This window comes from Notolepis coatsorum (assembly GCF_963971535.1).
Source record: "Notolepis coatsorum genome assembly, chromosome: 1".
Lineage (NCBI taxonomy): Eukaryota > Metazoa > Chordata > Actinopteri > Aulopiformes > Paralepididae > Notolepis > Notolepis coatsorum.
In genome coordinates this window covers 125,351,225-125,493,738 of record NC_140165.1, presented here as the reverse complement: position 1 = coordinate 125,493,738, position 142,514 = coordinate 125,351,225, and the positions used below count along the sequence as shown (strand labels likewise).

Below are 142,514 nucleotides of genomic sequence, written 5' to 3'. Positions count from 1 at the left end.
ACATACACATTGTAACTGCAGCTATGGTTAACAGTTGGTTAATATAGTTATTTATGTTTACAATTTATATGCTTATTTTGTATAATAGTAATAATACACTCAATTGCTTTTTAATGTATTTCTTATTTGTTTTATATAAGATATATATTAGTGGCGCGCTGTTTCCTATTTTATTTGTGCAATTACCACATCTCACGAGAGTTGACACCCCTGGTATCCGGTGACATGTTTCCGCCTTCTCTCTCTTGCGTTGGACCATGAACTTGAATGGTAATGGAATTACCTGGGGTTCTAATAAGTAAAGAACAATCCATCACGCCAACGAAACAAGACAATCTTCCAAGAAACTGACAGAAGACATACTACAGTAACGCATCGATGTTCTCATGTACTGGCACGCAGCCAATAAGGTATTGATTGATGGAGATAATAATTGTGGTATATGTTTAGTGACGTTCCGACCATTGGTAATGGACTTGTGATAGTAATAGTATCTTTTGTATGCATTTGTATCTCATACAGATTTTACAGTTTGGATGATTGATTGATTGAAAAGTTTATTGACAGATTGCAGAATGGGTACAGTACAGTACAGCTCAATACATACAATTGTTAAGGGGATGCAGACCAGAGAAAGACTTTCGTCTTGTTTACATCAGGGTCCCCCATTTTCAATTCATCATAACATATGTGGACATACAGATAGACAGTACTGCTACATCTATACATTTATGACATATCAGATTTGCAAATACAGTACTGTTTGTGATACAAAAAGTGTCCAGAAAAAGAGTGTATATACATTTGACGTAGAAACTGTACATTGGGAGAGGTTGGGTGGGTGGGGTGGGGTTGGGTGGGTGGGTGGGGGCTGTACATTGGAGGTGGGGGGGGGGGGGGGGGGGGGGTTGGGTAGGGGGGGGGGGACACTGTACATTGAAATACTGACAAAGCCATACTTGGTCATTTACTGTACAACTGGGTTAGGACCAGTGGTGCGTTATTGAAATCATCTGGGGTGACACGCACCACGTGCACGCGCGCTCCCGGCGCGTGCGCGCGCTCCCGCGAATGCGCATTTAATGTCCCCTCGCTTGGGCACAGACTAAAGACAGTGCCTAATTGCCTCTACGAATGGAATGTAACACGTCTTCACAACAAGGTTAGGTGTGAATGTGTCTGAGAACGTATTTAACACACCTGACGACCGGAGCAATTGATATGCAAATAGCGAGTGAGGTTACACACCGTGCTACCCCGTCCCATGAACAACGCATGCCTGGTTAGGACATTTGTAGGGGCCAGTTTCTAATTGCAGTCTCCCGTAGGTGTTCTTTGAGAGTGCTTTTGAAAGTGGGTAGTGATTCACATTCCTTTACAGCTTTGGGTAGGGCGTTCCACATTGATGTGGCATAATTGTCAGTCCAAGAAATCAACTTGTGTTTTGCGTCGTGCCGAGGATGTCACAGTAAAATCTTAACTGTCTACGCTAAGTCAAGTTGGAAGCAAGATGGCGCCGCCGGTGTTCGTCTCATCGCTCGTCAAGTAGCAGCGCGTGGGATGGACCACGGTGTAAACCACAAGATGGCACCGGTGTTCAAGACAACGTTTATCAACAACAGCATCTGGAAGAGGGCATCAGCGTAACGTTCTAAGCTCACTTTCATCACCACTAAAAAGGCAAAGTTGCATCAAGAGATATATTTGCAAGAAAAGCCATAAGGTTGGTGTAATATTCATGCTTTGAATATATCTTTACTATATTATTCATGCTGTGAATATATCATTTACGACAGGCGCGCCAGGCGCACCGTGCTTATGTATACCTGACCAGGGGTCCTCACAGGCAGTTGGCTGCCAGCCGTGAATGGAGTTACACTCATGCGGAACTATGCTTACCTTTGAATAAACATATACATGCTATCTCCTCGTCCTGAAGATTATTCTATTTAATCAAATACGACATGGTGTCAGAAGCAGGATGAACATGGATATCAACGGAGTCCCGTCGCCACGGATGAATTGGGATTCTCTGGACTTACCGGGAGAATGGAAGAAGTTCAGGCAGCATGCGGAGTTGATGTTTTCGGGCCCACTCAAGAAGAAAGGAGAGGACGAGAAATGTAGCTACCTGCTATTGTGGAGCGGAGAAAGAGGGAGAGACATTCACAACACATGGACTCTCAGTGCAGATGAAGCAAAGGTATTGAAGAGCTACTATGACAATTTCGAAGCATACGTACTTCCAAGGAGGAACACAATCTTCGCCAGGTACAAATTCCATGAGAAAACCCAGCAACCGAGCGAGTCATTTGAACAATTTGTCACTGCATTGAAACTACTGGTGAAAGACTGTGCATATGTGAACAATGATGAGATGGTTAGAGACCGCATAGTGTTTGGCATACACTCAGCAAAAGTAAGAGAGAAACTATTAAACGTAGGATCAGACTTGTCGTTAGACAACGCGATAGATATAGCTAGAGCCCACGAGCTAGCACAATCACAGATAAAGAGCTTTACTGGCGCCACGTGCAGCGCGCAGGAGCAGCTCGTGCACGAGGTGCACAGACATGAACAGAAGCATAGCGCTCAGAGATATCGCCCCAGAGCAGAGTGGACAGAGAGAGCGAACAGAGCGAGCGACACAGACACACGTAAGAACTGTGGATACTGTGGGGGTAGAGCTCACAAGGAAGGGGATAACTGTGTAGCTAGGGGAAAACAGTGCACGAAGTGTGGAAAATGGAACCACTTTGCCAAAGTCTGCAGGGCCGGTAGCTTCCAGAAAAAGTCAGTACACGAGATTAGCATGCGCTCTGAGTCAGGAGAAGAGTCAGACGAACTGTATGTAGACACCGTGACAGACAGACGGTTTGATGCAACAGAACAAGCGTTTGCAGACATACAAGTAGGAAAACAGGGCACAGAGCTTAAATTTAAGTTAGACACAGGTGCACAAGTAAATGTAATTCCTTTGAGAGAGTATCACAGTTTACAAGATAAACGCAAAATACAGCCTACCTCACGCAGACTGACAGGATATGGTGGAGAGAAGCTAGTGGTAAAGGGCACATGCACGTTAAAGTGTAAATACAAAGAGCATGGCATGTTGTTAGACTTTTACATAGTAGACACTCAGGCACCCCCAGTTCTAGGTTTACAGGCATGCCTGAATATGGACCTCATTAAACTAGTATTGTCAGTGAATGCACACACAGATAAACAGTCCATCATGGAAGAATACCACGACGTGTTTAAAGGGATAGGACTATTCCCAGGAGAGTGTCACATCCATATAGACCCAGACGCCAAGCCAGTAGTCTGCCCACTGAGAAGGACACCGATCGCCCTGCGTGGCCGACTAAAGAAGGAGCTACAGAGTATGGAAGACACACAGATCATCGCTAGAATCATCGAACCAACGGAGTGGGTCAGTGCACTGGTCATTGTTGAGAAACCACGCACAGGCAAGCTCAGACTATGTTTGGATCCTAAGGAGCTAAACAAGGCTATCAAGCGCCCGCACTACCCTCTGCCGACACTAGAGGACATCACACCCAGACTAACAGGCGCACGCTATTTCAGCGTACTGGATGCAAGGTCGGGATACTGGTCCATCAAGCTCTCCACAGAATCATCGAAGCTGACGACGTTCAACACACCGTTTGGACGGTACAGATTCCTACGATTACCATTTGGGCTCGCTTCTGCCCAAGACGAGTTCCAACGAAAAATCGACGAGACATACGAGGGACTGAACGGAGTAGCAGCTATAGTAGACGACATCCTTGTATATGGCGCGACCAGAGAGGAACACGATAGGAACCTACATGCAATGATGGTGAGATCACGGGAGAGAGGCGTTCGGCTCAACGCAGACAAGTGCACCATCGGAGCCACCGAAGTGAGCTACTTCGGGCACATCCTTTCAGCTGACGGCATGAAGCCTGACCCAGGCAAGATAGCTGCCATCAAGGAGATGGAGGCGCCAAAGAGCCGTGCAGAACTGGAAACCGTGCTAGGTATGGTCAACTATCTGGCGAAATTCGCCCCGAGCCTCTCCGAGATCAACGCACCCATGAGACAGCTGCTTAAACAATCGAATGAATTCCTGTGGGACGCGCAGCACGACGCTGCATTCCAAAAGATGAAAGACATACTTACCAGTGAACCTGGGCCAGTCCTCATCTACTTTGACCCAGATAAGGAGCTCAGCTTACAAGTGGACGCATCAAAGTATGGTCTGGGTGCTGTGCTGATGCAGGAAGGAAGGCCCATTAGCTACGCATCCAGATCACTCACGGACAGCGAGGTCAACTACGCACAAATCGAAAAGGAGATGTACGCAGTCCTTTATGGATTCAAACGTTTCCACCAATATGCCTACGGTCGCCATGTTATGGTGCAATCTGACCACAAGCCCCTGGAGTCGATCATGAAGAAGCCGATCACCGCAGCCCCACCGCGGTTACAGAGGATGATACTGCAACTACACAAGTACAACTTCACGATCGTGCACCGCCCTGGGAAAGACATCCCAGTAGCCGACACGCTGTCCAGGAAATCACTCACCTCTCACAACGACGGTCTCAGTGAAGGGATGGACCTTCAGGTACACATGGTGTACAACAGCTTACCTGTACACGACGACAGGCTACAGGAGATCAGAGAAACGACAGACAATGACACACAGCTAAAGCTGCTCAGCCAGGCTATCCTGGAGGGATGGCCTGAGGAAAGAAAACAATGCCCCCAGAACATTACCGAATACTGGAATCACAGAGATGAACTATCCAAGACGAATGGAATAATTTTCAAGGGGGAGAAAATAGTCATCCCTACCAGCCTCAGAGGAGATATGCTGATCAAGATCCATGCAGGCCACATGGGAATGGAAAAATGCAAACTGAGAGCACGAGACATCATGTTCTGGCCTGGAATGGGTAGACATATAGAGCAAGTCGTGGAGAAGTGCTCAATATGCCAAGAGCGCCGCCCATCAAACACCAAGGAGCCCATGATGCCTCATCGTATCCCAGACCGCCCCTGGCAGGTTGTAGGGACAGATCTCTTTAACTGGAACAACCAGGACTATGTTGTGACCGTCGACTACTACAGCAGATTCTTCGAACTAGACAGACTTCACAGCACCACATCGGCAGCTGTTATCCACAAGCTAAAGGCAGCCTGTGCCAGGCATGGCGTCCCAGAGACCATAGTCTCGGACAACGGACCACAATACAAGTCTAAAGAGTTCGAGGCATTCGCCAAGTCGTGGGAGTTCACACACGTCACGTCAAGCCCACACTATCCGCAAAGCAACGGACTAGCGGAGAGAACCGTGAAGACGGCAAAATCACTCATGGACAAGGCTAAGGCAGACGGAAGAGACCCGTACCTAAGCCTCCTGGAGTATCGTAATACCCCAGTCGACAACTTCAAATCGCCGGCACAACTGTTGATGAGCCGCAGGCTACGCTCAACCCTCCCGAGCACCAACCAACAGCTGCGGCCAGGGGTAGTAAGCCAAAAAGATGGACATAACAAGCGAGTGCAAAGACAACAGCACCAGAAGAAATACTATGACAGGTCAGCTAGACCGCTGCCCCCACTACATTGTGGTGAATCTGTCAGGCTACAAGAACTTGGACGCTGGAGGCCAGCAGTAGTCATACAACCAGCTGACACTGCGCGGTCATACCACGTTCGCACCCAAGATGGACGCGAATACCGCCGCAACCGCAGGCACCTGAGGGACACGAAAGAGGAACACTTCCAGGACAGCGACGGTATGCCAAGTCCAGAGAACGTCGATCAACCGCCGGAGACCAACGACCCTGAACTGCCAGAGGACTCAGAAGAGAACTCAGCTTCATACTACACCAGATCCGGCCGAGCAGTGAAGCCTCGGGACATTTTAGACCTATAAATGTACAGGGTGCAGGCGGATCGCTGCCCTATTATAACACCATTTGCCCCATTGAAAAAAAAAAAAAAAAAAAAAAAGTGGTGAAATGTAACAAATATTAATGTATGCTGAAATGATGACTTACTATATGTGTTGAATCTATGACCTACTTACCTTGCTTAATTGTCGATATATTCCCATTTTGTTAGCAAGCTACTTCTACAAATAAGAACTGCATATGGTAAGAGTGTTGAGACACGACCAAATAAGCCATGAATACATACCTTATTCACAGCTGAAGTATTCAAATATTAAAGCAGACTATCCAGAATAAGAGGGCACACAATACGAACTGTAATACCTTGATACATGAATCTTTATGTTTAACATATTAATCCTACCTGTTTACATTGCCTGGTCCTGACACAGGTAACGCACTTGTTATTGTTTACAAAGAAACTCTTACAAGGCGGTTAGGTGGCCGAGCGGAGATTGCGTTCGTCACCAGCCCCGGAGCTGAGCTGGATTTGCCTGTTCGAATCCAGCTCACAGCTCCGGGGTTGTCACCAGCTTGGCTGGCCGTCTGCACTGATACAATTGGCTGTATCAGAGGGTGGGAGAAGCTGGCGGGGTGGGTCCGGGTCGTTGTAAACAGCGACTCCTACAGTTCAGTCGGGGCGCCTGCTAAGCGCAGATTGGACGTGAGGGGGATAGTGTGGTCCTCCCACACGCTACGCCCTCTCAGTGAGAATCCGCGCTGCCAGGTGAAAAGAAGCGGTGATTGGCTGGACGTGTGTCGGAGGAAGCACGTGGTAGCCTCCACTCTCCCAGATGATCTGACTGTAGGGGGTAAGTGCGCAGCGACCAGGAAGGGACTGGGAATTGGCATACGACTAACATTGGGATGGGAGAAAAATCGGAGGAAAATGGAGGGGGAAAAAGACAAAAAAAAAAAAAAACTCTTACAGAGTATTGCACAACCATTCCTAATTTCAATTTTGTTCATAGCTTATTAAGCTTTCTCTAAAAGAAGGAGGATGTAATATTCATGCTTTGAATATATCTTTACTATATTATTCATGCTGTGAATATATCATTTACGACAGGCGCGCCAGGCGCACCGTGCTTATGTATACCTGACCAGGGGTCCTCACAGGCAGTTGGCTGCCAGCCGTGAATGGAGTTACACTCATGCGGAACTATGCTTACCTTTGAATAAACATATACATGCTATCTCCTCGTCCTGAAGATTATTCTATTTAATCGAATACGACAGTTGGACACTTAAGAAGAAGTAGTGATCTAACAAAGGGTAATATTGTAGATGTACTAACAAGGCAAACAGTTGCACAGAGTTATATTAGCAAAAGCCATATGGTTGGACACTTGTAAGAATTAGTGTTCTAACAATATTTTGTAAACGTATTAGAAGGGTGATAGGAGTGAGTCGCAACTAGAAGGTGACGCCTTTTTCCATGTGTTAATTTGTAACGTTTTGAAACACCGTATTCTTCTGTAGTTTAGATCCCCATTAATGCATGTATTGAAATAAGAGCTTTGAGGTTAAAAGTGCAATTTCATTGTTCAACCTTATTTGATACATATAGAGTAAAGGGGAATTCAGCCTACATTAGTAAAGTCAACTAGCCTGGTATAAAATAAGTCAACCAGCCTAGTTAGTAAAGTCAACTAGCCTGGTATAAAATAAGTCAACCAGCCTAGTTAGTAAAGTCAACTAGCCTGGTATAAAATAAGTCAACCAGCCTAGTTAAATAAGTCAACTAGCCTGGTATAATATAAGTCAACCAGCCTAGTTAGTAAAGTCAACTAGCCTGGTATAAAATAAGTCAACCAGCCTAGTTAGTAAAGTCAACTAGCCTGGTATAAAATAAGTCAACCAGCCTAGTTAAATAAGTCAACTAGCCTGGTATAAAATAAGTCAACCAGCCTAGTTAAATAAGTCAACTAGCCTGGTATAAAATAAGTCAACCAGCCTAGTTAAATAAGTCAACTAGCCTGGTATAAAATAAGTCAACCAGCCTAGTTAAATAAGTAAACTAGCCTGGTATAAAATAAGTCAACCAGCCTAGTTAAATAAGTAAACTAGCTTGGTTAATTAAGTCTACATTTATAATGTCGTGAATTTATCTAAATGAAACATAGAAAAACTGAACAAAATACTTAGTGATTAAAACAAGGTTAAAGATTACTTTCCCAGACTGCATCCAAATCAAAATCTACAGCCAACTCCAGGACAGATCTGCCGTCAGGGCTAAGCACAGATGGTGGTTCGCTGATAAGGCAAAGGACTGTTTATGACTTTAGGGTACATTCTACCAACGGTTCAGAATAGCACCTTATCAGATGAGGTTAGCAGCTGTGTTTAGAAATGGCCATCTCAAACAGACGGAGGAAGGAGATAATTATCTTTGAAGAACAGGAACTTAAAATACAGTTGAGGTCAAAAGGTCTTATTGACACTAGCTAAGCAATTTCAGGTTACGACACGGCAACTGGTCAGGAAACAGAGTAAACGGACTGTAAACAGAGCCCTCCAGCCTGAAGATAGATGACTCAGTTTGCACCCAAGTGGGACCAGGTGTTCAGTGCATCAAGATTTAGAAATTAAGCCCTGCCTAGCAGGGGCAGAGAAGGAATTAAATTAAGTGAAACAACAAGCTGAGATTAGCACCAAACTAACTCAGAACTGTGAAAGCTGTGTTCTGTTAATAATTTGAGTAACTGGATATTAAAAACTGGTTCAAAACGACCAAGGATAACAGTAAAACAATAAGAATGCATTTAATTAGTAAATATCAGAGGTTAAGGGTTAGACCATTTGCAAAATGTGGTGTTTCATGGAGACTAGAAAATTGTCCTACACTGTGAAAATCAAATTACATGTGGTGAAATGACTAAAACTGTTTTCAGCCAAGACTACCATTAGCATTGTCAAGAAAAGTGTCCATGTGTTTGGGTTCAAATATTATGATTTGATTTGCTAATTCTAAATGTAAAATAATGAATCCAATAGGCTAAATTGTATAAACTTAGTTCTCTTAAAGAAATACAAAGGGGGCAAGCCTTTCTTGACCTCAGAAAAGACCAGCTGGTTTCAAATTGATTTGATAGGCTGACGCCTCCTAGGGCAGCGTCATCCGACGATGCGCTGGGAGGTGTGGTTTAGAAGTTAAAGGAACAGCACCGAGACACAGACGAGAAGCGACACACACACCGGCTGACAGGAGAGACCTGGAGCGAGACAGACCTGGACAGGAGGGGAGCGCTGGAGACTCACCAACCGGAGCTCGAGAGCCGAGCCAGAAACTCAGAGCCACTGACACCAGATGACAGAGGAGAGGCTCGTAGCAGAGATCCGCCGAGACGAAATCAAGCGCTCCCTGCTTGAGCGCTGAGACTCACGGAGACCCAAGGTTGCCCTGGCGACCACCAACCACTAAGAGAAGCCGCGTGTTGCCATGGACAACCCGAGAGACAACAACACCACCACCGGAGAAACGGCTCTGATCGGCCCCAGCTGATCAGATCATGGACAAAACTGCCACATCAAAGAGACGATTAGATGAAATGAAGATCCTGTACTTGTTTGACGCATAGCTGTGTTTTATTAACAATGGAAATAAACACCCCATTTGTTTGATTTCAGACCACCTCGTCTGCGTTTTCCTTAATAGAACCGAACACCTGAAATACAAAACAATGCAGGGAGAAGAGAAGACTATACGATCATAGAACTTAGATATAAATGAAGTGAAGGATACTTCAATAACTAAGCAACTAATTAAGTAATCACACTTCAAGTAATAATAACAAGGCTTATACATGTATTACTCTTGCATATTAACTTGACATTTACACATAGTCTTCAACATGTCACGTAAAGGAGAGATTACTGAGCTAGAACAAGAAGATGACACAATAGCTCCAAAGGAACAGATCATCGAACAGGTTGAAGAGGAACGTAGAAACACAGAAGATTCCCAAGAGCAGCCCGAAAGGTGTAAAGACGGCGACACTGCTGAAAGGAATACAAGAAAAAGTGGAAGAATCATAACTCTGACAGAGAATGGCAGAGAGATGCAAGAGGAGAAAATTGTAGGACTCCAGCGAAGGTTCCAAGCAGTATACAAGAGATGGAAAAATAATGTGAGAGACGCCAAGGAGATACTATCACTAACTAAGACAGCGACTGGGGAACTCGAAACAGTCATTACTGATATCCATGGTTTCTCCGCTGACGTCCACCGCGCATATGAAGAATTACGACAAATTAACACGCCAGATCAGGAAATCCGTAGGAGAGTCGATCTGTGCTCACAAACATCCCAGATCATCTTCAAAGGAGCCTCAAGCCGACTGTATGGAACACCTGAAGATGAAGATGACTATCCTGAAGACAGTACTCTATTCACAGGAAGCAACAACTCTTACTTCTCTAACTCAAAGAAGACCTCAGTACGTTCAAAAGGGTCCACAGCAAGACGCCAAGATGCTGCTGCTGACGTCGCTGCAGGCCAAGCTGTTCTCAAGCTAACAAAAGAGCAACACCAAGAACATCGAGAAATACAGCGGCTGCAAGACGAAGCTAAAGTACAGATAGCTGAACAAGAAGCAGCAGCTGTCCAGCGTCGCTTGGAGAGAGAGAAAGATGAGTTGAAAAGAAGAAGGCAGCAAGAGGAAGATGAGTTAAAAAGAAGAATGCAGCTGGAGGAAGAGGAAGCTACAATCAAAGCTCAATTGGTATCGCAGCATACAGCCCTCCAAAGAACCCTGGATGAAAGGAAAAGAAGAGTACAGCAACTGGAGGAAATGAAAAGTCTAGATGCAGCCCAAGCGAGAAACCAAGTGTACAACCAAGTAGCGACTACAGAAGAAGAAGAGAAGCTAAGCATCGAAGTGGATAGCGAGAGGAGAACAATCAACCAAATACCTGCTCCTACAACTCCTCCTTCCCCGTATGTGCTCTCTGCACCAAGAACGGTAGCCCCCACTCTGGGTGAAAGTACTTCAGAGCTCGTCAGGATCCTAGCTGACGCAGTGAGTTCAAACAGAATCCCCATTCCTGAACCTGTAGTATTCAAAGGGGATCCATTATTATACAGCGACCATACCATTATCTACTATCTCCGCAAGTATGTAGATGGAGATGCAAGAAAAGCGATCAATGGCTATTTCCTACTCGACACAGAGAACACTTACGTTGCAGCGTGGAAGCTTTTGAACGAGAGATATGGAAACCCATTCACTATCGCACAGTCCTATAGAGAGAATCTCAATGAGTGGCCCAAGATCGGACACAAAGACAGCCTCGAGCTCAGAAGTTTAGTTGATTTTCTCCGCAGTTGTGAGGCGGCTATGATTCACATAAAAGCCCTGGAAATCCTGAACAACTGCAATGAGAATAGGAAGATTATCTCCAAGCTTCCAGACTGGTTGATGGCCAGGTGGAGTAGAAAGTCTGTTGAAATGGAAGATCGGAATGGCCATTTCCCAACTTTCAGCCAGTTCATCGCGTTCCTGAATTACGAAGTAAGGATCGCCTGTCACCCAATTACCTCCATGCATTCAATCAAACAAGGCGAAGCAGAGCACCCAAAGGACAGAAGAAATAGGACCGTCGGAGCAAAGGTACTGGCTACAAGCTCCAACGAGAAGACGGTCATGACATGTGTCTTCTGCAAGAGGGATGGACACACCTTGCTCAAATGCAGAAGGTTCATGAAAGAAGAAGAACAAGAAAAAACATCCTTCGTTAAAGAGAACAGGCTGTGTTTCGGTTGCCTTAAGCCTGGCCATCTATCGGCGGCTAGGTGGTGTAGTGGACAAGGCACTCGCTACCAGTGTGGAGACGCTAGGATTCGCGTGTTCGAATCCAGCTCTCCACATTGTTTTTCAGTTTGGCTGGTCGTCCGCAGTAATACACATTGGCCGTATTACGGGGAGGGAAAACTGAAGGGTGGGGATCGAACGTTGTGAACAAGCGACTCCTACAAGTCGGTTGGTGCGCCTGCGCAGTAGAATCAGGAAGTGTCTGGGGCAGCGTGAGCCTCCCACGCGTTACTCCTCGACACTGAGAGATCGAGCTGCGCAGGTGAAAAGATGCGACTGCTGTTACCTCAAGTACCGGAGGGGACTTGTGCTATGTATGACTTAGTCCACATTGCAGCCGGCTTGTGGGAGGCAAGAAACAGCGTTCGTGACAGGGGAGGGTTGAATTGGATGATACGAAATTGGGATGGGAGAAAATATGGAAAAATGGGAGAAAAAGTGGATCAAAAAAAGCCTGGCCATCTATCAAAAAATTGTAGCAAAAAGAGTGAATGCGACGTGTGCCACAAGTGACACCCTACATCACTGCACTCGGATAGAACCAAGGAAGACAGGAAACCTACACATGTCAGAAAAAGGGAGTACCAAGATAAAGAGGAAACTAAATTGACGCCTCCTGAAATACCCATTACAGCGGCTACGACTCACAGAGCTATCGTTGGTAATGTTGGCGCGATCACCTCTGCAATCATCCCAGTCTGGCTCTCCTCAACAACCTGCCCAGCAGAAGAAGTCCTTGTGTACACGCTGCTGGACTCCCAGAGCGACTCGACCTTCATTCTAAGGGAAGTCGCAGACACGTTGAAAGCCAACAAAGACCAGATCACGCTACGACTCACCACGATGACTGCAACCTCTACAGTAAACTCTCTAAAAGTGAGTAATCTACAAGTCCATGGCTACAATACAGGCAAGACGATATCCCTGCCACCAGCCTATACAAGAGAGTTCATCCCAGTCAACAGAGCTCACATTCCAACGAGAGAAAAAGCAAAGTCCTGGTCCCACCTGGAGCACCTTCAGAAAGACAAGTCCCTGTGTTGATTTCGGAGATGCCATCGGAACGAGTCATCATATAGAAGTAAAACAAGTGACACCGGATGTTGAGTCTTTAATCAACCTTCGAACAGAAGTACACTATGTAAATCGGCTCAAAGTAAAAGAAGTGACCCCTACAGAAATACTAAAGGCCCTAGAGTCCGACTTCTCAGAAAGGTTCAAAGAAGATAATCCCATCTCACAAGATGACCTGAAGTTCTTATCAAAGCTGAAAGAAAACATCACACAGAAGGAAAACGGTCACTTTGAGATGCCCTTGCCGTTCAAAAAAGAACAACCAGAGTTACCTAACAACAAGATCAGCGCGATTCACCGCCTGAAAGGTCTCGAAAGAAGACTGAACAAAGATGGAAATTATTACAAAGACTACTGCACCTTTATGGAGAATATCATCTCCCGTGGTGATGCAGAAAGAGTCCCTGAGGAAGAGATAGACAACAGCCCGGCCTGGTACATACCTCATCACGGGGTGTATCATCCGCAGAAACCAGGAAAAATACGCGTCGTATTTGACTGTTCTGCCCGCTTCCGAGAGACTTCCCTCAACGACCATCTGCTCACTGGTTCTGACCTAACAAATGCACTGGTTGGTGTCCTGTGCCGCTTCCGAAAGGGCTCTGTCGCAGTCATGTGCGACATCGAGAAAATGTTCCACCAGTTTCAAGTAAGAAAAGAGGATCAAGATTATCTACGCTTCTTATGGTGGGAGAATGGCAAAATGGATACAGCACCATCAGTCTACAGAATGAAGGTCCACCTGTTTGGGGCAGCCTCGTCCCCAGGCTGTGCCAACTTCGGCCTAAAACATCTGGCAGCGCATGGAAAAAGCCAGTTCAACAAGGAAACCAGACGCTTCATCCAAAGGGATTTCTACGTGGACGATGGTCTGGCAAGTGTGGAACGTGAAGACAAGGCTATAAGACTTGTCCAAGAGTCAAGAGAACTCTGCAGCACTGGGAGGTTGAGACTGCACAAGTTTGTCTCTAACAACAAAAACGTCATGGCAAGCATCCCAGAAGAAGAATGTGCTGTAGTTAAGGAACAAGACATGGACTTAGGAGAACTACATGTGGAAAGAGCTCTTGGAGTAGAGTGGTGTGTTACATCCGACACCTTCCAGTTCAGAGTCCAAGTAAAGCCCCATCCACTGACAAGACGAGGCGTGCTCTCTACCGTAGTTCTCCAGCAGATGTGCAGAGACAAAGTTGACTGGGACGATGAACTACCAGAAGCCCTAAGACCTCAGTGGGAGTCATGGCTCAGAGACCTCCCCAACTTGTCCGAGACACACGTACAAAGATGCTACGTAACGTACCTCCAGATTTCGGCGATGTCAAAGGCTACAAACTTCACCACTTTGCAGATGCAAGCGTCACAGGATACGGCGGATGTTCCTACCTTCGAACAATCAACGAGTCTGATGAAGTCCATTGCTGTCTAGTAATGGGAAAGGCAAGAGTTACTCCAACAAAAGTTACAACAATACCAAGAATCGAACTTGCTGCAGCAGTTGTTGCCGTTCGAACCAGCGACATGCTCCGGAATGAGCTCGAAATCCAAGATCTACAAGAGTCCTTCTGGACGGATTCCCAAGTTGTTCTTGGCTACATAAACAACGATGCTGGAAGATTTCAAACCTTCGTAGCCAACCGCATCGAAATAATTAAGTCAAGTACAAAACCTGAACAGTGGTTCTATGTCGCTTCTCGAGGTTTGACTGCAGATCAACTTAAGTCCTCAAACTGGTTCACCGGACCAAAGTTTCTTTGGCAAAAGGGTCCACTCCTCAGAGAATGCAAGAAGGGAGAGGTCAACGAAGATGACCCAGAACTTCGCAAGGCTCTCGTGTGTAACACTGAGACAAAAGAAGAGAGATCTTTATTAGACAACCTGAAGAAGTTCTCTGACTGACAAGAGCTATAAAGGCAGTGGCAAGGTTAAAACGAATGGCCAAAGAACATAATGGTCTGAAAGAACGCACCAACGAAAAGTATCAAAGAAAGAAAAGAAGCTGAGCTTGCTATCATTAAGCTTGCTCAAGAAGAGATCTTCCTGGCTGAGATAAAAGAACTCAAGCAAAAGCAGGAACTTGTCAAGACAAAAGGAAGTAAGCTACAAAGGCTAAGCCCCTTCCTGGACGAAAACGGGATCCTCAGGGTGGGAGGGCGTTTAGGCCAAGCGGAGCTACACCCACACATAAAACATCCAGCGATACTTCCACAGAAAAGCCACATCTCATCCCTAATCATCAAACACTACCACGAAAAGATCCAACACCAAGGGCGTGGAATGACCACAAACGCACTCAGAGCTAATGGATGGTGGATTATGGGATGCAGCAGCGCTGTCTCGTCGCACCTCTACAGATGTGTCAAGTGCCGAATGTATAGACGACCCCACGAAGAACAGAGAATGGGCCACCTACCTCAAGATCGGATGGAAGCAACTCCACCTTTCACCTACACCGGGATAGATTGCTTCGGCCCAATCTGCGTAAAAGAAGGAAGAAAATATCTAAAAAGATATGGACTTATACTCACCTGTCTATGCTCAAGATCCGTTCACATACAGTAGAAGTGATTGACGATATGACTACAGATTCATTCATCAATGCACTCAGATCATTCATTGCGATCAGAGGAAACGTTCGCCAACTCAGATGCGATCAAGGAACCAATTTTGTTGGCGCAAGAAGAGAATTTACAGAACTCATGAAGGGAATGAGTGAAGAAAGACTGAAGGCTCTGGGATGTGAGTTTCTCATGAATCCTCCAGCGGCAAGCCACATGGGCGGTGTATGGGAGAGGCAAATAAGAACGATAAGAAGCATATTGGCTACCATACTGGACCAGTCCTCACAAAGGCTTGACATATCTGAGGCACACACACACTCATATACACATATCTGAGACACAAACATATCTGAGGCACACACACACTCATATACACATATCTGAGACACAAACATATCTGAGGCACACACACACTCATATACACATATCTGAGGCACACACACACTCATATACACACTCATATACACATATCTGAGACACATTTGCATATCTGAGACATACACATACACACTCACATACACATATCTGAGACATACACATATCTGAGACACACATACACATATCTGAGACACACATACACATATCTGAGACATACACATATCTGAGACACACATACACATATCTGAGACACACACACACACACACACACACACACACACACACACACACACACTCACATACACATCCGAGACACACACTCCTCACACACACTCATATGTCTCTGAGACACACTCTCTCACATGCACCTTGGAGAATGATAGCATCATTAGAAGTACACAGCATGGGCGGCTGGGTGGCGCAGCGGGCAAGGCGCTCGTCACCAACGCAAGAGACACTGGTATTGAATCCAGCTGTCAACGTTGCTCCCGGCTTGGCCGGCCGTCATACTAACACAATTGGCAGTGTTAGAGGGTGGGAAACCGGTGGGTGGGTCTGGGTCGTTGTGGACAGCGACTCCTACAGGTCGGTGGGGCGCCTGCACAGCGAGGGAAGGATCTAGGAGAGGTAGTGTGACCTTCCACACGTTACACACCGGGTGAAAAGAAGCGGTGGGCTGGCTACACATGTGTCGGAGGAAGCATGTGATAGTCTCCGCCCTCCCAGACCGACGGTAGGGGGTAGAGTGCGCAACGACCAGGAAGGGGATTGGGAATTGGCATAACGACTAACATTGGGAGGGGAGAAAAACGGAAAAAAAGGGGGGGGGGGGGAGATAATAATAATAAAAAAAAAGTACACAGCATATGTTTACAGTACAGATGGAGGTGGACATCATATAAGCAAGAGGTGAATTATTTATTATTATGCCATGTATACATGTGTATGTGTGTATATATTATTATTTTTGTAATTATAAAAAGAAAATCGTTAAATTGTTTGATGGTATGCCATAAAAGGAATGAAATTAATGTAAGATTTGTGTAAAGACATCAATAAAATGAATTTTTTTTAAAACTGACCCCGGTAAATGTCCAAACCCCCAGCCACCCACCAACCCAACCCCCTCTAATGTACAGTTTCTTCCCCTTCGAATGTATATATATATATATTTTTTTTATGATCTCTTCCCCTTAAACAGTACTGTATATTTGCATGTATTGCATGCCATAAATGTATAGATGTAGCAGTACTGTATATCTGTATGTCATGTATGTCACTATGAATTGAAAATGGGGGACCCTGATGTAAACAAGACGAAAGTCTTTCTCTGCTCTTAACAATTGTGTGTATTGAGCCGTACTGTATTGTACCCATTCTGCAATCTGTTAATAAAGTTTTCAATCAATCAATCAATCAGTGTTGCATTTATTTATTTTACATTTTATTTTGGATTTCATGGTGTTTTTTGTTTTGTTCTTGATTTATTGTGATGTTTCTTCTTGTTTAAAGAAGACGTGTCCGGCCCATGGCGGACATTAACCCTTTCACTGCCACACGACAGAAGGTTAACCCTTTACTATCACACAACCGACGGCGATGCTCCATCATTAGCATCATTAGCTCCGCGGATGCTAATGATGGAGCATCGCCGTCGGTTGTGTGATAGTAAAGGGCTAACCTTCTGTATTGTCACAGTGACAGTGAAAGGGTTAACCGACTGTTGTGTGGCAGTGAAAGGGTTAACGTGTGTTGTCGGGCCTAGTCACTGATCTCCAGGTGAATTGAACACTAGAGTCAGTGATCTGATCTCCAGGTGAATTGAACACTAGATGTATTGATCTGATCTCCAGGTGAATTGAACACTAGAGTTATTGATCTCCAGGTGAATTGAACACTAGAGTCAGTGATCTGATCTCCAGGTGAATTGAACACTAGAGTTATTGATCTCCAGGTGAATTGAACACTAGAGTTATTAATCTCCAGGTGAATTGAACACTAGAGTCAGTGATCTGATCTCCAGGTGAATTGAACACTAGATGTATTGATCTGATCTCCAGGTGAATTGAACACTAGAGTTATTGATCTCCAGGTGAATTGAACACTAGAGTCAGTGAACTCCAGGTGAATTGAACACTAGAGTCAGTGATCTCCAGGTGAATTGAACACTAGATGTATTGATCTCCAGGTGAATTGAACACTAGAGTTATTGATCTCCAGGTGAATTGAACACTAGAGTCAGTGAACTCCAGGTGAATTGAACACTAGAGTCATGATCTGATCTCCAGGTGAATTGAACACTAGATGTATTGATCTCCAGGTGAATTGAACACTAGAGTCAGTGATCTCCGGGTGAATTGAACACTAGAGTCAGCAGGGGTGTAAAGTACTTGAGTAATTGTACTTCGTTACAATACTTAAGTACTGTTTTGGGGGATTTGTACTTTACTCAAGTATTATTAGGTTTGTATACTTTGTACTTTTACTCCATTACATTTCAGAGAAGAAAAACATACTTTTTACTCCTTACATTTAAAATGCAGACCTACAAAGTACAAATCCCACAGGTCCAACCATTTTAATTAGTATATTTTAATTGTTTATCTGGCCGAACTAACATTAACGTTATTAATCCTGCGACCGCAGGTAAACAGCCAATCAAATCCCCATCAATGGAAAATTAACCCGCCCATACCCATGCTGATTGGTCCTTGTGCAACACTAGAAAGCGGGGATCTTTGATTAAACACCTGCTATCAGAAGAATAGACAGTCAGATCTGCATTATGCTGTGGTTAATATTGTGATATTATTCAGGGTACTCCCGTATTCTGTCTTTAATATTGTCATATTATTCAGGGTCCTCCAGTATTCTGCCTTTAATATTGTGATATTATTCAGGATAATCCAGTATGCTGTGATTAATATTGTGATATTATTCAGGATACACCATTCTGTTTTTAATATTGTGATATTATTCATGCTGTGGTGTGAATGCCGTCCATGTTAGTTTACCTTCAATGGAGAAGTGCATTAAATAATTTGTGTCCTCTGTTCTTTGATTTCAACATGGTCTATCGCAGAACACATTCCATTGTGGGCAGAGTGTATGCTTGGTTGCATTCCAGCCTTGCCTAAACACCAGCTGATGATTTCACTAATTGGCTCTTCAACTAACTCACCTGGTGCAATGTATAGTTCAAATGAAAACTTGGCCCACGATGGAATGAGTTTGAGACCCCTGGTCTATCCCTTTAAAAAAAAACTTTTACTTTTTAGTACTTAACACTTTGGTTGCCTAAGGTTAAATTAATGATATACCATAGATTGCCAGCGCTATTTGTCTATGGAGAAAGTCCCCTTTGCAGGGCTATAACTTTTTAAATTCTATTGCTACATTGCCATTATTAGGGCCCATTCAAAGTCCTATATGTATTGTTCATTGTGTAGCAACGTTAAACTTTTTCATTCACATATTCATAGTAAAGTATGGTCTAATGTATAAGTATGTTTTCATCTCTTTCTGCAGCTTTCTCCAGAACGTGATATATAGCCCCAAATGCATTATATTGATGATGAAATACAGTTTGATGGCAATCAGCGCGATATAAAAAATTCCAACTAGACGTACTTCTAGAAGTTACTACACGTCATCTGATGTTGACCGGATGGGCGAGGGGGCGTTTATAATTCCGTGGGCAGCGTTATACCAATCATCTAATGTGGGTCAAATGTTGATAATATCAGTTATTATCGAAGACGGTAACGTTACACGCTGAAACTCACCCCAGTCTCCGCGCGCCGTTGGGCGATCATCGTCGAGTAGAAATTTTATCATTATGGGATATATTATTACCCGGTCCATCTCCAGCTTGTATAATGGTATATACGTCCAAATCATGTTGTTTATCGAGTTATTGGCAATCGATCGCTATGTAGAGTGACGAGCTAGAGTCACGGGACATGTACCGAGTGGCCGGAAGCAATACGGACGTCTAGCAAAACCTCTAGTGCGCTTCCTGTTAAGCGCTTGCGCCGATCGGCCACCAGATGGCGCTCCTGAACCGCCAGAGAGCTCAGTGGGTCCTGCTGGTGGATCTCAGGCCAGCGGAGGGACATTATGAATCCGATCGCAGATTTTTGAAATATTGATATAAAGCGACGTACAGCGTCCCCCGGCAACTTTAGCATGGCCAGCAAAGACGTCTAAAGACGGCTCCCGGCACCCAAAGTGTTAAGTACATTTAAAAGTAGGACTTTTTTACTTTTACTCAAGTGTGTTTTTAGCCAGATACTTTGACTTTTACTTGAGTCAGATTTTGAGACGGTACCCATACTTTCACTTAAGGGGAGACACTGCAGGTGAATAGGCAAATATACTTTTTTTGTTGATTTTGAGATTTTGTTATATTTTGCTTCCTAAACATGTCTTCTATGAAACTAGTGACAATAAAACGTCAATAACACACATTTAGTTGTTTATTTTACTTCATTTTCCCTTATTGCATCCATAAATGTGCACATATTTAATGTGGATGTGCCTCATTTGCATATATAAACATAACATTCTGAAAACTTGCAATATATTTTTTCTTAGTTTATATGTACATAACAAACTGGGAAAGTTTCATAGTGATATCTATTCAAATATTTTTTGCCTATTAGGGGGTACTACACTGTACTACACTGTTTGTAGCCTGTGTGTAGTTCTGTTCAGTTCAATAACATCATTATTATTATTATTATTATTATTATTATTATTATTCAGTTATCAGGCATGTGTTTAGGTTGTCTATTACTAATGGTTTGATTAGGTGTTGTGTTTGTAAATATCTGTTTCAAAAAAAAAAGTATGGCATTTTACAATACAGAACTTTGAAGGCGTTTTCCCAAAAATGAGTTTTAAGAGTTTTTCCTCATACTCTGAGCCAGAAATCTCCACTTCAGTAACACTCACATACACCAAACCTTCCAGTTCTATTCATATCTATGTTCTGAAGGTATTTACAGAAGGGTTTATATCACATTCTATTCCTAAAAACATGGCGAAATATGGAATTTTACCATAAAAATGGACTGAATGGAGTATTTTCTGATTTATGGAGTGATAAAAAGAGATATCCAAAATCCCCTCTGTAATAACCTTTGGCTCTAATATGTCAACAAAATTAAACTATAATTTTGAAAATGGCTTTATCCAATGTTCAGATTTCTGTCCTGGAATTATATGCAAATTATTGCATATTTAAGTAGATCATGCCTCATTTGCATATTTAAACATACAATTTCAGAAAACTTGTAATACAAAAAAGTCTTGTCTTAATATAAGTAATCAACTGGGGAAGTTTCATTGTGATATCTATTAGTTAAATGTTTTACCCTATTCACCTGTAGTGTCTCGCCTTAAGTATACTTTCTGGGTGCTTTTTACACCCCTGAGCGTCAGTGAACTCCAGGTGAATTGAACACTAGAGTCAGTGAACTCCAGGTGAATTGAACACTAGAGTCAGTGAACTTCAGGTGAATTGAACACTAGAGTCAGTGAACTCCAGGTGAATTGAACACTAGAGTCAGTGAACACCAGGTGAATTGAACACTATAGTTATTTATCTCCAGGTGGATTGAGAATCTTTGCTGCTCTGACAGCTGCCAGAGGACCCCTGTGCCGCGCATGCGCACACGACTCACACGGACAGTGAGTGAGTTAACAGTTAAAACGGATTTACTGGCGAAACGCTGTTTTGAATAAAGTAATGACTTTAGATAGTTAACAAACACAACAACTGCTATTTACCTTACCTTGATCTAGAACGGTTGAACATGGAGCAGGAGTTTGAAGACATGGATTCAGAAGGTGGCCGGTGGCAAAATCTATACATAGTAAGTATGTTAGCTTAGCATTTTAGCCAACAATGATGTTATTAACCAACCAGTTCGTTATTATTGTCCATTATAATAATATAATTATAATAACAAGGTCAGTACAAACCTAACGTTACACTGTCTTTCTAACGATCCATGTGTTTAGTCTCTAGTTGGTTTCTGGTCTTGACAGTTAACCCTTTCACTGTGACAATACAGAAGGTTAACCCTTTCACTGTGACAATACAGAAGGTTAACCCTTTCACTGTGACAATACAGAAGGTTAGCCCTTTCACTGTGGCAATACAGAAGGTTAGCCCTTTCACTGTGACAATACAGAAGGTTAGCCCTTTCACTGTGACAATACAGAAGGTTAGCCCTTTCACTGTGACAATACAGAAGGTTAGCCCTTTCACTGTGGCAATACAGAGGTTAACCTTTTCACTGTGTCAATACAGAAGGTTAACCCTTTCACTGTGATAATACAGAAGGTTAGCCCTTTCACTGTGGCAATACAGAGGTTAACCTTTTCACTGTGACAATACAGAAGGTTAGCCCTTTCACTGTGACAATACAGAAGGTTAACCCTGTCACTGTGACAATACAGAAGGTTAGCCCTGTCACTGTGACAATACAGAAGGTTAACCCTTTCACTGTGACAATACAGAAGGTTAGCCCTTTCACTGACGATACAGAAGGTAGCCCTTTCACTGTGACAATACAGAAGGTTAGCCCTTTCACTGTGACAATACAGAAGGTTAACCCTTTCACTGTGGCAATACAGAAGGTTAGCCCTTTCACTGTGTCAATACAGAAGGTTAACCCTTTAACTGTGACAATACAGAAGGTTAGCCCTTTCACTGACGATACAGAAGGTTAGCCCTTTCACTGTGACAATACAGAAGGTTAACCCTTTCACCGACAATACAGAAGGTTAACCCTTTCACTGTGACAATATAGAAGGTTAACCCTTTCACTGTGACAATACAGAAGGTTAGCCCTTTCACTGTGACAATACAGAAGGTTAACCCTTTCACTGTGACAATACAGAAGGTTAACCCTTTCACTGTGACAATACAGAAGCTTAGCCCTTTACTATCACACAACCGATGGCGATGCTCCATCAATAGCATCATTAGCTAACCTTCTGGATGCTAACCTTCTGTCGTGTGGCAATGAAAGGGTTAACTAGATGTGGGTCAGACGGTAACTCATCTGCATGTGGCTGAAACACAATGTTTATCACAAACTGTTAATGTCTTTTACTGTAATGTCCACATCTGTCTCCACGTTGCAGCTGGTGGGGCTGTTTGCTATTAGTTATTACTAGACATAATAGGATAAATAAACCATAACCTATTAGCATTGACTGATCTAGCTGTATACTGTATTATGTAAACTGGTCAGACTACTACTTGACCTTACCCCTAGAACCCACCTCACCCCTGCCCACTTTGACAACCTAGGATGGCTTAGAGTAGACGACAGAGTACAGCAACTTGCAATGGGCCTGGTCTACAAGATACACTACACCACTAAGGTACCCATGTACATGTCAAAATACTTCCCAAAGGTCAGTGAATACCACGACCACAACACCAGAGGGAGCGCCACAAATCATAAACCCAGATTCGGCTCAAACAAGGGACAAAACACGTTTAGCAATTATGCCACATCAATGTGGAATGCCCTACCCAAAGCTGTAAAGGAATGTGAATCACTACCCCCTTTCAAAACCACTCTCAAAGAGCACCTACGGGAGGCTGCAATTCGAAACTGGCCCCTGTAAATGTCCAAACCCAACCCCCTCCAATGTACAGTAAATGTCCTATTTAACCCAATAATACACAAGACCCTCTTCTTGGGACCAAGTTAGGTTTAGTCGATAATCCAATGTACAATGTTATGATGAATTGAAAATGGGGGACCCTAATGTAGGGCTGGGCGATATGGCCTAAAAATAAAATCCCTGATTATAATTTTTTTAAATCCGATTTACTATTTTAATCGATTTTTCCTCTTAAACTAGAAACGCCAAGGAAATCATTCAAATAACCTTTGTTTTAATTTGACAAAAAAAATATTATCAAACCAAGATGAATGTCCCTATTGGGATTTAAGTGCAAACCTAACTTTCTTCAATCTTCACTTAAAAAAAAAAAAAAAAAAAAAAAATATATATATATATATATATATATATATATATATATATATATATATATATATATATATATATATATATATATATATATAATATAAAAGGTTACTCTTGATCAAACAAAGATGAATGTCCCTATTGCGATTAATAGTGCAATAACTTGCTTTTCCACCAAACTTCACTTAAAACAAATAAAAGGTGCCTCTTGATCATCAAACAAGAATGAATTTCCCTATTGGGATTAATAAAGTGCAAATCTAACTTTCACCAAACATCACTTTTTGTAAAAATACATATTTTTTTCTTTTTTTTGAAAATCGATTTTAATTTTTCAAAATCGTCCTAAATCATTCATTCGAATTAATCGATAATATCGATTAATCGCCCAGCCCTACCCTGATGTAAACAAGACAAAAGTCTTTCTCTGGTCTGCATCCCCTTAACAATTGTGTGTATTGAGCTGTACTGTATTGTACCCATTCTGCAATCTGTTAATAAAGTTTTCAATCAATCACTCACTGTACCGCTTCACACTCGGATAGGTTTCTAATGAACAAACACTCAACCCGAGGTTTTTTTAAATGGTCCAACCTCTCAACATGTCAACATGTTTACATGATGAATCCAGTGTGACTTGGAATGAAAGTAACGCATTTTACGTTTTAATCAAGATGTCAGCCCTAAGAGAACAGAGATTCAACATTGACATTTTGAGAAGTTTGACCATTGCAACAACTTGTTATTGTTTAACAAATAAGTGGCCCTAATTGTATGTTTAGGTAATATATCAAAGCAGGGTAGCCGGACCAGCACTCACAGGTTCAATGTTTTTTATTGGCAGCCTGAGTCAAAAGCAGACATGTTTCGGACAAGTTTGTCCGAAACATGTCTGCTTTTGACTCAGGCTGCCAATAAAAAACATTGAACCTGTGAGTGCTGGTCCGGCTACCCTGCTTTGATATACTGAACTTTACGGGATTACAGCACCCAGTGTGAGAACTTGTGAGCGCGGTCTAACTTGACTATAATGTTTAGGTAATATAAAATGCTTCTGAGTAAGTAAAATAAAAGTACATCACATACCATCTCTCAGGAGATCAAAGGTTTATTTCAGTCTATGTTCATTTGTCTGGCTGTTATATGAAGTGAGCAAAGCGTAGCGCTATAGCTGGGAACCAGCAAGTGCTGATTTATGAATGCAGGAACATTAAACCTGTCTGTCTGTAAACCTTCATTTGAACTGTCTTCAGGAAATCAGGAACCAGTCCCATGAATACCCCTACAAAGTTGCAAAGTATCCAGAGAATCGCAATCGCAACAGATACAGGGATGTCAGCCCATGTAAGTGACACAAAGTCCATGAGTTTACTCTGTCACCCTCTAGTGTCTAGCCCATAGCTCTATCTAGAGATATTCTTCTAGCCTCTACTGTGGCTGGAGATATTCTTCTAGCCTCTACTGTGGCACCTTTTAAAACTAAACACATAAAACCCCTCCCCACACCCTGGCTACATGAATCCATGCGTGCCCTTAGATGTGCATGTAGACGTGCCGAGAGGAAGTGGAGGAAGGACAGGTTGCATGTCTCCCTCCAAATCCTACACAGCGCTCTGTCCATCTACCAAACGGCTGTCAAAATTGCAAAAACAACTTACATTTCCAACCTAGTCACAAAAAATTCCAATAAACCCCAAGCCTTCAAAGTCCTAAACTCCCTCATCAACCCCTGTGCCACTCCCTCTGTCGTACCTTCATTAGCTCTATGTGAAGGCTTCCAACACTTCTTCATCAGCAAAATCTCTGCCCTCAGATCTCTCTCCCCCTTGCCCCCCTTGCCCCCCCCCACCCCCTCTTCTCCCCCCCCCCCCACCCACTGCCTGCTGTTTTTGACCAGTTTGCCCCGGTCTCCCTCTCCTCCCTTTCTGATGCCATTAAACACCTGCGACCAACAAATTGCCCCTCAGATGCACTCCCCTCGCGCATCCTAAAGGAAGTACCTGACCCTGTCCTCCTCACATTATTACCTCTACTAAACGCCTGCCTCAGCACTGGATGTGTCCCGGCTGCCTTCAAGCATGCTGTGGTCCAGCCCCGGATAAAGGAGCCCAACCTCGATCCCTCTGTCTTTGCAAATTTTAGACCCATCTCACAATTACCATTTTTATCAAAAATCCTGGAGCGCATAGTCTACATTAGGGCTGACCCCTATTAATCGATTAGTCGACTAATCGGTCGAAAGGGGCCGTAGTCGACTGGCCAACCTCTTAGTCGAATATAATAATTTTATTTTTTTTTTTTTTTTTTTAAATCATTCTTTCCAAAAGAAAATAGGCCTAGAAGCGTGGCTAACGCTAATGGCACGCATACCAGAGGCTAACTGCCTATGAAAACAGGCACAGAGGCACTGAAAGAGGATTTCACCCATCTAATGAACACACTAGACTAGACAAATATCAAGATGTATCCATCAGTGGACCAATTGCATGCTTTTGCAGAGGACAAGAAGCCTTCAGTCGACTCCTTCAGACATTAAGCACCCCCCACAACCCAAAAAAAAAAAAAAAAACTTTAAAGATTTTATACTTTTTTTTTTTTTTTTTTTTAAGTCGACCAATAGTCGACTAACAGCAAATTTTGGCCAATCCTAGTCGACCATCCAAATCCTTAGTCGGGGACAGCCCTAGTCTACATACAGCTACAATCATTCCTTGAACACAACAACATCCATGATAAATTCCAATATGGCTTTAAACCACGACACAGCACTGAAACGGCCCTCCTCCGTGTCTTAAATGACCTGATTTCAGCTGCTGATGCAGGCAACCCATCCCTACTACTACTCCTTGACCTCACAGCCGCCTTTGATACAGTAGATCACCACATCCTCTTAGCTCGCCTCGAGCATCACGTAGGCCTTAGGGGCCCCGTCTTAGACTGGTTCCGGTCGTACCTAAGTAATAGGACCTTCTCTGTCCAACTTGGTGACTTCACTTCCTCTGTGGCCCCCTTCACCTGCGGGGTGCCCCAAGGCTCTATATTGGGTCCCACCCTCTTCCTCCTATATATACTCCCCCTAGGCCAGATCTTGGCAAAACATAATATATCATTCCATTGCTTCGCCGATGACGTGCAGGTCTACCTCCCCCTAAAACCCACCCAAGGGAAAACATCAATACAACCACTACTTGACTGCCTGGCAGAGATCAAGTGCTGGATGTCTGAAAACTCCCTGACACTAAATGAAGGGAAAACCGAGGTCATTGTTTTTAATAGTGCCCCCCCTGGCCCCCCTCATCGACGCACTTGGTCCCCTGGGTCCAAACCTCTCCACCTCTGTCAGGAACCTCGGGGTCATCTTCGACAGCAATTTTAAATTCGATAAACAGGTCAGCGCCGTAGTCAAAAACAGTTTTTACCACCTCAGACTCCTGGCGAAGACAAAGGCATACCTCTCACAAAGTAACCTAGAGACGGTGATACATGCCTTTGTCACTAGGGGTGCACCGATGTATCGGTCGGGTATCGGTATCGGCCGATAAGTGCCTTGTTGACTGCAATCGGCCTATCGGCCGATAAGCTCAAATGTGCCGATGGCAGTAGCCGATAAATATCCATCAATTTGTGTAGCGTCAAGACAAAAAAAAGTTCACTCACGAACTGCACAACGCCACTACTTATGATTAACAAGGCATTCGTTTTGTGGCATTAATGTTATATAGTTAGTGTTACACGTTCAATAACATCAGCATATTATTTACCCGAACGTAGCAAGCGTTCATACTAGCTCAGTTCCTTCCGTTGCTCACAGAGCCCTGAGTTTTACCCATTCTGCAATCTGTTAATAACGTTTTCAATCAGACACATGTATAGAAAGGCTTTGTTTTATTATAACATTAGTTGCAGTAAAATCATTATGCCTCATTTAAGTCATCCTGCGGAGCTAAAAGCTAAACGTCAGCCGCACCGATTGGTGGCTAAACGTCAGTAAAAAATCGGCTTGCCGTAATTGGCAGAATCGACTGTCAATCAAAATTTCATTGGTTGAGACAATAGTATCTAGCTGCAGCCCAGCAGGTAGACCATGCTGGGAGAACTAGTATCTAGCTGCAGCCCTGCAGAACATACTGGGAGAGAGATTTGCTATTTCTTGATGTTTCCTTTTTTTAAGTAAGTAAAGAGGCCTATGTTCATATCGGTGAGCACAATTTGTAACACAAATATACAGTAGTTTCATAAAAAAAAATAAAAAAAAATACAAAAAAAAAATTACAAAAAAAGAAAATATTTAAAAAATATTTTAAAAAAATGTGTTGCCACAAATATCGGAATCGGTATCGGCCGATTGTGTTAGTTGAACAATCGGTATCGGTATCGGTGTCAAATTTTCATATCGGTGCATCCCTATTTGTCACCACTCGTCTCGACTCTACACAGGCATCGACAAATTCCTGCTTCGCCGCCTACAGTTGGTGCAGAACGCAGCCGCACGCCTCCTCACCAAAACAAGAAAACATGAGCACATCAGCCCAGTTCTGGCCTCGCTCCAATGGCTACCTGTTAGCTTTAGAATAGATTTTAAATTAGCCCTAAATGTTTTTAAATCACTAAATGGCACGGCTCCTCCCTATCTGTCTGAGCTCCTGCACCGCCACCCCCCCCCACGATCCCTCAGATCAGCTGACCAGCTGCTACTGGTGGTGCCTAGAACTAGGCTCAAGACTAGGGGAGACAGAGCCTTCTCCACCGCAGCGCCTAGATTGTGGAACAGCCTCCCCCTCAGCGTACGGACCGCCCAGACCGTGCAGGCTTTTAAATCACTTTTAAAAACCTACCTGTTCTCCCTGGCCTTCCCCCCCACTTAATCAGCACTAGACCCCTGGCCCTTCTATCCTCTTTGTTTTACTGTGTCCTACCTGTTTTTATTACATTCATTGTTTTACTGTGTTTTAAATTTTATATCTTGCATCGTATTATTTGTTTTTTTTATCAACCTGCCTGTGGCAGGGCTGTACGTTAACTTTTTTTGTACATAGCACTGGTGCTACAGAGGTTGATCGTTTTGTAGCACAGGCCAAAATCTTGTAGCACAAGTATAAAATGTGTTATATTTGTAACAGTCACAAATGTGCCTATTGTATTTGTGTTATTTAGTTGCAGTGCCATGTTTGGCTGTCATTTTATGCTGACAAGTTGACGTCACACAGCCAGACACGTTACGTGTAAGGAATTATGGGATTTGGTGTTGGGTGTATGGACTCTACTAGGGGTGGGAATCACCAGTTTCATCACGATACGATACGATATAGATTCTTTGGACAACAATACGATATTTGCTGATATATGCCACGATATGATACGATGCAGGTGCCTGCAATCGATATGAGACGATATCATAACATAAGCCCATTTAACACAATCAGTAACATTTAGATCAACTCAAAAAAGGCAACGGAAATATCATTTGACATTTTTATTTTTGACCTCTTCCAGACTTTTAAAGGAAAAACAATCTATTGTTTTTAATACACATAGACCTCCTGTTCACTGTAAAGTGCCACGTTTTGATATATTGAGCTTTAAACTTTAAGTTAAATGTTTTGGAACTCACAACACGCAACCGTTTTATGTTGCATGATCATGAATACATTTATTTTGTATTGTATTTTTTATGTTTAAATATCAACATTATCTGTCCACCCTCAGTACATTTACTATCAATATAATATACTCGTCTGACTTCATGTGATCTTTCCAAACGCACACACACACACACACACACACAGAGAAGGGAGAATGTCTGCCCCCTCCTCCTCACTCTGCCCGTCTGCTGTTCTCTCTATATGGCTATGAACAGCTTGTTGTTAGCTCATGCTAACGTAACGTTCATTTCGGACTTTATGACGCGAGGATTGCAAAGCATGTTATATGCATTTGACCCGTTGCCGAATAAAACAGCAGGGATTTGTTTTGGGTCGCGACAACACTATCCACTAGCTCTTACTTGTGCACTGAATAAAAACTCTCAATGTACCTTTACATACCAACATCTGTCTGGCCACACCCCCATCTGCTACGTACATAAGCAGGGGTGTGGCCATGCACTCACCTCCTTCTCAATCTTTCACCACAAGGCAAGATCAAGGGCCGCAGTGGAGTCCTGACGCTGAGCGTCACTACACTCATATAACTATGGTTATATACATAACCGTACGTTATATTACGCGTAGCTCTGCTCAGCGTCATATGCACCACAGGAGCAGAGCTGAGCTCGACAAATGTACCCCACTGAGGCCCCCCACAACCATCAGAACCGGGGAGGACCCGAGCCCCCCCGACCCTCCCTATTGGAGGACGGGAGGGAGACGGATCCGACTGCGCGAAGAGGAACTCAAGCAACTTAACGCACAGGGTGAGCAGACAACCCGCATGCCACCAGGGAAGGAACGGAAGGAACAAACCCTCGTTACCACCCCTAAAACACGGGGTCAAGAGCAAAGCCCGACCCCGTGGCAAAGCCGTAGCAGCGGAGCGCGAAGGAGGACCCAGACCCAGAAGGGACAGGACCCCCCCGGAAAAAGGGGGCATGGAGAGGCCAATGACGCCACAGCATCGATACGTCACCAGGCGGTCACTAGTGACACCTCCCCCCACATCGCCAGCGTATTCGGACAGGGCCCATCCAAGAGCAGGCCCTTCCCCCCAATAGCACGCCGCCTGGCTCACTGCCCCTGGCATACTCAGGCAGTCACCCATCCAAGTACAGCCGAGCGTACCACGGGTATTGCACTACCCCCCCTGCAGGTTCTATACAACAAGAGGTGCAAATCCAGAGCCTGTAGGATAATGAAAGACCCTCACCACCCCAATAACAGCCTGTTTCAGCTGCTGAGGTCAGGCAGACCCGGGAGTTGACTCTGCTCCAACACACCAGGGAACCAACCACCCTCTTGGTTAAACATGAGGTGGTTGTTCCTATAACCCCTCAGGAAAAAACTCCAAAACACACCTGCGGGTACACTGGCTATACCGCAGTACAAGTGTTTTAGTTTTCAAAAAGGGGTTATCCCAGGCCTACGGGTCGACGAAAAAACTTCGGACCGGGCACGGCGGACCGGGACGTACACAGGGATGCCAGAGGAGTTCCATAAGAACCACCTCAACAGCCCCCTCTCAGGCATGCGTAAGCGGAAAAGAATGGAGAAGGACCAGGCCCCCTTAGCGCAGCGCAAGGTACAACACAACATGGACCAAGCAACAGTGAGGGGTAATGCGTAGTAACCACGAACATCTCCATAACGTCAAAACCCTGTGACACCCGGGCCAGAACAGCAGATCTGCGTCCCCGGCGGACAACGGGTTAACTGATCTGGACCGGCGTGACCAGAACCAGTCCCGTGCCCTAATCACGCCGACATCCCCAACACTAGGAGGGGGGTAGGTACGCGTGTCGATCTAAAACAACATAGAGGGCGCCACCCAGACGGCCCCTTATGTACCGCGCTTAGTGGCCCACCCCAAGGGCGTGAGACCCCTCTACCTATGTTTTGATCTATTCCGTTAACATCCCCCAGATATGAACGAGAATTCATCGAGACAACACTGGCACTCGGAAGAGACAGACTCCATCCCAGTTGCCCCATTAAAAACGCCGTTTTAATGATGAGCAACCAGGGCGCGCAGGCCCATGCGTGATTCACACAAGAAGCACCCAGGGCTAGCACTATGTACACGTCGAGACCCAAACACATCAATGGATGGTCAACAAGACACCAGACATTGTTCCTCCAAGCCGCCTGGGAAAAGAAGACTGACATGGATCCCATGTGCCGTGGCTGAGGGATTTTTCTTTTATTAAATTATTTCTAATACCCCGTCAACCTCTCCACAAGGAGGGGACGGGAACCCCCAGAGAGACTTCCCACGTGAGCCACAACTTGAAAAGTCAATGTAACATTGAGCCATGTGACCAAAAGGCTCAAGTTACACATATATCAAGCGTAGCAGAACACCAAGTTCCTACGCTCCGCCACGACAACTTGACAATAACAGAGAACCACACATGGGGCCTGTAAAGAACTCACGGAAGTCAACGTCCAATAGAAACGTGCCCAGTGACGTATTCTATGACGGGGGAATCCCATGACTCAACTGCCCGTGATAGGTGCGGAGTCAGGGAATTCCTTCCCCCCCCCCCTGTGCCGTACTGACCAATCAGCGCGGCAGAACCGAATGAAAAGAGGGTCAAACCCCCCCCCCCCCCCCCCCCCCGACCAATGAGAAGAGGGAATGAGGGGTTTATCCGGTTACCCCCTCGCGAACCCAACCCTCGAATACGACAATAACAAACAGCCAGATGATACCTTTAGTAGCCAGCATGCTAACGAACAGCGTATATCCAAAGGATAAGCTACCCAACGCACGCTAGCCATAGACGACAACGTCTGTGAACAGGGTTTATAACAAGGCCAAGGTTTATATGTGAACACGACACCCGTGTTTTATAATAATAATAATAATTAATTTAATTTATATAGCGCTTCTCAATAACCCGAAGTCGCTGACAATAGTCGGGAGCAAAGTAAAAACAAAGAAACAAAAGCAAAGAAACAAACAACAAAGAAACAAAAACAAAAGGAACATGATACCATGGGGGGAACAGGGAAGACCGCATGATAGCACAAAAGAACACAGTAAAATTGATAGAGAGAGAGAGCGGTCTAAAAGACCGTGGCACAATTACACACACGAGCGCTTCCGCAGGCCAACACAACAGTGTTGTGGCTCAATATCACTGTTTTAAGCAACAGAACACACAACTAACCTCTACCTTTATAGGAAGAACATAAGTCTTCAGACCGAGGAAGAAAAAACCCTTTCGACCGAGTGTTAGCCACAGGCCTTGCTAAGCACTCATGCATATATGTAGTGACCAACCAAAGACTACGGTTGCTTTCACATATAGTTTTGGTGGACTTGGTGTGGTTCTGGTGGTGAAGTTGCAACATTGTTGCATTCTTCATTTGGTTCGCCTGCGTTCACATAGCAATTTGTCAAGCGCACCGAACTTTCTGAACAATGTCATGCGGTCGAAAAGGGCGCTCGTCTATTGGACACAATGGAGAGTGGAAATCCCTCCCTGCGTGATAGTAGCAGAGACGTGGCATTGATCCATCGTTCGATTATAATTCCCATTACCGCCATCCTCTCGCTAAACAACTTGTACACCTCGTTGTTTTTGTGAGTGCCCACATTCCCCACAAGCAGCTGTTTTATTTGGTCTTCTGCCCCCCGAGTCTGTCCACGATAAATGTTTACACAGTGTGCTTGTTTTGCAGTGAATGCCGCGCCGCGGTAATATTAATTAACAGCTGTGTTTTTTTTCTTCCTTCTACCCCAAGATGCACAGTAGATAGATAGATAGATAGATAGATGCAGTGTGCTTGTTTTGCAGTGAATGCCGCGCCGCGGTAATATTAATAATAATAACAGCTGTGTTTTTTTTCTTCCTTCTACCCCAAGATTAGGGCTGGGCGATATGACGATATTATATAAATATCGGGTACAGTTCATTAACGATACACTTTTTAAACGTATCGTGGATATCGTGATGTTTTGCCCTCGCGTTAGAGTCCGCCGCGGCTGAGATGAGACTTACAAGCGCAGTGCTAAATGCTTTCCTCTCCCTCTCGCCTCTCCCTCTTGCAGAAAGAAAAAGTCAGTCACACACACACTTGCCCAAATTACGTCATCTACACGCACATACACGCACGCAAGCGCACACACCTAGCCAGAGACAGAGAGGCGGTGGCTCGGTGCTAGGGATGCCCCCTGAAACCCAGGAGTAAACTCCGACGTTAACGGTACTGCTATCGGTAAATTAGTCTATGAGCGGATTAGCTACGGAGCTAACAGAGTGTACCATCCATCTGCGACGCAACAGTGGCAGCAACAGTGGACACGGAGTAATGTTAACGTTATGTCGAGTTCATACTACACTACACGTATGAACTCGACATAACGTTAACGTTACTCCGTTTCCATGAAGTGTTTAATTAGCAGCAATCTGTTGTTGAAAATGTAACATTAACCGGAAAACCGGAAATGGAATGCGAGGACAGGAAGCCGTCATGAAGTCGGCTTCTGGCCCTTGTAGTCATATATATTGTAGTCTTTTAGTCTTATTAACTAAAAGATTTTAACAAAATAAAAAGCAGCAGCACTATTGGATAACTGAGTCATGTTTGCTATGTATTTCTTTCTTTAGGGGAGTAGGACATTTGTTTCACAGTTTTAGCATGATGTTTTATAGATGGCTAGGTTAAACACAGGTTTTAGTTTTTTAAGAGGGGGGGTTTGATTTGATTGAAGTTTATTTCAAGTATGCAACACAACAAACAAACATCAAGTACAGATATAGCCTTAAGCCGTTCAAATAATAAATGTATACATACATGTAAATAAATAAATAGTTATAATATGTAATCTAATCATCTAAATCTAATCTAATATATAATATAAAAAAACGAAAGGCTAAAATGCTAAATATATAATCTAAGAATCCAATAATCTAAATCTAATATATAATATAAAAAGTCTTGTCTTTAATGTTCGCTTGCAAACTCAAATACTGTCTTGGTAAGCCTCATAATGAATTGTTTGGGGAAAAAAGGAAAAACATCGTGATGTGCATCGTGTATCGCCGAAAGGTCAGAAAATATCGTGATATCATATTTAGGCCATATCGCCCAGCCCTACCCAAGATGCACAGTAGATAGATAGATAGATAGATGCAGTGTGCTTGTTTTGCAGTGAATGCCGCACCGCGGTAATAATATACCCAAGATGGTTTATCAGGTGACTTCCTACGTTTGGTCCGATGAAGCGAACCGAGACCTACGTTTTCAGGCGGACCAGAGTTCGCGTGTTTGGTCCGCGGACCGAGTTTGACGCGCATTCACACAAACCCGAAAAACCGGACTATCGAATTATGGTCCGATAGTCCGGACCAAACAGCCCCTGTGTGAAAGCGACCTAAAAGTCTAGCTCTCCTATCAACCCACACTAAGCGAAGGTCTACACCTTGTATCCCCATCATATGTAGTGAATAAACACACAGTTTGTAACAAAATACAGTCCCTCCTAGGAGGGACTTTTTATTTGTATAGCAACACAGATGGGCCGGGGAAGGGAACAGGGGTAACGGGAAGGGAAAAAGTCACTTTATCAGCGGCGCCTGCCATGGGCCGCTCGTGGCTTGCCACCCCGGGGAGCTATAGCCCCGGAGGGACGGTAAAGGAGTGGCTGGTCTCGACAATCCCTACCGTCACCTCTGAGCGTGGATGGGCCGGCTGCGGTGGTCAAGGCGCCCTCTCTCCTCCTGGCCCTCTTCGCCGAAGGGCCAGCAGCGGCGGTGGTAGCGGCAGCGGCATCAGTCGCGGGTCCCCGACGACGAGCCTTCCGTCTGGCTCCACCGGCGACATCGGGCGGGGGGAAATGGGGTTGGAGCACTGATCGCTCCTCATGCATCTCCCTGCAGGTTGCAGTCATGAGCTGCAACGCCGACCCGAAGAGCCCAGCATCGGAGAGGGGTGCCGTAAGCAGAGGAAGTCTCTTCCTGTCTGGCACTCTCGCCTGCTCCAGCCAAAGATGGCGCTGGGTTAGAGTGGCCAGGGTGCGTATCTTCCCGGCGGCTATGGCCTGCAGCTGGATCAGATGCAGGATGGCTCTGGCCGCCTGGGCGTGCTGATTCTGTTGTTCTTCAGTCAGCATCGTACCGCCCATCATCATCCCGGACATAAACCTCGCTAGCTGTGCGATGTTGGATGTAGCAGCTAGGGATTGAGTACCGGCGATGAACGACTGGTCACTCCAGTTGGCCAACCGCCTCGCCGATTTCCCGTGGGGAACCGGCTTCCGCAACGGCTCCCACACCACCTCAGGGCAAAGAAGAGACGCCATTGGTCTAGCAAGCCGAGGCACCCCTTCCTTCATACCCTCGACCAGACCCACCACCCTCGTGACTTGCACGTAGGCGGGGGTGAGACCAGTGATGTGGGAGACCACCTGTCCCTGACGAACGTAGGCCTCCATTGAGGGGAAAAATGGGCAGACAATGCCCGTCTCCCTCACAGGACGACGTTGCCATAAATTACCTATTAAATCATCAGGGACAGGAGCAGGCAGTGGCTGCGGCACGGCGTTTGCGGCTGTCGCCATGAGCTCCGGGAACAAGGCACGTAGTTCCCCATGCGTACCTCTCTCCACTGAGCCCGCGTCCCTCACACACGAGAGGCTACTGCCCATTGCAGAGCCACCATCCGATGTGGCTGATAGCAGGGCACCTCGTCGCTGAGTCGGAGGTTCTAACCCAACACCAGAATACGAGGGACCCCAAGGAGACATCATCCCCTGCCACATCCTGAAAGGGAGAGTGACGTGTCTCCACCGGAGCGTCGAACAGGAGTGCATCTGCCTCCACCATGTAATCCTTCGTTTCCATCGGCCACGGGGAAACAGACGCACCCTCATCCGGCTCCAGTAGCTCCCCGAAACCAGGCTGTTCGCCACTACAAGCTACCATCCTACGACGGGAGCGAGCAGAAGCGAAAAGCTTGCGTCTCAAATCCTCCGCCACAAGAGGCGCCGGCTGCCCAACGGCAGACGGCCCCCCGGCGGCGGAGGAACCAGAGCAGAAACCAGGCCATCTCACAGGAGATGCCGCTGGTGCACCAGCTCCTTGGAGAGGCAAGCTACCCACCGGACGCCGACTGGGCGCGAGTGACGTCCACGACAGCGGCGTCAAACCCGCCCCAAGACGCACGACGGAGGAGGCAACGGAGAACCGCTGGTGAAGGGCGACGTTGCTAGCGCGACCCCCCGAGGTAAACATTATAGCTTAGTTCTTTTCTTTTGAAATTATGAGAGAAAGAAAAGAACAAGGAATAATGTAAACGCTTTCTCAACTTTCTTCAGCTTAACGACCTACTTAAAGTGATTGGTATACAAGGCACTTCCTTGAGGTGAAAGTGAAGAAGGAGGTGAGTGCATGGCCACACCCCTGCTTATGTAGGTAGCGGATGGGGGTGTGGCCAGACAGATGTTGGTATGTAAAGGTACATTGAGAGTTTTTATTCAGTGCACAAGTACTGAAGTGAAGTATGTGCATATGACGCTGAGCAGAGCTACACGTAATACCAATGCCACTGAGTGAGGACTTGGTTTTTTTTTCTCGTTGTGACATAGATTTATTTGTGTGGTTCTTAGCACTGAATTTTGAGGAAAAGTTGCATCAAAATAACTTTTGTTTCGTAGTGGCGTTTCAAATTGTCGTTGTCGGAACACAGTGTGAGAAGAGCATTTATGCAGGTGAACACCAGGAAGGCTGCTGGCCCAGATGGCATAACAGGACGCATACTCAAGTCCTGTGCCAACCAGCTGGCCCCAGTGTTCACCGCCATATTTAATCAATCCCTGGCGGAGTCAGTGGTCCCTGCCTGCTTCAAGATGTCTACCATCATCCCTGTACCGAAGAAACCCTCCCCAACATGTCCAAATGACTACAGACCGGTGGCACTCACCTCTGTGGTCATGAAATGTTTCGAGAGGCTGGTCAAGGACCACATTTGTGCCTCCCTCCCCAGTGATATGGACCCTATGCAATTTGCATACAGGACAAACAGGTCCACCGACGACGCGGTCTCCCAGGTACTGCACAGCACCCTCTCGCACCTTGACCGTCAGAAGGGGGGCTATGTGAGACTGTTGTTCATTGACTACAGCTCAGCGTTCAACACCATAGTCCCCACCAGACTGGTGGACAAGCTGATCGAGCTAGGGCTGAGCTCCGCCCTGAGCGCCTGGGTACTGGACTTTCTGAGCGAAAGACCCCAGGCGGTCAGGGTGGGGGGTCAGACCTCCAACACCATCACCCTGAGCATCGGGTCCCCCCAGGGCTGTGTTCTGAGCCCCCTGCTGTACTCACTCTACACACACGATTGTGTGGCCAAGTTCAGCTCCAACTCCATAGTGAAGTTCGCAGACGACACGGTGGTGGTGGGGCTGATCTCGGACAACGACGAGAAGGCCTACCGGGAGGAGGTTGAGGTACTGGAACGCTGGTGCCAGGACAACAGCCTGCTCCTGAACATTGGTAAAACCAAGGAGCTGATCGTGAATTATAGGAGAGGACAGCAGGAGACGCACTCACCACTGATGATTAACGGGGCTACCGTGGACAGGGTGAGCAGCTTTAAGTACCTGGGGGTCCACATCTCAGAGGACCTGACATGGTCAACACACATAGACACATTAGTAAAGAAGGCGAAACAGCGCCTCTACCACCTGAGACAGTTAAGGAAGTTCAGAGTATCGGGGAAGATACTCCAGTCCTTCTACTCAGGAGCTGTAGAGAGCATCCTGACCGGAAACATCACTGCCTGGTATGGAAACAGCACGGCACAGGACAAGAAGGCCCTACAGAGAGTGGTGCGCTCAGCCGAGCGTACCACGGGTATTGCACTACCCCCCCTGCAGGTTCTATACAACAAGAGGTGCAAATCCAGAGTCTGCAGGATAATGAAAGACCCTCACCACCCCAATAACAGCCTGTTCCAGCTGCTGAGGTCAGGCAGACGCCTGCGAACCCCAGCTACTAGGACAGAGCGGCTTAGGCTCAGCTTCTTCCCCCAGGCCATCAGAGCCCTGAACAATGAACATTGAGTGCTCAGAACATTGAACTATCCACACACAAGCACACATGAACACACACACGACACGCACGCTGTGCACGCCCACACACGAGCAGCCACTTAACACTTTAACATGAGCGGGCACACACTCATGTCGCACACACGCACACTTATGGCCAAAAGGAAAGGACACTTTAAATTAGAATAACAGGAACAGTGTATTGCACTACCAAAGCTAACTAGCATGTCCCATATGCTCTGTAAATAACTATGTACAGATACCGAGATGTCACTCCCAGCGTTTCCGTTAGAACATATTCGTGCCGGTCTGGGTGTCCTGCAAGATTTCTATCACCGGACATATTCGAGATATTCCGGTCAGAGTTTTAAACAGCAGTCTATTATAATCACATTTTTATGAGCTAACGAATTCCGTTATAATTGGACATGTGTATTAATTACATCAAGCGAAGAATGAGAAATTGATTTGCAGAATCAAATTACTATCTCTCGCCTCTCAAGTTAGTGCGATACGCTACCAGCATCAAGCTCCCGCCCCGCAGGCTTGCGCTGCAGCAGCTCTGTCACACGCACCCCCAAATGAATCTCGAGTAGACATCGCTTCACCTCGTTGTATCAGACACGTCACACATATCATAATGTTCAACTTCACACACAGCAAACTGTAGTTGATCATCACATTGCCTCGTTTGCTAGCTCGTCGCCACATGCAGAGAGGACGAGCCACATGCGTGTAACGCATTTGTTAATTTCATTATAGGTTAGCCTACATTTAGTTATAATCAATAATATGCATTACTATGTGACACGGCAGTCAACCAACAGTTGCATATGATTAAAAATGTCAACACTCACTCACCCCCCGTCTCTCGTTGTGCCTATCCGTTTTGTACCTGCGACGGCTGCGAGAACAGCGACTTTAGTTGCTGGTTCGACTTTAATAGATCCCCATTGGAACAGGCGAGGCTCGCAATGGTAGCAGCAGACTGGGGATGCTCTTTGTGGTTCAATCAATAAATTAATAGTAAAAGTACGCTCGACATTTTTTTTTCTTTTCCGCGGGAGCCACCACGGCATCAGCGTCAGCGGTCTCTGTGACTTCAAGTTCAGAAGACTCATCTTCGTTGTCATTATTAGACCTGCTTGTGCTTGGTTTCATGAAATATTTACTAAGCTTAGCTTGTTTCGCCATCTCTCTCTCTTCCTCGTATACCTGTTTGTCGTTATGGTGGCCAGAGCGTGCAGGCTCAAAAAAAAAGAAAAATAAGTTTCACATCCTATCAGAGTGAAGCAACAATTAAACTGAAAATGGAATTATTGTTTCGTTCATCGCATAGGCTATTTAATTTTAGCCGATTTTAATACAATTCAAATAATAAAATTGTGCTTAGAGGAATTATTTTCACCGGACATTAAGACCGGAGAGATTTAAATATTCAGACTTCAACATATTTTGCCGGTCAAATACCGGTAATTACCGGCTAACGGAAACGCTGGTCACTCCATGTTACCTGTTACCTGGTTACTGCACAATGTTGTTTTTTCATTTTTTGATTCTATTATATGTTGTACCACTGTATTGCACATCGTTGCGGGCAAGACCACCCGCATTTCATTGTATACCTGTATGCCGTGACAATTAAAACTCTTGACTTGACTTGACTTGACTTGAATTGCCACGCTTCACAAGAGCTACCGTTTCTTGGCATATTAGGCACATTGGTTTGGTGCTGGGAGGATGCACGCATATTTCAGTCCATTCACCTTTGAATTGCAGCGATTTTCACTGTCGACTTTTCTTTTACTGGCCATCTTTGAACATGCCACTTTTTTCTACTACAGTAGCTGCCTGCTGGCGAAACTAGGCTACTAGCTACATTTATCTCACGGGGATAAAACTGGGAACGAGGTTACTAGCTACAGTACCTGCAGATTAGACTACCTGTAGATGCGCTGTCAACTCTCGCTCTGACTCTAACCGTTGAAAGAGACGACACGCATTCCGTGAAGACCCGCCCTACTCTGCCTCTGATTCGCAGACTGTGGGTGAGGGGGAAAAACGCTGACGGGACGCTGAATGTGATTGGACCAGAGTAGACAGACACAGACAGTGGAGCAGACTGCTTACAGAGGAGATGGCGGAGAATTTTGAGGATGCCTGCCATACGCACTGGGTGACAGGATATATTTTCCTTCCACTTTACTTGGTATTATTCCGGAATCATGTTTCAACCAAGTCACTAACGTAACGTTGCTGTCATGAGCCTGCGCTATGGTAGCCTACAAGTGATCAAATAAATAAAACTTCCAACTCTCGCAACGACGCGGCAAAAAGTTGGGCGCGGGCCGCACTAACACTAAACTTTGATGTTGGGCCGCAAAATATCATCCAGCGGGCCGCAATTGGCCCGCGGGCCGTGAGTTTGAGACCCCTGCTTAGAGCAGGGGTTCTCAAACTTTTTCATACCACAACCCCATTTTATTTAGGATATTTTTTGGGGACCCCACACTTAATGTATCGCGTAATTTCAAATGTGGAATTAAGGAATATCACAATAAAAGCACACGTTGTTGAACTTGATCATGCATATTTATTAGAAAATTGTATTAAAGCACTATGTTATCAATACACATTTTATAAAACGAGAAATAATTAGCCAAAATATGTTGCCAGAACATGATTTATTTTTTTATATATAATTTTCTTTTACTTGCCAATGTGTGACCAATTTGGGTCGCAACCCGTAGTTTGAGAACCACTGCTCTAGAGACACCACTACACAGAACCACTGCTCTAGAGACAACACTACACAGAACCACAGCTCTAGAGACAACACTACACAGAACCACTGCTCTAGAGACAACACTACACAGAACCACTGCTCTAGAGACAACACTACACAGAACCACTGCTCTAGAGACAACACTACACAGAACCACTGCTCTAGAGACACCACTACACAGAACCACTGCTCTAGAGACAACACTACACAGGACCACTGCTCTAGAGACACCACTACACAGAACCACTGCTCTAGAGACAACACTACACAGAACCACTGCTCTAGAGACAACACTACACAGAACCACAGCTCTAGAGACAACACTACACAGAACCACTGCTCTAGAGACAACACTACACAGAACCACTGCTCTAGAGACAACACTACACAGAACCACAGCTCTAGAGACAACACTACACAGAACCACTGCTCTAGAGACAACACTACACAGAACCACTGCTCTAGAGACAACACTACACAGAACCACTGCTCTAGAGACAACACTACACAGAACCACTGCTCTAGAGACACCACTACACAGAACTACTGCTCTAGAGACAACACTACACTGCTCTAGAGACAACACTACACAGAACCACTGCTCTAGAGACAACACTACACAGAACCACTGCTCTAGAGACAACACTACACAGAACCACTGCTCTAGAGACACCACTACACAGAACCACTGCTCTAGAGACAACACTACACAGAACCACTGCTCTAGAGACAACACTACACAGAACCACTGCTCTAGAGACACCACTACACAGAACCACTGCTCTAGAGACAACACTACACAGAACCACTGCTCTAGAGACAACACTACACAGAACCACTGCTCTAGAGACAACACTACACAGAACCACTGCTCTAGAGACACCACTACACAGAACCACTGCTCTAGAGACAACACTACACAGAACCACAGCTCTAGAGACTACACTACACAGAACCACTGCTCTAGAGACACCACTACACAGAACCACTGCTCTAGAGACACCACTACACAGAACCACTGCTCTAGAGACAACACTACACAGAACCACTGCTCTAGAGACAACACTACCCAGAACCACTGCTCTAGAGACACCACTACACAGAACCACTGCTCTAGAGACACCACTACACAGAACCACTGCTCTAGAGACAACACTACACAGAACCACTGCTCTAGAGACAACACTACACAGAACCACTGCTCTAGAGACAACACTACACAGAACCACTGCTCTAGAGACACCACTACACAGAACCACTGCTCTAGAGACAACACTACACAGAACCACTGCTCTAGAGACAACACTACACAGAACCACTGCTCTAGAGACAACACTACACAGAACCACTGCTCTAGAGACACCACTACACAGAACCACTGCTCTAGAGACACCACTACACAGAACCACTGCTCTAGAGACAACACTACACAGAACCACTGCTCTAGAGACAACACTACACAGAACCACTGCTCTAGAGACACCACTACACAGAACCACTGCTCTAGAGACACCACTACACAGAACCACTGCTCTAGAGACAACACTACACAGAACCACTGCTCTAGAGACAACACTACACAGAACCACTGCTCTAGAGACAACACTACACAGAACCACTGCTCTAGAGACAACACTACACAGAACCACTGCTCTAGAGACAACACTACACAGAACCACTGCTCTAGAGACAACACTACACAGAACCACAGCTCTAGAGACAACACTACACAGAACCACTGCTCTAGAGACACCACTACACAGAACCACTGCTCTAGAGACAACACTACACAGAACCACTGCTCTAGAGACAACACTACACAGAACCACTGCTCTAGAGACACCACTACACAGAACCACTGCTCTAGAGACAACACTACACAGAATCACTGCTCTAGAGACAACACTACACAGAACCACTGCTCTAGAGACAACACTACACAGAACCACTGCTCTAGAGACAACACTACACAGAACCACTGCTCTCGAGACACCACTACACAGAACCACTGCTCTAGAGACACCACTACACAGAACCACTGCTCTAGAGACAACACTAAACAGAACCACTGCTCTAGAGACAACACTACACAGAACCACTGCTCTAGAGACAACACTACACAGAACCACTGCTCTAGAGACAACACTACACAGCCAGGGCTGTACACTGCGATGAGATGATCGCAAATTGCCCCTTAATTTGGCCGTTGCGAGTGAAATATTATATCTGGTAGCAACGTTGCGAGTAGTGATTTCAACCCTTCATTCGCATTTCACTCCTAAATTAATCCATACAAATTGGATAAAAAAATTGTAAAACATTAGCCTACAACCAAGGCTGTACAGTGCGACACGTCGTGGTGCTATGAAAGAATCTGTCGGCAATGAATGAACTTACTGCGATAGCCTGAGTGAAAAAAAGATTTGCGTGGAGTGAATCTGGGTCACGCTATATACTTGGTACTTGTAGTCTATCGTGCGATTAAAGACCATGTCCCTGTCTGCGTAGAGTCTATACATCCAACACCAAATCCCATAATTCCTAGCGAAACGAAACTGAATGTGGCCGCTTCCTTTCAATAATAATATGGCTCTTGCTCTGCAAGAACAACGGAGTGGATAATGGATATCAGACAGTCCATCTTATGACAACCACGTCCGATGTGGAGAGATGATAAGATGATGATGATTGACGTGATGATGTGATGATTGATTGACGGGGACACGGACACTTCTAACGTCCAGGTTCAGCCATGCATTACGCGAGTACCCCACTATTAGGACGTGAAATACTGTCTACTTAAATTGACACCGGGGATCAATAAAGTATCAACTATCTATCTATCTAATAATGAGACAATATGCAAATAAGATAATACTAATAATTGTCGGTTCCCCGTATATGAAATGAAAGTGGCTTGCAACTTTACTGCTGGTAAAATCACTGTTTATTTCTCGTTTTGCATAGTATTACATTCCACTTCTATAAACAATCAAAGTCCTACCGTAAGAGCCTCATACGGGTCAATTAAACCTTTTTATTAGTCTTTCCTTCGAGCTAAGTTGGACTGAACATTTCACTGTCAAAAGCGCAAATGTAAATAAGGTTGCGTTGCAACACTGTTTTCAAAATAAAGGTCACATATACAAATACCTCTCAATTCTTATAAAAAAAAGTCCCGGATATACATAAACATTAATTGGCATAGATCTCTATAAACGGCCCAACACATTGATCACTTTAGGCACACCCTGAATTTGAAACCAGTAACATCACAAATATGAAGCAGGTAATTACCCATACAAATAATAAACCTTTCATGGGGTTATTTACAATAATAATAATTCATTTTATTTATAAAGCACTTTTCATTGTGAAACAAATGTATGCAGAGTTTCTTGTCCTCCTGATTAATGCAATGGTGTGTGTGTTGTGGTGATCTCATTCAAGGAGCACTACAAGCGCGCGCACACACACACACAGTTTGTTGTTTTTGTTCTATTAGTGATTTACATACTTTCTCAGTTGGTTCATTATAAAAGATACAAACCTGAAAACAAACGCACTTAAATGTTAAATAAAAGGACCACAGTAATGAGGCAGGAGGAACATATTTTTTTGCACTATAATGGTAAAATGTGCTCCTAAAAAATATTCTGTGCCCCTAAATTTCTCATTTAGGGGCAAGTGTGCCCCTAGTGAAAAAGCTTAGCGTACAGCCCTGGTAAGCTCCATGTACTTTATATACAGGTATATACAGTGAATTTGGAAGCAGACACTATTTCCAAAGCCGTGGTAAAGGCTGACCTCTAGTCACCTCTCAGGCACTGTTTGTTGTTGACACCCACTGTTTGTGTCTCCTCCTCCTCCTCTTCTCCTCCTGCTCCTGCTCCTCCTCTCTTCCTCCTCCTCCTCTCCTCCTCCTGCTCCTGCTCCTCCTCTCTTCCTCCTCCTCCTCCTGCTCCTCCTCTCTTCCTCCTCCTGCTCCTCCTCTCCTCCTGCTCCTCCTTCTGCTCCTGCTCCTCCTCTTCCTCCTCTTCCTATTCCTCCTGCTCCTCCTCTTCCTCCTCTTCCTCCTCCTCCTCTCCTCTTCTTCCTGCTCCTCCTCTTCCTCCTCCTGTTCCTCCTCTCCTCCTCCTCTTCCTCCTGCTCCTCCTCTTCCTCTTCTTCTTCCTCCTCTTCTTCTTCCTCCTGCTCCTCCTCTTCTTCTTCCTCCTCTTCCCCTTCCTCCTCCTCCTCCCTCTCCTCCTCCTGCTCCTGCTCCTCCTCTCTTCCTCCTCCTCCTCCTGCTCCTCCTCTCTTCCTCCTCCTGCTCCTCCTCTCCTCCTGCTCCTCCTTCTGCTCCTGCTCCTCCTCTTTCTCCTCTTCCTCCTCCTCCTCTACTCCTCTTCTTCCTCTTCTTCCTGCTCCTCCTCTTCCTCCTCCTGTTCCTCCTCTCCTCCTCCTCTTCCTCCTCTTCCTCCTGCTCCTCCTCTTCCTCTTCTTCTTCCTCCTCTTCTTCTTCCTCCTGCTCCTCCTCTTCTTCTTCCTCCTCTTCCCCTTCCTCCTCCTCCTTCCTCTTCTTCCTCCCCCTCCTGCTCCTCCTCCTCCCTCTCCTCCTCCTGCTCCTCCTCTTCCTCCTCCTCCTCCTCGTCCTCCTCCTGCTCCTCCTCCTCTTCTTCCTTCTCCTTCTCCTCTTCCTCCGCCTCCCTCTCTTCCTCTTCTTCCTCCCTCTCCTCCTCCTGCTCCTCCTCCTCTTCCTCTTCTTCCTCCTCCTCTTCGTCCTCCTCCTCCTTCTCCTCTTCCTCTGCCTCCCTCTCTTCCTCTTCTTCCTCCCTCTCTTCCTCTCCTCCTCCTCCTCTTCCTCTTCCTCTTCCTCTTCTTCTTCTTCTTCCTCCTCCTCCTCCTCCTCCTCCTCCTCCTCCTCACACAGTCGATCACAGCAGGGTGAAGCTGGAGAGCACTGACAACGACTACATCAACGCCAGTCTAGTCCTGATGGATGAAGCCCAGAGGAGCTACATCCTGACTCAGGCAAGTCCAGGCGAGCTTAGTGCAGCCAGGCGAGCTTAGTGCAGCCTTTTAGAGTCCCAGGCGAGCTTAGTGCAGCCTTTTAGAGTCCCAGGCAAGCTTAGTGCAGCCTTTTAGTCCCAGGCGAGCTTAGTGCAGCCTTTTAGAGTCCCAGGCGAGCTTAGTGCAGCCTTTTAGTCCCAGGCGAGCTTAGTGCAGCCTTTTAGAGTCCCAGGCGAGCTTAGTGCAGCCTTTTAGTCCCAGGCGAGCTTAGTGCAGCCTTTTAGTCCCAGGCGAGCTTAGTGCAGCCTTTTAGTCCCAGGCGAGCTTAGTGCAGCCTTTTAGAGTCCCAGGCGAGCTTAGTGCAGCCTTTTAGTCCCAGGCGAGCTTAGTGCAGCCTTTTAGAGTCCCAGGCGAGCTTAGTGCAGCGTTTTAGTCCCAGGCGAGCTTAGTGCAGCCTTTTAGAGTCCCAGGCGAGCTTAGTGCAGCCTTTTAGTCCCAGGCGAGCTTAGTGCAGCCTTTTAGAGTCCCAGGCGAGCTTAGTGCAGCGTTTTAGAGTCCCAGGCGAGCTTAGTGCAGCCTTTTCTCTTCTTTGGTTAAAGGGAGAGTCCCGGGCGAGCTTAGTGCAGCCTTTTCTCTTCTTTGGTTAAAGGGAGAGTCCCGGGCGAGCTTAGTGCAGCCTTTTCTCTTCTTTGGTTAAAGGGAGAGTCCCGGGCGAGCTTAGTGCAGCCTTTTCTCTTCTTTGGTTAAAGGGAGAGTCCCAGGCGAGCTTAGTGCAGCCTTTTCTCTTCTTTGGTTAAAGGGAGAGTCCCAGGCGAGCTTAGTGCAGCCTTTTCTCTTCTTTGGTTAAAGGGAGAGTCCCAGGCGAGCTTAGTGCAGCCTTTTCTCTTCTTTGGTTAAAGGGAGAGTCCCAGGCGAGCTTAGTGCAGCCTTTTCTCTTCTTTGGTTAAAGGGAGAGTCCCAGGCGAGCTTAGTGCAGCCTTTTCTCTTCTTTGGTTAAAGGGAGAGTCCCAGGCGAGCTTAGTGCAGCCTTTTCTCTTCTTTGGTTAAAGTGTATATTTTCAGCACTACGTTTGTTTAGCAATGATTTTAAGTGTTATTAGTGAAATAAATCTCTGTGCATTGCATCGGAAATTGGAGGATTTAGACGCAAGGACAGGAAGCCGTCATTAAATCGTTGTAGTCCTAAGAAAGAGGAGACTCATAAAACTATTACTACTAAATTTCATAAAACTACACTACCCAGCTAACACCAGCTGCCGACAATTGAAGTCCAACCATTTTTCTCTTCCAAATATTGACGTGATTTTCGGGTTTATATCTCACGGGTCGAACAAACCTGAACGTTATTGCCATAAAATACTACATATTTATGTATGCCTGATATTCTATATTTTATATCCATATTTCTAATTGCATGTGGCCGGATGGCAAAATTCTGTGCTACAAAAAAACCTGTAAATCATCTGCTCTTTGTTCATTTGCTTAGATATTTAATACACTTGTTCTCAAGAAATTCAGTGGCATTTCTTCACGTCTGGTCAATGTTAGCATGGTCTTATTCACCGTCAAAGATGGAAAATAAATTAAAAATAATAATAATAATTTATATTCTCCTTTTGGTTCATTACAATTTACTCAAGCATAGTAACAGACACAATATTTCTGACACTGGGAATACATCATAGAAGTGGAGCAATCTTCCATTTACTTGGGTATCTATTTTTAGGCAAATTTTTTAGGCCAATTTTCTGTGCGTGTGTGTGACATCATCATCTACAGGGGCCCCTCAGAAATACTTGTGGCCACTTCTGGCTGATGATCTGGGAACAGAAGACCAAGGCTGTCATCATGCTCAACAGAGTCATGGAGAAAGGCTCGGTGAGGCACGCACACGCACACACACACACACACACACACAAACTACCTACAGTAACTGCAACAGCAGCCATTTTGCTCACACAGCTGTGCTACCAAATAATGTCTAATATTCTCACTTTCTGATGCTCAATTTCCCTCACTTTGGGTTTGAACTCACCACATAGAAATGATGGTGACGAATAGGGTGTAAAGTTTCATCACCATACAATATTATATTCATTCTTAGGTCAACAATATGATTTGCTGATATCAAAAGTCAGACGCAATACTATTTCAATTCGATTAAATTCAGGGGCCTGCGATTTATACGAGATGATAACCAACCAACCAAACCAGCATCAGAATGTATCAGTTAATTTACTGTAGACTGAAACATGTTCTTCAACATATATTATGCACCTTTGTGTATACTGTTTATATTTAGATATAAATGTAGATTACCTATATTTATTGTAACATATTGTGACTGATTATACAGGCATGCAGACTCACATTCACTCACATTTGCTTGGAACGTGGTCACGTCAGCTGAGCAGAGACTCTTCCTGGACCGTGGCTGAAAGCAGCAAACTCTTGGAACATTTGGTCCAGCTTTACAAAAAAGATGGAATACAGCAAAACGCAATATTTTTGGTGTTTTTATTTTTAGTATTTTGTGCAAGCAAGGAAGCACCTCCAATATGGCAAAGCATTTGCTTCCACCCTCCGTCCACCGTTTTCAACATGTTGCCGTTTCCTGTGGAACGTTGCACTCAAGTTATAATATCTTCTTCCTGTGCTGCACTAACCAGCACTAACCAGCACTAACCAACCAGCACTAACCAACCAGCACTAACCAACACTAACCAGCACTAACCAACCAGCACTAACCAACCAGCACTAACCAGCACTAACCAACCAGCACTAACCAACCAGCACTAACCAGCACTAACCAACACTAACCAGCACTAACCAACCAGCACTAACCAACCAGCACTAACCAGCACTAACCAACCAGCACTAACCAGCACTAACCAGCACTAACCAACCAGCACTAACCAACACTAACCAGCACTAACCAGCACTAACCAACACTAACCAGCACTAACTAACCAGCACTAACCAACACTAACCAGCACTAACCAACCAGCACTAACCAACACTAACCAGCACTAACCAACCAGCACTAACCAGCACTAACCAACCAGCACTAACCAGCACTAACCAGCACTAACCAACCAGCACTAACCAGCACTAACTAACCAGCACTAACTAACCAGCACTAACCAGCACTAACCAACACTAACCAACCAGCACTAACCAGCACTAACTAACGAGCACTAACCAGCACTAACTAACCAGCACTAACCAACCAGCACTAACTAACCAGCACTAACCAGCACTAACCAGCACTAACTAACCAGCACTAACCAACCAGCACTAACCAGCACTAACTAACCAGCACTAACCAACCAGCACTAACCAACACTAACCAACCAGCACTAACCAGCACTAACCAACCAGCACTAACCAGCACTAACCAACCAGCACTAACCAACACTAACCAGCACTAACCAACCAGCACTAACCAGCACTAACCAGCACTAACCAACACCAACCAGCACTAACCAGCACTAACCAACACTAACCAGCACTAACCAGCACTAACCAACCAGCACTAACCAGCACTAACCAACCAGCACTAACCAACACTAACCAGCACTAACCAACCAGCACTAACCAGCACTAACCAGCACTAACCAACACTAACCAGCACTAACCAGCACTAACCAACCAGCACTAACCAACCAGCACTAACCAGCACTAACCAACCAGCACTAACCAGCACTAACTAACCAGCACTAACCAGCACTAACTAACCAGCACTAACCAGCACTAACTAACCAGCACTAACCAGCACTAATCAGCACTAACCAACCAGCACTAACCAACCAGCACTAACCAGCACTAACCAACCAGCACTAACCAGCACTAACCAGCACTAACTAACACTAACCAACCAGCACTAACCAGCACTAACTAACCAGCACTAACCAGCACTAACCAACACTAACTAACCAGCACTAACCAACCAGCACTAACCAACCAACACTAACCAGCACTAACCAACCAGCACTAACCAGCACTAACCAGCACTAACAAACACTAACCAACCAGCACTAACCAACCAGCACTAACCAGCACTAACCAACCAGCACTAACCAGCACTAACCAACCAGCACTAACCAGCACTAACCAGCACTAACCAACCAGCACTAACCAGCACTAACCAACACTAGGGATGTCCCGATCACGTTTTTTTGCTCCCGATCCGATCCCGATCATGTGATTTTGAGTATCTACCGATACCGATCTTTTCCGATCCGATCAAAGAAAAATACAATTTTTTTATTTTTTTTTACTTTTTTTTTTTATTCAACAAACATGACCATGTTCACGTCTTAAACTCATACTGAGGCCTTAGTTTTGGTTTTAAATTGCATATCATCATTCATTTATTTATTGTCACACAGAGAAGAAGAATTTTGCCAAAACAAACCAATAGTATCCAGCTGCAGAACGGCAGACCAGCCACACTCAGACCCAAACGCATTTCCTTTGATTTAATTATACATCAAATGATTTATGTCAAGGATTGCAATGCCTCGCTTGAATGAAGTTAACTTTTCACCTGGATAACGTCAACATTCAGGGTGAATGTAATGTGAGAAATTGGGATTTAAAAATTTAAAATTAAAAAATGTATTTGGGTCTGAGAGTGTGGCTGGTCAGCCGTTCTGCAGCTGGATACTATTGGTTTGTTTTGGCAAAATTCTTCTGCTCTGTGTGACAATAAATAAATGAATGATGATATGCAATTTAAAACCAAAACTAAGGCCTCAGTATGAGTTTAAGACGTGAACATGGTCATGTTTGTTGAATAAAAAAAAAAAGCAAAACCAATTTATTTATTTTTTTGATCCCAACCTTCGGAAAATCACGTGATCGGCCCCGATCACGTGATCGGATCGGGACATCCCTAACCAACACTAACCAGCACTAACCAACCAGCACTAACTAACCAGCACTAACCAGCACTAACCAACCAGCACTAACCAGCACACTAACCAGCACTAACCAACCAGCACTAACCAGCACTAACCAGCACTAACTAACACTAACCAACCAGCACTAACCAGCACTAACTAACCAGCACTAACCAGCACTAACCAACACTAACTAACCAGCACTAACCAACCAGCACTAACCAACCAACACTAACCAGCACTAACCAACCAGCACTAACCAGCACTAACCAGCACTAACAAACACTAACCAACCAGCACTAACCAACCAGCACTAACCAGCACTAACCAACCAGCACTAACCAGCACTAACCAACCAGCACTAACCAGCACTAACCAGCACTAACCAACCAGCACTAACCAGCACTAACCAACACTAGGGATGTCCCGATCACGTTTTTTTGCTCCCGATCCGATCCCGATCATGTGATTTTGAGTATCTACCGATACCGATCTTTTCCGATCCGATCAAAGAAAAATACAATTTTTTTATTTTTTTTTACTTTTTTTTTTTATTCAACAAACATGACCATGTTCACGTCTTAAACTCATACTGAGGCCTTAGTTTTGGTTTTAAATTGCATATCATCATTCATTTATTTATTGTCACACAGAGAAGAAGAATTTTGCCAAAACAAACCAATAGTATCCAGCTGCAGAACGGCAGACCAGCCACACTCAGACCCAAACGCATTTCCTTTGATTTAATTATACATCAAATGATTTATGTCAAGGATTGCAATGCCTCGCTTGAATGAAGTTAACTTTTCACCTGGATAACGTCAACATTCAGGGTGAATGTAATGTGAGAAATTGGGATTTAAAAATTTAAAATTAAAAAATTTATTTGGGTCTGAGAGTGTGGCTGGTCAGCCGTTCTGCAGCTGGATACTATTGGTTTGTTTTGGCAAAATTCTTCTGCTCTGTGTGACAATAAATAAATGAATGATGATATGCAATTTAAAACCAAAACTAAGGCCTCAGTATGAGTTTAAGACGTGAACATGGTCATGTTTGTTGAATAAAAAAAAAAAGCAAAACCAATTTATTTATTTTTTTGATCCCAACCTTCGGAAAATCACGTGATCGGCCCCGATCACGTGATCGGATCGGGACATCCCTAACCAACACTAACCAGCACTAACCAACCAGCACTAACTAACCAGCACTAACCAGCACTAACCAACCAGCACTAACCAGCACTAACCAGCACTAACCAACCAGCACTAACCAGCACTAACCAGCACTAACCAACACTAACCAGCACTAACCAACACTAACCAACCAGCACTAACCAGCACTAACCAACACTAACCAGCACTAACCAACACTAACCAGCACTAACCAACACTAACCAGCACTAACCAACACTAACTAACCAGCACTAACTAACCAGCACTAACCAACACTAACCAGCACTAACCAACACTAACTAACCAGCACTAACCAACCAGCACTAACCAGCACTAACTAACCAGCACTAACCAGCACTAGCCAACACTAACCAGCACTAACTAACCAGCACTAACTAACCAGCACTAACCAACCAGCACTAACCAGCACTAGCCAGCACTAACTAACCAGCACCAACCAGCACCAACCAGCACTAACCAGCACTAACCAGCACTACCAACCAGCACTAACCAACCAGCACTAACCAGCACTAACTAACACTAACCAGCACTAACCAACCAGCACTAACCAGCACTAACCAGCACTAACCAGCACTAACTAACCAGCACTAACCAACCAGCACTAACCAACACTAACCAACCAGCACTAACCAACCAGCACTAACCAGCACTAACCAACCAACACTAACCAGCACTAACCAGCACTAACTAACCAGCACTAACCAACCAGCACTAACCAGCACTAACCAACCAGCACTAACCAACCAGCACTAACCAGCACTAACCAACCAGCACTAACCAGCACTAACCAACCAGCACTAACCAGCACTAACCAACCAGCACTAACCAGCACTAACCAGCACTAACCAGCACTAACTAACCAGCACTAACTAACCAGCACTAACCAGCACTAACCAACCAGCACTAACCAACACTAACCAACCAGCACTAACCAGCACTAACCAACCAGCACTAACCAGCACTAACCAGCACTAACCAACCAGCACTAACCAACCAGCACTAACCAGCACTAACTAACCAGCACTAACTAACCAGCACTAACCAACCAGCACTAACCAGCACTAACTAACCAGCACTACCAACCAGCACTAACCAGCACTAACCAGTGTGGATAGAGGTCTGAGACACTCGAGTGTAACACTATGCTGACATTCGTCTTTTATATTAGAGGTATGTATGTATAAATACATGTAATGAAACACATACATACATACATACATACATACATACATACATACATACATACATACATACATACATACATGGTAGCAATAGTATTATTGCTCAAGCACTAAAGTACATTACAAAAAAGAAAGAGCTAAGAACAAAAAAAAAAGCATAGGAATACGAGCGCTGGTGTGAAAATAAGATGTAGGCAAAACAACAACTCAAAGTCTCAGTCATATTCCCCAGGGAGCAGGAGATCAACCTCTTAACGTGCAACAGCCCTCATACGGGCCGTCATGCCCGTGCGCGGGATGCACTTTGCTCTCGTCTGTCATCTCTGGGCTACATTTTTCACAGATCATCGATCGCCACCACACTCAACCAATTGCGTGCTTCGGTTCTCGAGTTACAAGACGATATATCCGGCGAGCATCATTTGACCGGCGAGCGACAAATGACCACCTCCGGTTTAAAACGGTCCTGAACTGACCAATCAACGCTGATGGCGGAAATTATTGATCACCATTGTAGCCAACGAGCGTCCGTTCCGAAAGAGACCGCAGCCGAGTGGAACCCGCGGGACACTCAGGGAAGATGGTGAAAGTTGAAGAAGAAGACCGTTGTTGTGACTGAAGCGTCAAGTTGACGGCCATCTTGGATAATCACGTACTTTACCAAAACCTCAAGCACACATTCTTTTATGGATTTTTATAAAATTTGGACCTGTACTACATAAGACTTCAGGCTATGGAACCGTGGTGTTTTCCAGCCACTACCTCTCAGCTGGAACCCAAAAACAGGAATATGGCGAAAAGTCAACAAAAAAGTAAGGAGAAAATATTTTATTTCGGTGTGTTCAAACCTGTTTCTCTAATACATTGGCACTCAAAGTGATTCTTCTTTTTTGTTTAAAAATTTCAGAATGTTACCTTTCAAAAGAGACCAAGCTCATGCATGTGCTATAAGTATAAAGCTAAGCTTTGCAAAAAAAAGTATGCAAATGGCTTTTGTTTTCTGCAAAATGGGGGATGCTTAACCTCTTAAGCCTGAGCGGTCCGGTACCGGACCGACAATGACATCACACCATAAATCCATCTCTACAGAATGTATGAATTAATGTCGCGTTTTTTTTTAAGCCAAGAGTAAAGACCATAACCCTGTCAAAACAGCAGTCAAAGTGTATATTTTCAGCACTACGTTTGTTTACCAATGGTTTTAAGTGCTATTAGTGAAATATTAGTTATAGAAATCTATTCGGGGAAAAGTAAGTATTGACGCAAGGAAATGACGCCGCCATTTTATTTGTAGTCCTATAAGAAGAGGAGACGCAGGACTTTATTTGTAGTCCTATGAGAAGAGGAGACGCAGGACTTTATTTGTAGTCTTATGAGAAGAGGAGACGCAGGACTTTGGATGGGCTTTCGAATAATAATAAAAAAGGAGACTCCCTCGCTCACGCCAGCCCCTGACAATCATCTGACTAATGATTGACTCCTTATTTTTCGGGATCATATCCCACAAACCTGAACGTTATTGCCATAAAACAAAACAGTTAGTTTCTCTACCTTTCTGTGAACGTCTAGCAAAATATATATATATATTTCATTCACAGTTTTTGCTGCACGCCTGGTGATACTAAATCCAGATTGAACTTGCCATTGGAAAGGGGAGATTTGGCCCGATCCATAAATGGGCAACTTGGCCATAATAAGGTCATTTATTTATAAGGTCATTTATAGGCCTGATATTCTATAATCAGATTTCAAATGGCATGTGTCCGGATGGCAGAATTCAGTACTGTCTCTACAAAATCTCCCGTTTAATCATCTTCCCTTTATTCATTTGCTTAGATTTTTTGTACACGTGATCTCAAGAAGGTGCTGAATGAGCTCCGTGGCATGGTGTTATTCATCGTCAAATATGGAAAAAAAGAGAACATTTATATTCATCACAATTTACTCAAGCATAGTAACCGACACAATATGTCTGACACTGGGAATACATCATAGATGTCCCTAGATACCAAGAACATGCAAATGGACCTTTACTTGGGTATGTACTTTTAGGCGAAATCTCTGAAAAGATCTCTCTCTCTCTCTTATTGTAAAATAACTATAAAACCATATCTACTGCTCCCAAGGTTAACCGGCGTTCCATTTGCAGGCCGACCTTGAGAGTTCTGATTGATACCATACTGTTGTATTGATACCTGTGGAATACAAACACCACAATACTTCATATAGAATACCTCCCCCCTTGGCCCTACCCCTCCATTTTGCATGTGGCCTTGTTGTGTAGGATGTCCTGATTATGTTGTGGATCAAGGGGTAGTGGCCATGTAGCCCTCCAAACGGAGTGTTTTCAGATACTGGCTCCAAATGGAGGGTAGAAGGGAGAGAGTAAAGTCTCACACCGTACCGGTGGTGTTTCGTAACGCACAGGGAGATATTGAGGAAAAACTTCAAATTGTGTGGTTTTTTTCTCTCCAGACACACAGCACTCCAAATATTTCATTTCCACTGCACTACACTGTAAATGAAGTATTATGTACAATATATACATAGGCATATCATTATTATATGTTGAACTACACTGTAGGTTCCGTTTATAGAAAAACAAATAAACGGATACGTACTCTACAGAAATATATAAGTCCTACAATATTTGACTACTGATGACATAACTTGGGGTGTCCCATTTCCTAGGTAAAGATTTCAACTCCTACCCCTTGTAGCTTTGTTTTGAAGGGCCACTACCCAGTCGAGGGCCCCCCAAAACCAGGGGTGGGGGCCGAGGGAAGGAACATTTGGTATTACGGTTTCGATAACATTTCTATTGATTGTGCAAACCTAATATATTTGTATCCATATCTGATTCCTTTTATGTTACTACATTGTCTCACTCTCTCCCTCCCTCTCCCTCCCTCCCCCCTCCCTCTCCCTCTCCTCTCCCCCCTCCATCCTTCTCCCTCTCCCCCCTCCCTCTCCCTCCCTCCCTCCCCCCCCTCTCCCTCTCCCCCTCCCTCCCTCTCCCTCTCCCCCCTCCCTCCCTCCCTCCCTCCCTCCCTCCCTCCCTCCCTCCCTCCCTCCCTCCCTCCCTCCCTCCCTCCCTCCCTCCCTCCCTCTCCCTCTCTCTCCCCCCCTCCCTCTCCCCCCTCCCTCCCTCTCCCCCCCTCCCTCTCCCTCTCTCCCTCTCCCCCCTCCCTCTCCCTCCCTCCCTCTCCCTCCCTCCCTCTCCCCCCCTCCCTCTCCCCCTCTCCCTCCCTCTCCCTCCCTCCCCTCCCTCTCCCTCCCTCCCTCCCTCTCCCCCCCTCCCTCCCTCACCCTCCCTCCCTCCCTCTCGCTGACAGGAGAAGTGTGCGCAGTATTGGCCCACGGCTGAGGAGCGGGAGACGGCCTTCAGAGATACATGTTTCCTGGTCACACTGCTGTCTGAAGATGTCAAGTCCTACTACACCACCAGGGTGCTGGGGCTGCAGAACGCCAACGTGAGGTCCCCCTGCATCTTAACCCTTTCACTGCCACAACACAGAAGGTTAATCTGTAGTGTGATAGTAAAGGGTTAACCTTCTGTAGTGTGGTAGTGAAAGGTTAACCGTCTGTAGTGTGATAGTAAAGGGTTAACCTTATGTACTGTAGGGTGGTAGTGAAAGGGTTAACCTTCTGTATGGTGGTAGTGAAAGGGTTAATCTTCTGTAGGGTGGTAGTGAAAAGGTTAACGGTCTGTAGTGTGATAGTAAAGGGTTAACCTTCTGTAGTGTGATAGTAAAGGGTTAACCTGTAGTGGTAGTGAAAGGTTAACCTTCTGCAGTGTGATAGTAAAGGGTTAACCTTCTGTAGTGTGGTAGTGAAAGATTAACCGTCTGTAGTGTGGTAGTGAAAGGTTAACCTTCTGTAGTGTGGTAGTGAAAGGTTAACCTTCTGTAGTGTGGTAGTGAAAGAGTTAACCTTCTGTAGTGTGGTAGTGAAAGGTTAACCTTCTGTAGTGTGGTAGTGAAAGGTTAACATTCTGTAGTGTGGTAGTGAAAGGTTAACCTTCTGTAGTGTGGTAGTGAAAGGTTAACCTTCTGTAGTGTGGTAGTGAAAGGTTAACGTACGGAAAGGTTAACGTTTATGTATATAACCATAGTTATATGAGTATAGTGACGCTCAGCGTCATGGTGCAAATACTCCACCTCAGTACTTGCGCACTGAATAAAAACTCACCTTTACATACCAACATCTGTCTGACCACACCCCCATCCGCTACCTACATAAGCAGGGGTGTGGCCATGCCCTCATCTCCTTCCCAATCTTTCACCACAAGGCAAGATCAAGGGGCCGCAGTGGAGTCCTGACGCTGAGCGTCACTACACTCATATAACTATGGTTATATACATAACCGTACGTTATATTACGTGTAGTGACGCTCAGCGTCATGGTGCAACACAGGAGCTGAGCAGAGCTGAGCTTGACAAATGTACCCCACTGAGGCCCCCCACAACCATCAGAACCGGGGAGGACCCGAGCCCCCCCGACCCTCCCTATTGGAGGACGGGAGGGAGACGGATCTGACTGCGCGAAGAGGAGCTTGAGCAACTCAACGCACAGGGTGAGCAGACCGTGGGGCGTACCCACGACTACACAAATGCACAACCCGCATGCCACTAGGGAACGAACGGAAAAGGAACAAACCCTCGTTACTAGGGATGTCCCGATCACGTTTTTTTGCTCCAGATCCGATCCCGATCATGTGATTTTGAGTATCTACCGATACCGATCTTTCCCGATCCGATCAAAATTTTTTTAATTGTTTTCCTTTTTTTTTTTTTTTTTTTTTCAACAAACATGACCATGTTCACGTCTTAAACTCATACTGAGGCCTTAGTTTTGGTTTTAAATTGCATATCATCATTAATTTATTTATTGTCACATAGAGCAGAAGAATTTTGCCAAAACAAACCAATAGTATCCAGCTGCAGAACGGCAGACCAGCCACACTCTCAGACCCAAACGCATTTCCTTTGATTTAATTATACATCAAATGATTTATGTCAAGGATTGCAATGCCTCGCTTGAATGAAGTTAACTTTTCACCTGGATAACGTCAACATTCAGGGTGAATGTAATGTGAGAAATTGGGATAAAAAAATAATATATATTTTTTTAATTTGGGTCTGAGAGTTTGGTTCGTCTGCCGTTCTGCAGCTGGATACTATTGGTTTGTTTTGGCTAAATTCTTCTGCTCTGTGTGACAATAAATAAATTATGATGATATGCAATTTAAAACCAAAACTAAGGCCTCCGTATGAGTTTAAGACGTGAACATGGTCATGTTCGTTTAAAAAAATAAATAAAAAAAAATGGCAAAAAAAAAAAAAAAAAATCCGATCCCGATCTTCGGAAAACCACGTGATCGGATCGGGACATCCCTACCCGTTACCACCCCTAAAATCACGGGGTCAAAAACAAAGCCCAACCCCATGGCAAGGCCGTAGCAGCGGAGCGCGAAGGAGGACCCAGACCCAGAAGGGACAGGACCCCCCCGGAAAAAGGGGGCCTGGAGAGGCCAATGACGCCACAGCATCGAGACCTCACCAGGCGGTCACTAGTGACACCGCCCCCCACATCGCCAGCGTATTCGGACAGGGCCCATCCAAGAGCAGGCCCTTCTCCCCAATAGCACGCCGCCTGGCTCACTGACCCTGGTATACTCGGGCAGTCACTCATCCAAGCACAACCCAGGCCTGAACCTATACCGCCTCCGAAATCGAATGAGATCGGGCGTGTTCAGGGTGGTATGGCTGTAACTCGAAGCACTCAAGAGGCTACACCTACAGCGGGAGCAGGCAGCGCACCGGGGAGACGACCTCCCTTTCCTAGAAGAGGTCGATCCCTCAATCCAGGCAGCAGGCACTTGACCTGAGCCTGGAGCACTGCGGACTAGACAGGCGCCAAAGGGGTCAGCTGAAACAGCACCCCGGCGGAAGGGGCGTATGATGGCATTGTTGTGCACCATGTCACAGCCTCCACAAAAAAACCTGACTCTCTAGAGGGGTCGAGGCAGAGAAGGCTGACACGATTGGCAGACGTCATGAAACGTGCGGGGGCACACTCAAGCGGTTAACCCGGGAGTTGACGCCGCTCCAACACACCAGGGAACCAACCACCCCCTTGGTTCAAACATGAGGTGGTTGTTCCTATAACCCCTCAAGAAAAAACACCAAATCACAACTGCGGGTATACACTGGCTATACCGCAGTACAAGTGTTTCAGTTTTCAAACAAGGGTTATCCCAGGCCTACGGGTCGACGAAACAACTTCGGACCGGGCCCGGCGGACCGGGACGTACACAGGGATGCCAGAGGAGTTTCATAAGAATCACCTCAACAGCCCCCTCTCAGCCATGCGTAAGCAGGAGAAGAGAGGGGCGAAAAGAATGGAGAAGGACCAGGCCCCCTTAGCGCAGCTCAAGGTACAACACAACATGGACCAAGCAACAGTGAGGGGTAATACGTAGTAACACAACCACCAACATCTCCATAACGTCAAACCCTGTGACACCCGGGCCGACCCAGCATTTTCCCCCCCGAAAAAAGCACAAGTCCCTCAGGGTACCAGAACAGCAGATCTGCGTCCCCGGCGGACAACGGGTTAACTGACCTGGACCGGCGTGACCAGAACCAGTCCCGTGCCCTAATCACGCCGACATCCCCAACACTAGGAGGGGGGTAGGTACGCGTGTCGATCCAAAACATTATAGAGGGCGCCACCCAGACGGTCCCGTTCGTACCGCACTCTGTGGCCCACCCCAAGGGCGTGAGACCCCTCTACCTATGCTTTGATCTATTCCGTTAACATCCCCCAGATATGAACGAGAATTCGTCGAGACAAACCTAGTAAACTGGCGCTCGGAAGAGACAAACTCCATCCCAGTTGCCCCATAAAAACGCTGTTTTAAGGACTCAAGCCTCATGCGTGATTCCTATCAGAAGCACCCAGGGCCAGCACTATGTACACGTCGAGACCCAAAACGCATCAATGGATAGTCTAACAAGACACCAGATACCGTTCCTCCAAGCCGCCTGGGAGAAGAAGCCGCTTTTTTAATTTTAAATTTTCTACAGAAAAAAGAAAAAATAATACGGACATGGGTCCCATGCGACGCGGCTGAGGGAAAACACCACCCCGTCAACCATACTTCATAAGAGGAGACGGGGAGCGACGTACCCCTATGACGGGGGAAACCCATGACTCAACAGACCTTTAAGGCGAGGAGTCAGGGAAACCCTAAACAATACCCCGTCCACCTACTCCAAAAAGGAGAGGACGGGGAACCCCCAGAGAGACTTCCCACGTGAGCAATAGATTGAAAAGACATATTGCAACATTGAGCTATGTAACAATTGGATTAGGACTCTCCGAGGAGGAGGCTCTGAAACTCTTGAGGAGGCTCCCTCACTGAGAGGGAGACTCTAACTCACCGAGGAGGCTCTGAACTCCCCGAGGAGAAGACTCTGAAACACCCTGAGGAGGAGGCTCTGACCCAATACACACACTACCAGTAGGGAGCCGAGCAGAAGAACAAACGTCTCTACTGCGTTGCATCACCCACCAAGCTCAATACACATACAACAGAGCAGAACTTTTTTTTAAGTTCTACTCACCTTGACAATCTGAGGAGGAGGCTCTGAAACTCTGAGGAGGCTCCCTCACTGGGAGGGAGGGTCTGAACTCACAGGAGGCTCTGAAACTCCCTGAGGAGGAGGCTCTGAACTCCCTGAGGAGGAGGCTCTGAAACTCCCTGTAACAGAGGTCCATAACATGGAGCCTGAATAACCCACGGAAGTCTTACCAATGGAAACGCGCCCAGTGACATACTCTATTTCCGTGGTCCACCGCCCAATATGGCGTGGGACCAGGAAACTCCCCCCCCCCCCCCCCCCCCCCATACCCTGTAACGTGCTGATCCAGCAACGTGACAGGAACCCCGAAGGACAGGGGGTTTTAACCCCTGACCAATCAGAAAAAGGGGAGGAAGGTTTACCAGTTCACCCCTTTATGACCCCTCACCCCTGATACGATGTAATGACAAAGTAGAGCCATGACACCAGTCATAGCATGTTACATGAAGCGTTTAACAGCTTCACATAGACTCATGTGCGAAACCTGCCATCTGATTTTTACAAAGAAAAACACAGACCGAGAGAGGGCCCCTTTAAGAGCCCCGGTACCAGACTTACACATGTGCTTCTGTAGGCCAACACCTAACCCAGTTGTAGATCTTAACGACACACACAACCCTTCATCACAACAAAAAAGGCAAAAGTACACTCTCACTACCGTAAGAGGAACGCCGTTTTTCATAACGATAGAAGACACAAGTCCTCGATTACATATGGCCACAGGCCTTGCTAAGTCCACATGATGGTGACCAAAACAATCTTTTCCCTAGGAAAAAATCGTTTTCTCAAGCAGGAGCACAACCCCAGCAGAAGCTGAGGGATTACACCGTATCCCCACAAACATAGTGACACAATATATTGTAAACAAAACATGTTTGAGAGGAGGGGGGAAAGCCTCAGGGAAACCGGGGGGAAATCACCCCTCCCCACCTTACCCTTGATACGACCAGGTTGAACAGGTACTGCCCTGTTAATATGTGAACATGCTACCTGTTTATTGTCATCACAGGCTGAGAGAAGGACTCACTTCTCGATCACATGTCACTAAGCATAGCTTTGCAGGGTAAATAACCCAACTAGTTGTGAGCTCAACCACGTTACTAACGTTACATGAACACACAAGTTCTCATCACAACCAACCAGTTCATTTTACTCACGTAAAAAACAACGCAGATTTTCTAGGTAGACAGAACCTATACCAGCGACAAGACAATTCACACACAACACATGTCGTATCCCCAATGTAGTGCAGCAACATACGTTTTGGAAAACATCGTTATTACAAAACATTTAGAAGGGAAGGAAGGAAGAGGCATTAAGCGTCCAGAAGGACTCTTACCCACACCACGAGCGCAGGCTGAAAGGACTGCAACCACTGGTCTCTCCATGTTGACGAAAGTCCTCGCTGGCGGGGCAACACGGTGTAGGGCCGACTAACATCCTCTGTCAAAGATGACGTCGTAGTCAGTGTTATGGCCTGTTCTCCTCACGGCTAATGTTCAACGGTGTAGCATAAGCTAACAGCCAACTCAGGCCGGCTGGTAGCAACAAGCTAACGCTCCTGGCCTAGTGAACACAACGAGCTAGCGCCGCAGCTAACAGCTAACTGGCTAACAGTTAGCTCACCCAGCTAGTACGCAAGCTAAGCAGCTACCACCGAAACTGCACACAAGAACACAATAAGCCAACACCTCAGACAGCCGCCGTCTGACTCACCTCCTCATCCTAGGAGAGAAGAGAAAAAAGAAATCAACACAGTTTCCAAAACGATGCAGATATACAGCGGTGTCGGCACAAATCCTTTATAGGCTGCAGCCGACTTGAGCGTGGTGTTTCCGATAAAGAAGCACCAAACACACTTTTCCTTGTGAGGGTTATTTTCAATTTGAAAGATGGGGCCTTCACATGACAGAGAAGAATCCGCTCATCCAAAAGATCCCGGGTTTTAACCATAGACCTAGATAGATAGATAGATAGATTGACTATCGTGGGCTTCAAACCAGGACCCTCCCTCTGCCGTCTAAAAAGCAGAAAAAAGGATACTAGTCTGGGGCCGGCCTTCGTAAATTGTGCAGCTAACCCCCCATAGCAACACAACTGGCACTTGCATAGCAAAAAACATCACTCACCCAGAGGCAGCCAGCTTCTCACAACAGCCGACACCTACTGCACAGTCCAGCTGCAGACCCGCAGGTAATACCTGTCCAGCTGCAGCTTGGAGGACTGCAGGTGGGGATTAGACCAGCGACGCGAGCCCCTAATACGAAAAAGCCGGTGGAGGTCAGAATGATCATCATCTTCCAGACACCCCAATGACGAAGACATTATCGCTGTATTTTCTCGAAAATAGTGAGAGAGAAAACAAAGATATAATGTCAACGTATCTCCTTGCTCTTATGTTCTCCTTTCTTCAGTCTAACAACCTAGCTCAAGTGTTTGGTATACAGGCACTTTCTTGTGGTGAAAGTGAAGAAGGAGATGAGGGCATGGCCACACCCCTGCTTATGTAGGTAGCGGATGGGGGTGTGGTCAGACAGATGTTGGTATGTAAAGGTACATTGTGAGTTTTTATTCAGTGCGCAAGTACTGAGGTGAAGTATTTGCACCATGACGCTGAGCAGAGCTATACGATAATATAACCTTCTGTAGTGGTAGTGAAAGGTTAACCTTCTGTAGTGTGGTAGTGAAAGGTTAACCTTCTGTAGTGTGGCAGTGAAAGGTTAACCTGTAGTGTGGTAATGAAAGGGTTAACCTTCTGTAGTGTGGTAGTGAAAGGGTTAACCGTTGCTGTTGTGCTGTGCCACACAGTCATGTGTGTACAGCGAGTAAGGAGGGGGCTCGGAACACAGCCCTGTGGGGTACCTGTGTTGAAAGTTTTTTTTTCAAATTATATTTTCGTTACCTTTTTTTAGTTGATCTAAATGTTACTGATTGTGTTAAATGGGCTTATGATATCATCTCATATCGATTGCAGGCACCTGCATCGTATCGTATCCTGGCAGATATCAGCAAATATCGTATCGTTGTCCAAAGAATCGATATCGTATCGTATCGTGATGAAACTGGTGATTCCCACCCCTAGTAGAGTCCATACACCCAACACCAAATCCCATAATTCCTTACACGTAACGTGTCTGGCTGTGTGACGTCAACTTGTCAGCATGAAAATTACAGCCAAACATGGCACTGCAACTAAATAACACAAATACAATAGGCACATTTGTGACTGTTACAAATATAACACGTTTTAATTAATGCTGTCAATCGATTAAAATATTTAACTCGATTAATCGCATGATTGTCCATAGTTAACTCGCGATTAATCGCAAATTAATAGCATATTTTTTTTCTACCTTAAACGGATCTTTTTCAAGTTCCAAGTTTTAATACTCTTATCAACATGCGAGTCAACAAATGCTTGCTTTATGCAGCCATTTAACACAAAAGGATGATGTATTGCAAATTTGCATCAAATTCAAAACAGTGATGCACAAAATAACTTAAAAGGAAATAATAATTTAAAACAATGAATAAAGTGTGCATGAAATAATAGGGGAAAGAAAACGTTAGGAACTTGTTACTAGGGCTGACCTAAAAAAATTCAAAATAAAAAAATGTATTTTCTTTTATTATTATAATATTTAAAAAAAAAATTGGGGGACTTGTACAGCACTTTGTTCAACTTTGTCAGTGCTGTAAAGTTTAAACCGTTTTAAATCTTAGACAAACTAAACACTTTGCTTCCATGAAATATTGTAAGCCGTCATTTGAGGCTTTATAAAAGCAGCACAATGAACACAAATCTGTCAGTGCCGAGTCCGACCTCATCTTAAATAACAAACAGCATTGCTTGTTGTAATTAACAAAGAGAGGCAGAGTTGATTTTGCGCACACACACAAAAAAAATCATCTTTTTTTTCTTTTTTTTACATAGTCGAATTTTATTTTCATATTCGAAGCCCATGCCCATCGAACGAAGCTTCGAAGTATTTAAGACAGCCCTACTTGTTACATTCACCCACACAAGGGCTGAGTAATCACACACCCCCTCTCTCTCTCTCTCTCACACACACACTCTCCCAGCTCTCTTTCTCTCTTGCCCCTTCCTCATCTCTCTCACCCCCCCCTCTCTCTATATCTCACACACACGCACGCACGCACGCACGCACACACACACACACACACACACACACACACACACACACACACACACACACACACACACACACACACACACACACACACACACACACACACTTCAGAAACAAACATAGTATCAATGAGAGCATCAATAATACACCTGAGTGATGTCTAGTAAAAAAAGAAAGTAAAATTTGTCTTTTTTCTTAAAAGTTAATCGTGAGTTAAAAAAAATTGTGGTGTTAATAGAATCGGGCGATAACGCGTTAATACTGCGTTAACTTTGACAGCCTTAGTTTTAATATACTTGTGCTACAAGATTTTGGCCTGTGCTACAAAACGATCAACCTCTGTAGCACCAGTGCTATGTGCAAAAAAAGTTAACGTACAGCCCTGGTAAAGGGTTAACCTTCTGTTGTGTGGCAGTGAAAGGGTTAACCGGCTGTCGTGTGGCAGTGAAAGGGTTAACCCTCTGTGACATGTCGCAGTAAAAGGGTTAACCGTTTTGGTAGTGCGGCAGTGAAAGGGTTACCCGGAAGTCTTCACATCACTGTTTAACAATGTTTTTAAAATGACTTTGAAATCTTAGTAGCTTGAACCCAGCTTAGGTACTGTACGTATATATTATTTTCTTCTTAAGAAATGTTCCTGTGAGATGGACTATAAATAAAACATTGTTTGTCCAAAACCCACAGGACATGTTTCATAACACTGCTGAACCATGTGCCATGTGTGTGAACTTATTTTACCACTTGCAGCTATATTATATATATATATATATGTGTATATATATATATATATATATATATATATATATATATATATATATATATATATATATATATATAAATAAATCAAATAAAAATACATCCTAACTTGATGCATGTTTTGTTTCTTCTCTTCCAGACGGGTGAAAAGAGAGAGATATACCACTTCCATTACACCACCTGGCCCGACTTCGGTGTCCCTGACTCCCCCGCCTCCTTCCTGAACTTCCTGTTCAAGGTGCGGGCGTCGGGCTCGCTGGGGGCGGACCACGGGCCGGCAGTGGTGCACTGCAGCGCTGGGATTGGCCGCTCGGGAACCTTCTCACTGGTGGACACTTGTCTGGTCCTGGTAAGCCCCGCCCCCTCACACAGGTTCTAAGGTCACATTTCCAATTTGAGTCCATTTCTTCAGCAAGCACTCAGTCACATAGATGTAGGGAAACCATCTTGGCTTCTATTAGCCAGAAAAGGGATTGTTGGTGTTGCTTCATTCAAACATATGACATATCGTTCAATACTTATTTCCCCCCATTGTATACCGTCTTGTTGCACGCTCCTGGTCACCTGACGCAGCGCGCGCACACACACAAACACACGCATGTAGACTGTAGTAAACTGGCATGAGAAATGTAGGGAATTGGTAAGCGGTGGTAAGCTTGACTCTGTGGCGGCCTTAACACTTTGACTGCCGGGAGCCGTCTTTAGACGTCTTTGCTGGCCATGCTAAAGTTGCCGGGGGACGCTGTACGTCGTCTTTATATCAATATTTCAAAAATCTGCGATCGGATTCATAATGTCCCTCCGCTGGCCTGAGATCCACCAGCAGGACCCACTGAGCTCTCTGGCGGTTCAGGAGCGCCATCTGGTGGCCGATCGGCGCAAGCGCTTAACAGGAAGCGCATTAGAGGTTTTGCTAGACGTCCGTATTGCTTCCGGCCACTCGGTACATGTCCCGTGACTCTAGCTCGTCACTCTACATAGCGATCGATTGCCAATAACTCGATAAACAACATGATTTGGACGTATATACCATTATACAAGCTGGAGATGGACCGGGTAATAATATATCCCATAATGATAAAATTTCTACTCGACGATGATCGCCCAACGGCGCGCGGAGACTGGGGTGAGTTTCAGCGTGTAACGTTACCGTCTTCGATAATAACTGATATTATCAACATTTGACCCACATTAGATGATTGGTATAACGCTGCCCACGGAATTATAAACGCCCCCTCGCCCATCCGGTCAACATCAGATGACGTGTAGTAACTTCTAGAAGTACGTCTAGTTGGAATTTTTTATATCGCGCTGATTGCCATCAAACTGTATTTCATCATCAATATAATGCATTTGGGGCTATATATCACGTTCTGGAGAAAGCTGCAGAAAGAGATGAAAACATACTTATACATTAGACCATACTTTACTATGAATATGTGAATGAAAAAGTTTAACGTTGCTACACAATGAACAATACATATAGGACTTTGAATGGGCCCTAATAATGGCAATGTAGCAATAGAATTTAAAAAGTTATAGCCCTGCAAAGAAGGGGACTTTCTCCATAGACAAATAGCGCTGGCAATCTATGGTATATCATTAATTTAACCTTAGGCAACCAAAGTGTTAAGATGTCATGTTAAGATAGATGTGTACTATATGTACTCTACGTACTATTATAGGGCAGCGCATACAGTATCTACTATCTCCTAATGAAACAAGTCATTAGAATAAGTGGAGTGGATTTGAGCCACAGCTCCACTGTTCACATGACCAGGCCCCCACTCCGGCCCCCACAGCTACACTGTTCACATGACCAGGCCCCCACTCCGGCCCCCACAGCTCCACTGTTCACATGACCAGGCCCCCACTCCGGCCCCCACAGCTCCACTGTTCACATGACCAGGCCCCCACTCCGGCCCCCACAGCTCCACTGTTCACATGACCAGGCCCCCACTCCGGCCCCCACAGCTCCACTGTTCACATGACCAGGCCCCCACTCCGGCCCCCCACAGCTCCACTGTTCACATGACCAGGCCCCCACTCCGGCCCCCACAGCTCCACTGTTCACATGACCAGGCCCCCACTCCGGCCCCCACAGCTCCACTGTTCACATGACCAGGCCCCCACTCCGGCCCCCCACAGCTCCACTGTTCACATGACCAGGCCCCCACTCCAGCTCTCCTCAACACTCAACCTCAACAACACATCTCATTACATTAATGACATTATTCTGGACCATACATTTGACTTCATGTGCCTTGTTGAGACATGCAGATACCAAATGAGTTCTTAACCAGGGACGCACCGATCCGACTTTTTCAGTCCCGATACCGATACCTGGTTTTGTGTATCAGCCAATACCGATCCGATACCCATTGTCCAAATCTCCCCCCCCCCCCCCCCCCCCCCCAAAAAGTAAAAAGAAAATTTGTTTTATCCACGTTTTTTTTTTTTTTTTTATTAAAATATATTTAGTTTTTAAGAATTGTAAAGGATGGCAGCTGGGTGGCGCAGCGGACATTGCGCTTGTCACCAACGCAAGAGACACCGGGTTCGACTCCGGCTGTCGGTGTTGCCTCCGGCTTGGGCCGGCCGTCATACTGACTCAATTGGCAGAGTCAGCGGGTGGAAGTCGATGGGTGGTAATCTGGACGTTGTGGACGGCGACTCCTACAGGTCGGTTGGGGGACGCCTGCACAGCAGAGACAGGAAATGGCGAGGGTAGTGTGAGCCTCCCACACGTTACACCTCGCCAATGAGAGTCCACGCTGGCAGGTGAAAAGATGAGACAGGCTGCCTCCTCGTGTACCGGGACACGTGATGCAAGGCTTCTATCCTCCCTACGACCGGCCAGTGGGGGGCATATGCGAGCAACGTTCAAGACAGGGGAGGGAGAATTGGCACAGTGGAATTGGGATGGGAAAAAAATAGAAAAAGAGGAGAAAAAGTGGATAAAACTAATTTTGTAAAGGATCACAAGTGTGTTTTTGATTTGTTGTAAACAAAGACAGAAAATAAACTTCATTCATTCAATTAATAAACGGTATGCCTCACTGTCACTGTGTGGAAGAGACTGGGATCATTCTTTTGTGCAAGAGACAACATCAGGCTTGACTTAAAACATTACTTTCCTAACTTAGTGAAACTAAATGTAACAAATTAACACATAGATATAAAATGTACTGAATGGTTATTTCTTATTTTATTTATTATATTTTATTTTATTTTTTAAGTCGTTTTTATTTTTTATTTTTACCGATACCCGATCCAGCTATTTTACTGATATCGGCGGCCGATACCAATATCGGATCGGTGCATCCCTATTCTTACACACACATACCTACAACAACCCCGTGTTGGAAGGCGGGGTGGTGGTCTTGCTGTTCTCCATCGTACCTGTTTCAAGGTTAAGGCTGTCCCCCTCCCTCCTGCTACATCATCTGAGTGCCTTGCCTTCAAACTGCTCGGCCCCCAGCCTGTGCTTGTCATCCTGATTTACCGCCCCCCCCCCCCCTCCCCCGTGTTTATTTCAGAACTATCTGACCTACTCACCTCCGTCAGCTCTGTCCTCTCATGGTAGACATCATTAACTCATCCCTGTCCACTGGCTCCGTCCCTGCTGACTTGAAGGTGGCAGCAGTCACCCCAATTCTCAAAAAACCCGGTCTGGACCCCGATAACCTCAACAACTTCCGCCCCATTTCCAACCCCCCCTTCCTCAGCAAGGTCCTCGAGCGCGCAGTAGCCGCCCAGCTACAGAGTCACATGGCCCACCATGACCTGTTTGAACCACTCCAGTCTGGGTTCAGGGCTAAACACAGCACCGAGACCGCCCTGATCAAGGTAACTAATGACCTCCTCATGGCTGCTGCTGCTGGCTACATCAACATCCTCATCCTGGACCTCTCAGCTGCCTTCGACACCATCTCACACTCAATCCTCCTAGACCGCCTGGAAAGTGTCCTTGGCATCACTGGTACCCCCTTGTCCTGGTTCACATCCTACCTGACCAACAGGTGGCAGTATGTTTCCCTCGGGGGGTCCAGGTCAGCTCCGGCACCTGTTAAACAGGGTGTTCCCCAGGGTTCGGTGTTAGGTCCGCTCCTTTTTATGGTCTACCTCCTCCCACTTGGTGATATCATAAGGAAACATGGCCTCTACTTCCACTCGTACGCAGACGACACGCAGCTTTACCTCCACACCAAACCCTCGGCTCCCCTTCCTCCCCCCTCCCTCACTGCCTGCCTCCAGGACATAAAAACATGGATGACCACCAACTTCCTCAAACTCAACAGCAAGAAGACCGAATTAATAGTTGTAGCCTCGCCAGCCCTCCTCCAAAAGATCGACCACCTAGTTCTCTCCGTGGATGGCTACTCCATCTGCCCCTCCACGGAGGTAAGGAACCTGGGCGTAATACTGGTCTCAACCCTCTCATTTCACCCTCACGTCAAGTCTGTCACCTCAGAACCATCTCCCGCCTCCGCCCCTCACTCTCCGACACCTCAGCGGAAACACTCATTCACGCCTTCATCACTTCATGCCTCGACTACTGTAACGGAATCCTTCTTGGTGCTTCCAAGAAGGTTCTGGATGACTCTTTTCTTTGTTTGTTTTTGTTTTCTGTTTTTGTTAACGGTCTTGTTACCACTTCATCCAATTGGACAGCACCTTGCTTTTTTTTTTATCTTATTTGTTTTTCCCTGTTGTTACTACAGTGTTTCCCACAGGATTTTCAGAGACTGTGGTGGGTGAACCTCCCACCCTCTAGGGGGGTCCGGGGGCATGCCCCCCCCGAAATGTATTTTTTTGTACATTTTAAAGTTAAATGCATCAATCTGGTGCACTTTGAGAGCAAAATAAAGAGGCTAGATCTATGATGAACTTTGTGCTCAAAACACAAAATCGACTAGACTAGTGCTTCCCAATCCTCTCCTCGAAGCACCCCAGCCGTTCAATGTTGTTAAATTCCACCACCAGCACACCTGATTCAACTTAACTAGCCCTCTATTAGTTGAATCAGGTGTGCTGGTGGTGGAATTTAACAAATACATGGAACGGCTGGGGTGTCTCGAGGAGAGGTTTGGGAACCACTGGACTAGAGCGGACATTTGAGCCATCAAAGAAATGAAGCAAAAGTGTTTTGAACAGGTTTATTTTTTAGAAAATAAAAAAAATATAGTGGATTACTATTACGACTACTACCACTGCCAATACTACTGATACATCCCTATTGGCAAACTTTATATTTAAAAGAAATAGTTAAAAAAAATATATATTATTACATTTTATTTTTTGGTTCATTATACAACTGGCGGGACTAATTAGCATGCCGCCACAGTCTAGGTAATTAATGGGAAACCCTGTACTATACACATATATTCATCATTCTTTTATATAGCTTCTCTCTCCTTGTACAGTGTCCTTGAGTCTGAGAAAGGCGCTTCTCTCTTCAAATCCAATTTATTATTATTATTCCACTATAGATATATCCACACGATTAGCTTTCGTTCTTATTTATTTATCCACTGTAATTTGCAGTGTTGGTGTAGTGTTTTTATTTATTTTCTGACATCACGATGCCTCTTAACACTTTGAGTGCCACGGACGCTTTATGTCGTTAGTTCATGCCGACTGTTGAATGCCAGCAACGCTATATAGCGTTTGTTTGTATAATTTTTATTTGAATTCATATTTCATCAATCGAGCCTCACGCTAGTGCAGCAACCTCTCTCTGAGCTCCATTGGGAAAATACCGCCCCCTATCGTCTCTCCCTGTGTAACTGCACCCCATTGGATTAGACTGGTGGGGGGGGGGGGTCCAGTTTCCTCATTTTACTTATCCGGCAAGCCATCTGAAGGATCCAAGTGATTGCTGAGCCGGAAAACACCGTGGAATACATATTTACAGTACCCAGCGCTGAATCAATAAACGCAATCGATATTTGGAATGGCGATCAGGAATTGGAATAATCTTTTTGGAGAACATCTCATCTGAGGTAAGGAATCTATTTTACCAGTCTTGGGATAATCGGATCTGTTTTCACAGAGATATCAGCGTTCGCCCTGTGTGTGTGTGTGTGTGTGTGTGCGCGCTGATCAGGAAATGAGAGAATAGACTTTTCAGCTCGCTTCTCTAGCGTGCATAAGTACACATATACTATCGATAATCTAGCGTTTATTTGAAAACGATTCATAAATAGGCCGAAAAATGACAGTTTTTGTGTATTCCAGTAAATGTCATTTATCACTGAATCTTTATATTTTCCTGAAACTTTCAAGAAAACAAGTGCTTTTCAAAATGCTATAAAACGGAAATGAACCGATTAAAAAAAACTATCCGTCTCGACAATGTTGACTGCAAACAAGTCATTGATAAGTGACGGGCAGATTAGACACATCATTTAAGACATAGATTATGCGTTCACAACGCTATCATTGAAGTGGGTGCTGGCATTCAACCATGTTTTACCATGTTAACCAGTGGCACTGATAGTGTTAAGGCATGACTGTAAATCTAAAACCGAATTTTTTTATCATACAAATATTGTCATATTTGTTATTATGATTATTTATTATTTAAGGATGTCTGTATAGTTGACATGAACGCAATCACCATGATTCCTCCCAAATAAAGCCCTTAAGAACACGGCGCTCTTCAGCGCTCCTAAATCCTGCTCTTAGTTAAGACCGAATCCAGGAGAAGGGACCCAAAATCGTCCCGAAAATGTCTTAAGAGGAGCTAGGACTAAATGTTGTCTAATCTTTTGTCTTAAGTTCGTTGGTGAATGAGACCCCATGTCTTTTTATGAAGCATAAAGTCCCCTTATTGGTTGTGATGCTGTTGCTCTGTGCAGATGGACAAAAGGAAAGAGCCGTGGTCAGTGGACATCAAAGGCGTCCTGCTGGACATGAGGAGGTACCGCATGGGTCTGATCCAGACCCCAGACCAGCTGCGCTTCTCCTACAGGGCCGTGCTGGAGGGGGCCAAGTGCATCATGGGAGACTTGTCTGTACAGGTACCTGCAGCTGTGGAATTCTCTCCACATGTTGAAGAAAATAAGTTGTTGTGCAGTTTGCAGTATTATGGTCTGGCTACATTGATCTGTTGTCTGTCTAAGTCTGTTTTTAACCACTTAACGTTCCGACGGGCAGGCCGTCGCACATCGCAACACATTTTACAGCCTTCTGTCGGCGTCACGCTGTGTTATTGTCCCTCAACCAACACATTTTTTTTTTATCTACTTTTTCTCCCCCTTTTTTTATTTTTCTCCCATCCCAATCTCGTATTATCCAATTCTGCCCTCCCCTGTCTCGAACGTTGTTAGACCATGCCTCCCACTGGTCGGCTGCAATGTGGACGAAGCCTTGCATCACGTGTCCCCTCCGCGTCTGTCGAATCTTTTCACCTGCACAGCGCGATCTCTCAGTGGCGAGGAGTAGCGCGTGGGAGGCTCACGCTGCCCCCGATACTTCCTGATTCTGCTGTACAGGCGCACCAACCGACCTGTAGGAGTCGCCGTCCACAACGTCCGATCCCCACCCACCGGCTTTCCCACCCTCTAACACTGCCAATTGTATTAGTATGACAACCGGCCAAGAGCTGGGCTCGAACCCAGCATCTCCTGCGTTAGTGGCGAGTGCCTTGCCCACTGCGCCACTTAGCCGCCCCCCAACCAACACATTTGAAAGCTAATATGGCCGCCGTTTGATTGACACACCGCTTCACCTATTACGTGCTTCCAATCTCGGGTTATAAGACCAAACAGCCAACGAGCGTCCGTTTAGAAAAAGTTACCACCTCCGGTTTCGCCTCTCAATGACCGGACAAATCACCACTGACGCTGAAAATGATTGACAGTTTGTGTAGCCAATAAAGTTCTGAAGAGAATGACATCTTACTTGAGTTGGTTTTCTGAGACCGAGAAGTGGTAAAATCGGTAAAGCGCACCGTATGCAACAGAATGAACGTGTGCCTCCCTCTAAACTGTTGTTGTGTGAGGAGTGGGTGAAAGGGGGGGGGGGGGATGTGACAAGAGATTAGTGGGGGAGGGGTGTTTGCTAAATAATTCAGACGGGGAAAAAAAGTGTACGGAAGATAACGTAATGGAAGATTGCTCCACTTCTACAAGGTCCATTTGTTGAACATTTGCATGTTCTTGGTATCTAGGGACATCTATGGATCTCAGGGAATGTATTCCCAGTGTCAGAAATATTGTGTCTGTTACTATGCTTGAGTAAATTGTAATGAACCAAAGTAGAATATAAATTATTATTACATTTATTTCCATCTTTGACGGTGAATAACACCATGGTAACAATGACCAAAAGTGAGAAGGTGCCACTGAGCTCGTTCAGCACCTTCTTGAGATCAAGTGTACTAAGTAAAAATCTAAGCAAATGAATAAAGGGCAGATGATTTACAGGGTTTTTTGTAGATACAGATTTTATTTCAGTGTTCAAACTAGGGGTGCACCGATATATCGGTCGGGTATCGGTATCGGCCGATAAGTGCCTTGTTGACTGCCATCGGCCTATCGGCCGATAAGGTCAAATGTGCCGATGGCAGTAGCCGATAAATATCCATCAATTTGTGTCGCGTCAATCTGGTCCACACGTTCAAACTTTGAAAAAGGTTTCAGTCAAGCGACCTGCACAACACCGCCCCCACACACACACGCTACTGCATCAAAGTTACTACTCATGATTAACAAAGGCATTCGTTTTGTGGCATTAACGTTATATAGTTACACGTTCAATAACGTCAGCATATTTACGACCATAGCAAGGCAAGCATTACTCAATTCATATCTCAGTTCCTTCCTTTGCTCAGAGCGTGCTGAGTTGTGCCCATTCTGCGGTCTGTTAATAAAGTTTTCAATCAGACAAGTGTATAGAACGAAGGGCTTTTATTATAACATTCGTTGCAGTAAAATCATTATGCCTCGTTTAGTACTCCTGTGGAGCGCTGGTAGTCTACTTGTGGCCGGCGGGGAGCCAACGTTATTAGCTTTGTTGTTGATCTCGTGAAAATCAATGGAGGACATCCAGGAAGTAAAAAACGAATATGCGCTTGCCGATTGGTGGTAACAGCAGAGGCGGGTGCAAGCGGTGTGACGTAATTGGCAGAATCGACTGTCAATCAAAATTGTTCTGTTGCATTGCTTTGGTTGAGAGCTCTGGTTGAGACAATAGTATCCAGCTGCAGCCCGGCAGACCATACTGGGAGAGAGATAGTGCTACATGGCATGGTGGAATTAATACCATAAACATATTTCTTGATGTTTCCTTTTTTTAAGTAAGTAAAGAGGCCTATGTTCATATCGGTGAGCACAATTTGTAACACAAAAAGAGACGTGTAGCCTATTTATTTAATATTTTATTTATTCATTTTATTATTATTTTATTTGTTGCCATGGCTAAAATAATAGTCAAGCATAGGGCTAAAACATTTTCATAAACAATAATATAATCTTTTGTTATTTGGTTATAATAAGGGCTTTTCTATGCATTTGTCTGATTGATTGATTGAAAGCTTTATTGACAGATTGCAGAATGGGTACAATACAGTACAGCTCAATACAACAACAGTGCTAAGACTGGAGGATGAAGACCAGAAAAAGACTTTCGGCTTTTTTTACATAAGGGTCCTCCATTTTCAATTCATCAAAACATTTAGAGACATACATACATACAGTAGTTTCATAAAAAAAAATTTAAAAAATCTGTGGCAAATTTTCACATCGGTGCATCCCTAGTTCAAACCTCTAACTACATGACAATAGTGTTTCCTTTCAAAAGAAGTCAGACTTGTGTATCTGCTACAAATGGTTCCAGAATAGTGTCCAATTTACTTCGACAGGTGTTTTATGCTAGATTTGCAGGACTGTTAACCCCTTAACAGGCGGGCACATTTTGCTTGCATACCCAAAGTAATTTGCGATTTATTATACTTTATACTTATAGCACATGCATGAGTCTGGTCTCTTTTGAAAGGTAACATCCTGCGGTTTCTTACACAATAAAGAGAAATCACTTTGAGTGCTAATGAAATAGCCAAAACGGCCGTCTACTCCCATTCATTCAGAGGCTCATCAAAACAATGGACGTCTTCTTGTGTCACCTTCCCCCACTCTCAGCGCTTGTCTGGGGTCGCTTTCGGAGCACACGCTCCTGGGCTACAACGGTGGTCAATCATTTTCTCCATCAGCGGTGACCGGTCAGTTCAGGACCCGCCAAACCGGACGTGGTCACTCGTCCGAACAGCTGGTCAAATTCAACTTTCCAACAATGTATTGAATGATCGGGAGAATCGCAGCCGGCAGACGAGCGCAAAGTGCTGTGAAGTGTGCCGAATACAGGCCGCCGGACGTTAAAACAGGTTAAGAGGTTAATAATCTTTCAATGACGAATATCCGTTTCTTGGACAAGGCTGATGATGAGTCTGTCTCCACTAGATTTCTATTCACTTTGACGGACGGAAAGGTTGCTAACCAATCTGTTAGCAAAGTTGTTGTTTCAATTACATTAGGTCCTAATTCAAAAGACAAACCAATGGACAGTATTAGACTAAAATGTCTAAGCAGCACCCCCTCACCTGCCAGACCTGGGTCAAACAGTCCTGTCTAAGCAGCACCCCATCACCTGCCAGACCTGGGTCAACCAGTCCTGTCTAAGCAGCACCCCATCACCTGCCAGACCTGGGTCAAACAGTCCTGTCTAAGCAGCACCCCATCACCTGCCAGACCTGGGTCAAACAGTCCTGTCTAAGCAGCACCCCATCACCTGCCAGACCTGGGTCAAACAGTCCTGTCTAAGCAGCACCCCATCACCTGCCAGACCTGGGTCAAACAGTCCTGTCTAAGCAGACCTGGGTCAAACAGTCCTGTCTAAGCAGACCTGGGTCAAACAGTCCTGTCTAAGCAGACCTGGGTCAAACAGTCCTGTCTAAGCAGCACCCCATCACCTGCCAGACCTGGGTCAAACAGTCCTGTCTAGTGTTAGTACCACACAGGTGGGTGTAAACTCTTCAGGACCAGTGTTGTACTTTTACCGGTAACAAGTAGCTTAACACCTCAATTTCAGCAATAATATTACAGTTACCCCATCACAAAACAACTCGTTACTCCATTACTTTGATTTTGAGACCAAAGTTGACAAGAACTTGATTGATTGATTTGTAATCAAAACTGTGTTCAAAGCTTAGCTCTGCATTGTAGGAAAATCCAACAAATTACTGCTCCCAGAGAGTAATACGTAAAATGTGTAATATTGAAATGAGGAATACATAACTTTTTTTTTGTAATGAGCCCAACACTATTCAGGACATGTCAGACGGTGCCCGTTAACGTGTAAGCAGAACATTGACCTGACCTGGTCGGTGAATCAGCTGCTTTCTTAGAGATAATGAACTGGTGCTAAGCTACTTTTGTTGAAAGGTTATCATACAGAAATCCATCACATGGACCCTACAAACAATGTGGCACCACGAATCACAATCAGAGTTATCTTTTGTCATGATATACAATTTGTGGTGTGATGACGTCACGTGACTGAGAGGAATGGCGTGTTGAGTGCTCTACACAGCTCTGTCCTTAAAATATAGTATTTTGCTTCTAAATGATCATCTATTTAAACTGAAGAACTGGATTATTTTGTTCAAACATAGTTGCCTGTCTGCGTGTCTATTTCTGGCTCTTGCCGAGAAACCCGAACCCAGACAAAGAAAGGTGAACGGCGTGCAGCAATCAAACAAATCATGTCAAGCGAGGACACACCTGCCTGGGCGCAGCTACTCCTAACGGAGGTGAGCGACTTTAAATTATCGGTTGAAAGAAGACTGGATGAACTTGGCAATTCAATGAAAGACCTAAAAAAAGAGACACAGGCTATTCTGAACAGAGTCTCTAATGCAGAAAAAAGAATCTGAGATCTAGAAGACCAGTGTTCGGCCAATAGTAAAACCCTGCAAGTCCAAGCCAAAGAGCTGAACACGCTACAAACAAAGTTTAGTAACTTGGAAGCACAAAATCTGAGAAATAATCTGATCTTTGTTGTCCTGGCAGAAGGACTGGAGACAGGCAACCCAGACAAGATGATGGGCGACATATTAAAATATATTCTGGATGGTAAAGAAGACGAGCCAACACCAGACATTGAAAGGCAGCACCGCAGCCCACGTCCCCGCCCGGCTCCAGGTGATCCACCGCGGCCGTATCTGGTGCTGCTGCACACGGAGATGGAGCGACAGACAGAGGATCCTCCAGGCCGTGGAGGAGAAAAGGCAACTATCCTGGCAAGGACAACCACTGAGAGTCTTCCAGGATCTACCAACGGAGATTAAAAGAAAGCGCGCAGAATATGATGACATCAGAGGGAAACTCCGCAGAGAAACGTCCCTGCGCTGTGGAATACTTTACCCAGCGAGGCTCATCATCACCATTGATGAGGTGAAATATATATTACACAATGAACAAGTGAAAAATGAACTAATCACACTCGCTCCCTCATAAACATAACGCTGGTGCCCGCAATTGCGTATTTTTAAATCGCGCAAGTTGATTGAACTTTGAGAACGGAGCTGTGTAGGATGCAGCACGGCCGCGCCTGCTCTGCTCGCGGACAAGGGATGGACATTAAGTCTATCTCTGTTTTGTTTACTGTTTTTCCTTTGCCTAATGGCTTATTTTATGTATGTGTATGTCTTGTACTTTTTATGTCTTTGTCTATCCATACATGTTGTTGCTGAGTTACAAGGAGGAAGCTGTAAAGTTGCTTGATAAAAATAATGGGACCTAATAATGTAAATTTGATTAGCTGGAATGTGAAAGGTATTTCAAACTAAACGAAAAGATATAAAATTATTACATATTTGAAATCCCTATCATGTGATTTGGCAATGCTCCAGGAGACCCATCTAAATGAAATAGAATCAGTTAAATTGAAACAAAGATGGGCAGGTCAAGTGTTCTCTGCACCAGGCAGTGGAGCCTCCAGAGGGGGAAGCATCCTCATTTCAAAGAAAATATCATTTAAACTTTCAAAACAAATAGTTGATAAAGATGGTAGATATATAATTTTGTCAGGCATTTTACAAAATAAAAAATGTACTTTAGTAAATGTATATGCCCTTAACACTTTGATAGCCACTCACGGCTAATCTCGTGTTTACGATAGTTACGTTGAAAGCCACTCACGAGATTTCTCTGAATTATTATTATTTTTTTTTTAGCGATCTGAAATCATATTGCGTCACGCGAGCCTACCCTAGCCTACCCAAGGGCCGCCGGCGATCAGATGTGAAAAAAGCGCCCCCTATCGTCTCCCAGATGGTAAATCACCCTTTTGGAATAGACTCAATGAAAATGGATGGGGGAAAAAAATATTCCAGTCCACATTTCACTTCTCACCCATGCAGCCGGAGTACCAGAGTTCATTCAGGGGGCTCTGAGCCCCGCGGATCATGAGTTCTACTGTATACACGTTAGATCTATACACTTATCGATTTTTTTCGAATGGTGATCAGGAATTGGAATATACCAGTTGGATACCATCTGATGTCCGGTAAGGAATCTATGTTATCAGTGTTAGGATAATCAGACTCGTTTTGATGAAGATATAAGCTTTTTTGTGATATGTGCTCCAGCGGTTTCACTGTAAAATCGACGAGGAAATGAAAGCAGCTATTATCAGCGCGCGCCTCGAACGTGCGTGCGTGCACGTATACTATTGATCATCTAGCGTTTATTTGAAAACTATTCATAAATAGGCCGACAAATATCAACGTTCTGGAATATTCCAGTAAAAGGCGATTATCACAGAATGGGCTGTTTTTCACCTCAAAACGGGTGCTTTTCAAAATGCTCTCAAACGGAAATGAAGCGATAAAAAACCAATCTGCCTTGACAACACTGACTGGAAAATGATTCTTTGATAAGCGACGGGCAGATTAGACACATAGCCATAATTTAAAACATAGATTAGGCGATATTAACGTTAACATTGGCGCCGATGGTGGCATTCAAGCACTAAGTTGTGCGCCCCCTGGTGGCACTGAAAGTGTTAATATGGGACGGAATACTTTTTGAATCTGGTGCTGGCAGAATTAGCAGATTATCCCATTCTGATGGGTGGGGACCTAAATTTGGTTAGCAATGCCTCGATTGATAGGTCTGGGCGCCCCCTCCCACTAAAGAAATGCAAAACTCACTTGCATTAACCGATATTTGGCGTGTTGTCAACCCTGACACACGTGAATATACTTTTTACTCCCACGCTCATAATTCATATTCCAGGATTGACTATTTTCTCTTCTCACAATCCTTGGTGGGTAATGTAATTGTTTGCAAAATTCATAACATACTTTTATCAGACCATGCGCCCCTGTCAGTCCTTTTGACTCCTGCTGTAATTAACAATAACACCAAACAATGGAGATTTAATAACTCCTTATTGAAAGATCAAGTTTTTGTGTCTATGATTGAGGAGAAAACACAGGAGTACATTAGTATTAATCTTACATCAGTCCAGTCAGTGCAGACTGTATGGGAGGCTTATAAGGCTTATAAGGCAACCTGTAGGGGCTGGATTATAAGATACTCAACAGCTAAGAAAAATGAAAAAATGGCAAAATGGTCTGATTACTGAACTTAAGTCCTTGGAATCTAGTCATATGTTGGACCCTGACAATTTAGAACTGAAAAACGCAGTGTTGGTTATAAAAACATAATTACAAGCAATTCTACATGAGGAAAATGTATTTGCCCTCTTTCAGTTGCATCGAAAAAATTCATAATCTGGTGATAAGGCTGGTAAAATGCTTGCTCTGACTGAAGCGGCAAGAAAATCGTCAATCAATCTCTACCATATGATGAAGATGGCTCTTTGATCTGTGATCAACTTCAAATCAATCAAGCATTCACTAAATTTTATAGCACACTGTATAAATCAGAATGTTGTACGAGTGAAGAGGAAATGGAAAACATTTTCAGAGATATAAATCTCCCAACCCAAAATGAAATTAAATCGGCTATCAAATCCCTCTCAACCGGTAAAACGCCGGGTGATGATGGCTATACAAGTGAATTTCTTAAGTGTTTCCATCCAAGTCACTCTTACACCACTTCTAATATTGCTATTTAATGATATAGTGGCCAATCAATCCATGTCGCTAACCATGCGGCAAGCTACTATTTCATTGATTCCAAAACCTGGCAAGGATCACTCAGACCTTTGAGTATTTTAAATAATGATTATAAGTTGTTTGCGAAGGTCCTTGCAGGGCGATTGGAAAACGTTATAGCCTCATTGATTCATATTGATCAGGCTGGCTTTGTACAGGGTCGCCTAGCTTCAAATAACATGAGGAGGCTAATGCATGTTATGTCAAGGGCGGGGGCCTCCCAGCATCCAGCGATGGCAATATCGCTGGATGCTGAGAAAGCCTTTGATCGAGTGGAGTGGAAATATCTGTTTTATGTACTTCCTAAATACGGATTTGGACCGGTTCTCATGAACTGGATGAAGGCACTTTACCATGAACCGGTTACGTCAGTCAGAACAAATGGTATAAGGTCTAATCCATTCCATCTCTATCGATCTACCCGCCAAGGATGTCCGGTTTCACCGCACATTTTTATTCTTTCCCTCGAACCACTTTAATTAATTTCTTTAATGACCACCCAGCCAGGCTGGTGGAATTTGGTTTCAGTGCATAGCATAGCAACTTGCCTGTGTATACGTGCTCATAAGGAAATCAGTGGTATTCATATTGGTAGTTGTGAGTATAAGGCCAGCCTGTTTGCTGATGACATATTATTAACACTAACAAATCCTAGCCATTCCATCTCTCAAGTGCTAAAGCTTATAGATACATTTGGTAAATGTTCGGGCTATGAAGTGAATTATAGTAAAAGTGAAGCTATTCCACTTAACAACCTAACTTTTCAATCACATCTGGGTTCTGCTCCTTTCAATTGGAAGCCAAAAGGAATTAAATACCTGGGAATTAAAATCCGATCTCCCATTGAAAAAATGGTTGAGGTAAATACATCGGACCTTTTAAAGAATATAAAGGAGGACATCAAAAGATGGACAGTCTTGCCTTTATCCCTATGGGGCAGATCTGATATTATAAAAATGAATTTGTTACCAAGGCTAGCTTTTTTGATGTCCTCTATACCGTTAAAGTTCCCTCCTAGTTGGTTCAAAGAAATAAACAAATTATTTTCTGGCTTCCTATGGAACAACAGAAAACCTAGAATCAGCCATAAAAAAACTTATAAAACCAAGAAGTAGTGGAGGAATAGGACTACCAGATATCCACCAGTATTACATGGCATATAACTCAAGATACCCCTTGCAGTGGGCTTACAATAGTGTGAGACAGATTGGCAGCTGGGAATGGCTTGAAGAACAAATGATAGAAGAACATAACAAAGATCTATCTAAATGTAAATGTAAAATCTATCTCTTTCAATGTTGTGGTATAACCCAAAAATCACTCCCAGACTGGACAATCCGCTTTTAGAATTTGAAATAGTGAAAATCTTACATAAACGCCTGACCTTTAGTGGATATTCCTTACGATCATGTCCATTATGGAAAAACCCTTTGCTCTCTGCAGGAGGTAAAATCCTTAAAAATAATGTATGGCAACAACATAATATAACACAGGTGGGCCAAGTGATCGAAAGGGGAAATATGATACCTTTTAATGAACTTAAAACACAGTTTGGGCTGAAAGACACAGAATTTGTATCTTATTTACAAATACAATCAGTTATTAAATCATTGTTGTCTAAAGGCATAGTTATAGGAACAAACAGAGTCTTGGAAGAGACATTAAGGGGAATTACAGGCAGGAAAGGCATTGTTTCTGCAATGTATAAACTATCATGTTCAACCACCCCTGATACCAATACCCAAACTAAAGTCCAGTGGGAGCGAGACATGGGTATACCCATATCTGAAACACAATGGGAAGCAGCACTTAGGAATAGTACTAAAATATCAAAATGTGTTAGATATAAAATTATACAATTAAAGATACTACACAGGGTAACACCCTGTACACTGAATAAAATGAATCACACCCTACCCAAATTGTGCTGGCATGGGTGTGGAGTAGAGGGTACGCTCATGCACTTGCTGTGGCACTGCCCGCTTGTTAGGACATTTTGGTTGGACATCGCTGAGGACCCGTCAGTTACTCTCCAAATTGACATTAATCCTTGCCCTATAACGTGTATATTGGGTGTAAAAATTGGACACTGCTCAAGCAAAGATTGTAAATAATATTGTAGCACTGGCTTTTCTAGCATGCAAACGGATTATTTTAATGAACTGGAAAGAACGCAAACCGAACTGCTTCAGTTTGGAGAACTGGCGCAAGGACTTCATGGACTTGATATCAATGGAACCGGCTGCTCTGTCTCTTCAAGAGAGTGATCGGCCCGATGGCCTTCAAGGTCCCCTGAACTTTATTAGATCACTATCTGGAATATGTTTGTGTACTGAACCTTTGTAACACTCTGCAACCCCCTTCACCCCCTTGTTGTTATTATTATTATTATTATTATTATTATTATTATTATTATTATTATTATTATTATTATTATTATTATTATTATTATTATTATTATTATTATTATTATTATTATTATTATTATTATTATTATTATTTTTGTCTTCGTTTGTCTTGTCATGTATGTATTGTCTTGCTTGTGAAAAATAAAAAACTTTAAATATGAAAAAAATTATATACAATTTGTTGTCTGAATGAATGATTACAACAAATACTCAGAAAGTCCCTCTAAATGTGTGATATATATATATATATATATTCAACTAGGGCTGGGTGGATATGGATGAAATATATAATATATATATATATAGATTTTTCACCCATATCACAAGTCCTATTTGAACCAAGTCACCTTCCTGTAGACGCAGTGGAGGGAGTTGTCCAGGGAGGACCAGGAGCCCGTCACGGACTCTCCGCCCCCGGCCCAGGCCACGCCCCCGGCCCAGGCCACGCCCCCGGCCCAGGCCACGCCCCCGGCCCAGGCCACACCCCCGGCCAGGCAGCCCTCAGACAGGTACAACGGCAGCCAGCGAGCAGCAGCGCCCCCACAGGCAGAGGAAGGAGAGGTCGACAGGCAGGATGTGAAAACGGCAACACAGTCTCCCTGCAGAGAGCCGGAGCTGGACTGCAGCTCAGCACAGTCAGTACCTTTGTTACGCTCCCTAACCCTAACCCTACACTCTGTTTGTTACGCTCCCTAACCCTCACCCTACACTCTGTTTGTTACGCTCCCTAACCCTCACCCTAACACTGTTTGTTACGCTCCCTAACCCTCACCCTACACTCTGTTTGTTACGCTCCCTAACCCTCACCCTACACTCTGTTTGTTACGCTCCCTAACCCTCACCCTAACACTGTTTGTTACGCTCCCTAACCCTCACCCTCACCCTACACTCTGTTTGTTACGCTCCCTAACCCTCACCCTACACTCTGTTTTTTTACGCTCCCTAACCCTCACCCTACACTCTGTTTGTTACGCTCCCTAACCCTCACCCTAACACTGTTTGTTACGCTCCCTAACCCTAACACTCTGTTTGTTACGCTCCCTAACCCTCACCCTAACACTGTTTGTTACGCTCCCTAACCCTACACTCTGTTTGTTACGCTCCCTAACCCTCACCCTACACTCTGTTTGTTACGCTCCCTAACCCTAACACTCTGTTTGTTACGCTCCCTAACCCTCACCCTAACACTGTTTGTTACGCTCCCTAACCCTAACCCAGTCCACTCTGTTTGTTACGCTCCCTAACCCACTACACTCTGTTTGTTACGCTCCCTAACCCTAACCCTACACTTGTTACGCTCCCTAACCCTAAGGTCGCTTTCACATATAGTTTTGGTGGACTCGGTGCGGTTCTGGGGGTGAAGTTGCAACATTGTTGCATTCTTCATTTGGTTCGCCTGCGTTCACATAGAAATCTGTGAGGCGGACCCGAACCTTCTGAACAATGTCACGCGGTCGAAAAGGGCGCTTGTCTATTGGACAGTGGAAATGTGTGTGTGGCTGCGAGCCTGTGTGTACGCGCGCGTGTGTGTGTCTGTGTGTGGACTGTCTGCGAGCCCTCCACACGCGAGTTTTGACATGGCATTGATCCATTGTTCTATTGAAGCACATTACCACCATCCTCTCGCTAAACAACTTGTAGACCACAGTGTTTTTATGAGTGCCCACAAGTAGCTGTTTTATTAATAATATAATAAGCCGCGTTTTTTCTTCCTTCTTCCCAAGATGCACAGATAGATAGATAGATAGATAGATAGATAGATAGATAGATAGATAGATAGATAGATAGATAGATAGATAGATAGATGCAGTGTGCTTGTTTTGCAGTGAATGAATGCTGCGAGCAGTGGTAAGGTAATAATAGTATTGACGTGGCATTGATCCATTGATCCAATGTTGTGCGCCTCGGTAATAATAATAAGCCGCGTTTTTTCTTCCTTCTTCCCAAGATGCAGAGTTAGATAGATAGATAGATAGATAGATAGAGAGATAGATGCAGTGTGCTTGTTTTGCAGTGAGTGCTGCGAGCAGTGGTAATAATAATCACTTCCTATATTTGGTTCGCGTTTGGTTCGATGAAGCCGAACCGAGACCGACGTTTTCAGGCGGACCAGAGTTCGCCTGTTTGGTCCGCGAACCGAGTTCGACACGCATTCACACAAACCCGAAAAACCGGACTATCGAATTCTGGTCCGAAAGTCCGGACCAAACAGCCCCTGTGTGAAAGCGACCTAACCCTAACACTCTGTTACGCTCCCTAACCCAGTACACCCTGTTTGTTACGCTCCCTAACCCTAACACAGTACACTCTGTTTGTTACGCTCCCTCACCCTACACTCTGTTTGTTACGCTCCCTAACCCTACACTCTGTTTGTTACGCTCCCTAACCCTAACCCAGTACACTCTGTTTGTTACGCTCCCTAACCCTAACCTTGTCCTTGATTTCCTATCCTTTCGCGGACCGAATGTCCCCACATTGAAATTAAAACATTTAATATCTATTCAATTGTTATTTATTTCTTTAAGCAGATCTATTCAATTACCATTGAACTAGTTTTATTAACTCTAATATACTTGAATTGTGCAGCGTCTGTAGTGTTCTGGTTCTAACAGCGTCTGTAGTGTGATAGTAAAGGTTCTGGTTCTAACAGCGTCTGTAGTGTGATAGTAAAGGTTCTGGTTCTAACAGCGTCTGTAGTGTGATAGTAAAGGTTCTGGTTCTAACAGCGTCTGTAGTGTGATAGTAAAGGTTCTGGTTCTAACAGCGTCTGTAGTGTGATAGTAAAGGTTCTGGTTCTAACAGCGTCTGTAGTGTGATAGTAAAGGTTCTGTTTCTAACAGCGTCTGTAGTGTGATAGTAAAGGTTCTGTTTCTAACAGCGTCTGTAGTGTGATAGTAAAGGTTCTGGTTCTAACAGCGTCTGTAGTGTGATAGTAAAGGTTCTGGTTCTAACAGCGTCTGTAGTGTGATAGTAAAGGTTCTGTTTCTAACAGCGTCTGTAGTGTGATAGTAAAGGTTCTGTTTCTAACAGCGTCTGTAGTGTGATAGTAAAGGTTCTGGTTCTAACAGCGTCTGTAGTGTGATAGTAAAGGTTCTGGTTCTAACAGCGTCTGTAGTGTGATAGTAAAGGTTCTGGTTCTAACAGCGTCTGTAGTGTGATAGTAAAGGGTTCTGGTTCTAACAGCGTCTGTAGTGTGATAGTAAAGGTTCTGGTTCTAACAGCGTCTGTAGTGTGATAGTAAAGAGTTCTGGTTCTAACAGCGTCTGTAGTGTGATAGTAAAGGTTCTGGTTCTAACAGCGTCTGTAGTGTGATAGTAAAGGTTCTGGTTCTAACAGCGTCTGTAGTGTGATAGTAAAGGTTGTGGTTCTAACAGCGTCTGTAGTGTGATAGTAAAGGTTCTGGTTCTAACAGGGTCTGTAGTGTGATAGTAAAGGTTCTGGTTCTAACAGCGTCTGTAGTGTGATAGTAAAGGTTCTGTTTCTAACAGCGTCTGTAGTGTGATAGTAAAGGTTCTGGTTCTAACAGCGTCTGTAGTGTGATAGTAAAGGTTCTGGTTCTAACAGCGTCTGTAGTGTGATAGTAAAGGTTCTGTTTCTAACAGCGTCTGTAGTGTGATAGTAAAGGTTCTGGTTCTAACAGCGTCTGTAGTGTGATAGTAAAGGTTCTGGTTCTAACTGCGTCTGTAGTGTGATAGTAAAGGTTCTGTTTCTAACAGCGTCTGTAGTGTGATAGTAAAGGTTCTGGTTCTAACAGCGTCTGTAGTGTGATAGTAAAGGTTCTGTTTCTAACAGCGTCTGTAGTGTGATAGTAAAGGTTCTGGTTCTAACAGCGTCTGTAGTGTGATAGTAAAGGTTCTGGTTCTAACAGCGTCTGTAGTGTGATAGTAAAGGTTCTGGTTCTAACAGCGTCTGTAGTGTGATAGTAAAGGTTCTGGTTCTAACAGCGTCTGTAGTGTGATAGTAAAGGTTCTGTTTCTAACAGCATCTGTAGTGTGATAGTAAAGGGTTCTGGTTCTAACAGCGTCTGTAGTGTGATAGTAAAGGTTCTGGTTCTAACAGCGTCTGTAGTGTGATAGTAAAGGTTCTGGTTCTAACAGCGTCTGTAGTGTGATAGTAAAGGGTTCTGGTTCTAACAGCGTCTGTAGTGTGATAGTAAAGGTTCTGGTTCTAACAGCGTCTGTAGTGTGATAGTAAAGGTTGTGGTTCTAACCGCGTCTGTAGTGTGATAGTAAAGGTTCTGGTTCTAACAGCATCTGTAGTGTGATAGTAAAGGGTTGTGGTTCTAACAGCGTCTGTAGTGTGATAGTAAAGGTTCTGGTTCTAACAGTGTCTGTAGTGTGATAGTAAAGGTTCTGGTTCTAACAGTGTCTGTAGTGTGATAGTAAATGTTCTGGTTCTAACGGCATCTGTAGTGTGATAGTAAAGGTTCTGTTTCTAACGGTGTCTGTAGTGTGATAGTAAAGGTTCTGGTTCTAACAGCGTCTGTAGTGTGATAGTAAAGGTTCTGGTTCTAACTGCGTCTGTAGTGTGATAGTAAAGGTTCTGGTTCTAACAGCGTCTGTAGTGTGATAGTAAAGGTTCTGGTTCTAACTGCGTCTGTAGTGTGATAGTAAAGGTTCTGGTTCTAACAGCGTCTGTAGTGTGATAGTAAAGGTTCTGGTTCTAACTGCGTCTGTAGTGTGATAGTAAAGGTTCTGGTTCTAACAGCGTCTGTAGTGTGATAGTAAAGGTTCTGGTTCTAACAGCGTCTGTAGTGTGATATTAAAGGTTCTGGTTCTAACAGCGTCTGTAGTGTGATAGTAAAGGTTCTGTTTCTAACAGTGTCTGTAGTGTGATAGTAAAGGTTCTGTTTCTAACCGCGTCTGTAGTGTGATAGTAAAGGTTCTGGTTCTAACAGCGTCTGTAGTGTGATAGTAAAGGTTCTGGTTCTAACAGTGTCTGTAGTGTGATAGTAAAGGGTTCTAGTTCTAACAGCGTCTGTAGTGTGATAGTAAAGGTTCTGGTTCTAACAGCGTCTGTAGTGTGATAGTAAAGGTTCTGGTTCTAACAGCGTCTGTAGTGTGATAGTAAAGGTTCTGGTTCTAACAGCGTCTGTAGTGTGATAGTAAAGGTTCTGGTTCTAACAGCGTCTGTAGTGTGATAGTAAAGGTTCTGGTTCTAACAGCGTCTGTAGTGTGATAGTAAAGGTTCTGGTTCTGTTTCCAACAGCAAGAGACGCAGAGAAGACAAGCGGTCCAACGCCACCAAGACGCCCCAGCAAGGCAAACCCAGGAGGAACGACACAGAGAAGAAGAGGAAAAGGTGAATATCTCACCATACTGTACACCACATGCTTTAACCTCTTAACCCTTTCACTGCCACACGACAGAAGGTTAACCCTTTACTATCACACAACCGACGGCTGTTGTGTAATAGTAAAGGGTTAACCGTCTGTGAATTGTCGCAGTGAAAGGGTTAACCGTTTGGTAGTGCGGCAGTGAAAGGGTTAACAGGTGGGACCACGGACTCTGCCAGGGATGGGTTGAACATGGTGGTGAACACCGGGGCTAGCTGGTTGGCACAGGTCTTAAGTATTCGCCCTGTTATCCCATCTGGGCCTAACAATCCTGATTCGATTAGATTCTTGAACCTATTTCATTCAAAAGGAAGATATTGATGGACATTAGCTATAGTATATAGCTCAGCAGCTGTAACAGAATCATTTTATAATTTTTTATTATTTACGTTTCAACAGCGTCGGCATATTAATGACCGTACCCCCCGCAGACAGTTGAGAAAAGGTAAATTGAGAAAAGGTGTTGCATTTTTCTATTGCAGTTTTGCACAATAAATGTTCTTAAAATACCTCTGTACTATGTGAAGAGTACAGTAACAGCTGCCATGCCAGTGTTTTACCCCTTCAGAAGCATTTATATAGAAATTGAGATAAATTAAATATACCGTGATATATATACCGTTACCGTCTATGCTTCAAATTATACTGTGATATACATTTTAGACCATACCGTCCAGCCCTAGGACCTATTTGTCATCTTCCTCAGAGTCAGACGAGAAGATTGATCTGTGTATCCAGTACAGAGAGAGCGGTGTGTGCCAGCCTAGTTTAGTGTATCCAGTACAGAGGTCCAGGTCTGTGCCAGCCTAGTTTAGTGTATCCAGTACAGAGAGAGAGGTCTGTGCCAGCCTAGTTTAGTGTATCCAGTACAGAGAGAGAGGTGTGTGCCAGCCTAGTTTAGTGTATCCAGTACAGAGAGAGGTGTGTGCCAGCCTAGTTTAGTGTATCCAGTACAGAGAGAGGTGTGTGCCAGCCTAGTTTAGTGTATCCAGTACAGAGAGAGAGGTGTGCCAGCCTAGTTTAGTGTATCCAGTACAGAGGTCCAGGTCTGTGCCAGCCTAGTTTAGTGTATCCAGTACAGAGAGAGAGGTGTGTGCCAGCCTAGTTTAGTGTATCCAGTACAGAGAGAGAGGTGTGCCAGCCTAGTTTAGTGTATCCAGTACAGAGAGAGAGGTGTGCCAGCCTAGTTTAGTGTATCCAGTACAGAGAGAGAGGTGTGTGCCAGCCTAGTTTAGTGTATCCAGTACAGAGGTCCAGGTCTGTGCCAGCCTAGTTTAGTGTATCCAGTACAGAGGTCCAGGTCTGTGCCAGCCTAGTTTAGTGTATCCAGTACAGAGCGGTCCAGGTCTGTGCCAGCCTAGTTTAGTGTATCCAGTACAGAGAGAGAGGTGTGCCAGCCTAGTTTAGTGTATCCAGTACAGAGGTCCAGGTCTGTGCCAGCCTAGTTTAGTGTATCCAGTACAGAGCGGTCCAGGTCTGTGCCAGCCTAGTTTAGTGTATCCAGTACAGAGCGGTCCAGGTCTGTGCCAGCCTAGTTTAGTGTATCCAGTACAGAGCGGTCCAGGTCTGTGCCAGCCTAGTTTAGTGTATCCAGTACAGAGAGAGAGGTGTGCCAGCCTAGTTTAGTGTATCCAGTACAGAGCGGTCCAGGTCTGTGCCAGCCTAGTTTAGTGTATCCAGTACAGAGGTCCAGGTCTGTGCCAGCCTAGTTTAGTGTATCCAGTACAGAGGTCCAGGTCTGTGCCAGCCTAGTTTAGTGTATCCAGTACAGAGGTCCAGGTCTGTGCCAGCCTAGTTTAGTGTATCCAGTACAGAGAGAGAGGTGTGTGCCAGCTAGGGATGGGTACCTTTCACATTTGAACCGATACGGTACCGGTACCTGTGAATCGATACCGGTACCCAACGGTACCTTTTTTCGGTACTTTAGTCTAAAAAAATGTATTTACCTACCTCAGTCGTGAAAAAAAATCCTAACTTCAAATAACTACAATTTCGACCGTTTTCGGCTTGCCATTGCTCCGACTGCTTTGTTGTTGAATCAAGTCAAATCCTAGGTAAGCGTGTGTTGTGCGTGTGAACGTTGACATGAAAAGAAAAAAGGTAAAAATTTTTTTTTTTTTTTTTTTTTTTTTTTAATCTCACTTGAATCAATACTCGGTAGTACCGACGTGTTTCGGTTCGGTACCTCAAAAGAACCGAATTCGGTACCCATCCCTAGTGCCAGCCTAGTTTAGTGTATCCAGTACAGAGAGGGGTCCAGGTGTGTGCCAGCCTAGTTTAGTGGGAATCACTCCAAAGTTGACCTTTCTTTACCTTGACACCTTCAATCTTTAAAACATGAATATAAGGTGACCCCACTTATTGTATTGTAATTTATAGCAAAAAAACAACTGATAATAACTGATGCAATGTTGGAACGCTATCCTGTTTAGTTTACTCAGTTTATTTGATATGGGACAGTGCATATCAATCAACAGTTTTCAGTTGTAGTCCCTGGGCTAGATGTTTAAGCCAGAAAATAAACAGAAAAATAGAAGGCTATTAAAGCTAATATAAAAACAGTTTAAAACATATTCTGTACATTCACTCACTAGGCATTCGTGCATCTATACATCTATGTACAGGGACAAATCAAAGCCCATACATGTATAAACACACTGTATAGGCAGGCACACATATACATAATCATAAATCACATAAGGACAGTCAGGCTAGTAGGAAAGCATACAGGGGCTGGGCAGTGGGCAGCTGGACTGGGACGTGACTTGCTAATGGTCACAGACCTGATTTTGTAACAGCCATGATTTGAGTGTGTGTGTGAAGGACCTGAGTGTATCAGTGCTGCGGATGTGTGATGGGATGGTGTTCCAGAACTCTGCAGCTCTGATCCAGAAGGACCTGAGTGTATCAGTGCTGCGGATGTGTGATGGGATGGTGTTCCAGAACTCTGCAGCTCTGATCCAGAAGGACCTGAGTGTATCAGTGCTGCGGATGTGTGATGGGATGGTGTTCCAGAACTCTGCAGCTCTGATCCAGAAGGACCTGAGTGTATCAGTGCTGCGGATGTGTGATGGGATGGTGTTCCAGAACTCTGCAGCTCTGATCCAGAAGGACCTGAGTGTATCAGTGCTGCGGATGTGTGATGGGATGGTGTTCCAGAACCTCTGCAGCTCTGATCCAGAAGGACCTGAGTGTATCAGTGCTGCGGATGTGTGATGGGATGGTGTTCCAGAACTCTGCAGCTCTGATCCAGAAGGCTGATTTACTGAATGCGCTTTTTCTCCCTGGGATGATGAAATGTCCCTCTAGCACTGTTCTGGTGAACCTGCTGCTTTCTGTGAAGAACTGTGAGAGACAAGTGTAACCAGTTCGGTTATCGTGTGGCTTGAATGTGATCTGAAGCTCTGAGGTTTACTGTGTAGCTCCTTAATTTAGGACCGATCGCCCCACTTCCCGCATCTTTCCATATTAGTAATGCTACTGTATGTAACACAGCACCAACGCACAGACACTGCTATTCTACAAGCTAGCAAATGGCCTATTTTGATAGAACAGCATCACAGCCCAGGCTGCTGTCACTGTTCCTCTTCTATTGGAGTTTCACTACAGTGGACAGTGTGCTGTGTTGGTTCTTGTCACTCTATCGCCATCCTGTGGTAGTCATAGGACGAGGCAGCAAGCTGATCACCTGACCACAAAGGTTGACATGACAGCCGACATTGCCGCTCTTAGAGCCCCTGGCTATCTTTCATGGCTAAAAGGTATCATGCTAGTTTTACCTATTGTATAAATAATGACTCCTGTGGTACTGTCATTCTGTCGCTTTACACCAGCTGTAACGTCTGCAGTTCTGATCCTATGTGGATGAAACATAGCACACAACAGGCCAAGGACCTTGATTCTATTTTTCAAATTGGTCAACAGCAAGTATTTAATTGTATTTGGCCCGTAGGAATTAATGGCAGAATGTTGAGCTGCTTGTCTCCTGAACTGTGCATGTTTCCACTAAACCGCAACCACCATGCCCTATAGGTTTTCACTCAATCTCTGACTTTTCTGGTTTAAAATTATCACACACTTCAAGGCGCTCACAACTTTGTTTATGCCACACCCCTATTCACAAGCCACGCCCCATTTTGTATCTCCATAACCGTCATAGAGACTTGCAGCCGGCGACGCTGGACTCGGTGGGGAGATCCGCTTTGTTTGCCCCGCCCCCTTCACTTAAGCCGCACCCCTTTCGTATCTTGTGAACCGTTTGTCGTACAGTAACATGATACTTACTTACATAATACTGTTCATTTTTATGTGTTTTCTTGGGTTAATAGTACACATTGCATTGTGTGTAGCAAGGTGTTAACAAATTCACCAAACTCATATGTGTACCTACAATTATCTGTGGAATGGCAATCAACTGCATAAATATCAGGAATTTCTATTTCAGTATTATAAAATATGTGCTCATTTTGATGTGAAAAGTTGCCAAATAGCTAGCCTAGCTTACCCTTGTTGTCTTTACATTGTCAAAAAAGGTGAGAGGTTTCTAATACCCTAAAAATTGCAACGCTGTAGTTCAGTGAAATAATACTCTGAGTGGTGTTGTACTTTTACTGGTTCAAGTTATTTTACTTCCCACTCCATTTATCTCGAGGCTCTCGGGTCTATTTGTCCAGAGCTGATGACTGAAGCAGCAACGTCTGGCTTCTTTCTGTCACCGGTGTTAATCTGTTGTTGTTGGTTCTCCTCGGACAGTTTGGGCTGCGTTTGCTGTACATGACAAGAACTGGCCTGTCCAGTGGGGGGCACTGTAACTTTGTCCCCCTCTGTGACAGCAACAGCCACGAAGACGACTTTTAGAGGAGGACGTTTACCGGCAGCTTTTAAAAAGCATCCCCAGACCTGTACGTGAAGTGTGTAGTTGTGTGTGTCTGTGTGTGTCTGTGTGTAGTTGTGTGTGTGTCTGTGTGTGGTCTCGGTCTGCTGTTTCTTCTGAGGTTCTGTTGCTTCTGTGTGATTTGGCTTGTTTCTGGCAGGTTTGTTGTGTCGATGTTAGGCTGCTCTGTGGCATGTTTGTGTTTGCAGTTGTCTTTTGAAGCTACTATAGGACTCAACTTAAGGTGCAATATACACGCTCTTATGCCTGCGCTGTTCAGTGATGAGGAGGGACAATGTTGGTCAGCATGGCATATTGCTGTCTTACACATTGCTGCATAGGTCAAATGATTCAGAGCAAGCAAGTGGTTGTGAGTGGGTAACCTAACTGTACGACGTTCCTTCAGAATCCAAACATGGTTGATTTGCTTGTTTTTCTGAGTTAATTTTGCCAAAAGTAGAATGTTTTTTATGTGTATACTATTCGGTGAAAATAGCTAATGTTTAAATGTAAAAAATATAAATTACAATATATTGATACCTTCCTCCCTGACATTATTGTAATGATGTGTGATTTTTTACTATAGCCCTACTATTTCCAACATTTTAATCAAAGACCATATAATGAAGTTATTGTTCTTGAAAATGGGGAGGGAAAAAACCCAATCAAGTGTAATTGATTTTGACATTGTATTTCCCTATTGGGATATTATCAGCCTTTTACTGTGTAGAATCAAATAAAAACTGTGATAAGTTGCAATATATCACAGTTCAATCAAATTGCAATACTTTAGGTAGAGACCAATACGAACCTGGAAGTATTGATATCATTTAAGCAGAATAATTTCATTTATAAACTAATATATATTATTAACAAACTAAAGTTGTACAGCCAGGCAGAATCATTTAATATATATTAACAAACTAAACTAATATATATTATTAACAAACTAAAGTTGTACAGCCAGGCAGAATCCTTTAATATATATTAACAAACTAAACTAATATATATTATTAACAAACTAAAGTTGTACAGCCAGGCAGAATCCTTTAATATATATTAACAAACTAAACTAATATATATTATTAACAAACTAAAGTTGTACAGCCAGGCAGAATCATTTCATATATTAACAAACTAAACTAATATATATTATTAACAAACTAAAGTTGTACAGCCAGGCAGAATCCTTTAATATATTAACAAACTAAACTAATATATATTATTAACAAACTAAAGTTGTACAGCCAGGCAGAATCCTTTAATATACCGGTATATTAACAAACTAAACTAATATATATTATTAACAAACTAAAGTTGTACAGCCAGGCAGAATCAGCCGAATCTGTCTGACAGCGCACTGGAGTAGATGTATGAAACTATATGAAATATAGAAATAGATGCGTTCATTAGAGAACATTTCAATAATATATACCTTATTCTGCGCACTGACAGCCAGCCTTTATGAGATACACTTAACATTTTTACGAAGAGAAGATAATCTCCCCATTCAGATACAATTTAACACAAACGGTTCCAAAGATATTGAATGTTTGTAGGGATATTTTCACACCACCAACAAAGTACTGGGTCCATTGTCTCTTATTTGGAATGGATTTGGTGCCAACTGTCATTTCTGCCTGTCTCCTCTCCGACACTTGAGACCAAACGAAAAATAACAATAGGTACATACTAGAAATAAGCTTTATATCCCTCTATATATAGTATAAGTATATATAAAACGTTATACACTGTTATCTTCATTTGAAGGGTAACTAGGTTTTGCGGCTCCAGAGGCAGGAGGGGGCAGAGTGGCTCTTTTGATACTAAAGGTTGCCGACTCCTGGCCTAGAGAAAGGGTTAGGGTTAGGGTTAAAGAGTGGCTCTTTTGATACTAAAGGTTGCCAACTCCTGGCCTAGAGAAAGCTTGTCTAACTTCATCATCATAAGGTATGAATGTCAAATTGATGTAAATATTCTTCATGTGTGTTATGGATCTTGAGACTTATTTCTGAAGCGCTGCGGCTGTCCATCAATGCTGCAGATCAGTTCTATCAGGCTTTGCGCCTCCTGGTGGCATATAACAGAACAGCAATCAACCTCAAAATCAACCCTGTCGGCACCAGGGTAGAATGGTAGACCGGCCTAATGGCTGTAACTGTACACGGAGGGCATGGAAGGTGTCATCTGTAGCTAACGTGTTTATACATGGAGGACAGAGGAGGAATGATTGGTAGAGCAGATGAACACAAACAGTCAGAAGAATGGCACGTTTTGTTACCAAAGAGAGAAAGACCGAAACCTTCACCAGAACAAGCCTTTTCTGTTGTGAAAAATGTTGAGCACTCTAATATAAATCAGCCTAAAGCACTTATCATATCCCATGTCATAGGTTATTCACAAACTCCCTAACAATCTTCCTATAGGTGTCTGGCATATGAATGTCCAGTTCAGTGGACATTTGCTTATAACACAACGTTTTGATTGGAATTCATATTGCACAACTTGCAAACTCCTTTTTTTTTTTAAGTGTCTTTTATTGCAGCTTTGGGACATGCTTTTATTCTTTCCATCTCCATCACCTTGATGTGGTTTGATCCAATGGTTCAGTGTCCTCCGCTTGACAAGACCGCAGAGGACAATCTCACACTGTTTACAGTTTGATATATATTTAATTGAATTTTCATATCAAACCTTCATTCAAATAACTGAGGTTTCCCTCATGTACAGTCACGTCGAGTGTACAGTACATACAGAAATAAGCAAAAGGCATATAAAGTCACAACATATAAAATCATAACAATAAGACAACAAGTCTAGACAAAAATAAGGATCACAAATCAATTAAAACACATACAACTTGATTGACAAAGGTTGGAGATCAAGGTTTTAAACTCTGTAACAGAGGGGAGAATCTAAAGCTTTAAGGACTGTTGGAGTTTATTTTATTCTACTCTACCGTATTTTATTCTACCGTAATTGTCTTTCCGTTAATGTCACACCTAACAACCAAATCAAATTCCTTCTATGTGTAAACTACTTGGCAATAAGACACTTCTGATTCCATGAGCTAGGGGCATCATAGAAAAATGCAGATTTACCCTGTTCCAAGCAAACTCGAGGAACCTTAAGCACCAGCCAGTCACTAGAATGGGTTCCATAGGTTCCATTACAATAATGTAGTATAAGGAGATAGCTTACCAATAAGGGCCTTAAAATTAACTAATACCAGTGTTTGTTGCGCCTCTCCATCAGCGAAGACCAACCTTCTCATAAAGGACAGTGATGAGTGTCGTATCTATCATTAGTGATGAATCTGAGGGCAGAGTGACGGACAGAGTCCAGGGATTTAAGGGCTGAGGCAGCAGCCTATACATTACATCACCACAGTCCAAGACTGATGAGAAAACTGCTTCGACTCTCTTCCCACTAATCAAAGGAAAGCCGGTTCTGTTTCTGCACATGAAGCCACTTTTCTCTCGCAACTTTGAGGCAAGCTTGTCCACATGGAATTTAAATGCATGCAATAATATCCGTTTTGTCTTTTTGGTGAAATGTCCCTTTTAACTTCTACCAAGAGCATCTGAACAGTGCTTTATTAAAATATGACTGCTGTTGCTGCTGCTATGACATTAAGCATGAGTGTAATGTGATCCAAGGACACTGGACTGTGTCGACTAGGCTAGCTCATGCAGGCTAGGTGAGCTCATGGTAATTATTCCCACTGTTAGCAGTGAAGTGTGTCCTCCAAAGCTGTCATGGAGGTCGTGATGAAGATTATTTGTTAAACGGCACTAGGAGTTCCTTTGATCACATTTGGGACACTTTTTTTTTGTGGACAGGAATCCATTGTTGGTTCTTCTCACCTTTTGTGTCTCATGACAGGGCGAGGACTGCCAGCGACACCTGACCACAGAACCACACCTCTGGCAGCAGAAGCCAACATCGGCAGGGATCCAACCACCTTCTCCAGTCCCATGGCGACCCCGAAAACCACTCTTCCTCCTGTCCTCTGTTCTCTTTATAGCTCTTCAGCCTCTGCTCACCAAGCACCACAATGTCCCCACATCTCCTCAGTCCTGTCCCCCCCCTCTCTTGTCAACCAGTCACTCCCACATAACCCGTCTCTCTCCCCCGGCGTTCACTCTTGTCCGTCCCATCTCTCTTATAACTGTTTACAGTAAAACACTTCCAACATTCTTTCCAAGAACGTTTGAAAAATACTTAACACACCAGCTTTGTTTTGTTTTTTACAGCCAAAACCACGCTCCCGCCCCCCAATGCGTTATCACACACTTACTATATTATTAGCGTCTTTGTCATTTTTTTCCCCTCCATTCACTGAATTGAGGCTGAACAAAATGAAGTGAAAACAGGGGCTATGCATTGGCAATCTGTAACGCTGTTCATATATATGTGTATTTTTAGAGAACCTTTTTTCAGAGGCAAAAATGAATGTTCTATTTTTTATAAGAGATTACTTGAACTTTTCCACCGGTGTGGAGAGGGGGTTGAGATGAAGGCACCTCCTCCCTCAGGTGAGACATTGAGTGGCATGTTGATGTGTTTCCACCATGTACATAGCGTTCTTTTTAAAATGTGTAAAAATTAATATTTTTTTCCCTTGTACAAAACAAACCAAAAAAAGACAGAAAATATTGTATTTGTTTTTGAAAAATAGAAAACCCTGATTTCATGACCTGTTCTCCTTTTTGAATGGATGTGTCTAAAGTCTTACATTTCCCCTCCACTCCTATTGAAAGAATAAACTGGTATTATCTAGTTTCCTTAATGAGGCCATTCTCTGTGTGGTTTTTTTATTATCTAGTTTCCTTAATAACAAGGCTGTTCTGTGTTTTTTTATTATACAAGATACAAGATACTTTAATGCCACACAACGATGGTTGGTGGTAATTGTACAGATTGTTAAACACTGCATGAAACAAACATCAAACGTCCCCCTCCCAATCCCCACAATAAATACATATATACATACATGATGATGGACTCATGGTGACCTTTAACCCTAACACCACAGCATCATGATGGACTCATGGTGACCTTTAACCCTAACACCACAGCATCATGATGGACTCATGGTGACCTTTAACCCTAACACCACAGCATCATGATGGACTCATGGTGACCTTTAACCCTAACACCACAGCATCATGATGGACTCATGGTGACCTTTAACCCTAACACAGCATCCCACATGTTGGACTCAACTGTATCCCAGTCTCACCTCAGTTGACGGTCTCTTGTTGGAGTTCTGATTCTCTTCCAACTCCCTCTCCTAGTTCAGATTAGAGGTCTGCACGGGCCCCGGCCCCTAGCCTGACTAAAGCCTGAGGCCCGGCCCCTAGCCTGACTAAAGCCTGAGGCCCCTAGCCTGACTAAAGCATGAGGCCCCTAGTCTGACTAAAGCCTGAGGCCCCTAGCCTGACTAAAGCCTGAGGCCCCTAGCCTGACTAAAGCCTGAGGCCCGGCCCCTAGCCTGACTAAAGCCTGAGGCCCCTAGCCTGACTAAAGCCTGAGGCCCCTAGCCTGACTAAAGCCTGAGGCCCCTAGCCTGACTAAAGCCTGAGGCCCCTAGCCTGACTAAAGCCTGAGGCCCCTAGCCTGACTAAAGCCTGAGGCCCCTAGTCTGACTAAAGCCTGAGGCCCGGCCCCTAGCCTGACTAAAGCCTGAGGCCCCTAGCCTGACTAAAGCCTGAGGCCCCTAGCCTGACTAAAGCCTGAGGCCCCTAGTCTGACTAAAGCCTGAGGCCCGGCCCCTAGCCTGACTAAAGCCTGAGGCCCCTAGCTTGTCTAAAGCCTGAGGCCCCTAGCCTGACTAAAGCCTGAGGCCCCTAGCCTGACTAAAGCCTGAGGCCCCTAGCCTGACTAAAGCCTGAGGCCCCTAGCCTGACTAAAGCATGAGGCCCCTAGTCTGACTAAAGCCTGAGGTCCCTAGCCTGACTAAAGCCTGAGGCCCCTAGCCTGACTAAAGCCTGAGGCCCGGCCCCTAGCCTGACTAAAGCCTGAGGCCCCTAGCCTGACTAAAGACTGAGGCCCCTAGCCTGACTAAAGACTGAGGCCCCTAGCCTGACTAAAGCCTGAGGCCCCTAGCCTGACTAAAGCCTGAGGCCCCTAGCCTGACTAAAGCCTGAGGCCCCTAGCCTGACTAAAGCCTGAGGCCCCTAGCCTTGACTAAAGCCTGAGGCACCTAGCCTGACTAAAGCCTGAGGCCCCTAGCCTGACTAAAGCCAGAGGCCCCTAGCCTGACTAAAGCCAGAGGCCCCTAGCCTGACTAAAGCATGAGGCCCCTAGCCTGACTAAAGCATGAGGCCCCTAGCCTGACTAAAGCATGCGGCCCCTAGCCTGACTAAAGCATGAGGCCCCTAGCCTGACTAAAGCCTGAGGCCCCTAGCCTGACTAAAGCATGAGGCCAACAGACTCATGTCTCACACACGGAACTGCTCGTCTGCCATTTCAGCACCAGGCAGGCGCTGTCCAGCGCACCTCTCTGCCTATATCTGTTATTCTCTCTCTCTCACACGCTACATTACGACTAAAAATGCACAATGCAATAACGACATAGCTCCGCGGCTAACAACAGCTGACCAGCAAAAATACACTGCAGACAGACTAAAACATTAATGTCATGATACAAAAGCATAACTAAAACAATCAGAAACCAGCAGCCAATTCATTTGAGTAAATCAGGACTCGCCGCTTCCGCAACAAAAACCTCTTGCGTTGAACATCTGAGGTTTCTCATCTGCATAATAACGCCCGCCCGTCTTGTAGCCAACTGCTACCTACATGGCAACATTCCGGGACCACTCGCAGCACCTCTCTCTCTCTCATCGCATTCCCAGTATGGGCGGAGCCCAGCCTCAAAACGGCTTGAAATATTGAGGTAGAAAAATGCTGTTTTTGAGTACTTGATAAAAAATACAAAACAATGAATTAAAAAAAAAAAAAAACTTCCAGATGTGTTCCATAAACTCACAGGAATTGTGTAAAATTGCCCAAATAGTGAAAGAAAGTCAAATAGTTCCCCTTTAAAATGCTTCCAAAATGCAGCTTTCCCAGACACATTGGGAACTTTCAAAAGCTCTCCCTTTACTATCTTATCTTTATTTTTTTATCCACTTTTTCTCCCCATTTTCTATTTTTCTCCCATCCCAATTTCGTGTATCCAATTCTCCCCTCCCCTGTCTTGAACGTTGCTAGACTATGCCCCCCACTGGTCGGCTGTAGTGAGGATAGAAGCCTTGCATCACGTGTCCCCTCCGGTACACGAGGAGGCAGCCTGTCGCATCTTTTCACCAGACAGCGCAGACTCTCAGTGGCGAGGAGTAACGCGTGGGAGGCTCACGCTGCCCCCGATACTTCCTGTCTCTGCTGTACAGGCGTCACCCAACCGACCTGTAGGAGTCGCTGTCCACAACGTCCAATCCCCACCCATCGACTTCCACCCGCTACCTCTGCCAAATGAGCCAGTACGACGGCCGGCCCAAGCCGAAGGCAATGCTGAGACTGGGATTCGATACCGGAGTCTCTTGCATTGGTGACGAGCGCAATCTCTGCTACGCCACCCAGCCGCCTCCCTTTACTATCTTATCTGTTAGCTTATCCATCTTGACTCAGACACAAGATCTCTCTGATCTGATGACAGCACTACGTTGCGTGACGGCGCTTGTGTGCTTTTCCCCCCTGACGCACGACTCTCTTATGCGCGTGTGTAAAATTAACGAGACAAATCAAAGGAGCCCGAGCCGAACCCCATCTAATCTGTCCATGGTGTCGGGCCCCTCAGGCTTGCAGACCTCTAGTTCAAATTGTCATTTTAGACATTGACTCATTTTTTTATTCTCCATATAAGTAGCACCTCCTTTTTATTGTCATCATAAGAACAAAGGGAACCGCTCCCGCCTACCTCCGGTCAATGGTCTCTAACTACACACCCTCAAGACCCCTACGCTCTGCTTTTTCTGGCCGCCTCAGACCTACTCCTATCCGAGCTCCGGGAGGGTCATCAAGGAGAAGCCGCCTATTCTCAGTCCTTGCCCCACAATGGTGGAATGAACTATCCACCCCAGTTAGGACAGCCGAAACACGTCCAATCTTTTGCCGTCGACTAAAGACGCACTTCTTCAACCATTATCTGATATAAAATAAAAAAATATATATATAAATCTAACCCTGACTAACCTTACCGTCATGCACTTGTCCTAATAAACTAACCTACACTGTAGCACTCAACACTTTGATGAACATTGTTACTCAGCTGATAGAGTTGTGCCCTTCCTGATGACTTGTTGTACAGAACTTGGATAACAGCGTTCAGATAAATGACAAAATGTAAACCCTGAATCCATAACTGGTTGCAACATGTTTTTTGGAAGGAATCAAATGACATGTATTTGGAGGCAGGCCTTCCAAGAAAACTGCGTGGCAACTGGCCAGCCACGGTCAGCTGACTGGCACGAGGTCAGCTGACTGGCCAGCCACGGTCAGCTGACTGGCACGAGGCAGCTGGACTCACCTGTATTTATTCATTTGTTTCCCTAAGGAATCACTGTTGAAAAATAAACATTCACAATGGATTTAGTCACCTTTTATTAAAATTATACAAGTGCCCTTTAACATTTACCCATGGGTTGCAACAATCATGGAAAACCTAGAATAGTCATAGAATTAGAAAATGGTGTCCAAATAGTTAGATTTGTTGAAAATGTTTTCTTTTCTTTGGGAGGGGGGGGGGGTTAGAACAGTGCAGGGGGGATGCCGCTACCAAACAACAGCCTCCAGGAAGCAGGGATCCTCCATTTGTTGGGTCCTTGGCTCTGGAGGACAGGAGACACAGACAAGACACTTAGATCACAGTTCATTCAGACTCTTTAAAACCACCTCCCTGTGAGCACTATACTGTTTAAAACCACCTCCCTGTGAACACTATACTGTTTAAAACCACCTCCCTGTGAGCACTATACTGTTTAAAACCACCTCCCTGTGAACACTATACTGTTTAAAACCACCTCCCTGTGAACACTATACTGTTTAAAACCACCTCCCTGTGAACACTATACTGTTTAAAACCACCTCCCTGTGAACACTATACTGTTTAAAACCACCTCCCTGTGAACACTATACTGTTTAAAACCACCTCCCTGTGAACACTATACTGTTTAAAACCACCTCCCTGTGAGCACTATACTGTTTAAAACCACCTCCCTGTGAACACTATACTGTTTAAAACCACCTCCCTGTGAACACTATACTGTTTAAAACCACCTCCCTGTGAACACTATACTGTTTAAAACCACCTCCCTGTGAGCACTATACTGTTTAAAACCACCTCCCTGTGAACACTATACTGTTTAAAACCACCTCCCTGTGAACACTATACTGTTTAAAACCACCTCCCTGTGAACACTATACTGTTTAAAACCACCTCCCTGTGAACACTATACTGTTTAAAACCACCTCCCTGTGAGCACTATACTGTTTAAAACCACCTCCCTGTGAACACTATACTGTTTAAAACCACCTCCCTGTGAGCACTATACTGTTTAAAACCACCTCCCTGTGAACACTATACTGTTTAAAACCACCTCCCTGTGAACACTATACTGTTTAAAACCACCTCCCTGTGAGCACTATACTGTTTAAAACCACCTCCCTGTGAACACTATACTGTTTAAAACCACCTCCCTGTGAACACTATACTGTTTAAAACCACCTCCCTGTGAACACTATACTGTTTAAAACCACCTCCCTGTGAACACTATACTGTTTAAAACCACCTCCCTGTGAGCACTATACTGTTTAAAACCACCTCCCTGTGAACACTATACTGTTTAAAACCACCTCCCTGTGAACACTATACTGTTTAAAACCACCTCCCTGTGAACACTATACTGTTTAAAACCACCTCCCTGTGAACACTATACTGTTTAAAACCACCTCCCTGTGAGCACTATACTCTTTAAAACCACCTCCCTGTGAACACTATACTGTTTAAAACCACCTCCCTGTGAACACTATACTGTTTAAAACCACCTCCCTGTGAACACTATACTCTTTAAAACCACCTCCCTGTGAACACTATACTCTTTAAAACCACCTCCCTGTGAACACTATACTGTTTAAAACCACCTCCCTGTGAACACTATACTGTTTAAAACCACCTCCCTGTGAACACTATACTGTTTAAAACCACCTCCCTGTGAACACTATACTGTTTAAAACCACCTCCCTGTGAGCACTATACTGTTTAAAACCACCTCCCTGTGAACACTATACTGTTTAAAACCACCTCCCTGTGAGCACTATACTGTTTAAAACCACCTCCCTGTGAACACTATACTGTTTAAAACCACCTCCCTGTGAACACGACTCTTCTGCTTTAAACTCCCCCAAGGACATGTGGGTTGGTGTCGGAAAAGAGTAGAACATTTTGAAATGAAATAGGATCATCACATTGTAATTGTACTGGAAAACGATACCAATCTAAACTCATAAAGATATGATATGTTAGCCCTAGCGTTTATATGGTTACATCAAAATTAAACAGGGCAATTCTAATTTGGCATATTATGTGCTGGTTGCTGTGGAGGTGTGACTCACTGGAGTGTCCACCAGGTGGAGCCAGTCGTTGAGGTGGTTGAGCAGCGTGAAGGCATCTGGGATGTTGTCGCCCTCGGAGCAGAAGATGAGCAGCACGGCCAGAGTCAGGTCCTCAGCACAACTACAACACAGACAGATCAGCTGTTCAGATCAACTACAACACAGACAGATCAGCTGATCAACTACAATACAGACAGATCAGCTGAACAACTACAATACAGACAGATCAGCTGTTCAGCACAACTACAATACAAACAGATCAGCTGTTCAACTACAACAGACAGATCAGCTGATCAACTACAATACAGACAGATCAGCTGTTCAACTACAACACAGACAGATCAGCTGATCAACTACAATACAGACAGATCAGCTGTTCAACTACAACACAGACAGATCAGCTGATCAACTACAACACAGACAGATCAGCTGAACAACTACAATACAGAGATCAGCTGTTCAACTACAATACAATTCAAAGTCATAACATGTTTCAAGTTTCTTTATTAGTTGTCATACAAAAACACAGAATACTTTTATATGAAATGCTTCTTCCTGTTCTGCTCCTGAGAGTGTGCTAGATAAGAAATAGATAAAATATAAAATAGAAAGTCAAAAATACGTAAACAAGTGTAAACAAAAGTGTTCAATATATATATACAATGTCACCTAACTAGTGTGCCATTATGAATGAATCACGTTAAAAAATATAAATAACTTCTCTTAAACCACTGTTTGTGATTCTGCCTGAAGCCAGGACTCCATGTTTCATTCACATTTGACACGTTTGGTAAGATTTGAAATATTCAAAAATAATTGTGTCTGCTTTAAGCTATTCTCCCTCTCTTTTGTGTGTGTGTATTTACTATAGGCTACTCTTTTTTACATGGATTAGGCTAATTAGCTTTAACAATCCCAATTCCTGAGACTATTTTATTTAAAAGGAAGATATTGATTTACATGTATACGTATATATATCATATTATTTTATAATCGTATCTCCTGTGCTCGCACAAGCACTACCATAGCGTGGAGTGGAGAGATAACACATAATACATATAATAATAACACATGGAGATATACTAAAAAGTTATTTCTCTTTTTGTTCCCCGTTTTTCAGCATTTAGCTACAGGCATAGATAAATTGCATGTAATGATAAACAATGTCGTAGTAACGGCCGGGTGTTATATTATTTCAAGATAATAAAGTAGCTATAATGAGTCAATAGATAAAAAGCAGTAATGGCATGTAGGTTACTCACCCTACTCATGTACAGTAGCATCCACACTACACAGCATTTACAGACATAAATACACTTCATGGCTCATCTCCTACTCTGGGTATTCAGTAGGTGGTGTCAAAGAGGCAACTACCCATGTGACCTGAGGATACTAGTACCGCACATGTCAATCATTTTGAAATGTTCAATTGCAAATGTAATCAATTGTTAATTAAGGTTAGTTGCAGCCCTGTAGTGAACAGGGTGTGTCTGTAGGAGAGGTGCTTCATCAAACCTACTTGTTAATGAAGGTTAGTTGCAGCCCTGTAGTGAACAGGGTGTGTAGGAGAGGTGCTTCATCAAACCTACTTGTTAATGAAGGTTAGCTGCAGCCCTGTAGTGAACAGGGTGTGTCTGTAGGAGAGGTGCTTCATCAAACCTACTTGTTAATGAAGGTTAGCTGCAGCCCTGTAGTGAACAGGGTGTGTCTGTAGGAGAGGTGCTTCATCAAACCTACTTGTTAATGAAGGTTAGCTGCAGCCCTGTAGTGAACAGGGTGTGTCTGTAGGAGAGGTGCTTCATCAAACCTACTTGTTAATGAAGGTTAGTTGCAGCCCTGTAGTGAACAGGGTGTGTCTGTAGGAGAGGTGCTTCATCAAACCTACTTGTTAATGAAGGTTAGTTGCAGCCCTGTAGTGAACAGGGTGTGTAGGAGAGGTGCTTCATCAAACCTACTTGTTAATGAAGGTTAGCTGCAGCCCTGTAGTGAACAGGGTGTGTAGGAGAGGCGCTTCATCAAACCTACTTGTTAATGAAGGTTAGTTGCAGCCCTGTAGTGAACAGGGTGTGTCTGTAGGAGAGGTGCTTCATCAAACCTACTTGTTAATGAAGGTTAGCTGCAGCCCTGTAGTGAACAGGGTGTGTCTGTAGGAGAGGCGCTTCATCAAACCTACTTGTTAATGAAGGTTAGTTGCAGCCCTGTAGTGAACAGGGTGTGTAGGAGAGGTGCTTCATCAAACCTACTTGTTAATGAAGGTTAGTTGCAGCCCTGTAGTGAACAGGGTGTGTCTGTAGGAGAGGTGCTTCATCAAACCTACTTGTTAATGAAGGTTAGCTGCAGCCCTGTAGTGAACAGGGTGTGTCTGTAGGAGAGGTGCTTCATCAAACCTACTTGTTAATGAAGGTTAGTTGCAGCCCTGTAGTGAACAGGGTGTGTAGGAGAGGTGCTTCATCAAACCTACTTGTTAATGAAGGTTAGTTGCAGCCCTGTAGTGAACAGGGTGTGTCTGTAGGAGAGGTGCTTCATCAAACCTACTTGTTAATGAAGGTTAGTTGCAGCCCTGTAGTGAACAGGGTGTGTCTGTAGGAGAGGTGCTTCATCAAACCTACTTGTTAATGAAGGTTAGTTGCAGCCCTGTAGTGAACAGGGTGTGTCTGTAGGAGAGGCGCTTCATCAAACCTACTTGTTAATGAAGGTTAGTTGCAGCCCTGTAGTGAACAGGGTGTGTCTGTAGGAGAGGTGCTTCATCAAACCTACTTGTTAATGAAGGTTAGTTGCAGCCCTGTAGTGAACAGGGTCTGTAGGAGAGGTGCTTCATCAAACCTACTTGTTAATGAAGGTTAGTTGCAGCCCTGTAGTGAACAGGGTGTGTCTGTAGGAGAGGTGCTTCATCAAACCTACTTGTTAATGAAGGTTAGCTGCAGCCCTGTAGTGAACAGGGTGTGTGTGTAGGAGAGGTGCTTCATCAAACCTACTTGTTAATGAAGGTTAGCTGCAGCCCTGTAGTGAACAGGGTGTGTAGGAGAGGTGCTTCATCAAACCTACTTGTTAATGAAGGTTAGTTGCAGCCCTGTAGTGAACAGGGTGTGTCTGTAGGAGAGGTGCTTCATCAAACCTACTTGTTAATGAAGGTTAGCTGCAGCCCTGTAGTGAACAGGGTGTGTAGGAGAGGTGCTTCATCAAACCTACTTGTTAATGAAGGTTAGTTGCAGCCCTGTAGTGAACAGGGTGTGTCTGTAGGAGAGGTGCTTCATCAAACCTACTTGTTAATGAAGGTTAGCTGCAGCCCTGTAGTGAACAGGGTGTGTAGGAGAGGTGCTTCATCAAACCTACTTGTTAATGAAGGTTAGTTGCAGCCCTGTAGTGAACAGGGTGTGTCTGTAGGAGAGGTGCTTCATCAAACCTACTTGTTAATGAAGGTTAGCTGCAGCCCTGTAGTGAACAGGGTGTGTAGGAGAGGTGCTTCATCAAACCTACTTGTTAATGAAGGTTAGTTGCAGCCCTGTAGTGAACAGGGTGTGTCTGTAGGAGAGGTGCTTCATCAAACCTACTTGTTAATGAAGGTTAGTTGCAGCCCTGTAGTGAACAGGGTGTGTCTGTAGGAGAGGTGCTTCATCAAACCTACTTGTTAATGAAGGTTAGCTGCAGCCCTGTAGTGAACAGGGTGTGTCTGTAGGAGAGGTGCTTCATCAAACCTACTTGTTAATGAAGGTTAGTTGCAGCCCTGTAGTGAACAGGGTGTGTCTGTAGGAGAGGTGCTTCATCAAACCTACTTGTTAATGAAGGTTAGTTGCAGCCCTGTAGTGAACAGGGTGTGTCTGTAGGAGAGGTGCTTCATCAAACCTACTTGTTAATGAAGGTTAGTTGCAGCCCTGTAGTGAACAGGGTGTGTCTGTAGGAGAGGCGCTTCATCAAACCTACTTGTTAATGAAGGTTAGTTGCAGCCCTGTAGTGAACAGGGTGTGTCTGTAGGAGAGGTGCTTCATCAAACCTACTTGTTAATGAAGGTTAGCTGCAGCCCTGTAGTGAACAGGGTGTGTAGGAGAGGTGCTTCATCAAACCTACTTGTTAATGAAGGTTAGTTGCAGCCCTGTAGTGAACAGGGTGTGTCTGTAGGAGAGGTGCTTCATCAAACCTACTTGTTAATGAAGGTTAGTTGCAGCCCTGTAGTGAACAGGGTGTGTCTGTAGGAGAGGTGCTTCATCAAACCTACTTGTTAATGAAGGTTAGCTGCAGCCCTGTAGTGAACAGGGTGTGTCTGTAGGAGAGGTGCTTCATCAAACCTACTTGTTAATGAAGGTTAGCTGCAGCCCTGTAGTGAACAGGGTGTGTCTGTAGGAGAGGCGCTTCATCAAACCTACTTGTTAATGAAGGTTAGTTGCAGCCCTGTAGTGAACAGGGTGTGTCTGTAGGAGAGGTGCTTCATCAAACCTACTTGTTAATGAAGGTTAGTTGCAGCCCTGTAGTGAACAGGGTGTGTCTGTAGGAGAGGTGCTTCATCAAACCTACTTGTTAATGAAGGTTAGCTGCAGCCCTGTAGTGAACAGGGTGTGTCTGTAGGAGAGGTGCTTCATCAAACCTACTTGTTAATGAAGGTTAGTTGCAGCCCTGTAGTGAACAGGGTGTGTCTGTAGGAGAGGTGCTTCATCAAACCTACTTGTTAATGAAGGTTAGCTGCAGCCCTGTAGTGAACAGGGTGTGTAGGAGAGGTGCTTCATCAAACCTACTTGTTAATGAAGGTTAGTTGCAGCCCTGTAGTGAACAGGGTGTGTCTGTAGGAGAGGTGCTTCATCAAACCTACTTGTTAATGAAGGTTAGTTGCAGCCCTGTAGTGAACAGGGTGTGTCTGTAGGAGAGGTGCTTCATCAAACCTACTTGTTAATGAAGGTTAGTTGCAGCCCTGTAGTGAACAGGGTCTGTAGGAGAGGTGCTTCATCAAACCTACTTGTTAATGAAGGTTAGTTGCAGCCCTGTAGTGAACAGGGTGTGTCTGTAGGAGAGGTGCTTCATCAAACCTACTTGTTAATGAAGGTTAGTTGCAGCCCTGTAGTGAACAGGGTGTGTCTGTAGGAGAGGTGCTTCATCAAACCTACTTGTTAATGAAGGTTAGTTGCAGCCCTGTAGTGAACAGGGTGTGTCTGTAGGAGAGGTGCTTCATCAAACCTACTTGTTAATGAAGGTTAGCTGCAGCCCTGTAGTGAACAGGGTGTGTAGGAGAGGTGCTTCATCAAACCTACTTGTTAATGAAGGTTAGTTGCAGCCCTGTAGTGAACAGGGTGTGTCTGTAGGAGAGGTGCTTCATCAAACCTACTTGTTAATGAAGGTTAGCTGCAGCCCTGTAGTGAACAGGGTGTGTCTGTAGGAGAGGTGCTTCATCAAACCTACTTGATAATGAAGGTTAGTTGCAGCCCTGTAGTGAACAGGGTGTGTAGGAGAGGTGCTTCATCAAACCTACTTGTTAATGAAGGTTAGCTGCAGCCCTGTAGTGAACAGGGTGTGTCTGTAGGAGAGGTGCTTCATCAAACCTACTTGTTAATGAAGGTTAGTTGCAGCCCTGTAGTGAACAGGGTGTGTCTGTAGGAGAGGTGCTTCATCAAACCTACTTGTTAATGAAGGTTAGTTGCAGCCCTGTAGTGAACAGGGTGTGTCTGTAGGAGAGGTGCTTCATCAAACCTACTTGTTAATGAAGGTTAGCTGCAGCCCTGTAGTGAACAGGGTGTGTCTGTAGGAGAGGTGCTTCATCAAACCTACTTGTTAATGAAGGTTAGTTGCAGCCCTGTAGTGAACAGGGTGTGTCTGTAGGAGAGGTGCTTCATCAAACCTACTTGTTAATGAAGGTTAGCTGCAGCCCTGTAGTGAACAGGGTGTGTAGGAGAGGTGCTTCATCAAACCTACTTGTTAATGAAGGTTAGTTGCAGCCCTGTAGTGAACAGGGTGTGTCTGTAGGAGAGGTGCTTCATCAAACCTACTTGTTAATGAAGGTTAGTTGCAGCCCTGTAGTGAACAGGGTGTGTAGGAGAGGTGCTTCATCAAACCTACTTGTTAATGAAGGTACAAACATTAAAACTAGGGATGTCCGATATTATCGGCCGATATTGGCATTAAAATGTGATATGGGAAAATATCGGTATCGGTTTTCACATTTTTTTTTTTTTTTTTACATTTCTATAACCTTTATTTACCCAGGCAAGCAAGTAAGAACAAATTCAGATTTTATTTATTGTCAAAAGTATGCATAATGTTGTGTTCATTCCACAACAAGAGATATGTATGTTAATTACCTGAAATTATTCAGTTTTTTTGGGGGGGGGGACCCTGCATATATCGGTATCGGAAATTAAGAGTTGGACAATATCGGTATAGGTAAAAAAGCCAATATCGGACTTCCGGTATGAGAGCAGACGGGTAGCACACGTGCGGTAGAGCTCCTGGTCAAATGAGCGAAAAAACGGATAAATAAAGACCCGAAAAGTGATTAAAAATAAAAGATGCACACGAGAAGTAAGGAGGAGATAACGATTGTGAAGGAAAGAGAAATGGAGGACTCACGAGAAGAGGAGAATTTGAAGGAACAGAGCCCCCGAAGCGAGGCCGAGAAGGGACAGGCGGAGGAAGGGGGAGGTTCCGCTGAGACAGACACGGGAATGCCAGGATGGGCCGTGGTCATGCAGGCCGGAATATTGGAGACCATACAAATTAACACGGACACGATGCAGGCGACCATACAAATGAACACGGACACGATAAGGAACGATATTGGGAAGCTACGGGAGGAATTGAGGAAGGAACAGGAGGACTTCAGAGGCGAAATAAATACAGAACTCAAAATGGTGGATGAGAAGATGGCGGAGCAGGATAGGAACGTAACCGAGCTAGAAACAAGAGTGGCGCAAGCAGAAGAATGGAATACAGAGATACACGAGGTATTAACAAAAGCGATTCAACAACAAGAAAAGATGGAGTCAAAGATGTCGGACATGGAGGGGAGGTCACGGAGAAATAACATCAGAATATGGGGATTGAAAGAAGGGGTCGAAGGGGAATCGGTGACCCTATATGTGGAAAAGCTTATCAAAGAAGAATTGAAGGAGACGGGACTGGAAAAAATGGAGATACAGAGGGCCCACAGGGCGCTGGCTCCGAGACCGAAACCGGACAGACCTCCGAGGGCGGTGATTATTAACTTTCTGAGGTTCGAGGTGAAAGAATTGATACTTAGAACCGCGTGGACCAAGAAGATAGAAATCGAGGAGAAAAGGCTGTCGTTTGACCACGATTACTCGACAGCGGTGGCAATAACACGCAGGTCTTACGCGGGACTGAAGAGAATTCTGAAAGAAAACGGAATGAAATTCCAATCACCCATGACCTCGCTAAGGATCCACTGGAAGGAAGGGACGGTGACATACGCGGTGCGGGAGGCGGCGGGGGAGATGAGGCGACGGGGGATGCAGACGGCGGAGGACAGAGACGGAAGGAGACAGGAGGACCAGACGCTGAGCCTGCAACAGAGACTGGAGAAAGCACGCAGGTGGATCAGAGTAGGAGACCGGAACCCGGGAGAGGAGAGAGGAGAGAGAAGAAGGCCGAGGTGAGACGTGACGGACCGAAGGCGGAGACAGACGAGGAGGCCAGAAACGGAGAAGGAGGGGAGAGGAGGCGGGAGGAGACGAACGGATGAGTACACGCACAAGGGATGAAAAAAACTATCCAAATAGTGACAAAATATAGGAACTGAAATAACATATACATAAACACACATTCCCAGGTAGAGACAAGGTATAGGAACAGACGTGACATATACATGGACACGCAGTACAAACGCTGATGGAGGAAATAAATGTAAATATAATTAGGTATAATAGACGGAACACAAAACATATTGAAACAAATACATAGGCACACGCTGCGAGTAACAAAGTTGGAAGTAATTAAGGGGATAAATAAGCATCACATAGAAAATAGAGGGGGGGGGGGAAGAAAGTAAGAGATAGGAAGAGGGGTACACAGTGGACACCACACACTTGTTTGGGAGGAAGGAGGGACATTGGAACATGTGAGCCACATTGAGAGAGACCTAGGAAATGGGGATCTTTGAACAGAAAGAAAGACACAGAGCGCTTTTGACCAGGAGCTCGACAGCACTAAAAACAGCAAGAAGGCTGGACAATAATGACGAGCGGTTGGGGGCAAGGGTTTCAGACCCCCAAGCCGACAGGAGGAGGCCTCTCACTAGGAGAGCAGTTACTCCTCACCCACCAGCAGGGGACAGGGGGGGACACAGGGACCCCCTGAACGCCTTGGGAGCACTTTATGTAGAGTTTGTTTTTTATTTATGTTAATCATTATATGTATTCGGTGAAGAGAGCGGAGGCTACAACCGGAGGGGGAAATATGTGTGACATGGGGAGACTGACAGACGAACGAAGAAGAAAGATGACAAAGGTTAAATGTATAAAAATGATGTCGTTAAACGTTAATGGAATGAATAATCTGATAAAGAGGGGCAAAGTGATGTTGAAATGTAGAAAAAGTGAGATGCAAGTGTTTTTTTTGCAGGAGACACATTTGATAGCACAGGAACATGAGAAACTGAAAAGATTTGGATATGAAAATGCATACTATAGTTCCTTTAAACAGACCCGGAGGAGAGGAGTAGCCACGTTAATCAAGAACACAGTAAAGTTTGAATTGATCAAAGAAGTAAGAGACAAGGAGGGGAGATTTGTTCTGGTGAAGGGGAAAATGGAGGGTCAAATGGTTACGTTAGTGAATGTTTATGCACCCCCAGAGAGTGAGAGGGATTTATATGAGACCATTTTTGATATGATAGTGATGGAACTAGACTGGGATATTGATATGGGGCGACAGTGGCTCGGGAGGTAGAGCAGTCGTCTGGCAATCTGGAGGTTCCCGGTTCGATTCCCGCTCCTCCCGGGCAGTGTGTCGATGTGTCCTTGAGCAAGACACTTAACTCCTAATTGCTCCCGATGAGCAGGTTGGCACCTTGCATGGTTGCCTCCGCCGTCGGTTTGTGAATGTGTGAGTGAATGGGTAAAATGTGAGTAACAAATTGTAAAGCGCTTTGGATAAAAGCGCTATATATATAAAAAAGCAGCCATTATATGCGAGGGAGATTTTAATGTGGTATTGAATCACTTAGACACCACGAGTACTAGGAAAGCGCGGCCGCAAATCAGCAGATATATGAATATTCAAATGACGGAAATGGGAATTACAGACGTTTGGAGGGGGATGCACGCCATGGACAGGGAATACACACATTACTCACACCCACACGTGACATATGCAAGAATAGACTATTTTTTGATGACGACGGGGGACAGTTACAGGGTACGGGAGAGCAGAATAGGAGTAGCGGACATATCGGATCACAGTGCCATATATCTGACAGTAGATCTGGAGGGAAGACGGAGGAACACGATCTGGAGACTAAATGTAGGAATACTAAATAACAAGGGGGTGGTGAGTCAGATCAAGGAGGAGATAGCCAGGTATAAGGAGGAAAATGACAATGGGGAGGTCGACCCGAACATTCTATGGGACACAATGAAGGTGGTGATAAGGGGGAAATTGATGGAGAAAACAGCAATGCTGAAGAAAGCCAGAACGGAGACATATCACAATCTGATAGGGAAGCTGAAGGATCTAGAGGGGAGACACCAGATATCAAAAGAACAGGAAACGCTCGGAGAAATCAAAGAAGTAAAGGCCAGGATAAATAGGGAATTATTGACGGAAATAGAAAAGAAAGTGAGGTTTATGAAACAAACGTACTATGAAGGGGGACCAAAAGCGACCAGACTGTTGGCTAGGAGAATCAGGACGCAACAGAAGTTAAACACGATACACACAATAAGGGATACAAAGACTAATGAAATATTGAGGGACCCAGCTGAAATAGAGAGGACATTTAGAGAATACTATGAGAAACTATACACACAGCCAAAGGCAGCGGGAGAAGAGGAAATAGAAGCTTATCTGGAGAAGCTAGAGTTACCAATACCATAGTCCCCTCCAAACTCATAGCCAAGCTCAGGGACCTGGGCTTGAACTATGACCTCTGCCAGTGGGTCTTGGACTTCCTGACGGGCAGACCCCAGGTGGTAAGAGCAGGCAACTGCACCTCCTCATCCATCACGCTCAACATAGGGGCCCCCCAGGGCTGTGTTCTGAGCCCCCTCCTCTACTCCCTGTACACACATGACTGCGTGGCACAGCGGAACAACAACACAATCATCAAATTTGCTGATGACACAGTAGTGGTGGGCCTGATCTCTGCCAACGACGAGAGGGCCTACCTGGAAGAGGTAGAGAATCTGTCACAGTGGTGTCAGGAGAACTGCCTCTCCCTGAACGTCAGCAAAACAAAAGAGATGATTGTGGACTTCAGGAGGTCGGGGGTCAAGGACTACAGCCCCCTCAGCATCGACGGGGCACCGGTTGAGAGAGTGAACAGTTTCAAGTACCTCGGAGCCCACATATCCGAGGACTTGACATGGACCACACACATTGACAGTGTTGTGAAGAAGGCACGACAACGCCTCTACTTCCTCAGGCGCCTAAGGAAGTTCCAAGTCAGTCAGAAGATCCTCAGGAACTTCTACTCATGTACAATCGAGAGCATCCTGACTGGCAACATCACCTCCTGGTTTGGGAATAGCACTGCACAAGACCGTAGCAGACTACAAAGAGTGACACGTTCAGCCGAACGCACAATTGGAGGGGGGCTTCCCACCCTCCAGAACATTTACAACAAGCGGTGCAGGGGGAAGGCTAAGAGAATCATCAAGGACTCCAGCCACCCGAACAACTGCCTCTTTGAACTGCTGCGGTCAGGCAAGTGATACCGGAGTCTTAAAGGGGAACTCCAACATTTTGGGAAATTAGCTTATTTAACATCTTCCCTGGAGTTAGACAAGAAGATACATAGCTTTTTTGTCTCTGTGCGTGCATTTAGCTTTGGGAATAGACGCTCCGTTAGCATAGCTTAGCTTCATCACTGGAAGTGAGGCAGATCCGTAGCCTTACAGTGCCTTACAGTGTATTGTAAGGTCTGACATTGACCAAATTGTCGACATCCATAATATTCTGGGGTCCTGCACCGAATTCGCATTTATCCGTAGGAATACCGTAAGAGCTTCTTTGATTTGTGTAATGAATTCCTTGTTATTAAGCAGCATCGTGTTAAATCGCCATCTTGGGGCTCGGGATGATAGTATACCAAATGTTCCTTTTAAGAGTAAATAACAGTGATCAGACAATGCACTGGGTATCATTTCCACATCGTAGTTATCAAATAGTCTCGGGGTTGTGAAAACGTAATCTATTCTGGATAATGTATTATGTCTCGCAGATCGACAAGAGTACTTCCGGGTCATGGGGTTGAGTGATCGCCATAAGTCATTTACACCTGTAATCTTCGACCAATCCTTTAATGCATTAGATGTATTTTTTTGTTCGTTGGAAAAGGAGGGGTTTGATTTGTCCATCCTTGGATTCCAAATGGCATTCAAATCCGCACCGATTATAAATGAGTATTCGGGAAGGTCTAACATTGCTCTGGTAAGTGTAGTGAAGAAACTAACTTCGTATAAATTTGGGGCGTATACCGCTACCAACGCTATTTTTCTGTTCTTGTGTAAAATCTTAGCTATAGTTATCCGACCATCTGCATCAGACCATACTCCCTTCAATTCAATATTCAACTTCCGTCTAACGACTATGGCTACTCCCCGAGTTCTCGTTCCAAAGGAAGAGTGACTGATGTTATGATATGTGTTGTAGTATATAGTACCTGTTAGAGTCTCTTTAATATTCAATAGTACCTGTTAGAGTCCCTGTAATATTCCAATAGTACCTGTCAGTGAAGAGTCCCTGTAATATTCCAATAGTACCAGTCAGTGAAGAGTCCCTGTAATATTCCAATAGTACCTGTCAGTGAAGAGTCCCTGTAATATTCCAATAGTACCTGTCAGTGAAGAGTCCCTTGGTGATGCCTCCACCAGGGATGTAGAGTCGCTGCTCCGCGGGGCCCCCCACCCCCCCCACCCCGGGGAACAGGGCCACTCTCTCCAGCTCAGTCCAGCCCAGCTCCTCCAGGAGAGCACCACACACCTTCTGCAGTGCAGGGGTGGCCAGGTACCTCAGGGGGGCGCTAGCGTGCAACAACAGAGACAGGAGAACAATATGTTAAAGGATAACTGAAAAGGCCTGTTCAGCCAGTAATTTAAGAGTTTGAATTGCTGTCTGAATGCCATGACATCATCTACATAGAGCTTAGGGCTGGGCGATATGGAAAAAAATCATATCACGATAACGATATGATAATGTTATCATATTTCTCTATATCGATAATTATCGAAATTGTTATAAGTATAATTTTTTTTTTTAACAACAGATGTATGTTTATTTTGCAGCAATTCTTTGTCGTTGCCGCCATCTTTAGTGTTACATCCCCTCACACTCCAGTTCTCAGGCTGCAGCTGGTTTGAAAGCGAAAGTAAACTGGCTTCTCTGCTGGCTGTGGCTCCAGGGGAGTTGAACAGTTCTGGCTCTGCTAGTTTATTTTCTGTCTTTTGGTGCTTTTTTGGTGGACAAACCACCGCACATGTGCACCGTGACTCGTGACTGGAGACTAGCTCTGCTAGCACACATAGCCTACTGTGTACAGACGGTTTCAAACTGCATTTTAAATTAGAAAGCAAACAAAATAAATGGACAAGAGAAAAATAAATCTCAATTTGGTCAGTATTGTCATTTGGACAAGCAAAGCCATTACTTTAAGTTGCAGGCGAGAAAGACAAGTCTGTCCACTGTCTCTGGTTTTAAAGCTGCCCTGTTGCAGGTCACAAAAAAATAAAAACGATTTTTCGATTTCTTTTTATTTCAATATTCGATATCGATTATTAAAATATATTGCGATATTTATCGTTATCGTTATATCGCCCAGCCCTAATAGAGCTACACACATAGACCATGCCATGACATTATCTACATAGAGCTACACACATTAGACCATGCCATGACATCATCTACATAGAGCTACACACATAGACCATGCCACAGCCCTGATCTACATAGAGCTACACACATAGACCATGCCACAGCCCTGATCTACATAGAGCTACACACATAGACCATGCCACAGCCCTTATCTACATAGAGCTACACACATAGACCATGCCACAGCCCTGATCTACATAGAGCTACACACATAGACCATGCCACAGCCCTGATCTACATAGAGCTACACACATAGACCATGCCACAGCCCTGATCTACATAGAGCTACACACATAGACCATGCCACAGCCCTTATCTACATAGAGCTACACACATAGACCATGCCACAGCCCTGATCTACATAGAGCTACACACATAGACCATGCCACAGCCCTGATCTACATAGAGCTACACACATAGACCATGCCACAGCCCTGATCTACATAGAGCTACACACATAGACCATGCCACAGCCCTTATCTACATAGAGCTACACACATAGACCATGCCACAGCCCTGATCTACATAGAGCTACACACATAGACCATGCCACAGCCCTGATCTACATAGAGCTACACACATAGACCATGCCACAGCCCTGATCTACATAGAGCTACACACATAGACCATGCCATGACATCATCTACATAGAGCTACACACATAGACCATGCCATGACATCATCTACATAGAGCTACACACATAGACCATGCCATGACATCATCTACATAGAGCTACACACATAGACCATGCCACAGCCCTGATCTACATAGAGCTACACACATAGACCATGCCATGACATCATCTACATAGAGCTACACACAGACCATGCCATGACATCATCTACATAGAGCTACACACATAGACCATGCCACAGCCCTGATCTACATAGAGCTACACACATAGACCATGCCACAGCCCTGATCTACATAGAGCTACACACATAGACCATGCCACAGCCCTTATCTACATAGAGCTACACACATAGACCATGCCACAGCCCTGATCTACATAGAGCTACACACATAGACCATGCCACAGCCCTGATCTACATAGAGCTACACACATAGACCATGCCACAGCCCTGATCTACATAGAGCTACACACATAGACCATGCCACAGCACCCCCACACAACAGCTCACAGCAGCACCTAGCCGGTCGTCTTAATAATCTAAATACACAGTATACTGTGGCTATGAGCACTCGTGGATATCTCTCATCCAATCACAATGTGTGTTTTAAACTAAATATCCATATCTCTCATCCAATCACAATGTGTGTTTTAAACTAAATATCCATATCTCTCATCCAATCACAATGTGTGTTTTAAACTAAATATCCATATCTCTCATCCAATCACAATGTGTGTTTTAAACTCTCATCCAATCACAATGTGTGTTTTAAACTCTCATCCAATCACAATGTGTGTTTTGCCAATCACAATGTGTGTTTAATCTCTCATCCAATCACAATGTGTGTTTTAAACTATCATCCAATCACAATGTGTGTTTTATCTCTCATCCAATCACAATGTGTGTTTTATCTCTCATCCAATCACAATGTGTGTTTTAAACTCTCATCCAATCACAATGTGTGTTTTAAAGTCTCATCCAATCACAATGTGTGTTTTAAAGTCTCATCCAATCACAATGTGTGTTTTAAAGTCTCACCCAATCACAATGTGTGTTTTAAACTCTCATCCAATCACAATGTGTGTTTTAAAGTCTCACCCAATCACAATGTGTGTTTTAAAGTCTCACCCCTGCAGCTGCTGGTCGTCCCTCTGGTGGGCGTGGCTAGAGGACACAACCACCGTCCTGCAGAACTGGCTGCTGCGGATCCAAGACAGCAGCTGCTTCCGGAAGCTTCTGGACTTTGTCTGGATGGAGGGTGACGCCCACAATATAAACACTTGAACATAATGTCCACAATATAAACACTTGAACATAATGTCCACAATATAAACACTACTTGAACATAATGTCCACAATATAAACACTTGAACATAATGTCCACAATATAAACACTTGAACATAATGTCCACAATATAAACACTTGTACATGATGTCCACAATATAAACACTACTTGAACATAATGTTCACAATATAAACACTACTTGAACATAATGTTCACAATATAAACACTACTTGAACATAATGTTCACAATATAAACACTACTTGAACATAATGTTCACAATATAAACACTACTTGAACATAATGTTCACAATATAAACACTTCTTGAACATAATGTTCACAATATAAACACTACTTGAACATAATGTTCACAATATAAACACTACTTGAACATAATGTTCACAATATAAACACTACTTGAACATAATGTTCACAATATAAACACTACTTGAACATAATGTTCACAATATAAACACTTCTTGAACATAATGTTCACAATATAAACACTACTTGAACATAATGTTCACAATATAAACACTACTTGAACATAATGTTCACAATATAAACACTTGAACATAATGTCCACAATATAAACACTTGAACATAATGTTCACAATATAAACACTACTTGAACATAATGTTCACAATATAAACACTACTTGAACATAATGTCCACAATATAAACACTACTTGAACATAATGTCCACAATATAAACACTACTTGAACATAATGTCCACAATATAAACACTACTTGAACATAATGTCCACAATATAAACACTACTTGAACATAATGTCCACAATATAAACACTACTTGAACACAATGATCACAATATAAACACTTGAACACAATGATCACAATATAAACACTACTTGAACATAATGTCCACAATATAAACACTACTTGAACATAATGTCCACAATATAAACACTACTTGAACATAATGTCCACAATATAAACACTACTTGAACACAATGATCACAATATAAACACTACTTGAACACAATGATCACAATATAAACACTACTTGAACATAATGTCCACAATATAAACACTACTTGAACATAATGTCCACAATATAAACACTACTTGAACATAATGTTCACAATATAAACACTACTTGAACATAATGTTCACAATATAAACACTACTTGAACATAATGTTCACAATATAAACACTACTTGTACATAATGTCCACAATATAAACACTACTTGAACATAATGTTCACAATATAAACACTACTTGAACATAATGTTCACAATATAAACACTTTAATAACACATGTACCTGGTTTAATAACACATTTACCTGGTTTAATAACACATTTACCTGGTTTAATAACACATTTACCTGGTTTAATAACTGGTTTAATAACACATGTACCTGGTTTAATAACACATTTACCTGGTTTAATAACTGGTTTAATAACACATTTACCTGGTTTAATAACTGGTTTAATAACACATTTACCTGGTTTAATAACTGGTTTAATAACACATTTACCTGGTTTAATAACACATTTACCTGGTTTAATAACTGGTTTAATAACGCATTTACCTGGTTTAATAACACATTTACCTGGTTTAATAACTGGTTTAATAACACATTTACCGGGTTTAATAACACATTTACATGGTTTAATAACTGGTTTAATAACACATTTACCTGGTTTAATAACTGGTTTAATAACACATTTACCTGGTTTAATAACACATTTACATGGTTTAATAACTGGTTTAATAACACATTTACCTGGTTTAATAACTGGTTTAATAACACATTTACCTGGTTTAATAACTGGTTTAATAACACATTTACCCGCTTTAATAACTGGTTTAATAACACATTTACCTGGTTTAATAACTGGTTTAATAACACATTTACCTGGTTTAATAACACATTTACCTGGTTTAATAACACATTTACCTGGTTTAATAACACATTTACCTGGTTTAATAACTGGTTTAATAACACATTTACCTGGTTTAATAACACATTTACCTGGTTTAATAACTGGTTTAATAACACATTTACATGGTTTAATAACTGGTTTAATAACACATTTACCTGCTTTAATAACTGGTTTAATAACACATTTACCTGGTTTAATAACTGGTTTAATAACACATTTACCTGGTTTAATAACTGGTTTAATAACACATTTACATGGTTTAATAACTGGTTTAATAACACATTTACCTGGTTTAATAACTGGTTTAATAACACATTTACCTGCTTTAATAACTGGTTTAATAACACATGGTTTAATAACACATTTACCTGGTTTAATAACTGGTTTAATAACACATTTACCTGGTTTAATAACACATGGTTTAATAACACATTTACCTGGTTTAATAACTGGTTTAATAACACATTTACCTGGTTTAATAACTGGTTTAATAACACATTTACCTGGTTTAATAACTGGTTTAATAACACATTTACCTGCTTTAATAACTAGTTTAATAACACATTTACCTGGTTTATTAACACATTTACCTGGTTTAATAACACATTTACCTGGTTTAATAACATTTACATTTTACATTTAGTCATTTAGCTGACGCTTTTATCCAAAGCGACTTACAAGTTCTGTACGACAAGCCATCAGGAAGAGCACAACTCTATCAGCTGAGTAACAATGTTCATCAAAGTGTTGAGTGCTACAGTGTAGGTTAGTTTATTAGGACAAGTGCATGACAGTATGGTTAGTTAGGGTTAGATTTTTTTTTTTTTTTTTTTTTTTTTTTTTTTCAGATAATGGTTGAAGAAGTGAGTCTTTAGTCGACGGCGAAAGATTGGACGTGTTTCGGCTGTCCTAACTGGGGTGGGTAGTTCATTCCACCATTGTGGGGCAAGGACTGAGAATAGGCGACTTCTCTTTGATGACCCTCCCGGAGCTTGGATAGGAGTAGGTCTGAGGCGGCCAGAAGATGCAGAGCGTAGGGGTCTTGAGGGTGTGTAGTTAGAGACCATTGACCGGAGGTAGGCGGGAGCAGTTCCCTTTGCCGCACGGTATGCTAGGTCAAGGGCCTTGAAGCGGATTCGTGCAGCAATGGGGAGCCAGTGCAGGTCCCTAAGAAGTGGGGTGACATGGGCCGACTTCGGTAGGTTTGAGATCAGGCGGGCCGCTGCGTTCTGAATGAGTTGAAGAGGCTTAGTGGCAGTGGCCGGGAGGCCAGCGAGCAGTGCGTTGCAGTAGTCGAGGCGGGAGATGACTGTTGATTGGACGAGGAGTTGGGTGGCTTCTTTTGTCAGGAAGGGGCGAATCCTTCTGACGTTGCTCAGGAGGAATCGGCAGGTTCTGGCCGAAACACATTTACATGGTTTAATAACTGGTTTAATAACACATTTACATGGTTTAATAACTGGTTTAATAACACATTTACCTGGTTTAATAACACATTTACCTGGTTTAATAACACATTTACCTGGTTTAATAACTGGTTTAATAACACATTTACCTGGTTTAATAACTGGTTTAATAACACATTTACCTGGTTTAATAACTGGTTTAATAACACATGTACCTGGTTTAATAACTGGTTTAATAACACATTTACCTGGTTTAATAACTGGTTTAATAACACATTTACCTGGTTTAATAACTGGTTTAATAACACATTTACCTGGTTTAATAACTGGTTTAATAACACATTTACCTGGTTTAATAACTGGTTTAATAACACATTTACATGGTTTAATAACTGGTTTAATAACACATTTACCTGGTTTAATAACACATTTACCTGGTTTAATAACACATTTACCTGGTTTAATAACTGGTTTAATAACACATTTACCTGGTTTAATAACACATGGTTTAATAACACATTTACTTGGTTTAATAACTGGTTTAATAACACATTTACATGGTTTAATAACTGGTTTAATAACTGGTTTAATAACACATTTACCTGGTTTAATAACACATTTACCTGGTTTAATAACACATTTACATGGTTTAATAACTGGTTTAATAACACATTTACCTGGTTTAATAACACATTTACCTGGTTTAATAACTGGTTTAATAACACATTTACCTGGTTTAATAACACATTTACCTGGTTTAATAACTGGTTTAATAACACATTTACCTGGTTTAATAACTGGTTTAATAACACATTTACCTGGTTTAATAACTGTTTTAATAACACATGTACCTGGTTTAATAACTGGTTTAATAACACATTTACATGGTTTAATAACTGGTTTAATAACACATTTACCTGGTTTAATAACTGGTTTAATAACACATTTACCTGCTTTAATAACTGGTTTAATAACACATTTACCTGGTTTAATAACTGGTTTAATAACACATTTACCTGGTTTAATAACTGGTTTAATAACACATTTACCTGGTTTAATAACTGGTTTAATAACACATTTACCTGGTTTAATAACTGGTTTAATAACACATGGTTTAATAACACATTTACCTGGTTTAATAACACATTTACCTGGTTTAATAACACATGGTTTAATAACACATTTACCTGGTTTAATAACTGGTTTAATAACACATTTACCTGGTTTAATAACTGGTTTAATAACACATTTACCTGGTTTAATAACTGGTTTAATAACACATTTACCTGCTTTAATAACTAGTTTAATAACACATTTACCTGCTTTATTAACACATTTACATGGTTTAATAACTGGTTTAATAACACATTTACCTGGTTTAATAACACATTTACCTGGTTTAATAACTGGTTTAATAACACATTTACCTGGTTTAATAACACATTTACCTGGTTTAATAACTGGTTTAATAACACATGTACCTGGTTTAATAACTGGTTTAATAACTGGTTTAATAACACATTTACCTGGTTTAATAACTGGTTTAATAACACATTTACCTGGTTTAATAACACATTTACCTGGTTTAATAACACATTTAAATGGTTTAATAACTGGTTTAATAACACATTTACCTGGTTTAATAACACATTTACCTGGTTTAATAACTGGTTTAATAACACATTTACCTGGTTTAATAACTGGTTTAATAACTGGTTTAATAACACATTTACCTGGTTTAATAACTGGTTTAATAACACATTTACCTGGTTTAATAACTGGTTTAATAACACATTTACCTGGTTTAATAACACATTTACCTGGTTTAATAACACATGGTTTAATAACACATTTACCTGGTTTAATAACACATTTACCTGGTTTAATAACTGGTTTAATAACACATTTGCCTGGTTTAATAACACATGGTTTAATAACACATTTACCTGGTTTAATAACACATTTACCTGGTTTAATAACACATTTACATGGTTTAATAACACATGTACCTGGTTTAATAACTGGTTTAATAACACATTTACCTGGTTTAATAACACATTTACATGGTTTAATAACTGGTTTAATAACACATTTACCTGGTTTAATAACACATTTACATGGTTTAATAACTGGTTTAATAACACATTTACCTGGTTTAATAACACATTTACATGGTTTAATAACTGGTTTAATAACACATTTACCTGGTTTAATAACACATTTACCTGGTTTAATAACACATTTACCTGGTTTAATAACACATTTACATGGTTTAATAACTGGTTTAATAACACATTTACATGGTTTAATAACTGGTTTAATAACACATTTACCTGGTTTAATAACTGGTTTAATAACACATTTACCTGGTTTAATAACTGGTTTAATAACTGGTTTAATAACACATTTACCTGGTTTAATAACTGGTTTAATAACACATGTACCTGGTTTAATAACACATGGTTTAATAACACATGTACCTGGTTTAATAACACATGGTTTAATAACACATGGTTTAATAACACATGTACCTGGTTTAATAACACATGTACCTGGTTTAATAACACATGGTTTAATAACACATGTACCTGGTTTAATAACACATGTACCTGGTTTAATAACACATGGTTTAATAACACATGTACCTGGTTTAATAATGCGTGGTTTAATAACACATTTACCTGGTTTAATAACACATGGTTTAATAACACATGTACCTGGTTTAATAACACATGGTTTAATAACACATGTACCTGGTTTAATAACACATGGTTTAATAACACATGTACCTGGTTTAATAACACATGCACCTGGTTTAATAACACATGGTTTAATAACACATGTACCTGGTTTAATAACACATGGTTTAATAACACATGTACCTGGTTTAATAACACATGGTTTAATAACACATGTACCTGGTTTAATAACTGGTTTAATAACACATGTACCTGGTTTAATAACACATGGTTTAATAACACATGTACCTGGTTTAATAACTGGTTTAATAACACATGTACCTGGTTTAATAACTGGTTCTGGTTTAATAACACATGGTTTAATAACACATTAATAGTATATTTCCATGTTAAAATAATACGGCTGCAGATTTACCTGAACTATTGGCGTTCTGATTTGAAGCACGACCAGCCTCCGCTCTGCTGCTGTGTACACTGTTAAAGAGAAGTGTGCTGCTGTTACTGTTAAAGAGAAGTGTGCTGCTGTTACTGTTAAAGAGAAGTGTGTTGCTGTTACTGTTAAAGAGAAGTGTGTTGCTGTTACTGTTAAAGAGAAGTGTGTTACTGTTACTGTTAAAGAGAAGTGTGTTGCTGTTACTGTTAAAGAGAAGTGTGCTGCTGTTACTGTTAAAGAGAAGTGTGTTACTGTTACTGTTAAAGAGAAGTGTGTTGCTGTTACTGTTAAAGAGAAGTGTGCTGCTGTTACTGTTAAAGAGAAGTGTGCTGCTGTTACTGTTAAAGAGAAGTGTGTTACTGTTACTGTTAAAGAGAAGTGTGTTGCTGTTACTGTTAACACTTTGGGTGCCGGGAGCCGTCTTTAGACGTCTTTGCTGGCCATGCTAAAGTTGCCGGGGGACGCTGTACGTCGTCTTTATATCAATATTTCAAAAATCTGCGATCGGATTCATAATGTCCCTCCGCTGGCCTGAGATTCACCAGCAGGACCCACTGAGCTCTCTGGCGGTTCAGGAGCGCCATCTGGTGGCCGATCGGCGCAAGCGCTTAACAGGAAGCGCACTAGAGGTTTTGCTAGACGTCCGTATTGCTTCCGGCCACTCGGTACATGTCCCGTGACTCTAGCTCGTCACTCTACATAGCGATCGATTGCCAATAACTCGATAAACAACATGATTTGGACGTATATACCATTATACAAGCTGGAGATGGACCGGGTAATAATATATCCCATAATGATAAAATTTCTACTCGACGATGATCGCCCAACGGCGCGCGGAGACTGGGGTGAGTTTCAGCGTGTAACGTTACCGTCTTCGATAATAACTGATATTATCAACATTTGACCCACATTAGATGATTGGTATAACGCTGCCCACGGAATTATAAACGCCCCCTCGCCCATCCGGTCAACATCAGATGACGTGTAGTAACTTCTAGAAGTACGTCTAGTTGGAATTTTTTATATCGCGCTGATTGCCATCAAACTGTATTTCATCATCAATATAATGCATTTGGGGCTATATATCACGTTCTGGAGAAAGCTGCAGAAAGAGATGAAAACATACTTATACATTAGACCATACTTTACTATGAATATGTGAATGAAAAAGTTTAACGTTGCTACACAATGAACAATACATATAGGACTTTGAATGGGCCCTAATAATGGCAATGTAGCAATAGAATTTAAAAAGTTATAGCCCTGCAAAGAAGGGGACTTTCTCCATAGACAAATAGCGCTGGCAATCTATGGTATATCATTAATTTAACCTTAGGCAACCAAAGTGTTAAAGAGAAGTGTGTTACTGTTACTGTTAAAGAGAAGTGTGTTGCTGTTACTGTTAGAGAAGTGTGTTACTGTTACTGTTAAAGAGAAGTGTGTTGCTGTTACTGTTAAAGAGAAGTGTGTTGCTGTTACTGTTAAAGAGAAGTGTGTTGCTGTTACTGTTAAAGAGAAGTGTGTTGCTGTTACTGTTAAAGAGAAGTGTGTTACTGTTACTGTTAAAGAGAAGTGTGTTGCTGTTACTGTTAAAGAGAAGTGTGTTACTGTTACTGTTAAAGAGAAGTGTGTTGCTGTTACTGTTAAAGAGAAGTGTGTTGCTGTTACTGTTAAAGAGAAGTGTGTTGCTGTTACTGTTAAAGAGAAGTGTGTTGCTGTTACTGTTAAAGAGAAGTGTGTTACTGTTACTGTTAAAGAGAAGTGTGTTACTGTTACTGTTAAAGAGAAGTGTGTTACTGTTAAAGAGAAGTGTGTTACTGTTACTGTTAAAGAGAAGTGTGTTACTGTTACTGTTAAAGAGAAGTGTGTTACTGTTACTGTTAAAGAGAAGTGTGTTGCTGTTACTGTTAAAGAGAAGTGTGTTACTGTTACTGTTAAAGAGAAGTGTGTTGCTGTTACTGTTAAAGAGAAGTGTGCTGCTGTTACTGTTAAAGAGAAGTGTGTTACTGTTACTGTTAAAGAGAAGTGTGTTGCTGTTACTGTTAAAGAGAAGTGTGTTACTGTTACTGTTAAAGAGAAGTGTGTTGCTGTTACTGTTAAAGAGAAGTGTGTTGCTGTTACTGTTAAAGAGAAGTGTGTTGCTGTTACTGTTAAAGAGAAGTGTGTTACTGTTACTGTTAAAGAGAAGTGTGTTACTGTTACTGTTAAAGAGAAGTGTGTTGCTGTTACTGTTAAAGAGAAGTGTGCCGCTGTTACTGTTAAAGAGAAGTGTGTTGCTGTTACTGTTAAAGAGAAGTGTGTTACTGTTACAGAGAAGTGTGTTACTGTTAAAGAGAAGTGTGCTGCTGTTACTGTTAAAGAGAAGTGTGTTGCTGTTACTGTTAAAGAGAAGTGTGTTACTGTTACTGTTAAAGAGAAGTGTGTTACTGTTAAAGAGAAGTGTGTTACTGTTACTGTTAAAGAGAAGTGTGTTACTGTTACTGTTAAAGAGAAGTGTGCTGCTGTTACTGTTAAAGAGAAGTGTGCTGCTGTTACTGTTAAAGAGAAGTGTGCTGCTGTTACTGTTAAAGAGAAGTGTGTTGCTGTTACTGTTAAAGAGAAGTGTGTTGCTGTTACTGTTAAAGAGAAGTGTGTTACTGTTACTGTTAAAGAGAAGTGTGCTGCTGTTAAAGAGAAGTGTGCTGCTGTTAAAGAGAAGTGTGTTGCTGTTAAAGAGAAGTGTGTTGCTGTTGCTGTTAAAGAGAAGTGTGTTGCTGTTACTGTTAAAGAGAAGTGTGTTGCTGTTACTGTTAAAGAGAAGTGTGTTGCTGTTACTGTTAAAGAGAAGTGTGTTCAGAATATATAAATATTTGATCGGCTCAGAGGCAAAACAAACCATTTGACATCACTAATAATTCTGCAGCTTGCTCACTGTACAGCTTATGACATCACTAATAATTCTGCAGCTTGCTCACTGTACAGCTTATGACTAAAGTTACATATTCCACTAGGTGTTGGTGTTAACCCTTTCACTGCCACACGACAGAAGGTTAACCCTTTACTATCACACAACCGACGGCGATGCTCCATCATTAGCATCATAAGTCCGCGGATGCTAATGATGGAGCATCGCCGTCGGTTGTGTGATAGTAAAGGGCTAACCGGCTGTATTGTCACAGTGAAAGGGTTAACCGGCTGTCGTGTGGCAGTGAAAGGGTTAACGGGGCAGCCGCACCTTCTGCTGCGGTGTGGAGCTCCTGGTGGTCCGAGGTGCAGTAGGGGTTGTTCCCCACCAGGGGCAGCAGACAGTCTGTGTGCAGGTAGCCGACCAGACGCATGTTGAGGGTGGACACCAGGAGGTCCGCTGCCAGCTGGCCCACGTTGCCCACCGCCACCGCGGGCTGGCAGGACGTCCACAAACACACATGTTATTCATGAACACCTCCCTCTCTGGGACCCAAGTACTGCAGACAATACTGTGAGTTATTATTATGCATTATCGCCCGATTCTATTAACACCAAATTTTTTTTTAACTCACGATTAACTTTAAAAATAACTTTTTTACTAGACTTCACTCCGGTGTATTATTGATGCTCTCATTGATACTGTGTGTGTGTGTGTGTGTGTGTGTGTGTGTGTGTGTGTGTGTGTGTGTGTGTGTGTGTGTGTGTGTGTGTGTGTGTGTGTGTGTGTGTGTGTGTGTGTGTGTGTGTGTGTGTGTGTGTGTGTGTGTGTGTGTGTGTGTGTGTGTGTGTGTGTGTGTGTGTGTGTGTGTGTGTGTGTGTGTGTGTGTGTGTGTGTGTGTGTGTGTGTGTGTGTGTGTGTGTGTGTGTGTGTGTGTGTGTGTGTGTGTGTGTGTGTGTGTGTGTGTGTGTGTGTGTGTGTGTGTGTGTGTGTGTGTGTGTGTGTGTGTGTGTGTGTGTGTGTGTGTGTGTGTGTGTGTGTGTGTGTGTGTGTGTGTGTGTGTGTGTGTGTGTGTGTGTGTGTGTGTGTGTGTGTGTGTGTGTGTGTGTGTGTGTGTGTGTGTGTGTGTGTGTGTGTGTGTGTGTGTGTGTGTGTGTGTGTGTGTGTGTGTGTGTGTGTGTGTGTGTGTGTGTGTGTGTGTGTGTGTGTGTGTGTGTGTGTGTGTGTGTGTGTGTGTGTGTGTGTGTGTGTGTGTGTGTGTGTGTGATATATATAGAGAGAGGGGGGTGAGAGAGATGAGGAAGGGGCCAGAGAGAAAGAGAGCTGGGAGAGTGTGTGTGTGAGAGAGAGAGGGGGGGGTGTGATTACTCAGCCCTTGTGTGGGTGAATGTAACAAGTTCCTAACGTTTTCTTTCCCCTATTATTTCATGCACACTTTATTCATTTTTTTTAAATATTTTAATCGATTGACAGCACTAGTAATAATATAATGATCATATGTAATAATAGCATATGTAATATAATTCTCATGTGTAATATAATTATCTAGTCAGATGCAGAGAGTGGCTCGTTCAGAGGAGGGCTTCCCACTGTCCAGGACATTTACACCAGGCGTTGCAGTGCCAAGGCTAAGAGAATAATCAAAGACGCTAGTCACCCAAAACTGCCTCTTTATTTATTAAAAAGATTTGCACCCATACCTAATTTTTGCATTTAGCATTTTTTTTAAGTTTGCATTTTTGTACCTCAATGTCTGCATTTTTATTTTGTTGTACTTTAGTTTGTATAGTGTTGGGACTGTATTCCTCTTTACAATTGTATTGTATGAAGCACATTCTCAAGGGCTCATACAGAACCAAGCATTTCACTGTAATGTACAAAACAAACTTGAACTTGATGGGGATTGGTTTTTATTAGGGGTGTAACAATGCATCGCAATGCATCGATCCTAAGGTGACGATTCAACTGCATCGATTTGAAAATTTTAAGAATCGATTATTACATTTTATTTTTTTGTGTCGATTTTTTTTACCTATACTTCATTGATGCCGAGTGAATCAGTTCCCCCAGCCACATTTGTGTATACATTTTTGGGGGGGAATTAACTGATCAAAAATAGGGATGCCCCGATCACGTTTTTTGCCACCGATACCAATCACCGATCGTCGTGAGCCATATCGGCCGATACCGATCGTTTTTGATAAAAAAATTCTTTTAAATTATTTTATATAATTTTTTTTTATTATATAAAATATATATATTATATAATTAGACTTGTACTTGTATTATCTGCGAGACATCGCCACCACGCAACAAGCTCCACTGTCTGTGTGTACTCTAGTAGCCTCCAGCTACGGCCAGGATTCTCCGGAGCTGCAGCTAGACCCTATACTCGAGTAGCCTGCAGCTACGGCCAGGATTCTCCGGAGCTGCAGCTAGACCCTATTGATCATATTCAACAACATGCCCTCAGCTCGAATACGCATCGAATCAGTGTTATAAAACATTGATATCAGGAGCTATCTGTGGCTACTGCTGGCCGGCTATATAACGTTGATACAGCGCCTCTGTGAACTATTTAGTTCAGTGGGACATTTCGTTTTGAACAGTGAGCTGGCGTCAGCTAACATGAGCTAGCTGAGGTATCATACACATCTCTACTAGACTTGCTGGAGCGTTTGTTGATGTCAGGAGCTATCGGTAGCTGGCCGGCTAGATACCGTTCGGTTAGACAATGTCTCATCATGTATTGGAGTGAATGGTTGACTCACTGGGTCATTTTGTAACGGTAGCTAACGTTAGCTAAGGGAGACGCCGTCCTCCCGTCCCACTAGACTAGACTACTAGACCCGTGTTTACATGCGCGCGGGAGGGGCTGGAGGGAGGAGCAGACGCCGCACAGCTCCCGGTGTCTGAGACAGAACTCAGCGAGACGAGCGAGTGAGATCGGTTTTGACGATCGGCGAAAATAAAGCATTATCACCGATCGCATATTTATACTGATTATCGGCCGATAACGATCGGTAAATCAAAAATGTATCGAATCGTGGTCAAATGAAGATATTTCATGATGCATTGAATCGTTGCCTGAAGAATCGTAATCGAATCGAATCGTAATCTAATCAAATCGTTGTGGGGTCGAAATGTTACACCCCTAGTTTTTATGCATAGCTTTATGTAATTTTATGTAATTTATGCAAATGATTAAACCCTCAGCTCTGAACTCGGCAGAATCTGCACATGGCTCGCTGATAACAAACTATCATTACACCTGGGCAAAACAGAGTCCATTCTCTTTGGATCAAATAACAAACTCAGCAAGACCGACGGCTTCTCAGTTACAGTGGGTGACAATATTGTCACAAAGAAAGATGAAATTACATACCTGAATGAATGAATGAATGAAAACTTTATTTAACAGATTGCAGAATGGGTACAATACAGTACGGCTCAATACATACAATTGTTAAGGGGATGCAGACCTGAGAAAGACGTTTGTCTTGTTTCCATCAGGGTCCCCCATTTTCAATTCATATAGACATTTATGACATACACAACATACATGACATTTATGGCATAGGGACATATAGGTATTTAGTACTGATACATTTGTGACATAGGCGGTATTCAAATATACAGTACTGTTACCCCTAGATCCTGACAGAGTATATACATATGATGGGGAGGGGACTGTACATTAGGAGGGGGTGGGTGGGTGGGAGGGAAATATACATACGGCGGGGAGGGAATATATACATGCGGTGGGGAGGAGACTGTCTATTAGGAGGTGGTGGGGGTTTTGGGCATTTACGGTGGCCAGTTTCGAATTGCAGCCTCCCGTAGGTGCTCTTTAAGGGCGGTTTTGAATGTGGGAAGGGATTCACATTCCTTTACAGCTTTGGGTAGGGCGTTCCACATTGTTGTGGCATAATTGCGAAACGTGTTTAGTCCCTTGTTTGAGCCGAATCTGGGTTTAACATGATTTGTTGAGCTTCCTCTGGTGTAGTGGTTGTGGTATTCACTGACCTTTGGGAAGTATTTTGACATGTACATGGGCACCCCGGTCGTATAGTGTATCTTGTAGACCAGGCCCATTGCAAGTTGCTGTACTCTGTCGTCTACTCTAAGCCATCCTAGGTTGGCAAAGTGGGCAGGGGTGAGGTGGGTTCTGGGGTTCAGGTCAAGTAGTAGTCTGACCAGTTTGTTTTGTGAGTATTGTAATTTTGTTTTAAGCGCCTTTGAGGTGCTTTGGTACCATGAGGTGCACGCATAGTCATAGTACCCTTGAATGAGTGCTCCTGCCAGAGTCTTCAGGGTATTCTTGTTTACCAGAGAGGAGATCCGGTACAAGAATCTAGTTCGTTGGTTGACTTTTTTTATTACATTGGATGCCATTTTGTCACAGGAAAGATTTGCCTCTAGGATGGAACCCAGGTAGGTAATTTCGTCTTTCCTTGTGACAATATTGTCACCCACTGTAACTGAGAATCCGTCGGTCTTGCTGAGTTTGTTATTTGAACCGAAGAGAATGGACTCTGTTTTGCCCATGTGTAATGATAGTTTGTTATCAGCGAGCCATATGCAGATTTTGCCTAGTTCTGTGCTGAGGGTTTTTTCAACCTGCAATTTGTTCTTGTCAGAGACCAGCAGGGCTGAGTCGTCCGCAAACAGGAACAGGTTGCAGTCACAGGCTGACGACATGTCATTTGCATAAATTAGGAAGAGTAGCGGTCCTAGTATGCTTCCTTGTGGAACACCACAGCTCACTGTGAGGGGGGGGGATAGAGTACCGTTTACCTCTACCATCTGTTCTCTCCCCTCCAGGTAGGATTGCATCCAGCTCACTCAAAACCAATTGCTTTTAGCTTGTCCATTAGAATGGAGTGATTGACAGTGTCGAAGGCCTTTTGTAGGTCCAGCATGACCATGCCGCAGTATTTGCCAGCGTCCACCTCTTGTTTGATGTGGTCGTTCAAATAGAGGAGGCATGTGTCAGTGGAGTGGGACGTTCTGAAGCCAGATTGGAATTCGTAGATTAGGTTTTTTTCCGCCAGGTACTTTTCGACCTGTTCGTAGACTATTTTCTCCATGACTTTCGAGATGGAGGTAAGAATAGAAACAGGGCGGTAGTTGCCTGGGTCTAATTTGCTGCCCTTTTTGTGTAGAGGGGTCACTCTCGCAATTTTGAAGTCCTTGGGGACGTGCCCCTGTCTTATAGAGAGGTTTATTATGTGTGTGATGACTGGGGTGATGGCGGCTGGGTTCCATCCTAGAAGCAAATCTTTCCTGTGACAAAATGGCATCCAATGTAATAAAAAAAAGTCAACCAACGAACTAGATTCTTGTACCGGATCTCCTCTCTGGTAAACAAGAATACCCTGAAGACTCTGGCAGGAGCACTCATTCAAGGGTACTATGACTATGCTTGCACCTCATGGTACCAAAGCACCTCAAAGGTACTAAAAACTAAATTACAAACATCTCAAAACAAACTGGTCAGACTACTACTTGACCTTACTCCTAGAACCCACCTCACCCCTGCCCACTTTGACAACCTAGGATGGCTTAGAGTAGAGGACAGAGTACAGCAACTTGCAATGGGCCTGTTCTACAAGATACACTACACAACTACGTACCCATGTACATGTCAAAATACTTCCCAAAAGGTCAGTGAATACCACGACCACGACACCAGAGGGAGCTCCACAAATCATGTTAAACCCAGATTCGGCTCAAACAAGGGACTAAACACGTTTCGCAATTATGCCACATCAATGTGGAACGCCCTACCCACAGCTGTAAAGGAATGTGAATCACTACCCACATTCAAAACCACTCTCTCACGGGAGACTGCAATTCGAAACTGGCCCCTGTAAATGTCCTAATCCAACCCCCTCCAATGTACAGTCCCCCCCCCCCACCCCACCTACCCAACCTCCTCCAATGTACAGTTTCTTCGTCAAATATACTCTTTTTAGACTCTTTTTGTATCATAAACAGTACTATATTTGTACATCTGGTATGTCATAAATGTCTAGATGTAGCAGTACTGTCTATCTGTATGTCATGTATGTCATACATGTTATGATTAATTGAAAATGGGGGACCCTGATGTAAACAAGACGAAAGTCTTTCTCTGGTCTGCATCCCCTTAACAAGTGTGTGTATTGAGCTGTACTGTATTGGAAGTGAGTGAGTAACATTGACGTTATTGCACGTTCCGATTCACAGTGTAGGGTCCACTGCAACAGGACATTATTATTAACTTGGGTCTGTTTAGAATGTTTATGTGGTCAAGAATCATACCGTTGTTGTGTATAATAACTTGTAAATGTAAGAGGAGTTAGCATTGCAGCTGTGGCATTGTGCCATATTGTTGACAAAGCATGGCATGAGAATAATAACTATGAACTGCGGCTGAATGTTCCCCAGGTCATCACTCTGACCACAGACAGCAAACACCACTGACTGGGTGGTAAGTTGATATGGTAAGCACCAGGGTTCGAATTATCATCTGAGAGCTATGGGGGCCCCCTGAATATTTTTTTTTTTACTATTATTTTCCTGAAATTGTGGCTGTTTTCGAAGTCATATTTAGAGGAATATCTCATTAGAATTTGTCTAATACTAAGTAATAATGACATCACACAACAGTCTAATCATTAGACTATTGTGTGATGTCATTATTCAGTCTCATTCTTAACCATCAATATTTGTTCATTTTCTTACTCACCTCTGATATATAATGCCATATTTACTTATTTGCATTTTGCATCTGATAAAATACAACAATTTAATTTGAAAAATGAGACAAAATGTATGAACTTGAATTAACATTTATTTGTCTCTGCACTTATAAATCAAAAACTAACAAAATAATCGAATGGAAAAAAACAGCAGCATTCATCAGGATACAGTAAGTAACATTATCATCTGATAATAAAATGAACATAAAAGCTGCCCTCTAGTGGCCGGCGATAAACTCTTCATACTTGTATAAATCAAAATAAATAATGTTATAAAAAATTTGCACAGGTAATCAAGCAACTCTGCATCTGTGCCCTTATCAAGTTCAACAAGGTCAAGAAAAACATTGTCCACATCTCCATCCCCAGTGACATCACATCTGACATAAATTATCATGTAAGCTTTTCCATGAATTGTGCTTTCATCCAGTGTTATACTGATACGTGAATCCTGCGATTTGACATGAGAAACAATTTTTTTTTCATCTCTGTGGCAATGTGCTCTATGATCTGTGCACAAGAATGATCGGATTGGTGAGCTGGCCCGACTGTCGCACCGTTCAACTCATTAAGTGTCATAAGGGGGTTCAATTTGGTATAAGGCAACCTTTCTTTAGCGACAGTATATGCTGCCCTGAATGAACTGGCTGTCTCCTTGAGCAAAGCAGATGTGATTTCGCTCACTTTTCTTGGAAGCACTTCCTTCCGGGTTTGACATTCTATAGCTTGCTTATGAGCAACGCTATCACTGTGCAAGTATATTTTCTTCCTCAACTTCTTGCTCTGAGAGCTAGTCACAGTCCCATTCATCCACTGCTCTGCCAAATGGGCTCCAAATGATTTATTTAACAATATCTTGGCGTTTTTACATGGAAGGCAGCCAATGCATCCCTCCTTGGCAAATAACCAGCTATATTTATTTTTCCAAAAGTTCCACTGACTCGGACCCCAGCATTGTGGTGGTTGAGTAGCAGCGCAGTCCAGGTCTAGTGGTGGAGACTCGGGTCTGGCAGTGGCAACCGGCGCGGTAACAATAACAGGTGCAGCAGAGCCAGTGGTGCAGTGGCAAATTGACAGTAGGTCAAACGCTCCACGCGCGTGCGCGTGCGCGCGCATGCACAGTTTTTTTTGTTGGCTGCTCTCGTCCTGCAGCTGGATACTATTGCCTCACAGCGCGGCCGTCAGCGCGCGGCCCAGAGAGCGCCGCTGGCTCTGCGGCTCTGCAGCTGCATGCTTCTCCGGGAGTCCGGTTGGATAATGCCATGTAAAAAGCGATTGCGCGTACTTCAGCCTCAGTGACCGAGGTATAACGCCGTTATACCGAGTTATACCAGCACTGCACCACTGAGCAGAGCTAACACTAGTACTAGCACTAGCAGTGTCAACTTCAGTGACAGTAGCGCTGCTAGCTGCTACACTAACAGCGTCAGACTTTGGCCTTTTTATAAAACCAAAGCTGTCCAGCTTTGTACAGCCTTGCGGCGGGTTGAGCCTTTTTTTTGGCGGCATGTGGCGTACTGTTTAGTGTTTATGTTTTCAGTTGCAGCCTGCAGGACACAGCCGGACCGGCAGCCTTCTGTTTACATTAGCTGCTTCTTCTTCACTAGGTTGGAGTAGCGTTAAACTTATGGGGCGACGCTCATGGGCGACACATAGCGGCTTGGCGGTGAAATGCAGCCTATTCCACAACATTAATTACTCTGTTCTTTTAAAAACTGAAAAGAAAAATATGATCTATTAACAATTTATTTAGGTAGCATAAATAATACTAATTCGTACATAAAAAAAAAAAAAAAAAAAAAAAGATTAGGGGGTCTTGACTATGGGGGCTCAGACTATAGCTATGGGGGCTGAGCCCCCATTGGTCCCCTCATAATTCGAACACTGGTAAGCACACCAGAATCTTACCACACAACATTACATGTGTACCGGTATGCGCACAATGTGCTTACCATATCAACAGGTGTGACCAGTGCTATTCAGAAAGAAATGGCTCGATTGGATTGATTGATTGATTGATTGATTGATTGATTGAAAGTTTATTAACAGATTGCAGAATGGGTACAGTACAGTACAGCTCAATACACACAATTGTTAAGGGGATGCAGACCAGAGAAAGACTTTCGTCTTGTTTACATCAGGGTCCCCCATTTTCAATTCATCATAACATATATGACACACACGACATACAGATAGACAGTACTGTTACATGATCTATACATTTATGACATACCAGATTTACAAATACAGTACTGTTTGTGATACAAGAAGAGTACACGAGATGTAACTATACTCACCATGACCAGGGTACAGTCCTTAAAGCAGGGGGCGGTGTTTTCTTTGGAGACAAACATGATATTATTGACTATATGAAAACGTTTATACAACTAGCTATAATAATAATAATAACACATGTGTGTGTTTGCGGCTTTGCTTTCACTAGTGTTGTTGTCGCGGAGCAACGGGGGCCTACAGCATTCACCCTGCGTCGAGTTCTGATGAGTCACCTTTCTTTGGTACAAGTTCAGATGCCTGAATGAAATAAAAAAATACTAATACAGATAAATAATTAGGGTTTCGGTAAGGATAAAAAGATCTACGTATTTGCATTCATGTCGCCAATATTTGCATTGTGTCGACAGAATGCCGTTTGAAAAAAAGAATCATGAACCAGGTTTTTTGTTGTTGTCCAGGAACAGGAATACGAAACGGCTACTTGCGGCATAGCAAAGATTTTGTTGAATGAATGAATGAATGAAAACTTTATTAACAGATTGCAGAATGGGTACAGTGCAGTACAGCTCAATACATACAATTGTTAAGGGGATGCAGACCAGAGAAAGACTTTCGTCTTGTTTACACCAGGGTCCCCCATTTCCAATTCATCGTAACATATATGACATACATGACATACAGATAGACAGTACTGCTACATCTATACATTTATGACATACCAGATTTGCAATTACAGTACTGTATTTGTGATACAAAAAGAGTCCAGAAAGAAACGAGTATATACATTAGGCGTAGAAACTGTACATTGGATTGGGTAGGTGGGGGTGGGACTGTACATTGGAGGTGGTTGGGGGGGGTGGGTAGGAGTGGGGGGGGGGGGGGGTTGGGTAGGAGGGGTGGGTGGGGGACACTGTACAACTGTACAAACAACACTGTACATTGGATTATTGACAAGACCATACTTGGTAATTTACTGTACATTGGAGGGGGTTGTGTTCGGACATTTACAGGGGCCAGTTTCGAGTTGCAGTCTCCCTTAGGTGTTTTTTGAGAGTGTTTTTGAAAGTGGGTAGTGATTCACATTCCTTTACAGCTTTGGGTAGGGCGTTCCACATTGATGTGGCATAATTGCGAAACGTGTTTAGTCCCTTGTTTGAGCCGAATCTGGGTTTAACATGATTTGTGGAGCTCCCTCTGGTGTTGTGATCGTGGTATTCACTGACCTTTGGGAAGTATTTAGTCATGTACATGGGTACCTTGGTCGTGTAGTGTATCTTGTAGACCAGGCCCATTGCAAGTTGCTGTACTCTGTCGTCTACTCTAAGCCATCCTAGGTTGTCAAAGTGGGCAGGGGTGAGGTGGGTTCTAGGAGTAAGGTCAAGCAGTAGTCTGACCAGTTTGTTTTGAGATGTTTGTAATTTTGTTTTTAGCGCCTTTGAGGTGCTTTGGTACCATGAGGTGCAAGCATAGTCGTAGTACCCTTGAATGAGTGCTCCTGCTAGAGTCTTCAGGGTATTCTTGTTTACCAGTGAGGAGATCCGGTACAAGAAACGAGTTCGTTGGTTGACTTTTTTTATTACATTGGATGCCATTTTGTCACAGGAAAGATTTGCCTCTAGGATGGAACCCAGGTAGGTAATATCTTCTTTCCTTGTGACAATATTGTCACCCACTGTAACTGAGAAGCCGTCGGTCTTGCTGAGTTTGTTATTTGAACCGAAGAGAATGGACTCTGTTTTGCCCATGTGTAATGATAGTTTGTTATCAGCGAGCCATATGCAGATTTTGCTTAGTTCTGAGCTGAGGGTTTTTTCAACCTGTAATTTGTTCTTGTCAGAGACCAGCAGGGCTGAGTCGTCCGCAAACAGGAACAAGTTGCAGTCACAAGCTGACGACATGTCATTTGCATAAATTAGGAACAGTAGCGGACCTAGTATGCTTCCTTGTGGAACACCACAGTTTACTGTGAGGGGGGGGGATAGGGTACCGTTTACCTCCACCATCTGCTCTCTCCCCTCCAGGTAGGATTGCATCCAGCTCACTGATAGACTATCAAAACCAATTGCTTTTAGCTTGTCAATCAGAATGGTGTGATTGACAGTGTCGAAGGCCTTTTGTAGGTCCAGCATGACCATGCCGCAGTATTTGCCCGCGTCCACCTCTTGTTTGATGTGGTCGTTTAAATAGAGAAGGCATGTGTCAGTGGAGTGGGATGTTCTGAAGCCAGATTGGAATTCGTAGATTAGATTTTTTTCCGCAAGGTATTTTTCGACCTGTTCGTATACAATTTTTTCCATGACTTTCGAGATGGAGGTAAGGATAGAAACAGGGCGGTAGTTGCCTGGGTCTAATTTACTGCCTTTTTTGTGCAGAGGGGTCACTCTCGCAATTTTGAAGTCCTTGGGGACGTGTCCCTGTTTTATAGAGAGGTTTATTATGTGTGTTAAAGGCGTAGTTCAGTCATTATGTGCTTTTTAACTCAATGTGAGCCTATATATTTCCTGTCATGCTGTTGGAATCAGGGACGTGCACAGGACTTTAGAGGGGCAGGTGCTCAAAGGCTGAAAAGGGCACTGGGCCTGTGCTATTTTTGGGGGCCCTTTTTGGGTGGGAGGGGCCTTTTTATGCTTTTGGGGGGGGTTTGGTGATCAAATATTGAATATTGAACTATGTGATACTAAGCACAACTAAGCACAACAACAGCCTGCTCCTGAACATTGGGACATTGAACATTTTTGGGTGGGAGGGGCCTTTTTATGCTTTTGGGGGGGGGTTTGGTGATCAAATATTGAATATTGAACTATGTGATACTAAGCACAACTAAGCACAACAACAGCCTGCTCCTGAACATTGGTAAAACCAAGGAGCTGATCGTGGATTATAGGAGAGGACAGCAGGAGACACACACACCACTGAGGATAAACGGGGCCACCGGGGACAGGGTGAGCAGCTTTAAGTACCTGGGGGTCCACATCTCAGAGGACCTGACATGGACAACACACATAGACTCAGTCGTAAAGAAGGCGAAGCAGCGCCTCTACCACCTGAGACAGTTAAGGAAGTTCAGAGTATCTGGGAAGATACTCCAGTCCTAATAATCAGTGCAGGAGCTCACTTATCCTTGAAAGACACTTTTACCACTGACTTAAAAGGCCCATACATCTCCATAAATGTTCAGGGCGGAGGGAATAAGTGCTTACCCTACAGACCCCAAGTCTGTTAGGACAGCAGACTCGGTTGGCACTGCTCAAAACGTACCTCTTTAAAATAGCTTTTAAATGAATTATTATCTTTATTTCATTGTCTTATTTTTCTTTATTTCTATACATTTTACTTAAATATTTTATTATAATGTGTATCATTGTTTTATGTAGTTTCTTTTTCCATTTTATTTGTTCTTTTTTTAATGTCAACATATTATTTAAATTATTCAAATGGTACTCAAACATGTTCCGTTGTGATGTCACCAGTGTTGGGCAAGTTACTTTTAAAAAGTAACTAGTTACAGTTACTAGTTACTTCTTCCAAAAAGTAACTAAATTACTTACTCAGTTACAAATTATAAAAGTAACTAGTTACTTCAGAAAGTAACTATTGTGTTACTTTCAAGTACAATTTTTACATAAACAACATACACAAATCTAAACTATTTGAATGTTGCTGTGGGACAAAGTGAGACTAGCCTCCAATCAAATGTCATGTATGTAGATATTATAATTACTATGTTTATATAGTGGATCATACAAATACAAACACAATAGATGTTTTGGAACTTTTGATATGTATTGCCCCTCAACAGGCCAAAACTGGGCAACATTAAATTATGCTTGTTAAGCACTATACCAAAAATAAATAACAAATATATACTGATTGATTGAACATTTTAATGAACAGATTGCAGAATGGGTACAGTACAGTACAGCTCAATACACACAATTGTTAAGGGGATGCAGACCAGAGAGACTTTCGTCTTGTTTACATCAGGGTCCCTCATTTTCAATTCATGACATTTATGACATACACAACATACAGATATAAGAATCTAATCTAATCATCTAAACTAATCTAATCGTGACATTTAAGACATGCATGACACGTGACTACGGCGGTATGGCACGGTAGTTCGCTCTCGTAAGTGACAGACCAATTAAGTTATTATTTCACCTCTAAAGAAAGAAAAATCCGCGCAACTTCAGGAAAAGGTTTCAATACACTAGATGTGTGAATGACACGTCCTGGCAACCGTGCAGAGACAAGACTGTTGTCTAAGAAACGTGAAATCGATTGGCGTTCTGCCAAACAAATTATGTCAGACAAAGACACCCCTGCTTGGGCGTCGCACCTAATTGCGGAGGTATCTATCATCAAAGATTCATTCCAGCTAAGGTTTGATGAGCTCAGTGAATCGATCAACGGAGTAAAGAAGGACACACGGGCTATTCTGCAAAGAATATCCAACGCGGAGAACCGTATCGGAGCGGTAGAAGACCAGATGGCCGTAGACGGCAAAACTTTGAAAGACCTGACGGGAGACGTGGACTACTTGAAAACCAAATTAACCTACATGGAAGCGCAGAGCAAGAGAAATAACATCGTATTGGTCGGCCTGAAAGAGGGAGAGGAAGCCGGTGACCCGAATAATATGATTAATGGCATTCTGAGATACATCCTGGATTTAAAGGACACTGACCAGGTACCAGAGGTAGAAAGGCACCATCG

The 142,514-nt window shown here is 43.7% G+C and overlaps 2 protein-coding genes across 2 annotated transcripts; one reads left to right on the top strand and one right to left on the bottom strand.

Moving 5' to 3' along the window:
* The first annotated feature begins 21,473 nt into the window (after window positions 1-21,473).
* Window positions 21,474-98,670, top strand: ptpn2b (protein tyrosine phosphatase non-receptor type 2b). Its single transcript, XM_084332293.1, has 10 exons — window positions 21,474-21,650; window positions 25,041-25,131; window positions 46,194-46,294; window positions 48,053-48,151; window positions 56,887-57,024; window positions 66,247-66,456; window positions 72,971-73,132; window positions 84,060-84,337; window positions 88,911-89,003; window positions 97,796-98,670. Exons 1-10 carry the CDS (start codon window positions 21,591-21,593, stop codon window positions 97,818-97,820), a joined length of 1,257 nt encoding a protein of 418 aa, XP_084188419.1. The 5' UTR covers window positions 21,474-21,590; the 3' UTR covers window positions 97,821-98,670.
* A 3,833-nt stretch (window positions 98,671-102,503) lies between these two features.
* Window positions 102,504-138,036, bottom strand: psmg2 (proteasome (prosome, macropain) assembly chaperone 2). The gene is made up of 7 exons (XM_084317046.1): window positions 137,858-138,036; window positions 129,145-129,310; window positions 125,910-125,968; window positions 119,318-119,436; window positions 116,523-116,708; window positions 104,531-104,651; window positions 102,504-102,747 (listed from the first exon to the last, which is right to left on the bottom strand). The coding sequence occupies exons 1-7, from the start codon at window positions 137,912-137,914 to the stop codon at window positions 102,667-102,669; spliced, it is 789 nt and encodes a 262-aa protein (XP_084173172.1). The 5' UTR covers window positions 137,915-138,036; the 3' UTR covers window positions 102,504-102,666.
* Window positions 138,037-142,514: the final 4,478 nt, after the last annotated feature.

Bases quoted from the DNA above. Each gene is read 5' to 3' on its own strand.
- ptpn2b (XM_084332293.1), top strand. From the start codon at position 21,591: ATGGAGCAGGAGTTTGAAGACATGGATTCAGAAGGTGGCCGGTGGCAA. The intron at 46,295-48,052 runs GCAAGTCCAGGC...CATCATCTACAG, and splicing joins GGAGCTACATCCTGACTCAG to GGGCCCCTCAGAAATACTTG. The intron at 84,338-88,910 runs GTCAGTACCTTT...TGTTTCCAACAG, and splicing joins CTGGACTGCAGCTCAGCACA to CAAGAGACGCAGAGAAGACA.
- psmg2 (XM_084317046.1), bottom strand. From the start codon at position 137,914: ATGTTTGTCTCCAAAGAAAACACCGCCCCCTGCTTTAAGGACTGTACC. The intron at 116,709-119,317 runs GTGAGACTTTAA...GTTGCACGCTAG, and splicing joins GACGACCAGCAGCTGCAGGG to CGCCCCCCTGAGGTACCTGG. The intron at 104,652-116,522 runs GTACTATTGGAA...TCTGTGTTGTAG, and splicing joins AAGGGACTCTTCACTGACAG to TTGTGCTGAGGACCTGACTC.